This window comes from Triplophysa dalaica, chromosome 1 (genome assembly GCF_015846415.1).
Source record: "Triplophysa dalaica isolate WHDGS20190420 chromosome 1, ASM1584641v1, whole genome shotgun sequence".
Taxonomy (NCBI): domain Eukaryota; kingdom Metazoa; phylum Chordata; class Actinopteri; order Cypriniformes; family Nemacheilidae; genus Triplophysa; species Triplophysa dalaica.
This window is the reverse complement of record NC_079542.1, coordinates 31,525,784-31,667,644: the sequence shown is the minus strand read 5'-3', so window position 1 is coordinate 31,667,644 and position 141,861 is coordinate 31,525,784. Positions and strand designations below refer to the sequence as shown.

Sequence of the window (141,861 nt, the reverse complement as noted above, 5' to 3'; positions counted from 1 at the left end):
TCAGTAGTGGCTATTGTTCACCTGCGCCAGGGAACTAGCACCCTCAAGGACCACATAAAAACTTTTTGGACATTACAAACACCTCCAAACATCCCAGATTTTATGTTGATTTACTTATTTTGTTATGGGCTTAACCAGCCACTTCAAACCCGGCTCACCCGTGATGGTCCTCAAGGGTCAATTTTACAGTTTCTGGACTATACCCTGGTGCTAGTTGGGTCCCCTTTTACTGTAGGTAAGGTCACGGAGGACGAGGACGGCCCTAAATATATCTTGGGTGGGGGCAGTGGGCCAGGGGCTTCAGTGGCCACCGAGTCCGCCAGTCCAGAGCCTGCTCGAAGGATGGCCGCCAGTCCTGAGCCCTCTCCTAAGATGGCCAACAGTCCTGAGCCCTCTCGCAAGATGGCTGACAGTCCTGAGCCCACTCCCAAGATGTACCGACAGTCCTGAGCCCGCTCGCAAGATGGGCAGACAGTCCTGAGCCCGCTCGCAAGATGACCTCAAGTCCGGTGGTCCCTCATCTGGTGGTCTCAAATCCTTGTCCAGTGGCGCCCATTCCTGAGGAGTTGTCTGTGGGGTGGGCTCGTTTGTGCCGGTTATGGATAATGCTCTTCTGTGTGTCTCGGCTGTGCAATGCTCCTCCGCACAGGGCGCTGCTTCCGAACCCGCAGAGATCCCTGCCTGTCGCACCCAGAGGTCAAGACCTGCCTGCCATGCCCAGGGTTCCAGACCTGCCTGCCAACCCAAGGTTTCCAGACCTGCCTGCCACGCCCAGGTTTCAGACCTGCCAGTGCCTCCCTGGCCTCCTGACCAGCCAGCGCCTCCCTGGCCTCCTGTTTTGGATTGTCTGTCACGATTCTGTTATGTGTTTCCCTGTTGTTTTGGACTTTTTCTTTGTTTCCTATGGGAAAGTCTATGCCAGGGTATTGGAGAGGAGAATCCGGCCGATGGTAGAACCTTGGATTCAGGAAGAACAGTATGGTTTTCGTCCCGGTCGACCAGCTCTATACCCTCTCCAGGGTGCTGGAGTGTTTTTGGGAGTTTGCCCAACCAATCCACGTTTGTTTTGTGGATTTGGAGAAGGCAATCTATTGTGTCCCTCGCGGCATCATGTGGAGGGTGCTCTGGGAGTATGGGATTCAAGACCCTTTGCTTAGGGCTATCCGGTCCCTGTACGACAGGAGCAGGAGCTTGTTTCGCATTGCCGGCATAAGTCAGACTTGTTCCCGGTGCGGGATGGACTACGGCAGGGCTACCCTTTGTCGCCGGTTCTGTTCACAATTTTTATGGACAGAATTTTTAGGTGCAGCCAGGGGCCGGAGGATGTCATTTTTGGGGACCACACAATTTCAACTCTGCTCTTTGCGGATGATGTTGTCGTGCTGGCCCCATCAGACCATGACCTTCGGCAAGCACTGGGACGGTATTCAGCCGAGTGTGAAGCAGCTGGGATGAGAATCAGCACCTCCAAATCCGAGGCCATGGTTCTAAGTCAGAAAAGGGTGGCTTGCTCACTTCAGGTTGGTGGAGAGTTCCTGCCTCAAGTGGAGGAGTTCAAGTATCTTGGGGTCGTGTTCACGAGTGAGGGAAGGATGGAACTGGATATTGACAGACGGATTGGTGCAGCCTCTGCAGTAATGCGGTCACTGTACCGGTCCGTCGTGGTGAAGAAGGAACTGAGCCGCAAGCTCTCGATTTACCGGTCAATCTACGTTCCTACTCTCACCTATGGTCATTAGCTGTAGGTCATGACCGAAAGGACACGATCCCGGATACAGGCGGCCGAAATTAGCTTTCTCCGCAGGGTGGCTGGGCGATCCCTTAGAGATAGGGTGAGAAGCTCGGTCACTTGGGAGGAGCTCAGAGTAGAGCCGTTGCTCATCCACATTGTTAGGGGCCAGCTGAGGTGGCTCGTGCATCTTTTCCGGATGCCCCCTGGACGCCTTCCTGGGAAGGTGTTCCGGGCATGTCCCACCGGGAGGAGACCCGGGGAAGACCTAGGACACGCTGGAGGGACTATGTCTCGGTGTCCCCCCGGAAGAGCTGGAGGAAGTGTCTAGGTAGAGGGAAGTCTGGGAAGACTGGTGCCCCCGCGACCCGGCCCCGGATGAAGCGGAAGAAAATGGATGGATGGCTTTGTTTCCGGTTGTGTGCCATGTTTGTAGTCCTTTGTAGTTTTTCTTGTTAATAAATTTCCCCAGGTGTTCCTTGTTTCCTTGATATCCCAGTGTATTTAAGCCCTAGTATTTCTATTGTTTGGTTCGGTCTTTGTTTCAAGCTCTTTGTTTTATGCTTTTGTTTTTGTGCCACCGTTGTTCTGTGGATTGCCCTAGTTTGTTTTATCTTGTATTATTTTCATTAAACTTAATACTTATTCAACTGCACTTGGGTCCGCTTCTCATCCTGGATTATTTAACCTTTACATTGCATGTGAAAATAAAGGATTTGGTCGACACCATGTAGAGTAGATGTTATAAGAGTATGGTTCAGGTTGCAACATTTTTGTAAAACGGTTCGGGTCAGGTAGAGAATAAGTGCTGCTGGAATTTCTAACTTTGATTCAATACCTAAAAAATATGGATATTCGATACCAAGGGGAAAAACTTCCATTACATTAAGGCCCTAATTTTTCTTAAGTTTATTTAAACAAGACTAGATATATTTTCATTTTATTCATTATTGTTCATCAGCTTTTAAGTAGTAAATACATGAGTAAAATTAACATTAAAGTTGTTTGGCAATTTTAATGGACCAGGGCTGCGTTTCCCGATGACGTTATCTCTAAGCGTGCAACGAAGACTCTAAACGTACACCTTAACTTAAGTTATAAATTTTCTAGGCATGTTCCCCGAACTATACCTTTTGAGGTTACTTAAGGTAACGACGTTTGACGTTAAGTGCGAAAGTTCAACGAAAGTGCGACGTTAGCAGGTGCTGTCCATGGCGGTGGTGCTGAATAGGTTGATATCGATTCCTCGAGAATCTATTTATATGCTCTACCTTGCGTTATAGAGTGGCTAAAGTATTGAGAAAACAATATTTATTATATAGAAATGCTTTAGAAATTGTAGAAATTGCATTTATCAGGGCTCACTGCATATATATACAAATATAATACTATAAAGAAAGAGAGAAAGAAAGAAAGATAGAAATATGTGTGTGTATTTATAATTTTGCAAGTGTCCAATCCCGCACCCTCACAGTCATACGTTTTCTGCGTTAACCAGCTACTTAAACTGGCTGTTTGACTTCTCTTGATTTTTAAACGGTCATTCATATTCTCATAGTTTGCCATCATCTGTTAACGTTCCCCACGATTGGTGTTGATTCAGATTATTTGAGTAAATCACTCATTTGTGTATAGGGATAAGTGTCCCTTCCAGAATGACAATGACATGCAGGTCACCTGCAGTGGGATTGAAGCCTTGATGTGCCTCCATCACGTCGTGCCAGGCGAAAGGCATTCGGAGCAGAATGTTTGTCACTGAGCGAATGCATCGCCACACCCAGGTCTTTCTCAGCCCATATTCATCCCCAAACACCTCCAGGAAACTTCCCACGGCATAAAAACCAAGAGCTGCCAAGTAGCAGCTGATTTTCGGGGCTGAGGGGGTAGCTCCGTCGAGTTTGTCTCGACAAAGTTGGGCCAACAAGATGCAAGAGCTGCAGAATTTGCTCCTGTGGCAGGCCAAATTTGTGTAGAATTTTCTCTTTTGACATGGTAGCTAGGGGACTAAAATGTTCTCGAATGAATTTGTGCAAATACACTTACTGGCTCCACGGACGGCAACATCTTTGATTTAAGACAAATATTTGCTGTCTCGCTGCCCTAGTTTGACCAAACTCCCCATGACATGCATTCCCTTTATGTAGACTATGCCTTACCTGGCAAATAGTTTGCCTTGGTATAATAGGCTGTAATTAAAAACGCTAACAACATTCAGTGTATGACAATTTTATTCATGAAAACACTTCAATAACCTACACTGAGTGTATTAAACCAGAGTATTTTATTTGTAAAATTTAAACTAAGTTAAAGTAAAAATTTAAATTTAATACTAAATAGAATTTTCAATTAAATTTGATATGTGAAATTGTAGAAAACCATTTTGCATAGCAGTAATAGGCAATAAGGGATATCTAAGAGCGATCCAACCTTACGAAAGACCAACCTTACGAAAGTATGACTTACAGAAGGTATACTTAACTAAGAAGGTTTCGGGAAACAGATAAAACAATAAGGTACAGCTTAAGGTATAACTTAAGAATGACGTAGCGTCAAGAAGTTTTCGGGACACACAGCCCAGAATTTATAAATTGTTGTATTTTTTAACCAACATTAAAATAGCTTAATACATAAATTTGTTTCTCATTCTTGGTACGTTCATGTTAGTTATTACATGACTAACTATTTTTTATATTCTTTTATTCACATATAATAATTGATCAGCGTACAGAGACAGAAATGCAAACTTTAAACGCAAGATCTGTTGCGGAGACTCCACACTGGCCATCGTAACATTAACAACGTTTAACCGGAGCGAATGAGACAAGTGGATGAGATCAGGCACACTCTTGCTACGAAAGGCGACGGTAAATCTAAGGATTACATTAGCCTAAGTAGTGGCGGAATCGGGTAGGGGTTGACACACAATAATAATCTACCGGTCACCATTACTTTGTACCCACGTTCTCAATACACGCTGTACTGTTGTCAATAAACACACACGATGGTGCTGCTGCCATGTTTAAATGGCGGTAAATCACGCTAGCTGTCCAATGAAATTTCGCCTTACATTTACTTCGTAGGACATGTGGGAGGGGGGGTGCATCCTAAAACGGAGCCGAAAGCTGATGGACTTTAACTTGATTGACAAATGGGTATAAAAAATGATTTGGTAAATCCACAAAGAAAAGTAATTGGTAAAAAGACAGAGAAAAGCATTTGGCAAATGTTTTTTTTTTTAAAGCGATTTAAAATGCGCATTTAAGTTAATTTATCAATGAACTTTTATTGTTTTATTTTCTTTACATTTTAAAGCATGAATAAAATAAACAGTTTTAAATTGATCTATTTATTTATACATTCAAAGAGTAAGGCATACATGATGGTCCATCTTTGGTTTATAGAGTGTCCAACAACAAGTTTGTGCACATAGAAGGTGTAAAAACAATATTATGTCTTAATAATAGGGAGTTATTCTCAATTTACATCTTCACTGAATCTCAAATGATTTGTCCTGCGATTCATCTTTCTAATCCCCTCCTTTAGTGTTGTTGGTTTGCATTGTATTGTTATTTTGACCAATTTTGACCAAGGATAAGGGACATTTCATTTTCGTGCAGATTTTCTTGTTAAGTCGAGTTGTTTTTATGCCTTTTAGTACTGTACAGTTTGACTTGTCAGCATGTTTCCATGTCAGTTATGTGGACATCTGTGTAGTACTCCAGTAGCCTATGTGAATCACATGAGGATTCACAGCAATAGCCCAAACTTACTTCTACATTGCTGTATTGTGTCATGTGTGTTAGTTTGCAAATGTTTTTGTTACTATAAATCAAAACAACCCAACTGCAGTTGATATTACTTGGAATGCACAATAAAAACATGATTTTGTTCAATCAGAGTTATCTGTTTTGGGATTTACATGTGATAAACTCCTGATGTAAAGATGTTACAATGCAACATTATCTGCACCTAAGATAAAAGGGCAGTGTTGCTTATTTGAGATTTGACTTCTGTATTTACAGTTGAAAGAAAAAGTATGTGAACCCTTTGGGCTTACTTGGATTTCTTCATAAATTGGTCATAAAATGTGTTCTGATCTTCATCTAAGTCACAACAATAGAGAAACACAGTCTGCTTAAACTTATACCGCACAAACATTATACGTTTTCATGTTTTTATTGAACACAACATGTTAACATTCATAGTGCAGGGTGGAAAAGGTATGTGAAACTCTAGGCTAATGACTTCTCCAAGAGCTAATTGGAGCCAGGAGTCAGCCAACCTGGGATCCAATCAATGTGATGAGATTGGATGTGTTGATTAAAGCTGGCCTGTCCAATAAAAAACACACACCAGTTTTGAGTTTGCTGTTCTGAAGAAGCGTTGTCTGATGTGAACCATGCCTCGCACAAAAGAGCTCTCAGAAGACCTAAGATCAAGAATTGTTGACTTACATAAAGCTGGAAAGGGCTACAAAAGTATATCTAAAAGCCTTGATGTCCATGTGTCCACGGTAAGACAGATTGTCTACAAATGGAGAAAGTTCAGCACTGTTGCTACACTCCCTAGGCGTGGTCGTCCTGTAAAGATGACTGCAAGAGCACAGCGCAGAATGCTCAATGAGGTGAAGAAAAATCCTAGAGTGTCAGCTAAACACTTACAGAAATCTCTGGCACATGCTAACATTTTTGTTGACAAATCTACAATAAGGAAAACATTAAAAAAGAATGGACTTCATGGGAGGACACCACGGAGGAAGCCACTGCTGTCCAAAAAAACATTGCAGCACGTTTGAAGTTTGCAAAAGAGCACCTGGATGTTCCACAGCACTACTGGCAAAACATTCTGTGGACAGATGAAACCAAAATTGAGTTGTTTGGAAAGAACACACAACGCTATGTGTGGAGAACAAAAGGCACAGCACACCAACATGAAAACCTCATCCCAACTGTGAAATATGGTGGAGGGGGCATCATGGTTTGGGGCTGCTTTGTTGCCTCAGGCCCTTGACGGATTACTGTCATCGATGGAAAAATGAATTCCAAAGTTTATCAAGACATTTTGCAGGAAAACTTAAGACCATCTGTCCGCCAACTGAAGCTTAACAGAGGATGAACGATGCAACAGGACAACGACCCGAAGCATAGAAGTAAATCAACGACAGAATGGCCTCAACAGAAGAAAATACGCCTTCTGGAGTGGCCCAGTCAGAGTCCTGACCTCAACCCGATTGAGATGCTGTGGCATGACCTCAAGAGAACGATTCACACCAGACATCCCAAGAATATTGCTGAACTGAAACACTTTTGTAAAGAGGAATGGTCCAAAATTTCTCCTGACCGTTGTGCAGGTCTGATCTGCAACTATAGGAAACGTTTGGTTGAGGTTATTGCTGCCAAAGGAGGGTCAACCAGTTATTAAACCCAAAGGTTCACATACTTTTTCCACCCTGCACTATGAATGTTTACATGTTGTGTTCAATAAAAACATGAAAACGTATAATGTTTGTGCGGTATTAGTTTAAGCAGACTGTGTTTCTCTATTGTTGTGACTTAGATGAAGATCAGAACACATTTTATGACCAATTTATGAAGAAATCCAAGTAAGCCCAAAGGGTTCACATACTTTTTCTTTCAACTGTACATAATCTGAGTGAGTATCCTTTTTTACCCATATTAAAGCTGAATGTTCACTTTTTTTATAGGCGGTTCATTGGGATTAATCCCGAAAAAAGCACCAAGGGTGGGTGAGTCATCTCGAAGCGGACAGGAAAGGTCCCCCGGAAAAAGAAAACAGTCAACACCTGTGTTGCCAGTTTACCGAAGAAACCGATAGACTTTGAGTGGGACTTTATATAAGTGAACCCTATCCTTTACACAACACACATTCCATACACAACAAACACAAACATGATATGTGTTAGTTGCAATTTTTTTTCAGGTGTTCAGTTTTGAAGACCATAAATTGTAAACCTTTGTTTCTTAGTCACTTTAAGTCCTTTGTTTAGTTTTTTTACATCTTCTACTAATTTGGAAAATATTTTGTGGTTCTTTGTGTTCACTGATGTTCAGGTGTTGATGAAATGTGCCACAAATTCATTATTTTATATAGGTACATTTATTTGACCATTCACTTATTTTTCCACAGCCCTTAATTTTGAGAATATTTTGTTATTTGTGATGGCTGTTTACAATAACTGCACTTTAAATATAAAATTTTATTTAAATGGCTGCATTTTTTTGTTACTTTTGTTTTAAATGTGTTTCAAACATTTAAGATTTTTAAATAATAAAGAAGATACATGTTTTGAAGTGACGATGCATTTTTTGTGTTAAACCTTTAATATTTTAATGGCAAATGTATATACTGTACGAAACAGCAAGATTGCTAAAGGGATTATAGATAGTATCAAAAGAAAATATAAATAATTTGTAGCCTTTTCAGAACAACTTAATCAGAACCACCATTAATCAACTGTTAATGTTTTTGACAGTATTTTACTGTTAATGTAGAAAAAGCGGTAACCACCTGTTAATTTCAGCAACAGCAAGAGACCGTTAATTAACAGTATCTTGCTGGCAACTGTGCTGCCAATTACGTTTTTTTTGTTTTTTTACGGTGAAATTTTAAACAGTGCAGTTAGAGAGTGATAACTGTAATTATTAATGTAAAGAATACATGTTCCGCAGTTGAGTCGGCAGATTTCATTTTTTTATTAAATAGGTCAGTCAACAGAATTAAGTAGATTCAAATTTTGCTTTTAATGACTGTACTTTCAACATAGTTGTAGTTTCTGCTTTTTGGTTTTCTGAAAAATTTAATTAGACATATCTGTTTCCTCAACACGTTGACCTTGTGTGTTTAAATTTTGCTAGCATCATTCCCTCTCCTAAACAATCTGTGATTGGCTAAAACACTTTTAGTCTATCATGGGAATAAAACAACACCAACAATAGAAATAAAAGTATTAATGCTCTTTTTTATTTTTACATAATGTTTTTATTTATTCATATTGGCAGGTTTGGAATTACATACAGTACAATTTAAAGCATGATACAAAAGTCTGTTGACGGAAGTCGTGGCACTCAGCAGCCATGTTTGCAATGGCTCTGGGCAGCTATTTACCTCATAGCAAGTTCACAGTCCTATCTACTCGTATGGTGGAAGGTATACAGGTACATCTAAAAAAATAAGAATATCATGAAAAAGGTCAATATTTTCTGTCACTCATTTTAGAAAGTGAAACCCATATATTTTATAGATTAATTACACATAGAGTGAAATATTTCAAGCCTTTAGTTCTTGAAATTTGGATAATTCTGTCTATCACATTATGAAAACCCAAAATTCAGTGTCTCAGATAACTAGAATATTATATAAGATCAATAAAAAAAGGTTATTTTAAACAGAAACTTCAGGCTTCTGAAAAGTATGTTCATTTCTCTGCACTCAATATTCGGTTGGGCCTCCTTTTGCATGAATTACTGCATCAATGTGGCGTCGCATGTATGCAACCAGCATGTGACGAAACACAGGATGCTTTGATAGCGGCCTTCAGGTCATCTGCATTGATGGGTCTGGTGTCTCTCATCTTCCTCTTGACAATACCCCATAGATTCTCTATTGGGTTCAGGTCAGGCGGGGTTAGCTGGCCAATCAGGCACAATACCACCATGACCATTGAACCAGTACCTTTGGCAGTGTGGGCAGGTGCCAAGTCCTGCTGGAAAATGAAATCAGCATCTCCATAAAGCTTGTCAGCAGAAGGAAGCATGAAGTGCTCTAAAATTTCCTGGTAGATGGCTGCGTTGACTGGGGACTTCAGTAAACACAGTGGACCAACACCATCAGAGGACATGATAGCCCAAATCATCACTGACTGTGAAAACTTCACACTGGACTTCAAGCAAAACATGGGTACTGTGCATCTCCACCATTCCTTCAGACTCTGGGACCTTGATTTCCAAATGAATTGCAAAAATTATTTTTCAACTGAAAAGAGGACTTTGGTCCACTGTGTTTTATGAATTCCACAGTCAACGCAGCCATCTACCAGACCCAACAATGTAGATAACCTGAAGGCCGCTATCAAAGCAGCCTATGCTTCCATTACACCTGAGCCATGCCACAGGCTTATTGCCTCCATGCCACGCCACATTCATACAGTAATTCATGCAAAAGGAGGCCCAACCAAATAATGAATGAAGAGAAATGAACATACTTAAGCCTGACATCTCTGTTAAAAATATCATTTTTTTAATGATCTTTTGTAATTTTCTAATTTCCTGAGACACTGAATTTGGGGTTTTCATTATCTGCATGCCATAAAATTTCAAGAAATTAAGGCTTAAAATATTTCACTCTATGTGTGTAATGAATCTATATAATATATGGGTTTCACTGTCTGAAATGTGTGACAAAACATAATGACCTTTTTCATGATATTCTAATTTTTTGAGATGTACCTGTATATTTCTAAAATCGCGTGCAAAAAAATCAACATATTTCCAATCAATAATTGAACATGTAAGGCTGGTGCCAAGGTGTTCACACCAAATGGGCACCATATCCCAGGAAACAGAGAACTTCATCCAATACAATGAACTCCCCACAGGGTTTGCATCTCCATCTCAGACAGCATGTAACAATGAATGATGATTACCAACTCACACCTTTACATCTTTTTCTTCTCCCCCTCTCCTCTTTCTCTTCAACTGAACTCGGAGCAATTCAAAGCTCACCCATGAATTTGAAATATCTCAGTGCGATTGGTAAAATGGTCTCATATCCACAGCAGCAGAGCAGATCATAACATAGGTTTGAGGCTTTAAAGATTTTCTGCTCACTGTTGAGGTTGTGTCTTCATGCAAATGCCATTTGTTGCCTGATCAGATCCAGGACAGAGTCCTTTACAATTTTTGTTGTTGTTGTGTTGGAAGGTTATTCTGGTCTGGTTATTTAAGGGAAGCTGGCAAAATGTTCTGGGGAATTCTTACTTTGATGAACCACATGGTGCTGTTTGTGTGCCTTCAGACACACAGCAATGTGTTTTTTCCGATCGCATCTTTTTCTACTGTCAGGTATGCGTCTTAGACTCGTAGACTAATCTTTGAGGATTTGATGTTTTGTTTTCGTATTCTCTCAATTGAATTGAATTGTAATTGGGAAGAAACATTTACCTGACTAATAAATTGTCATGTTTGAATTTGTTCTGCATTATTCGGAGTTTATGAACTTCAGTATATCACGCAATATCATTTGTTACCGCAAATCTACGTTCAGGTTAGTGACGGACTAAAATCCTGTATTCGGTGAACATTGGGGCACGCCAGCTGAGATTTTAGACCTCCGACTAACTACTTGACATTCGTTTAAGTGTACTTAGACCGTAGGGGCTAATGTTTCCGTTTAGAACAGCACATATGTTGTCTGACCAATCTAAATAAGGTAAGTCTCAAACCTCTGGTTATTGGAATATTATTCTTACTAAGTGTACATAGGAAACTATGGCATGAAAATACAAAGCTACCATCAGAGGAAGTAAGATTGGTCTATTTATCTCTATGGAGTGGTCATGACCTCTGGTTCAAAATAATCATTACTTTAATTAAGTTTTTATAGTCTAAGGGGACTAGATAAAATAATGCTTTCTGAGTATTACTAGTCATAGAACCTCTGGCATTGACCAAGACTGACGAGTTTGTAACCGTGAGATCCGCCTGTAACGGCCGGCGTGAGACTCGGATGAAGGAGTGCAATTTAGAATAAGGCAGAAGAATCAAACATTGACCAAAATTGCATGATTATTATCACGCATAATAATCAAATGCAAATTATACGATTCAATAAGGTTTTCTTTTTTATCATTTGGATTCAGATAAGTTACGCAATGTTAAAATGACGTTAACTGTAACAACCCAGAGCGCTGGAAGGACAGAACGCGCGCAAACCTTCGCCATGCAACTTGGACTCCGCCATTGGGCCAGTGGGTGGTTCTTCTGTTCTCACATTTTTCACCACCTTACAAACATGACAATGAGGGAATAATAACTTTGGTTTGCTTAGCCTAAATTGCACAAAAAAATCACTGATTTCGAGGTCGCCTCTTCTACTGCGCCTGCGCATAGGCTGCCAGTCGCCTCATGAGGGAATCATAAGTCTTTACTAATTGAAAATTGCCTCATTTTACTGGAAGGTGGGACTTTCTTAGCTAGAGCGGCCATATTGAGTGTTGCATTCAACGCCATTCATTGTAACGACAGTGGCGCATCTTGTTAATGTTAATATCTTTGATGAAACTGTACTAATACTGTATATAACTGGCACTATTTTGTTAATCTCTTTTGTCAGTCATGAGTGTAGTTGAGTTTATACTTTGACATTTAGGTCATTGAGGAACACTGAGGTTACTAATGAATGAATGATTTTTTGGCTGAACAGAATATGATGTAATGAAATGTCTAAATTACCAATGAGATACAAATTGTCTGAATTTTCAACTGTGGTGTGAAATGCACTGTTGTCGGACTGTCTTTGAAGCCTCAACAGAGGTTTTCTATACTTCTCTCCGACCAACTTGTCATTGAACAGACAGGATCAAACAGAATGAATTCTGGATAAAGGTCTTGTGTGATATGACTTTGATGTGAAAATAAATGAAACTAGTGGAACCCACCTCTGCATGAGCAATGAATTAAAAGAAACCTTACCTGAAGCTAATTTACAAAAACATGGGTGATGTGATGTGTAAAGTCACAGGAAGTTTGTGATTTTGTGATTTAAAGGTCCAGTGTATGACATTTAGCGGCATCTAGTGTTGAGGTTGTAAGGGGACCTGCAGTGTGTGCGGATAAACATATCTCATTCTAAGGTAATAAAAACATAAAATTTTATTATGTAAGATCTTTACACACCTCTGAAGACATGGTTATGTACCTAACATAGCATTTCTGTCAATAGATCCTCCAAAAAAATCACACACTAGACCATTGACAAATATTTTTTGTAATTACACAAACGTTGACGTGTTCCACTAGGAGCTTGCATGAGAAACTGTATTTTGGTTAGGAGAAAACATTAATATGAGTTTTATAGGTGTTTCCATTCAAAATGGCACATATCTCAAAGCATTTTCGGCAGATGTGTTCGAACACCATTAGCTTCCTCCTGTGGGCTTCTCCCTGTTGTGATTCTCTTCAGATATCATCTCGGCAACAAATTAAGTCAAACATTTTCATTGTGACAGAGCTTCCGTGTGACCTTTTGCATCCATGAATGCTGCCATGTGCTGATCCGCTGCAATTCTTTTGTTGGTCCTTCAGGGACTTTCAAAATTGAATTGGGGGTATAAGAAAATAGGACACACATTTGTATTGTGTTCTTCATAAAACTGACAAGAAGATAAAGAGAGCTTGGAATTCATCAGTAAGCGTTTGTCGGTGGTACCTCCTCAGGCAAACATGTCTATTACAGTTATTAATACATTTTAACAAACCCCTGTATTAACCTATGACACATGATGAATGATAATGAACAATTCAAATCACCCTGGTAGTTGAGAAAATGTGTACTATGGATTTTTCTGATTTATAAAAAACATAAACGAGCTAGTCAAAACCAAACCACCTGTGGCCCGGTTTAGTAAAAACTCTGAGCATATTAACCCTGAAATGAGGGAAACTCTGGGTTTTCCATTTTAGAATGTCAGGTTTGTCAAACCCGAGAAAGCAGGGTAACTTAAGACCTTTTCTAAAGTAGTGGTTACTTTTACTCAGTGTCAGTAACCATAGTAACTTACTCTGTGAACCTAAACTGGTAGGGAGCAGGTTTTCTTTGGTAAACACAGAGTTTATTTCAAACTCCTCCCCCTTTTAAGTGCAAGTGTCATACGCCATTCATTCTTTCATTTATACAGTCATTCATGGGCCGTGGCTCACATTATGATCACACAGACACCATCCCAGTGACTTATGTGTCATATGTGCTTTTATAGAGGATTCATGAAGAGGCTGCTTTTATTAATTGTGATGTAGGCCTACTTTGATTTCAGGCGAGCAATTTAAGACCAGAGTGGAATTTGTAATTTCCCTGTGCATTTTTATGCTCCATTGATAATGGCTTTTTATAGTCGTGGTGCACACGCTTAACCCAGGGTAAGCCTACCTAGAGTAAATTGAACTAACTCAAATCAGCTGTTCTGAAACCAAAAACTCAAAGTTTGAAATTTCTAAGTGAACCAACTCTGAGTTTGAGGTTTAACCTAGAGCTGGTTGAACCTCCTTATTGAAATGGGCCCCTGGTAATTCCCTAGCAACCAGTCAGATCCCCTTGGAACAACATTACAATGTCTTACTACCACTTAATTTCTTAGGGTTTGCACACATCCTCTAGAAAAAAAATGCTTTGTTGTTTTAACCCATTTTGAAATTTACTTTAGATTGGATTTTTCCATATTTGAGACAATCATAAGTTGAAACCATTTTAGTAGTTTTAAAATTAAAGCATTATTCAGAAAAATTGTTGAGGCATATCAAAACAATGAAATCTTTGTTCATAATTTTTTGTAAACACAACATTCTCATTCTGTTTCAGTTGTCAGAATTCAGTGAGTGCCAATTGTCCTTCCGAGTCCCAGCTGGCTGAGCAAAAGGCTTGTTATATAATTTCATATCAGACAGATTGGTACAGTGACCGCAAAATCTCTCCATCTCTCTACCCACTTCTGATGAATCCCTTTTTAATTAAGGCTGCCAGAATAAAGGTCCCCCGATACTTCACTCCGTGTCTTGCTTACTTTTTTGTGCAGTACGAGCATTAAAGTGTGCGGCTAAGAATTGCAATGGTGTTTTATTACCCCTCCGGTGTTGCCTCCCTTGACCATATGATATAGGCTCAGAGACATTGATTCAGCAGTGCTCTATATCATCAGGTGTTTTGCAGCGTGATGAGTAGAGGATGGTCTCAGAGGAGCAACCTGCTGGGAGAAAAAGAGAGTTTGATGAAGTTCCTCGCAGATGCGTTGCTGCAGTACTTCATAATGGCATCTGTAATGCCTCAAAAGTTACCTGACTTGGGGGGATTTTTGATTCTGTAGAACAACATCTCCTCCACTTTTGCAAGCTTTTGATGTAATACAAGTGTTACTAAATAGGGGCAGGGGTGCTGTCTCTGGGCCGTCTGGCTAATTTGTACTCCAGGCCCCCAAAAAGTAATTGGATATTGCTTTCAATTAGAGACAAAAAATAATACATTTGAACAGTTTATTAATTACAAATGAGTCTGTAAATTTTTGTCTATAAAACTAAACCAAAATATGAATTACATAACCAAGTTACAAATACCTTTGCACACATAAAGTATACTTGAGCTGTTTCACACACTAATACAATTTTTACATTTAAATATGGTGAAATGAATAGTAGAGTAATCCAGGCTGAGAAGCGAATCTAAGTGCTGTGGTTTCATGAAAATATAACAAGACAAAACAAACTCAGGTAATCCACAGAATGAAGGCGGTACAAAACATAGCATAAAACAAAGACTGACGTCAAACAAAGGTAACACTGGGGTTTAAATTCACTGGAATAACAAGCAGCCAAACAAGGAACACCTGACAATAATTGACACAAAAACTACAAAGGACTAAAAAAAATGGCACATGACAGGAAATAACATAAAAGTCCAAAATAACAGGGGAACACAGACTAGGACCGTGACGGAGCCCCCCCCAGATTCCAGACGCCCAAAAAAATTATGTCCAGGAGGGCAGAGGAGAGGAGGCAGAACCGGGGGAAGGCTGGCGGTCCATGCCCATGAAGGGAAACAGGTTCATGGTCATGGAGCAGTGGTGGACCTGGGCTGTGAAGTAGAGGCCGACCTGGGCCGTGGGGTAAAGGCCAGGGAGGCGCAGGCTGGTCAGGGGGCCAGGGAGGGTTAAAAGCCTGGGCTTGGGAGGCAGTGCTGGAAGCCACGGAGGCGCTGGCAGGGGTGGGAGCCAGGGCGTGGCAGGCAGGCAGGTAGGGATCTCAGGAAGATCACAGGAGTCCAACGTGAAAGAGGTAGGGAACTCAGATATGGCGGACGGTACCTGTTTGAAAACACAGGAAGTCCAGATGGGACTGGCTCAAAGACATCTGGAAGGCTGGACAGGACTGGCTCAAAGATCTCAGGAAGACCGGTTGGGTCCGATTCGAAGACCTCTGGAAGGCCGGACGGGTAGGGCTCAAAGGCCGGACGGGACCGACTCTGGGAACTTTGGGAGGCCTCAGGAAGGCTGGACAGGATCGGCTTGGGGAACTTTGGAGCGGCCAGCTCGTCATTATCCTCAGGAATAGGAGAGCAGTGCACAGCCCAAACACAGAGCAGAGCAGCAGCCACAACTGGCAGACTCTCCACAAATTAAGTGTCGACATGTGCCTTGTTCATGAAGGAATCCTCTGGGAAATTAAACAAACAAACGATCTATGTTTTTCCCACATGACCTGGAACGTCTTTAAAAATAAACATTAACCAATAAAATTGTTATTCCCTTTCTGTCGGTCTCTCGACGTTGTTTCGAACAGACAGATGGAGGTTTGCCCTTGAGAACCTATCAGCTCTGACTACTTAAGAAGAGGCCAATGAAATTTGGTTAATGAAATTTGTATGGCAGTCTCCGCCCATTTACCTTTTGTCCTTCAGAGCCATCGCTCATGATTACAAAACTATCGTTTTTCGACTACAATTTATTTGCTGGATCTACGACGTGTGCAGCGGTCCCTATCCTGCAGCAACCTTCCCCTTGGCGTCTCGGCCGTTCCAATGGTGTTCTGAGATTTTCCAAAAAGCCCTTTTCAGGGCTGGCCTATTTCTCCAGACGGCATGTCCCGCTGTTCTCTTGGGTGCCACACCCTCATCGAGGAGGGGGACGGACACGATACCTGTATCAAGTGTCTGGGCGTCCAGCACGCTGAAGCAGCGTTCATCGACACATCTTGCCCGCACTGCGCACTTCGTTTGCTACCCGGGCTGTGACATCAGAGGCTATGGCCCCTCGGCCCGCTAAGGCTAGCAGCGTTGATGACATGGAGACTTCTGCAGCTTAATCCCGCCAGCCATGCGCTCACGGGCTGCCCACCCGCTCGTATTCGGAAACGATGCATGATGAAGATGAGATGTCGCTCGCTGCATCGGAGGGAGACTTGTTGCCATCAGACGCTGAAGACTCCGAGCAGCTCCCCCCCAAGGGGGGTCGAGCTCAGGAGGAAGCAGATGTCGAGATGTCGAACACGTTTACCCGGGCAGCCACGAGCATTGGGTTGCAGTGTACCCCACTGCCTCCTCACCAGCGCTCGTGGCTGGATACGTGGTCCATGGGGTCGGAGCGAGGTGCCATACCACGCCAACCCCCAGTGCAATTCTTCCCGAACATGCAAGAGGAGCTGTGTAAGACTTGGAGCGCCCCGTTTACGGCTCGTTCAAGTCAGACCAGCATTAGTTCCCTCACTTCCCTCGATGGTGGGGCAGCCAAAGGCTACGTCGATGTCCCCCAGGTGCACCTTTGCCCGCAGACGTGGGCCACCTGGAGGAATCGATCACACCTTCTGTCCAAAGCGTTTGTAACAAATCTCCATAAAAGGGAAGGAAGGAGGCGGGAACCGGCAAACATTTAAACATTTAATAAAGTAATTTAAGAGCCGGCAGCCCCTCACGGACAAAACATAATATAAATACAAATACAAACATAACACAAGTTCGGGCCCGGTCCTCTCTCTTCGACGGTCCGGTCGCTCGTTCCTTTTATATGCTCCCATCTCCTACGTGATTCGAGGCCGGTGTGCGCACAGCTGGCGCTAATTCACAATTACTCACCGGACTTGAACCACGGTCTCGCCCCGCCTACTCCACTACAGCGTTTAAGACTTCGGCATCTCTGGTGACCTCGCCCTACGTGCGACCAAGGTGACAGCACGGGCCCTCGGTCGGACGATGTCCACGTTAGTGGTCCAGGAGAGACACCTCTGGCTTAACCTTGCACAGATGAATGACGCCGAGAAATTCAGCTTTCTTGATGCACCCATCTCGCAGGGGGGGCTGTTTGGTGACACCGTCAAGAACTTCGGTCAGCAGTTCTCTATGGTAAAGAGGCAGACGGATACCCCGTACCTCGGGGAGAGGTTGCCACTCTTCTGGTGAAACAGGCCATGGAGCTCAGATGTTCGACGGGTTTTACAGCCCATACTTCATCGTTCCGCAGTACGCGCCCAGTCAGTGTTGAACTGCCTGGAACACTTCAGGCAGTCAGCGGTCCCCCTGAAACTCCTGAGGCTCCTGTAACACATGGCGTCCTCGGCAGGGGTATAACCCCTTGAGTTGATGCACATGAGACCGCTCCAACATTGGCTACAGAGTCGAGTTCCGTGGAGAGCGTGGCACATCGGGAGCAGGTGCATGGTGATAACGCCACTCTGCCGACACACCCTAACCCCCTTGTCTTCCATTAACTTTCTTGGGCAGGTTACGAGGCAGGTCTAGGTGGCGACGGACGCCTCCCTGCAGGGGTGGGGTGCAGTGTGCGACGGGCACGCAGTAGCGGGGCGTTGGACAGGCCCCCGCCTGAGTTGGCATATCAATTGCTTAAAGTTGTGGGCTGTGCTACTTGCACTGAGGAGGTTACGGCCTCTTGTGCAGGACAAGCATGTGCTGGTCCATGCGATCTTCCCATGGGCGAGACCATATCTATATCCATTGTATTTTTCCCCCGTGTAGGAAGTTGCCTCAGCAGCGCATCCCTAATTAAGGAAGTCGCGCTCACCCGGTGTAAACCCGATTCAGACGGCCTCTCGCCAGTAGAGAGCTAAGGATTCTGTCCGTGAAAGGTTACCGGTCAGGGTGCAAACATCTTTCTTCAAGAAACACTGGGATCCCCCAACCATCACACTGGAAGGTTACAGTTTCGCGAAAGCCTCGTGCTGACATACCCAGGCCTGCTACCGTCGCATCGCTAGAGATTTTGACACGATACAACGCTGTGGTGTTTTCCATAGGAACCCCATCTGTCTGCTCGACACAACATCGAGAGACCGACAAAAGGTATTGTCCCTTATGCCACATCACGTATCGTCCTCTGCTGTAGTTGTTACTTATTTTAATTGTAATTATTTTGGTTGGTAGGCATATTTTTTATGTTTGATTTCATCAAATTCATAATAAATATCTATATTTCCTAAAATGCCACAAAATCTGTGGCCCCCTGGATCCATATTTGAGAACCACTGGCTTAAAACTAGTGGTGGGCCGTTAACGGCGTTAACGCAGTGAGACTTTTATCGCGCGATAAAAAAAATGTCGCCGTTAATCTATTCTCAAAGTTGGGTTGGGAGCTGGGTCTATGCTACGCAAGCTATGATGACTTTCACCTTGATATTTTAGCGCGGATGTATACCAGCTTAACTGCACTGTACGGGGCGAGAACGAGATTTTTCAACTCGCGTGATTCGCGTCATTCGCGGAAGCAGAAGCCGCCTCATCATCTCATAACCAGGGCTTCATTCGCGTCCTTAGCGCCGCCTCATCATCTCATAACCAGGGCTTCATTCGCGTCCTTAGCGCCGCCTCATCATCTCATAACCAGGGCTTCATTCGCGTCCTTAGCGCCGCCTCATCATCTCATAACCAGGGCTTCATTCGCGCGATTCGCGCAGCAAGTAGGTCTATTGCCTCTTTGCATTAACACATAAATCACTCGCGCTTGACACGCCATTCGCGTTTGGTCTGAACACAACATAACGTTACTGTGAAATTACCGCATCAAACGTGACGTGCTAACATGGATGCAGCTATGAAGCCGCCGGGTTTGCTTCAGGGAATATTAATTTTTAAGAAGCTTCCCAATAGAAACATCGACAAGACTAAGGTTGTTTGCACCTTGTGCAATGTGGAATTGGTTTTAAAAAAAAATAAACTTTCTCTCAACAGGTAGTGGTCTAGCTTTAGTTGAAACCAGTAACTTTGTATTGAGATCTAATGTATTATGGCTCCTGTATGACATATCGCTTGTTGCTCCCTCACTCTTTGTAAGTCGCTTTGGATAAAAGCGTCTGCTAAATGTAAATGTAGCCTACTGTAGGAGCTCTTCCAGTCTCAAGTACCACCTAAACGCAAATCATCCCTTAGCTAATGCGGAAGTAAACACAAGTTCATCTTATTGAACATAATTTAATTTTCATCACCAATTATCATAGTAGAACAGCTTTCTCAAGCAATTTGAGATGCATTTTGGAAACAGGAGATGAGCCCCGCCCTGCGATGGGTTGGCACTCCATCCAGGGTGTATCCTGCCTTGATGCCCGATGACTCCTGGGATAGGCACAGGCTACCCGTGACCCGAGGTAGTTCGGATAAGCTGTACAAAATGGAATGGAATGGAATGGAGATGAGCCCCTGGTCTAATGCGCCACCTGGCTTGAGAAACCCGTTCTCAGAGACTTACTTTTAGTCATTAATTGGGTAGCACACATATTCTGAATGCCTTCGGCAGAATTCAAATGAGCCATTTTAATCTAGATTAATCTAGATTAATTCCAAAATTAATCTAGATTAATCTAGATTAAAAAAAATTATCTATGCCCACCACTACTTAAAACGTTTATAAAATTAGAAATAATTTTCTTTTTTAATGTTGTTTGTCAACATCAGGAGGTCAAACGAGATTTTACATATGCTTTTTTGTTTTATATGAGGTTTCCACATTTTGTGTGAGGTTTATGTTCACCTTATGGCTTCCTTCTTAACTAAACTCTTGCACTGTAACAGTGCGTGATAATTCCAAAGATGGATTAGGTGAATCAAACTCTCAATGCAGAAGGGATGGCTATACAGTCCTTAAAACTAGGGTATAGTTACGCAGACTCTAGTTTTGAAAGCTTAAATGATCCCGTCATCAATTCAGAGCTCTCCATAGCACCCATCCTTCATGTCTCATTCACCGGGGAAACAAGTTTACAGTACAAAGCACATCATAAAATAATAAATGGAAACACCTTAAACTATATGGTGATATTATTATGCTGATACATAGGTTGACAGGTAGGACATACTGACATTAAATTTTCAAAACCATTATTTCTATAAGGATATATAGTCGCACTAGGTGGATGCAATAGCTTTCCTGTGGCTCAGTGGTAAGAGCATGGCGATCCCAGGGGATTGCACGTAATAAGAAACAAATATATAGGATAGTATACAATGTATGAAAAAAAGCATCTGCCAACTGCGTAAATGTACATGTACAGTTGAAAGAAAAAGTATGTGAACCCTTTGGGCTTACTTGGATTTCTTCATAAATTGGTCATAAAATGTGTTCTGATCTTCATCTAAGTCACAACAATAGAGAAACACAGTCTGCTTAAACTAATACCGCAAAAACATTATACGTTTTCATGTTTTTATTGAACACAACATGTTAACATTCATAGTGCAGGGTGGAAAAAGTATGTGAAACCCTAGGCTAATGACTTCTCCAAGAGCTATTTGGAGCCAGGAGCCAACCTGGGGTCCAATCAATGTCATGAGATTGGATGTCTTGATATAAGCTGGCCTGTCCAATAAAAAACACACACCAGTTTTGAGTTTGCTGTTCTGAAGAAGCGTTGTCTGTTGTGAACCATGCCTCGCGCAAAAGAGCTCTCAGAAGACCTACGATCAAGAATTGTTGACTTACATAAAGCTGGAAAGGGCTACAAAAGTATATCTAAAAGCCTTGATGTCCATGTGTCCACGGTAAGACAGATTGTCTACAAATGGAGAAAGTTCAGCACTGTTGCTACACTCCCTAGGCGTGGTCGTCCTGTAAAGATGACTGCAAGAGCACAGCGCAGAATGCTCAATGAGGTGAAGAAGAATCCTAGAGTGTCAGCTAAACACTTACAGAAATCTCTGGCACATGCTAACATTTTTGTTGACAAATCTACAATAAGAAAAACATTAAACAAGAATGGACTTCATGGGAGGACAGCACGGAGGAAGCCACTGCTGTCCAAAAAAACATTACAGCACGTTTGAAGTTTGCAGAAGAGCACCTGGATGTTCCACAGCACTACTGGCAAAACATTCTGAGGACAGATGAAACCAAAATTGAGTTGTTTGGAAAGAACACACAACGCTATGTGTGGAGAACAAAAGGCACAGCACACCAACATCAAAACCTCATCCCAACTGTGAAATATGGTGGAGGGGGCATCATGGTTTGGGGCTGCTTTGTTGCCTCAGGCCCTGGACGGATTACTGTCATCGATGGAAAAATGAATTCCAAAGTTTATCAAGACATTTTGCAGGAAAACTTAAGACCATCTGTCCGCCAACTGAAGCTTAACAGAGGATGGACGATGCAACAGGACAATGACCCAAAGCATAGAAGTAAATCAACAACAGAATGGCTTCAACAGAAGAAAATACGCCTTCTGGAGTGGCCCAGTCAGAGTCCTGACCTCAACCCGATTGAGATGCTGTGGCATGACCTCAAGAGAGCGATTCACACCAGACATCCCAAGAATATTGCTGAACTGAAACACTTTTGTAAAGAGGAATGGTCCAAAATTTCTCCTGACCGTTGTGCAGGTCTGATCTGCAACTATAGGAAACGTTTGGTTGAGGTTATTGCTGCCAAAGGAGGGTCAACCAGTTATTAAACCCAAAGGTTCACATACTTTTTCCACCCTGCACTATGAATGTTAACATGTTGTGTTCAATAAAAACATGAAATCGTATAATGTTTGTGCGTATTAGTTTAAGCAGACTATGTTTCTCTATTGTTGTGACTTAGATGAAGATCAGAACACATTTTATGACCAATTTATGAAGAAATCCAAGTAAGCCCAAAGGGTTCACATACTTTTTCTTTCAACTGTATACAAAATATGAATAACAGTCCCTTCTCTAGATTTATATATACAGATTCATGTAAAACACAAGCTCTATTTCTGTGTTTTAATGTGATCTTTGAAAACGCAACAAGTAATTAAGATTTTCAGTCAGGACAAAATGATTTCATACCTTTTAGAATTATGTGATTTATTCATGACCTTCAATCAAAAATCTTCGTCTAACTCATTTTGAGAAATAAATGAGCACAACTTTTGGCACCACTGGAGGGCCACGTTGAATGGTGTTGTTTGGAAACAACGGTAAAACTGTGATTAACTATCCCAAATTTGACTCATTTCAGAGAAGGATTTTGCAGATAATGCAGTGCTATGGTTCATTAGTCACAGCAAACTATTTATAGTGTGAAATGAAAGAAAATTTTGGGCAAAGACGGTTCCCTACTGAGGGGAAGCATTTTGAGTATGTTCCCTCAAAGAGCTTTCGGCTTGTTTTTTTTTTATTTTTTTAATGGTTTTGTAATTGAGTGCATTTCATAAATTATTGTAAGTAAAAAATGTAAATGTAATTTTTTTTTAGTTAAAAATTAAATCTGTTGGGTCAAATTTTGCAAGAAAATTTAAACTCAAGTTAGATTAAGAATGTCAAGGAATCAGCGATTTTACGTTTAAAACAAGATGGCGATGTACAGGCAAAAGTTACACATGTCAACTTTAAAGCACGTGATAATGACAATTGGACAAAAGCATAAATACTAATGTGCATGTTTACACTGAAGTAACATTACAATAGATACGCAGTATGTGTAACCAGTGGGACGGTATGTTGACGGTCCTTAAGTCTGAACAGAAAGCTAGTCCTGCCCTTGTTTCAGCAGCAGTTTTGACAGCTCCTCATAATTACTCTCGGGCACTCTGTCGCCTCAGGTACGGCTCAAAAAGGCTGTCGATCCTACAGATCCGCAACCGTCTTCCACATACTGTTTATTGGGTCATTTGATATATTCTATATGACAGTGTTGCGTGTGAGACAGTCAACTAATCATCGCAATATTTACCACTCTGAAAGTAATACAATCTTATGCTTTTTAAGGACGTTCACACTGATTAAAGTGAAAGTTCACCAAAAAAATTTATTCTGTCCACATTTACTCACCCTCTTGTCATTTCAAATAGATTACTTACTTTCTTCAGCAGAACACAAATGATAATATTTGAAAGAATGGTTACATTATTCAAAATATCTTCTTTTCTGTTCTGTAGAAAAAAGAAAGTCAAACACGTTTGAAATGACAAGACGGTGTGTAAATCATGAGAGAATATTACATTTTTGGGTAAACTATTCCTTAAACTCTATGAACGAAGTGAATGTCTGCATGGATTGTTGCCAATAGAGCTAACTGCAATGTGATGAAAGACATTCAGCAATAACTCTGCACCTGGAGATTTACATAAAATACACAATGCTGTGAATCCACAAAAAAACTTATACATTAACTCTTAAGAAGAAATATTCTGTGAGACAGTCAACTCACAGAATATGCCGAGAACTTTTTTTGTTCCTCAACTTTTTTCCCTTAAAAACTTTTAATCATATGTTCTAACTTTTTATAGTCTAATGAACCTTTTCGCACAACAAAGAAACTTTTATGCAACAGAAAGGTTCTTTATGGAACCATGCAGCATGTCCAAGTCAAATTTCAATCAAAATCACAATCAACAAAAACATGGATGTACTGCATTGAGATAATTAAGCTTCTTTAGATCTAAGGATTATGATGCATAGGGTACATGTGATGCAAATAAAGCTGATTTTTATTAAAGAAACAATGTTTTTTTACCAATTTGCATAAATTCTAAGTTGAAGAAATACTTTCATGAGGTGTAAATCCTTTAAAGGGTTTTCAATTTTTATGATTTTGTATTCTCAACATGTTTTGTAAGATTCACCCATAGTTAAAAAGTATATTACTATATTTTAAAGAAATGCAAATGCAAAGTGATGTGACCATAATGTTAATTAGAGTTTATTAGCAGAATTCCCATAGCCTATGTGTCAGTTTGTACAAAGGCTTGGATTGAAGTCCAAAAGGCAAATCCATCAGTGTATCTCGGTTGATATTAAGCGCAACTGCTCTGATTGAAATGCTATTTTTGTGCCTATAGTTGTTTTTGTATTGATTGCACTGAATTACTTCTTGGAAGCTAGTGCTTAAAAGATATAGTGACGGGGGTGAAGGAGTTGGAAAGGCTTTTGCCTGCTTGTATTTTAACATGAAAAGGTTCAGAAGCGCAGGCTATAAGGCAGTCAATAATTTTACTTGTGATTCTTTGAAATTACAGTCCCCCTAAATACTAGTGAACTAGACATAGGTGACAGTGAAACCATTGATGTAATGGGAAATTGGGGTTGAAGAAGCCATGCAGGCTCGCTGTTTTATGAAACAAATCAACATCATGTCATCTTAACAGACCCTCGCCGAGTGGTCTTTGTGGAAAGTCATTTGAGAGGGCCATCTAAGCGTCAAGCGCTAGTTATTGTCTAACAGTTTTTTTCCTCTAGAGATCAGGGTGTGAGGTTTACACAGCTCGCACCAGCTGGCATCTCTTACAATTAGAGCGTCACAAAAAGCAAGTTATGTTAACTAATTCCATAGCATTTGTAAGTTCACTCAGTTTCTCGTATACTGTACATGTGTAACCTAAATAATATTTTTTATGGTTGACACAAAACTTGACTTCCAAGTGATACGTTAACTGGATTTGCATTTATTAGTGCAGTCACATCACACGCTGCACGTATTCACTGGATTTAGAGTAGATATGAACCTTTATTCAGCATTTTCTATAAAAATATACTATTTATATCATTTATAGGCAACTCCCTATATCCAGCTTCAATCAGTAGCTTCAGACAGATAGCTTCTGACAGGAGCAAGGTTTTTAGCTTCTGTTCATCTTTTCTATTCTTTTGAACGAAGATATTTTGAATAATGTTGTTAAATAAGCATTAATAAAGCGTGTTATTAAATAAATAAATTTATCAAAATAAATTTGATAAATAAATTATCAAATATAAATAATGAAAAAGTTGAAAACATAGTTCAACCTTATAGTTCCCTGATAACTTGTTTAATTTAAACAGAAACAAAGCAGCACCACAGCTGTCGTTAAAGGGCTGCTATCCCAGAAAATGCTCTTTTAAATGTTTATCTACCAGAAATTAAGTCAGCAGCGTGTGTGCTGAAACACCCTGTAATTATACAAATCCATATATTCTTCTTTTTGTAATCTCCTTAAAACCACAACAGTGAAACAAAACAGGCTGTTGGCGATCTGCTAACAATCTGATGTCACATTTCTTACGCCTGCCAAGGGGCGTCGCTAGGCTCTTTTTTAGATTATTAAAAAAAAAAAAAAAAAAAAATTATTAGATTCATTAATTTGTGATCGCTTCAGTCCCCTTTAAAAAACTAATTTGAAACGGCGGCGCGATGCGTCAAGTTTCGGCTCCTCCCCTGATCTAAATCTGCATGGATTCAGCGCGTTATTCAATCCGCAGGGGCGCCGAGCGGAGCGAACATCAGAGAGTACAAGGTGTGTGTGCATTTTTTGATAGATTGCTATGATATGACACCTGCATCGGTATAGTTCTTGTAATTGCAGTTTACATAATGTTACTGGACCAATACACGGTTAGGTTTCTCATCCAATACATGTACGTCTTCGCTGCGTTTATCCCTTATCACAGTGTGATAGTGTTTTTTCTTCCAACAAAAATGAAGCGATTAACACCCATGCAAACATACTTTAGAAAACGATCATGTTTTATTTTTTAATTTACTTTTTAAAATTTAAAACATATTATTGTGTATCTCGGCATTACATTATGCAGCCATGCACAGAAATGGTTAAAAACACACATCATTGTCTGAAAGCAACAAATGGCAGAGAGAGAGAAACATCATGTGGAGTTATTTTGCTTTGTTTTCATAAATAGATCTTTTTGTATTAAGTAATAATGAGTTAATCATGTTATTAGAGTAAGAGTAGAGTAAAGGGATTTGTGTTTTATTTTAGGTAATTGATTTATATAAGTGGCAAATTGATAATTCATGTGTGTACTTGTGTTTGTACAGTAAATAATGAATCAGGAAATCTTCTCACATCTAAATGTTTCAAAATGTGTTTTCAGTGTTGTATATGGCTCAGTCAGTACTCCTACTCCCATATATGAAATACAGGGAATACAATGAAATAGTGAATAGCAAGAAGGCAAGTAGTATACAACCCTACCCTAATAGTCAAATAATATTTTTTTAATCTTACCCTCATTGGGGGCTGAGCCCCCCTAAAATGAAAATCCTAGAAACGCCCCTGCGCCTGCCCATGACCGCTCACAGACTCCGCCTTATGAGGTTGTAGTTTCGTTCAATCAGTTGCCATTTTCAGGCAAGAGCAGATGTTGACACCAGCCAGCGAAAAAAGTTTCTTAGAAACAACAAATGTGTGCTGTTGTTGGATGTAAAATGGAACATAAAAAGAAGGCCTGAAGGAGACCTTGCCGACGAGCCTGGGTTCGTCCCGCTGCGACATCGGGTGCCAGAGTTATTAACGATCGAAAGTCCTGGTCGGGACGATGATGACTGTGTTCGGGAAGAATTCGCTTTTATTGACAAACCAACTTTCACCGGTCCTTATCTCTATTCCGGAAAGACTTAGAGAAATGAGCCAGGACTAGTTGGAAAGGGATCCACCGGGGCATTCGGGCGACGCCTAGGTTGGGAGCCAGATCTCCCGGTGGCCGGAAAGGTTGAAAATCAAAGTTCATGGACCCGGTGGTCTGTCAGTATAACATGGCCTTCGCCAAAAAAAATATTCTCAAGAGTGGATCAGATCTTTCTTAAATAATGTGTTTAGCATGTTAGCGGCTGTTGTTTACATATTAGTGGCTGAACCTGAGACATGGTCCAGAGGCAGGTGTTATGTCGTAACATTAGTGGTAAAACGCATCATGCCCATCGGTTAAGAAGACTTGTGACCGACATAATTTCTTAAAAGCTTAGTCATTACAAGGAAAGAAAGTTACAGTAGTGTCTCTGTGAGTTCAGTGTTTTCTCGTATGTCATAAGTGCGATAATACTTCGAGCGGATAGAAACAGAGTTGCATTTGTAAGACAATGAGGTTGCGCAGAAAGTGCTACTCACAACGTAATAACACCTGGTTGATCTTTACATACCTGTCTGAATGCATGTTTATGCCTGTATCCGTGTTTATGTCTGTTGGTAATATGCATGCACATGCTAAACCCTCAATGGCTGGCCAACATTTCAAACAGTAAATGGTCAGCATATGTTGTTCTATCTATGTTTTTGTCTGTTCCATTTAATTTGCATTTATTAACAAGGCATTAAGGTGATTTTTATTGCAGTTAGTATATGGTCTTGGTTGGAGAAGGCTTTACGTAAATGCACTTTCTGCCATTTAACTTGACTTGATGTCATCCAAAGCTCGTATAAGCGCTCTACCTCATATTTTGCATACGGGGAGGAGAGCAGAAGCTTATTTGCATTTAAAGAGACGGACACAAAAACGGCACGGTTTTTGTGTCCGTTTTTCAAACGGTTTTTCATTGCAGCCACAAATGGCCATGTTCAACATCTTTTAATGAAAGATACTCTATATGGTGCATTTTTAACTGAAACTTTACAGAGACATTCTGGGGATACCATTGACTATTAAACATTGCAGAAAACACCTGGATTATCGGTACTTTAAACTGATGTGGATCAGAGTTCCATAGGACTGCAAGATTAAAACATAATCGTTGATGTTGATTATTGCCCTTGATGTTGTAATCTTGATTATTACTTTCAGATTTTAGAATGCATGAATGCTACAAAACAAGCAAGCGTTTAAAAATATTTTATTGCTGTTTTGATTCTCAAAGCATTGAAAAAATCTATTATTCAAACGGGAAATATATATATATATATATATATATAAATAGTTTAAGCATTCTTCCAAATATCTTTTTCTGTGTTCTTTAGAACAAAGACATTTATAAAGCTTGAAGGTGGGTAAATAATGACATAATTTTCATTTTTTGGCGAAGTATCCCTTTAAGGGTTGTATTGCGTTCACTTGTTGACACAAATGACATTTTAAAGTATATTAAAGCCATAAAAAATATGCATGACGGTTTACAACTAGGCTATTTGCTTCAAACTAACATACCCATGTGACAACTATGTTAATTGAGAATGTTTTTTAAGATGCTTTGCTTAAACATCGGAAAACGAAAAATAGCAACTCAACACAGGAAAACAACAGTCGTTGTCTATGTGAGCGTGTTTTACACTGTATGCACAACCCGAAATAAAACGCCTTTGTTGGCTCAGTTTGGAAATCTTCTGTCTGCACCTCCTCCTCCTCTAGCAGGTGTCAGTCTTAATTCCGTCCAGTAGGTGGGACTTCATACTCGTCACCCAGAGCATCATTGCCTTCACCAGTAGTTTCCTTTAGCTTGGAGACTGAGAGCGACCCTATCATGGACTGTGGAAGGGAAAGTCGCGGCGAGTTGTGGCATTTCCGCTCTTTCTTTTGATAAAGGAATACATCGCAACAATTCCGAGGAGAGTTCATGTAGAAGCCGCTCTTATACGACGTTCACAGGCGAGCGTCACCTTATGTAGCCGTTTAGACACTAAACACTCATATCTTCATTCACGATCTTCATCATCATCAGCCCTGGAAGACGTCGAGTCGTTTCGGACCCAAAAGTCATGGATGTATGGTTCTGTTCAGCGGTTTTCACCTGGAGGTTTATCTTTCTTTCAAGCCTCTTCCAGGGCTATTGGAGCTCCATGCTCGATTGTCCGCCAACATGCAGATGCTCGCCCAGTGAAATCTATTGCAATAAGTCCGAGAGTGGAAATTTTTTCCCTTTACTCGCTCTACAAGACCCGAATGGCAATGGCAGTAACAATAATGACATTGAAGAGCTCTTCAGGAACATCACGTCCATGTGAGTGCGTTTTTTCACGTCCCTCTTCTACTGCGGAAAATCTAGATATATATAAATATATATTTCACCACGAGCTCCACGTAGAGTGAAGTCATACTTGGGCTATAAATAAAGTGTGTAATATTATTTTCACTCCCAAGTTAAGCATAAATAACTTATATGGATTTATTTTGCGTTTCATTTTTAAACTAATGCAAAGATTTATCGAGGTTACAATCTCGGTAAAGATCTCAAATAGCGTTGCCGCAATATAGGACGTCGTTGTCACAGGTTTTACAAGCTGTAAAATTTGATTATATTTTCAACCTCCAGCGCTTTATGTCAATGCTGTTGCTGCTGCTGTGTTATGTCGTGATGTCTCTAATTCGGCATTCTTGAATGATAAAACCGTATTTAAACAGTCATTAAATGATTTCCTAAATGAAAGGTTTTTTTTCGTCTGTTTTTATGACTACTGGATAAAATCTTCTCAGCAGATGTTAATTCTGATATGTCTGTGTGATTATAACATGAATACAAACTCATCGCTTGATGCCAGACAGTTGGATTAGTATTGTCCATTAATATTCGTGTGATCACATTTTTTATATAACTAATCAATAAGAAAATATTACATAAGTAATGAATTAGTTGGAGTTGTAAGAGCTGTGCACCAACAGGTTTCAAGAATTCCCTTCAGCACTCTGGACAGCTCATGGATTCCCTTTAGTATTGGCTGATTCCATTCACAGGCTTGATCTGTTATAAAACGTGTACTTTTACATTATATGTACATATCCTAAGCATCTTTCTGTTGTAGAAGCTTACCGTCTGTTTTAAATTCCGTGGCTAGCTGTACATTTGTTTCATGACAGTATTTTTCAGTGGGCACATGATTTATTTTGCTGCAGGCTGAGAAAATGGAGGATATCCTTCAAAGTTGAGCTTTTTTTCAGTCATAGTGTCAGATCTTCAAGTGTGAGATTCTGTTTGAAAAAGTTATTCCTTCAGGTCCTCGAATCACTGAAATTTTGAACAAATGTTTTCATTTCAACGTGGAGGTTCGGTGAGTTTAGTTGGAGATGAAATGGATTTATTCAGCCATTTGCAAAGTTTCAATTGAGATTTGACATTCTTCATACAGTATATTAAGTTATATTATAAAATATGTCAAACTTCACACCGAATGCTTTAAGCAAGAAATTTCAGTAAGCAGCGTTAAAACGAACTTGTATTCGCAGCTACAATTTAAGCAATTATTTATCTCTTCTATCAAGTTTGTTAATATATATAACATGTATTGCAATACATTTAAAACTATTTTAATACACAATATACACTTTAGAATATATTATCAATAATACAATATCGTTTATGTCTGGCAAGCTCATTATTGAGGTTTGTCTGAGGCTCTCGTTGTGTTAAGTAGGTCAGGGCTGCCATCTGAGAATTCGGAGGAACGTCTGAACTTCTCAGTGTGAAGAACCACACTGAGAATACTCCTGCCAGAGTGACCCACCCTGTCTATCCCATGCAGTTTCTCACATCTCTGAGCTGTTGCTGGAGAGGGTGTCCTTTCCAGGGAATCAAAGCTCAGATTTGTTTGCTTCCATGTAGTGGTTGAAATAAGTGTTTTGTGTGGGGAAACTGTTTGTGGATCAGTGCAAGCGGGCTACTCTCAGCCATCTGCGGGGGCTCCACTTTTACCGCGGAATATAAATGAAGCACCTTCTCAGGCAACAATCAAAAGACGCATTGATAACCTGTGGGAGCAAAGACGCTTCGAACGGGAAGTACTTGAGATCTGGAAATAAGGCTTGGTTTGGGCTGTATGGGTGTTTGAAGTGTGTTTCTAAGGTGATTGTTTTTTAACAAGCTTATTATGAATCATGAAGAAATGGTAAATGATAGTGCTGTTCGACATGCTGTAGTAGAACAGGAAAAGATTATTAAAAGCTGCTTGGCACATTTGGCATCATTTTCACAAAATAAATCCCTGATGACTACCTAGGGCTTGTCAAAATAGTTATAAAAATCGGTCCACTATTTATTTAACTGAGCTTTAAGAAAACATCTAAGTCGTTATTCATTCTAAAAATGAATAAAAAATAAATTTGGCCTAAAGCAACAGTTTAACTTACAAAACAGTGCTACACTATGTCATAGAAAAAAAAAATTGGGCTGATTGGTTCTATAAAAAACCTTTAACCACCAAAGAAGTATGTGTGCTGCTTTACAAAAGGTTCTTTGTAGTGGAAAAGGTTGTTGGGATTATAAAAAAGTATGATATGGTTCTAAAAAGAGCTTTGGGGAACCAAAAATGGTTCTATGGCAACACTGTGAAGAACCTTTTGAAGCACCTTTTTTAAAGAGTGCAAAACTACGGAATTCACGTCCTCTTAAATTCCTGTTACCTCAATGCAAATGCTAAGTTTTATTTAACGTTATTCATATGCCATGGCTGCATTTTTTGACTGAAATAATTTCCCACTGATCTAAATAAAAATCATTAAGGGATGAGAATCTAATAACAGAGTAATGGAAATAAAAAATGATCTAATGTGAAAAGGGAGAATCATTACAGTAATAAGAACTGCCACTGTTATAATTTTTTTGGTTTCACAGCTCCTTCTTCTTGGTGTGGTCTGTCAACACTGTTTCTCAACATGTGATGAGACAAATTTTGTAAGACGGTGTAACCTTGTTTTTTTTCTTTAGAAAGAGACAGTAAGGATTGGTTTTAGAAGTATCAGACCCTACTGTCAGCTCTTTTTAAAGTGTTCATCCATTATGATCAGCAGATGTACCCTACAAGATAATGTAACAAGGAGTTGATTTACCTTGCTGCTTCTGTTATTGGAACTGCGCCCATGTCATCCTCTGTCAGGTTTCCAGGTCAAAATGAGCACTGTTTTTATCCACATTACACAGCATTCTGAGCTTTATCTCAAGAAGTTTCAGCCATGATGCATCATTATGTTATGGATATGATATGGATATTGAAAAGTCACAGAAAAAATTGATCCAGAGACAACTTAATACATGTTAAAATTGAAGTAACAAGATGATAATGTTCTTAACAATATGTGGCATTTTGTGTGCTGTACATGTCTTCTCTCTTTCTTATCATATTGTTTACTGGATGTCCTCTCTCTGAATTTAACTTGTTATATATTCGACAAGGATGTCTGTTTATTTTTTTTTTTCTCAAGGTCATGATTGGAAACAAGTCGTATGTGATTTTTAGATAATTGTATACAGTTCAACAGGACATATTAGTAACTTCTGTTTTAACTTTTGTAGCCTTATTTGTAGCATGTCTCAAAAACAGAGTAAGACAAGGCACAGAACAATGTGATGGTTTGAATTAAATGAGCAAAATATCTCATTAAAAAGATCACATCATGAATGAATCATCTCATGGAGGAGACGTAGAAAGCGGGGAAGCAAACAGATCACATAATATGATTTACTCTCATGCATCTTTCAAGTGTACATGATGGAAACACCTCAAAGCTTTATGTTGATTCGCAGAAGCAACAGTTTGACTACAGTCTGCCGTTGCTCTTCTCGACAGCCCACAGGTATCGCCTACCACCACAAACTTCTACATTCCAGCTTTATTCCCCCATGAAATATTGAACACTTTCAATCCGTGCACAAAAATCCTTTGATCCTGTTTTTCTAGGTCACTTAAATCCCTGCATGCGACAAATTCCTTTCCAACAAGTATTTTTAGATTGCTTTAATTCATATTTTCTCATTAAAAGACTAATTTGTGGGCAGTGTGCTAGTAATGGCCGTTTTTCTTAACTTAATAGTTTGTGAAATTGTGGATGTGGTCCACAGGACTCTATTTTTCAATTGGCGTCATGAGCGGGCTGCTGTCTACCTGCTGCGTAACCTGTTTGAATAGACAGCTCCTCATATAATATCATCAAATGAAATCTGTCAGACAATACGCTTTCCTTTTTTTTTCCCAGAATATGAGCCGCGTGTGTGCGGAGATTGGAAATGAAAGTCGGCAAGAGCTTTTAAATGGAAAATGACATGTCCTATTAAAAGAATGTTTGGTTCTTGTCGTGCACACGTTTCTCGGAGGCTTCGCAATATGTTGAAGACAGGAATATGAAACTGTCACTGACTAAGTTGACATATATTGCATAAAAAGACTGCTGTTGATCTTCACCTATGGCTTTATATAGTAACATTCGTGATATCTTTGATACTTTTTTAATGTTTGACTTTTTGTAAAATAACTCAGGCAGGGTTACTGAATTTTTATAAAAAATCGAGGAGTCAATTTTAATGTCAGTGTCAACATTGCTGTTGTGTCGTCTTACGTCTTGGATGAAAAAATCACGGAGATAGTCACAATGCATTATGGTATTGCATTTACCAGAAAGGAGACGTGCAATGCCGCTATAGAATATTACATTTACATTTAGTCATCATTTAGCAGACGCTTTTATCCAAAGCAACTTATAGAGAGTTCAATGAGCAATAAGAGATGTCATACAGGATCCATAATTCAATAGGTGCTAATACAAAGCTACAAGTTTCAGCAAAGCCTAGACCGATACCTGTTGAGAGAAAGAGAGAGGGTTAGTGTTTTTTTCATTTGTCTGTCAAGTATTCACAGATGAAATGTGTTTTAAGTAGTTTTTCGGAGGTTGTGAGAGATGTGGTTGACCGGACTGAGTTAGGAAGAATGTTCCACCAGGATGGAGTTGTGAAATATAGATAAAACAAATGTCTAGGTTGGCATCTCACAAGATTGTGACTCTTTGTGAAAACCGCTATGTGCAACCAATTATAAAAGTTCCCATCACCGTCTTTTGATTGATGTTTTTTCCGCCAATGTAAAAGACATACATTTTACTTCAAAACCCCTTTCACAATCACAGCTGTTTCACAGTGTATTACAGTAACTTTGTTTATATTCCCCCCGAACCAGCTCAAAAGGATCCATGTAAGCAGGAAGAATATGAAAAGAATTGATCAAATCTCGCAGAAAGCCGCTTTTATGTGTCCCAGAGGGACCACTATGAAAACGCAACACTTCCAAAGCACTTTCACAGTTGGGTTGCATTATGTCTCGCAGTGAATATCCGCCAGGTACTTTAACGGATTCAAAATGTAGTTAGTTAACACTTAGCGAAAGCGAGAAAAGACGGAGAAAGTCGGTGTTTGTCGGCGCACACACGGTACAGTAACCATTCCAGCCCGCGGGTTGCAAATCGGCGATCGACAGCATGTACGTACGAGAAACCCCAGATGGGACTTGTTTTAAACGCACTTGACTTTCACAGCCGAAACTTTCTCAGATTTGCATGCTATATTGCACTCTGGCTTTTATGGCACGGAGAGATTGTAAGAAAGTGTTTTATTCAAAAGATGGGAGTACTACAGTAGGCTGCTAGAATACTCATCAGGGGAGATGACATGCATTGCTCAACAAGACAAGACGTGTCGAGAGCACAAGAAAAGATAACAGCAGAAAGATGGTTGTCAGGCTTTATACCTGCTTCGAATGCCCCGCTGGTGATGTTTACAATGCGGATTCGACAGCGCGGTATCAACTGTGATGCCTTTAGGAATCTATTTTATTTTTAATGCGGTGGTGAGGAGGGCCTAGTGAAAGTTTGGGGTGTTACATAATGAAAACTGCATTCAGAATATGAAGTATTGCTGAATAGAGGTTATAGTAAGAGTTTATTTTATGAGATCTGCCGAAGAATCATTGCTTAATCTGCCTCAAATATTTCTCATGAGAAAAAAGTAACAATATTACAAATGTCTTAATTAGAGTTTGAGAGGAGGAGATTGAAGATCTTGATTTAAACTCAAACTCATTTCTCTTGTTTTAGAACTACAATTGCATATAGATTTAATTCAATAACGCTTTTACGCGTGCATTTAACACTCATTCTGTTTATTTATGTGGAAATGCTTGACATATTATTATAATGAAACCTATAGTGCACAAATTTGTACTCGGATGGAGCTTGGGGTATAACCTCAGGCTGTAGGGTCCTTGGGAAAACCTTTAGATCTGCTTGCTTAACGCCATGTTTATTGATGGGGATCTTTGGTGAAACATGAAGCAATGTTAGTAATGTAGTTCAGTTGTAATTCAGTGCAATATAGCAAACCTCATTACAATCCCCCCCAGCACAGCCAGACTATACACTCAGAATGTTGGGCTTTAAAGTACAAATTATGTAAAGCAGACCTTTAGAGTAATTTACCCCAATAACTTTGAGTAACGGTTGTATGTGTAATCCAGGTATCTTGAGATGGACAAATACCAGTGGATTTACAGACTCTTCAGACTCTTCTTCTGTCTCTCTGACTCTATGTAATACAGTGTTTTTTGCTTGGAGACTTTCTTTCTCTTCATCTCGCTCCTTTATCTCTCTCCTCCCTCCAAGCCTTCCTTCTTAAAGCTGAAATTCAAGCAATTTTGGCTTTGGTTATTGAGAAGGTATAGATAAATCATCGGTCTCCCTACCTTTCCCTGATTTGCAATAGTAAGTTTGTAATAATGATTTATAATGTAAATTGTTGAGTATGATTTTGCAGAAATGTCAGTCGTGGGAATGTGAATAGGAAAACGTGAAGTAACCTTCAATGTTGCCATCAAACAAAGATGGCAGTAGGGAGACAAAAGTAACGGATTGCAGCTTTAAAATTTCAGAATTAATGGCTGTCAATCGATTTAAAACGTAGTCAAAGTAATTATGAATCATTGATAATCGAATCAAATTAATTGCACAGAAGTGAAATGTCATCTTATTTATTTTTTTCTATACTTTTTGTAAAATCCGATGTATAATCCAGCACTATTGCATTGGACTATGCTATCATCTTTAATTTGTATAGCTCTAAAATCCTACTGTTTGTCAACATCCGTGACATTTAAACATTTGATTAAATTTTGGAAGATATCTTACCAGTATAAACAACACAAATATGATAAGCCTCATTTGTTGGCCTACTGTTAAACCACACCAGAGACAGTATAAGGCAAGAAGACCACTTGATGAGAAATGAATGATATAAGTGTATATAGTGGATATAAGAAAGTCCCTTTCAGTCAAGAGAGTAATTGGGCAATTTCAGTGTTCTTTTACCTGAAAATTTGGATTTTAGTCTATTATTAACAATATCTATCCTTTGTTTAAATCCAATACCAAATTGTGTTGTAATATGTGCAGATCATGATAACTGCTAAGGAAGCTATCTACTGCCGATTCTGCAAACGCTTCGTAGCCTCAGCCTTTGGCATGGCACTTGACATTGGCGGCCGAGCACCGGGAAGATAGTGGCGTCTGCGCCTCTTCTGCTGCTCTATCTAATACTCTCTGGCTCATGGGACATAATTATGCTCATTTTCATTTTGGCTTCGGCTCAGGAGTGAATGGACGGTGGAGATGTGCAAAATGTAGATACACTTCACAAACGCTTTAGTTGTGCCTATATACAGTATATTCTTGTCGGTTTTGGTCATGGACCGTGAGGTTGATGCGTCGCACAGTTAATCTGAAGCCTGTTGATACGCGGCGTTAAACACGTGCTTGGACGCGGTTAAGCTTGGAATGTAATACCGTACGTGCTTGAGCTACGGCAATATGCCAGCGGGGCTTTGGACTACGCATTGTTCGCGTGGTGAAAATCTCTTTTCTGGCTAGCCGTACAGTTTCTAGTCATAAGTGATTTATTTGAAAAAGCTTATTGACTTTTTGAAAAGTTATTATGAGGTGAAGGGTCGACCGAAGGTTAACAGAACCAGTTTTACATTGTCATTGGTGTTTCTGTTGACTGCTGCATAGTAGTGGAGACAGTTTAATTGTGTTGTTTACTAGGAGACACATTACTGGCATTTTGCCACTTTTGAATGCCTTTTCAAGAACAAGTCGAAGAATTGATCCCAACATTCAATAACTCTGTGCATTGATGGCGGGCAAACTAGTCAATACATGTTTTACTCATTTCTTGTTCTCAACCCTCAGCTATCCATGTAGTGTCCGATAAAGACCTCACTGGAAATATGTGTGTTTGTATATTTATTTGTGCGGATACAAGACATATTTATTCGCTTTGTGACTGTACAAACAGTATTTCAAAGGTGATTTTATTCCTAAGGATTTTTTATTTTTATTTAAAGTAAACTATAGTAATCATGTTTTTGAAGTATTGATTATCAGTAGCATAATCATAGTTTTACTACAAATACCATGGTTGAACTATGGTTATTGTAACAAAACCGTGGCTAATTTGTGATTACTGTGGTTTAACTCTAATAATCATGTTTTTTCCGGGGTTTTTTGTAAAACCATAGTTAGTTTTGTTAAAATGTAAAAAATAAATTGTCTTTATTTATTTATATTAATGTATATGTAGCAATTTAAATGTATTAAACCTATTTTTTGAAAAACAAATGAATAAAATAATAATAATAGTCATAATTATTATTATTATTATTAATAATATTATATTTGATTCATTATGACTTATTACTATTCTAGAGTTACTCAATCTATTATGCTATGAACAACAGCCATGAGACCATTCTCAAAGAAAAGCCACATGAATTGCACATATTACACTTGTGGTTTTGGAACAAAATAAATATTATTTATTTATTTGTATTAATGTATTAGTCATTAAAATGTATTAAATGTATTCCTAAAAAAATATATTATTATATTTGATTTATTATTACTTATTATTGTATTATTATTATAGAGTTACTTTATCTATCATGCTATATAAAACAGCCATGAAACCACTCTTAAAGGAAAGCCGAGTGAATTTCACATGCAAAACTTGTGGTTTTGGAACACTTTCTTGTGGACCTGTGTGAATTCCATGAAACATGTTATCCACATGGGAATAGCATATACAATTAATGTTCTTTCTCTGTAATGGTAGCACTGATGTGTAAGAAACAAGTTTTCTGGGACAACAGCCAACAATCCAGTTTATTACATATTAAACAAAACATTTGGCAGAATTCTGAGATTAGCCAATCAGAATCGAGTATTCTAAAGAGAATGACTTTTAGAAAATACATGACTACTGGGTAAAGCCTGTAGTGCATTGTTTTTTTAATTAGATACGTTTACTGAAGACTAAGCGACAAACCTTAGACGTGCTGCCTCACACACTGTTCTATATTTTTCCTCCATTTAAAATGCAAATCTGCGTTCAGGCACCTACTCACGATTCGCAGCTTGTTAGCAATAAAGGTGATGCTTGTTGTATTTATACATCAGAAATGTAAATCCAGAGCTGAAACCTGAAATCTGAACAGATTTCTGCCAGCTGTTATTTCACAGACTAATCCATTATGAACATGTAGCACACCTGTCTCCGTGTAAGTACATATATTCAGATATAATGTAGGTGAAAACTCTGCGAAGCATAAAACTGATGTGTATACAGGCTCAGGCGCTCCTGAAAACATTGCCGGATTGTATAGATATGATGCAGTAATTGTTACCGGCATTGAAAGATTTCTGAGGCATTATCATCATCTTCACCATTCTTCTTCGTTCTTTAAATGGTGTAAAATGTGGCGTCAGGTAAAAGTGTTTTGCCAAGCACATTGGCGTAGAAAACAGAAGGATGGCGTCTATCAGTGTCTGCGGAGCACCCTTGAGATGATCTGTTTTATTAAAAGTTCCTCTATTAAGCTCCTTGCGCTCGAGCTGGAGATCATTTCAACAGAGTCGTTCATCATGCACAGGCGTGGATGTCAGAAACAATGGTGAGTCTAGAGAGGAGATTATGTGGAAAACAGTCATGAACTTGGTTGCAGGCTGGGAGAAGCTTTTATCCACTGCAAGCTGGGATGATATGGGCGATGAGCCTTTGAATGACATTTGAATGATTCACACGGCTTTGGTTGGGAATCTGCATAAACAGGGTTCCTACAGTGCATCTGGAACGCAGTAACCTTACTTTGACTCCGTTGTAGATTTATTTGCGTGCAGCGATGCCCAATTGTGAACAGAACGTCCTTTCAGGCCAGGTCAATGTGGTTGAAAAGATTTAAGAAGCATTTAAACCCTTTAACCCTCTGGGATGTTTTTGTGAGTATAACTGGGAGGTGGGATTACATTAAATTGACATTAAAATTAATACATTGTCTGGTTTTGTGTTCATACAATGGGAGTAAATTGAGGCCATTTTTCGTTTGATTGCAAGCGTTCTTCAAAATATCATCTTTTGTGTTCTGTATAAAAGGGGTTTAAAACAACATGAGGGTGAGTAAATGATGACAGAATTTTCATTTTTGGGGTCAACTATCCCTTTATGTTCAGTTTATTGAAAGGGAGCAATTTTCATGATTGGAGCAAAATTAAAGTAAAATTAATAAAACAACAACGGTATTCAACCTAACATTTTTTTTTTACTACAAATGTGTCCATTAACATTTTTAAAGATGTCACAATAATCAGTGCTTTTGGCACTTCCATCCAAAGCAATTTGTTAGAAATATTTTTTTATTAGTAGATATTTGTAATTTATATTTTTAGTAAAAACTGTGGACCTGCTGTGCTGCTTACACATTGCTCTACCAATTGAGCTACACAGGTTTTGTTAACTTGATCCATACATTAAGTGACTTTGAAAAGAAATTATATAAATTAAACTTTAATAGTATAAATTACTTTTTTCTGTTTTTGTTGTTTATTAAAATCTTTCTAAACTTACCAAATGAACTTAATCTTTTACAGTACCTCATCATTGTCGGATTATTTGCATTCTCATATTTAGTCATTTTGGAAAGAGATTAACACTAGAATAAAACTTTTATTCAGGGATGCAAACTTGTCACCCTTTGGCAAAATTCGCCGTTTTGGATCCAAAATGGGTAATTGTTGTTATACATCGAGATCCGATGAGTTTTTGAAAATGGGGGGTGAGGGGGCTCTGTGAGTCTTTGGACGCGGTCGTGAACTTGCGGTGAATGAAATTATGGGAATCATGTCCAGAGGTTGTGGTAACGATGTCAAATCACATGCCAGTTTGTGGGTTATGTTTTAAATGCTCTACAGGTTGAGCGCACTTACCCAAATAATGAAACAATATTAGATGTAACGTTTTTGTAATTTCTGACTTACTTCAACACAGCCGTCAGTACGCGCCTCAACAAATGATGTTAATGGATAATTATAGATTAACAAAGTTCGGGAGAAGCCAGAGCAGATAATTAAGACCGGCTGGTTCGCAATCAGCAATCACAGACTCTACCCTATCAGCTCAAGCGAACCAGCACTTAAGTAGACAAAGATTCTTACCTGAAGCCATCTCTAAAGGATTACACATGATCTCCGGAAGGACTATCTTTGCCATCCTTAGAAAATGTCAGACACCGAATCTCCAAGTTCCAGCGCGAGTGCCATCGAACAGGATGAGCCAGCGAATTCAAGCGCCGTCAGGCTTCCCGAAGCTGAAACTACTTCGCGAGGCCGCCAGCAACATAGGGCCCGGAAAAGCACTTCTAAACGCCCCCGCTCTTCTTCGCAGCAGTCTTCGAGACACCCTCCGCCTTCGACTGCATCTTCCTACTGCTCGACGCGTCCACTCATCCCAGCCATCGAGAAATGGACCATCTCAGGACTCCGCACAGCATTGTCCGAAAGGGAAATCTATTTCAGCAAACGGATGACCAAAGCCGAGCTATACGGTCTCTTTTCCTCTCTCCCGCCTGCAATCTCCAATCAGGAGACACGAGTGCTGAGGGATCCGCACCGGGCGCAAAGCCTATGTCGAAACCATCAGGAACCAAACACCTCAGCGGCCGGCGACGCCTTACCACCCTCAGGCAACCGTAACAGGCGATCGGCTAGGCTATGCTACGCTCAAAATGAGCTATCATCGATGCCAGCCCCTCTCCAATTCTCCAGTTCTCACATGCAGCCGCTAAGCACCACGCCTCCACCCAACCAAGCTCCCGTCTCATGGCCAGCGGATCCGCTACCAGCAGCCATCGCTGGCCAGGATGACGTCACCAGCTTGCGAAAGCACCAGTTGGCCGCTCCAAGGGAAGCCACAACAAACCTCTTCTCCACGCCTCAGACGCCTCAGCATTCTTTAGCTACTGCTATCTCCATGCCGATGCCTCCAAAAGCTCCGGTCCTGGAACCTCCTCAGGTCTCCACTAACATCAGGGCGCAGATTTTAGCAGGTGCGGATATTGATTTATTTCAACTGTTATCACCGCTCCCACCCCACGTAGCCGAGCGTCAAATTTCCTTTGGCGACCTCTCCTTCACCGTTAAAAACACGTCCCACAGTCAACCCCGCATTTTGTCATTTCCGGAATTCACTGTAGCTTTCTCACGCTACACGGAGGTCATCTGCACGCTTTTTCCTCAGAGGAGACGTGAGCTCGGCGACTATCTAGCCATAGTCGCGGAGCTCGCGCTCTCTTATGGGGGAACGCATTACTACACTTACCACAGATTATTCTCAGCCAAATGCGCCATCAGAGTAGCTCAGTGGAATCAGTGCCCATATTGGGGAGCACTGGACACGGAGCTTCACAACAGGGTTTTTCTGGGCTGCCAAAATTTTTCTTGCGCCGTGTGTCACTCGGTGGCGCATGGCACAACAGCCTGTCCCCTCGTCACACCCACTCCATCTCCACGCCAGACTTCACCCCCTCTAAATTCCACCGCTTACGTTCCGCGCCTGCTAAATCAGCAATCTCGCCCAGGCACGTCAGGAAGAAACAACGCTCGAGCGCATGACGTCTGCAGGAGCTTCAACACGGACCAATGTTCAAGACAGCGATGCCGCTACTTCCACATATGCAACTATTGTGGCGGCGCCCATTCCCGATTGGTCTGCCCAGTGCTCAAAAAAGCAAATAAAAATTCCTTCAAATATTTATCGACTCCCGTCAATTTGTCAAATTTAGCACATGAACTAAGATACCACCCTGACCACGTCTTTACAGAATACCTCTTGTCTGGTCTAAAAACTGGTTTCAACCCCGGCACCGCCTGCGCACTCACTAGCAGCCTCATATGCCCTAATCTCCGTTCCGCGCACGCCGAACCTGACACTGTCGATCGCCTTATTAAACAAGAAATCGACGACCAGTTCTTGATCGGTCCTTTCGCCGCCCCGCCGTTTCCAGTTTTCCGCGTCAGCCCCATTGGCGTGGCCACGCGAAAATTTTCTGGAAAGAAGCGCCTGATTTTCGATTTGTCTTCCCCACACAGTTCTCATTTCCCGAGCATCAACAGTCTAATTCCCCTCGACGAATTCTCGTTGCACTATCAGGACATAGAGCAAGCTATCACGCTAATCAAAAAAGCCGGACGAGGCGCCTGGCTGGCTAAAATAGACATCACTTCCGCGTTCAAAATCATGCCGGTTCACCCCGATTTTTGGCACTTATTCTGCATTTGCTGGCGAAATCTCTTCTACTTTTCTGTCCGCCTCACTTTCGGGTGCAGAAGTAGCCCAAAAATTTTCGATATGTTATCAGAGGCAATCTGTTGGATTCTCTCCAACAACTACGCCATTCCTCATCTCATCCACCTTCTAGATGACTTTCTGATAATCTCGCCGCCCGCATCAATCCCTGCCACTCATCTTTCCACAGTCCAGGAAGTTTTTTCGGGGCTCGGAGTGCCTCTCGCACCCGAAAAAACTTCGGGACCCAGCACTTCCGTCGAGTTTCTAGGCATCAAACTTGACACGCAAAAATTTCACGCGTCCTTGCCCCAGGAAAAAATCGATAGAATAATTCTGATCGCCTCTTCTCTCCTAGACTCCCCGCACTGCTCCAAACGCGACATCTTATCCATCCTGGGCCATTTGAACTTCGCGATGCGAATCATACCTCAAGGCCGCCCCTTCGTTTCGCACCTCCTTTCACTCGCTTCCTCGGCTCACGCTCTGGAGGATTTAATACACCTGGACAATTCTTGCCGCGACGAGCTATGTCTATGGATCAAATTTCTAAAACAATGGAACGGCATCTCCTTCTTCTACAACGAATGGATATCTCTCCCCGTCGACATTTGCTTATACACGGACGCAGCTCCATCAGTCGGTTTCGGGGGTTACTACCAGGGTCGTTGGTTCGCGTCAACTTGGCCCCCCCAGCTCTCGAACCTACCGCAGTCCCTCACATCGTCAGCTCTCTTCGAGCTGTACCCCTTAGTGGTGGCGGCCCATTTATGGGGAAAGGAATGGTCCGCCTCCAGTATCGTGGTACATTGCGACAATGAAGCTACGGTACACTGCATCAATAAGGGCCGCTCCCACTCGCTCGCCCTAATGCCTTTTCTGAGACGCCTAATTTGGATCTCAGCGTGCGACCAATTCATCTTGTCCGCTAGACACGTTCCTGGAGTTAAAAACCAGATTGCTGAAGCCCTTTCTCGTTTCTCATTTCAGAAATTCAGGTTGCTTGCGCCAGAGGCAGACCAATCTCCAACGCCGGTCCCTCCCTATTCGGCCTTAACATTCAACTAAATCACCCTCTAAACACCTTGCTAACCGCTTCCAGAGACTCAATCATCAATGCCGTTTCTCACAAGACCCAACAGTCATACCTCACGGCTTGGAAGAACTTCAAAACGTTCCACCTCTCTTATAACATCCCCTTCCCGGATTTTTCCCTCCTCTCCATCACTTCATTCATCTCGTTCCTCAACAACACGAAACATCTCAAAGCCAGCTCAATCAAAGGTTACTTGAGCGGGATCCAATTTTTTCACAAACTGATGTACAATTCACCTTCCCCAGCCATAGAAAGTCCTCAGACATCCATGCTCCTCAAGGGCATCCAAAGAACCCAACCTCCTCCTCAAGACGCCAGGCAACCCATCACCATAGAGATCCTAACTAAATGCATCTCCACTCTTCGCAGAGGCTACCACACGAAGCACACCGCACGCACCCTCGATGCCATGTTCATCCTGGCGTTTTTCGGCTTTCTCAGAGGTTCAGAATTTACCACCACCTCTCACTTCAATCCTTCAGCTCACCCTTCCATCGCTGATTTGTCCATACTCGATCATGAAACTATTTCATATTTCATCAAGCAGAGCAAGACAGACCAGGCCAGACGTGGTCACTCTATTTACATCTTCAAACTCCCCTCACCGATCCAGCCGTTCCAAACATTAGCAGCATACCTCCACTCCAGGACATCACAGGCCTCATCTCCATCAGACCCTCTCTTCGTGGACGATTCGAATCACCCTGCATCACGCTTTTGGTTCCAAAAACATCTCAAACTGGTTTTACTACAATCGGGCATTCCGGCAGATCTATTTTCCACCCATTCTTTCCGCATCGGCGCTGCAACCACGGCCGCCCAAAAAGGCCTTACTAAAACCCAGATCCAAACACTCGGCCGTTGGTCGTCAGATGCATTCAAGAGCTACATCAGGACCGACCGTGCCCTCATCAGGAAAGCACACCGGACTCTCCTCACCCACCTTGTTCAACATCAGCCTTCATCCACTCACGAAGCAGCTCTTCCTAGATGAAGCATCATCACTGCGCCTCCCCTCACCAGAGGCACCTTCACTCCATGCCACTTGCTCCTGCATGTCTGCCGCAGCAGAGCTAACCCTTCCCCCCCAGTAATTTGTTCCCTCGCATGCTCCCCTTCCCCCATCCCATTCCCCAGAAGCAGACCGCTTCATCCCTCACTATGCCGCAGCAGAATGTCTCTCCTCCCCCTAGATGAATCCCTGTTTGTCTCCCTTACCCCTTCTCGGAAGTATTGTGCTTCCTCCCTCACTCTGCCGCAGTAGAATGTCTTCCCTTCCCCAAAATCCCTCGCATGCTACCTTACCCCTTCCTCCTCCCCAGAAGCCAGTATCGCACCACGCGACAGCCCCCGCAGGGGCCCGTGCTTCATCCCTCACTCTGCCGCAGCAGAACGTCTTTCCTACCCCCAGCTGACCCCTCCCTGCATGTTTCCTTCCCCTTGTCCCTTCCCCCGAAGCCAGTATCGTATTGTGCGACCGCCCCCGCAGGGGCCCGTGCTTCATCCTCACTCTGCCGCCGCAGAACGTCTTTCCTCCCCCCTGATAGAATCCCTCGCATGCTTTCCTTACCCTGTCTTGGAAGTATTGTGCTTCCTCCCTCACTCTGCCGCAGCAGAATGTCTTCCCTTCCCCAAAATTCCCTCGCATGCTTCCCTTACCCCTTCCTCTTCCCCAGAAGCCAGTATCGCACCACGCGACAGCCCCCGCAGGGGCCCGTGCTTCATCCCTCACTCTGCCGCAGCAGAACGTCTTTCCTACCCCCAGCTGACCCCTCCCTGCATGTTTCCTTCCCCTTGTCCCTTCCCCCGAAGCCAGTATCGTATTGTGCGACCGCCCCCGCAGGGGCCCGTGCTTCATCCCTCACTCTGCCGCTGCAGAATGTCTTTCCTTTGATAGAATCCCTCGCATGCTTCCCTTCCCCCTTCCCCCGAAGTATTGTGCTTCTCCCCTCCCTCATCATACCCGAAGCCAGTATCGCCGCAGCGACCGCTCCACCAGGGGCCCGAGCTTCATACTTCTCTCTGCCGCAGCAGAACGTGTTTCCCCCCAACCCCCCCCCCCCATACTAGAAGGGTACCATGGCTTCAAAACTTCTCTCTGCCGCAGCAGAACGTGTTCCACACCCCTACCCAAGCCACGAGCCAGTGTCACCGCAGTGATCACCTCCGGCTTTCCAACCCTGGCTCTACAGCAGTTAACGTCAGCAGCAAGTAGACAACATCGCAGCACCGGGCCTCCAACAGGGGAACCTTGATGCATACTTCTCTCTGCCGCAGCAGAACGTGTACAAACCCCCACCCATGCTAGAAGCCGGAGTCACCGCAGTGACCGCCTCAGCCTTCCAAACCATGCTCTGCCACCGCAGACGCCTTTCAACAGGAAGCTTGCTTAACCGCAGAGTTCACTTACACAGAGGCCACGTCTCCATTCACGCGCTGATGCAGCTGAGACCATGCACGCTCATGCCAGCAACACCGCAGTGACCACCCCTCCAGGGGCCCGTGGTTCAAACTCGTGCTCTACTGCAGTAGAAGCCAAGCAATTCGCAGGCATAGTTGCTGCAGCAAGTGCCCAAACAGGGGCCCACTGTTTCATACTTCTCTCTGCCGCAGCAGAACGTGTTCCACCCCATCCGTGCTAGAAGCCGGAGTCACCGCAGTGACCACCCCAGGGCTCCCAATCTTACTCTGCCGTAGCAGATGTCACGCATCTTGAAGCTATCATTGCTACAGCAATGCCCCGCAGGGGACCACTGCTTCCTACCCAGGCTCTGCCTCAGCAAAACGCCTTCCATACTCAAAGCCAACGTCGCCACAGCGACCGCCCAGTCATGGCGACCGCAAGCCACCATCCAGGAAGCCTTTCTCTCAGCAGTTGTTTTGGGGGGTATGCGCTACCTGGCTGCTGTCCAACTTATATCCTTGCACTTTTTGGGGGGTAGGTTCTGGGTTCGGCCGTTTCCGAGCTCGGCGCACTCGCCCCTATTGGGGGGCGGGAGCGTACCGGGATCGGATGGAATCGGCGAGCTCGGAACCTGCTCCCCGGACAGCACGCCAATACGCATACTTTTACTACCCCTGCTATCTTCATTATCTGCTCAGGTGAACTCGTGAAATGATGTTAATGGATAATTATAGATTAACAAAGTTCGGGAGAAGCCAGAGCAGATAATTAAGACCGGCTGGTTCGCAATCAGCAATCACAGACTCTACCCTATCAGCTCAAGCGAACCAGCACTTAAGTAGACAAAGATTCTTACCTGAAGCCATCTCTAAAGGATTACACATCCCACCACCTCCCCCGCTCCTCTACTTGAGCTCTTGTCGATAGCAGAACTCCGGGGGGTAGGTTCTGGGTTCGGCCGTTTCCGAGCTCGGCGCACTCGCCCCTATTGGGGGGCGGGAGCGTACCGGGATCGGATGGAATCGGCGAGCTCGGAACCTGCTCCCCGGACAGCACGCCAATACGCATACTTTTACTACCCCTGCTATCTTCATTATCTGCTCAGGTGAACTCGTGAAAGGCGCGTAGGTTTGTTTGCCTTGTGTGTCTTGCGCTCGATCCAAGAAACATAAGATGGGGTAAGTGCGTTAACCAAAAGGGGCGGGGCCTAGGCACGCAACAGGAGAACATGTGTCGTTAAGTTACAACAAAGGCCACAGGTTTCCACACAGAACACAACAAGCACAACAGACATGGCACTGTCACGACCATGTCCACAGAACTAGAAAACTCCTGACAAGAAGGACAGGTTCATGACATACTAGGAAATCTTGCTGTGTAAAAGGAACCGTACAGTACAACTAGCTGTCTCTCATGTCACCCGTCACACCTTATAACGTAACTGTGCTAATGAGTGGACAGAGTTGGCAGTTAACTGCTTAGTATTCGTAATGTTTTGCACAGCTGATCTATCTATACAATAGCTGCGCTACAGTATCCACCTTATTTTCGCTGTAAATGTGGGCGCCATCTTTGAGCTGTTTGTGTTTAGACTTCCGGTGAGCCACTACAGGGAGCCAAGGAGATGACGTTTTTTTAATGCGAAACCCGAATGCGAGTTAGCATTTTAGACATCCGGTTCTATCGCTCCAAAGTCTATGTTTTTTTTAATGGCTTTTAGGTAAATCACCCAAAAAAAGGTCTGTGGTGAACAAAAACTGTTTTATTCTATGATCAAGCTGCTTGTGATTGTTTTAAAGCCTAATTGTGTTATAAAAATGGCCGTTGCTAACAAGTTGCTAAAAATGACTACATCCTTTGGTGGGGATGTTAGACGTCATTGCGTACATTGCTTACAAATAATCCAACATGGGTACAGATCTCTTAAAACATAGAAGCGGATTCATTCACAGAATAATTACTTTGAATGAGTTGTCGGAAGCTTGGTGGTGGTGACGTTGATACCGAGCGATCCTTAAAGCGGCCCTTACACACAGTGTTTCTACATATCTCATATTAATCTTGAGTACCTATAGAGTAGAATTGCATACCTCATATCTTCGAAGAGTATTTAGTTTGATAACATTTATAAAAGATAGATACAGCTGTACGATTACTACCGAAATCATACGGCGCGTGCAGGGGGAGAGGGGTAGGCTGAACTAAAGCACATTGTCAACAAAACACAGACATCAGTTTCACTCACCGCAGGCTTTTTTTTTCCGGCGTCTTTCAAGGACACCATATATCAGTTTCATGTATCAGAAAAATGCATAGGCTTTCGGTCAAGGGAACCAGCATGGCGCTCCAGGTTTGCCTACAAAAATATGTCCTTTCTGAGGTACTGGATAACTAATGGCAGTCATATTGCGAGTGAGACAAGTGTTGTGCCTCGATAGTTTATATTGATTATGGAACCCAAAGGTACATTCTTAATGTTTGCAGTTAGAGGTTGCCATAATAGGTACAAACACTTTTTTTAATTTTACATTATTTAACCCTCCAGAATGCCCTCTCTCCATGACAATTCACCTCACGACCACAATCACTAATAAACATTGTTCAAAGGCAAGCAGTTATGGTGAAAGTGAAAATGTAAAAAAATATCATTATTATATACGTATCATAGATCATATATAAACAAAACATATTTAGTGCAACTAAAAAAAAAGTATGCAAATATTAGTATAACAATAGCAGAAGTTAAAATAGAGCGGTTAGCATTTTTATGTGTATTTAGCATTTTGACTTAACAGGCTAAAGCAAACCGTCCTGCCAGTGGATTGCAGCTGCATGACATTTTTTTTTCCAAATCACGTTTATCATTTTGTCAACGTGCTAAACAGTACTAAAAAGCCCAGTTTACCGGGCCATGTTACTAGGAACATTAAAGCTGAAGTAAACAAGGGAGAGAATGAACAGCATGAAATCATTTTTATTTAATAGACAAAAAAACTGACATTTATTGGTTAGTACACTTTAATTTGTTTTTAGAAAGTTGTGATGGATGCTGCAGCTTGGTGGAGACCTGCGTAAGAGCAACCAACTGTCTCCATTCTTCCATTATTAGTTGTAGGGATCCAGCAATGTTTGCTCCACTTTGACTGGGATTTACATCTGCTTTTAAAAACACAAGTCCGTGGTCTATGACATGTACAAATTTCAACCGACTTCCCACTGTGCATGTAAATTACTGGTAAATTAACGTTACGTTTTTGTTCTTTTATATTTGCACATCGAAGACCCGTCATCTCTGTGTGAAATAAGAAATAATTGAATATATCTTCATATGATATGTCAGGCCACTTCCTCCTCTGACTGTGCAATACATCGTGGGTGTGAAAAATATTCACCAGAGTTTTTTTAAAAGTGTTTTGAGCGTGCTCCCGCGACACCACTTAAATTGTTTTCCACTAGCCGGCAGATAAAACAGAAGTCTAAAGACAAAAAGGAAGTACGTCACATCGTTTACCTCTGTGTCAAAAATAAGGTGGATAATGTGATTGTCTAGAGGCTTTCATAGATGCCATAGCGCGACGGCAGATTTCTTGTGTAGCACATGAGTGGTGCGTTTGGTTTTTATTACAACATTGCCGATAGTATCACCCCTAATGTTGTTTTTACAACTCAACCTCTTGTATAAAACAAATAATACTTTATTTATGTGCCTTCCTTAAATTTAAATCTGTCACTATGGTTACAGGCATACTGTGTTGTGTGAAGCTATTGTGTGAACTGAGCTGAGAGCCTTGCAGTAAATGTGAAATTCATTTGCAAAAACAGGTAACTCTATTTTTATTTATTTAAAAAAAACATGTTTTTTATAGTAAATTCCAAGTAAAATCATTTGAACTGTTGGGTTGTTCGATTAAATAATAATAACTCAATTAATACAGATAAGTAACACAATAAAGACTTTCTTTTTTCTGTTTTTTGATCCGTCTGACCTTTCAAAATGACCTTGAACATTTACCTCATCAGGGTTGTTGCAAGGGGTGGGCTATGGGGGCTGAAGCCCCGAATGTTTTCACTAAAGCCCCAAATGTTTTTATGACCATGACCTGTATGAATCATTGTGGGAGGCATTCACATTTAGCGTTTTTAGCATGCACTGCACAAATTTGTTATTCTAAATATAACTGAAATAGAGAGCAACGCAGCTCTTTTTCTCCTGGTATGTTGTCACCCCTGCAATTCGACAATATTTTAACTTGCAATTTATATGTTGCAATTGCACATTTATTTGTGTAATGTGTTTTAAAATACATATTATTTCAATGTAGCTTTATAGAAAACAGACCTTTGTATGTTACAAATAAGTGTAATCTGTTATCAGAGTTGACTGTGTCAAAGTACTATTCATATAGCAGAATATGTATGTTATAGTGTAAATAACATACCTGCAAACTAGTCACATTTCGGTGAAATACACTTTTGTTCGAATTGTTTACAATTCCTAAAACAATTCCTCAGTCATTTATTTGCAATTGGTCTGTGAATGACATGACTCAGCGCTGCCCTCTGAAGGTCTGGTAGAGCACACATACTCATTTGTATTGAGCATGTGTTGAACTCGGACATCCGCGCTTAATCCGTGATCAGTATGCGCAGGAAGCTGTGTGGACTCGTTTGTACGCGAGACGTACACGAAAAGTGAAGTATGCTCGGGCTTTTAGAGTTTATATCAAATATCAACTCTTGAGTGTCTAAAACGTCTTTGGTCCAACACCTGGATTCGTTTGGCCAACCAGAAAGAGTGAAAGAGTGCATCCATGAAAAGCATTTCTGAAAGGGATGAAAGCAAAGCGTCTTCTAGATATAGAAGAAATGGTGTTGATATTTATCATTCAGTTGGCCGTGTGATCGAAACGGCTATGTTATGAGAGACAGTTAGTTGCCAGTCCCCAGGCGCTACTGTGATAGCTGATCACCGGTCCAGCTGTACGCATGTTCAAGACTTTCTGTGCGTATGTTCACTACTCTCCGGATGGGTTAAATGCAGAGGTCACATTTCGGGTATGGGTCACCCTATCTGACAATAGGTCACTTTCACTTCACTTCAATTTGCCCTTCGAATTTCCACTTCTAGAGCTCTGCCCTTCAAAGTGAGTAAGGCACTTGGGTGTGATTGATATTCGTCTGAAATTTCAGTCGCAGAAGCTGTAGTTTACAGATGATATTTGATATTTATTTTAGAGACCTATCAATACGCTTCATAATACATTAATATGTCATAAGGAGCACGGTGGCTTAGTGGTTAGCACGTTCGCCTCACACCTCCAGGGCTGGGGGTTCGATTCCCGCTTCCGACTTGTGTGTGTGGAGTTTGCATGTTCTCCCCGTGCCTCAGGGGTTTCCTCCGGGTACTCCGGTTTCCTCCCCTGGTCCAAAGACATGCATGGTAGGTTGATTGGCATCTCTGGAAAAATTGTCCGTAGGGTGTGAGTGCGCGAGTGAATGAGTGAGTGTGTGTGCCCTGCGATGGGTTGGCACTCCATCCAGGGTGTATCCTGCCTTGATGCCCGATGACTCCTGAGATAGGCACAGGCTCCCCGTGACCCGAGGTAGTTCGGATAAGCGGTAGAAAATGGATGGATGGATGGATGTCATAAGGAGCCGCGAGGATTACTTTTGTATTGCTTGTATCCGCTTTTTCAACTTTCTTTTTTATGAAAGCTCTGAAGAACTCATTTTTTTCTTTTTGAGCTCTTACAACTATCAATCAGGTCCTGCACTTTATCTCTCTTAATAACTCTTTTAACATCAGCCCCGCACTTTATTTTCACAATCCACTGAAATAGCTTCCCGATACTACATAAGGCTCAGACACAGTCTCCAAATTTAAATCTAGATTAAATATCTTTTCAGCTGAGCTTTCACTTAAAGGTCCAGTGTGTCATTTTTTGGAGGATCTGTCGACAGAAATACAATTTAATATATATAACTATGTCTTCAGAGGCAAATAAAGAGCTTATTCAATGAAGCGTTATGGTGTTCCTACCTTAGAATGAGCTATTTCTATTAACATACACCGTGGGTCCCCTTGCATATGATTCGCCATGTTCTGTAAGCCGTCAAAGTGTTTCCTACGGAATGGGGAGGGATTGGAGTGAGCAGTTGGTTTCAATTCGATTTCACTGACTGGACCTTTAATGCATAAAGTGACAAATTAAACCACCGGGAGACTTCATTTATTAGATATTATTTACTAGAATGATCTTGCTTGTTCTATAAACACCATGCACAGTGCTGTGTTCTACCTTTTTTGTGTTTTTCTTATTTTCGCCTATAAAGCGGCTTTGGAACAATGCACATAGTGAAAACCACTAAATAAATAAAATTTAATTTAATTTAATAAATTAAATTGCATGTTTTAATTAAAACCAAAACCAAAACGTCAGACGAACAAGCGATTGGCTTCCGATGGACACGCATCCTCTGTATTAGGAAAGACATAGGAAGGTGCACCTCTTAGAAAACGTAGACAAATAAACATCATTTTAGATGTTTAATTATGGCTTGGAGCATTGGGATCGCAAATTCGACCAAAATCCATATTTTTCACCTTTTCCTGTAGCACAAAATTATTGTCATGTTGTGCACTTGAAAAACTTGTGCAGGCCAAAAGACTGAAGAAAATGAAAACCCCGCATTTCTTTTGTTCGAAAATTCAGGAAATGAAAAATATTAGATACTGTAGCTATATTTAATCACAGTCGAAATGAGAGAGAAACCGACAATTGAGTCTAATTTGTTCTGGGTTCATCGCTGAGATGGTGCGAGCCCATCTACAATCAAAGCACTTGGGGGAATAAGTGACCTAAAGTAGAAGGGTCTCTTCTGTATTAGGTTAACTGCAGCGTGACTCATTTGTATAGTTTCACCCTCTTCCCTGCTGTAGACCGCTGTGCCATTGCATTCTGTCACCGTCATTTCTCCACACTGTGATTTTTCCAGCTTGGACTATCTCCTGTACAGATTGTGTTTGTTTAAGCCGGAGGATTGGAGAAGCCAGGAAACAAAGAACAGAAAAGGAAATAAAGGTAGAGGCTGAGCCACAAGCAAAGACAGTGGCTGAATTTCAATGTTATACCATTGAGGCTTCAGCAACATAAGTTGACTCATCACTCGGATTGTTCTACATGCAACACATAGTATTCGTCTCCACGTTTCCTACATGTTCTGTGAGTTTGACCTTAAAGTCTAGAGAGAAACAAATTGTTTTGCTAATTATTTGCGGCGCGGATTGCAAGTAATCACACCCTTAGGCCATCTGTCTCGCCAACACACAAGCGCTTTGGAGAGTAACGCTTTTGTAAGCGAACGCTGAATTGTGTTACATTTTTCAACACTCCTGGGACTCTCCTTTGGGTTCCTACACCAGGCGTCATTGGGCCGTTAAAGCAGAAAAACAAATATTCCCCCATTGAATAAATTGTTGGCAATGGTGTCGTTTTCAACATGTTTTTCTGTTTCTTTTGCAGACACATAGAGAATTGGACTGGACTGCAGATTCTGAAGGATGTTGATATGGAACTGTACTCTGGACTAGAGAGACTGTGAGTATTCTATACAGAAATGACTATATGTGGAGAAACTGTTTGTGTACCGCTTGGATGGATGGATACAGTCATGGCCAAAATTGTTGGCACCCCTTAAATTTTTCCAGAAAATCAAGTATTTCTCACAGAAAAGTATTGCATTAACACATGTTTTGCTATACACATGTTTATTCCCATTGTGTGTATTGGAACAAACCAAAAAAAATGAGGGAAAAAGCAATTTTGACAAAATGTCACACAAAACTCCAAAAATGGGCTGGACATTTCAGGGGTGCCAACAATTTTGGCCATGACTGTAGATGCGGGATGGATAGGTTGTTTAAACACAAAATGAGGTCAAATACGGACTTTTTGGGGTTAACTTAAGCCAACGTTTGGGTTTATCAATGTTTTACCCAACCATTGCTTGACAGACAGATGGATTTTGAGCTTTGATGCTAATGAAGTGTTACCAAACAAAGAATGCAAACAACTGTACTTTTCTTAGGCATCCCATCTGGGGTTGATATTGAATAAATAACCCCTAAAGACAAAAAAAATCCATCAATTACTGATATGTCTGATAAAATAACATTCTAATACTTGTGCTGCAAATCTAGTTGAATCACATCTGAATGTTCCAATCAGATTATGGAAAAATGTATTAAACGTAAATTCTTACCATTAAAATTGACACCTTGAAATATAATTGACAAACAGATACGTGGTCATATATGTTGTAAACAATTAATATTTTATGTCACATTTATGTACATATATTTTTAAGTATAGTGGTTAGACACTTGAACATCTGCTGGTCCAGACCGCCCACAGAGCTCCGTCACTCCCCCTTACAATTTACCCCTCACCTCTGTCAAACCCTTACATCTCCTCCCAACCTCTCTTCCTCCTGCACTCAATGCAAATGTTTTCCCCTTTCTTCCCCTCGACCCTCCAAAAAGAAGCAACACAGAACATCCCCAGGCAGTAGTCTAAGCATTAACTGTCCTTAACATCGCTCTCTTATTCTGCCGATGGACTTTTGCAGCCCTTCCCACGCTTCACTCCCGGGCCTCTAAATTACCCCCTAAGCATCCGCTGAAGGTCAGCTGCTTCCGCATGTGTTGATCTCTGCTCTTTGCCTTTCTGTTTTCAAGTCCAAACAATGTAGATAGCAAAATTACATAACCAAAAGTATGAATGTAAGACCTCCGTGTGGAGGGTTGGTGTTGTAGTGTAGTTGAGTCACACAAGACCTCAGCCCACTTGAGTTGTGAGAGATTCAATGGGTAGGCTGATCGCTTTGCTCAGTTATAATTGATGAAAACGCCAACGTTTTATTTTCTGCTACAGATTCATGATTTGATTTAAGAAGAAACTGTAAGTAGGACTAAACTGGTAATCAAGTAATCTGTTTATAATTTGATTAACCCATTCATTGGATTTATTGCATCTCCACCCAGTGATGGCCTTCAAACAATGCGCAAAGTTGAAATATGAGAGAAAAAAAGTGAATTGTAAAGGAAAATGAAATGTCGATGGTTTTGTTTACATCTTCTGAAGCAAAATAATACGTTTGTGAGATGAAATTATACAAATATGGCGGTACATTGACATTGCTCATTTTTTTTAGAGCATCCCCATTACTAGTTGTAATAAGCTTGTTTTGGTGGACAGCAGTACATTTTTAGTATTTATACTTTAATCTGTACACTTTATAAATGCATTTTACAAATACATGACAGAATTCAAATTTTTGGGTGAACTATACCTTTAAAGGTTAACATTTACATACTGTATTTATGTAATGTAGTGGTGTAAAAAGTTTGATATGTGATTAATAATGTAGAGAAGTAAACATTTTCCAGAGTAAAAACACACTGATAAATTACAGAGACTTATGTGTTTGCAAATATTTGTGCGTAAAAATACTTGACTACTATTAAGTTATTGACGTGACGTGTTTCCTTGAATGTGTAAAGTATAATAATCACACGACAAATATTAATATGTTTAAAAAATATATATACTAACTAAATTTAAAAACAATTATGAATTATTTCTCTCACAATTTTTTTTTTTGCAAATATAAATGCTGTCAATTTTTTTAATTCTTTCCATTTTCAAGCTTTGCTTTTCAAGCCAAAATCAACGTTTATCTCGATGGCCTTCCCATTTCCATTTAGGCATCACTGCACTGCCAGTAGTCCAATACTGCATGCAGAAACCCAACTACAGCAAAGTATCCATCCTGCATCCACCCCCACAAGCTCACATATTCCATGTGAAGGACTATCATGACCAAAGACCCCTTCGTGTGTTTACAAGCTTTTAGAAGTGAACGGTTAAAAGGAAAATATGGTACAAACATGACCAACAGGCTCATTATCTCTCCACGTTAAAAGTGACGGATAAATCCGAGAGGTGTTTTGCACCATCATCATAATAAAACTAATTCTGTGCTGATTACTGTTTGCTGGATATGGGTATTGTGAGTGTAATCACTTTTTGCATTAAATCCCTGTAATGAAAAGGATACAGTCATTACCAATTAATGCCACGGAGACTGTAAACTGAGTCTTTAGGATGTGCAATTCATTCCGGTCGCCACTGCGGCTCAGCACTGTGAAATTGGGGACCCTGATGATGCCATTATTCTAATGACACTCTGCGAGGAGATGGAAAAGATGCTAAAGTGAGATTGCTCCTGCAGTTTATCATCATAACCGGCACATCAACCTGCGAGCCCCTCTCGAACGGTTGGCTTTCTCGGCTTTAAATGATCGACTAGCAATACCAGAAGAAAATGACCGAAAACACGACCCCTCGGTCAGATTTATTGCGGGGTGGTTGGTGGTCATGCCATGAGAAAGGTATTTTATCATTGGTAGTCGGACTCTATTTGTAAAGAGCGGGAAAAAAAACAATCATTGTTTGGAAAAGATCACGCTTTTATGAAGCCTTCACATGTTCTCTTTTTCAGGACGATAACAAACTGCAATTTACGGACCGTTCAGGCACGAGCATTTGCGCAGAATCCTCACCTCCGCTACATGTGAGTACAGCATCTGTTTGCAAATTCATATGTTTTCGAACTGGATTTAAAGTAACAGTTCACCCAAATAGAAATATTCTCTCAGTTTACTCACACTTATGTCATGTCAGCGATAAAGTAGTTTTATTTCAAACTGCTGTTCTGTTATCATCGTATGTGATGCTCCAAAAACCACATCCATCATTCAACTTGACCAAGTGACTACAATGGGATAATTGTCTTCTGAAGTAAAACAGTTCATATTTTGAGCTTATTTAGTGATTATGTCATGCATGCAAACATACACATCAGGATATTTTAAATGAGTCATTCACGCGAAACCACTCAAACATAATGGCAAAACAGATTTTAATTCTAAAACATGTTATTTTCGTGACACAAAATTGAGCATAATGAAGATAAGTGTGTACTTTACGCATCATTTTAACAAAGGAATTGATAATTCAGGCCTTGTATTGCTTTATCTGCTGAAATTATCATTACAGTATCGTGTCTTGATTTGTCTGACTCCATTATACGTTGTCATTAAAACAGAGTTTAAAAACAGAAATTAAAATATTCTGAAAATAAGACGTTCTCAAATGACAGAAAAATTGACAGAATATTCATGAATAATAAAGATGAAGAAATAGTGGAAAAAAAGGAGTGTCCATGACTGATATTCTTATCCATGATTATGTTATACATAACATTTAAAAAGACCAACACACACGCACGCGCGCATGCACAAACACACACATGCATGCATACACGTATACACACACACAGACAAAGTATAAAAAATGCATACTTTTTTTGTATGTGTATAATGTTGTGTAAATGTGCATAAAATGGTTTTTGAATCCATCCATGTTGTTATTGTACATGTTAGTATCTTTACCTGCTTTTACAAGTTTTTTTTAATTGAAATGTTGACCAACAAACCTTTTTGTTATTTGTTATTTGACAAATAACAAAGATTGCTGGTCCAGGATACTGTAGCAATTTGCTACCGACCGTCGTAGTGAATTCTATGAAATCCATTTTGATTTACATGTGATCTGCAGGTGTTAGTTAGAGGCCAAGACCGCTGCGGTTCCTCATGGCTTTATCTTTTGATGTTAAAAACCTTGTTTTAACCTGCTTAGTCATGCTTGTTTGCAAATGCTTGGAAAAATCATCCTAATGTTCTCATTAACATATTTGGTGTCTGTCGAACTGTGGATCTCACGACCAACTTAACGCATTAGTTTTGTAGTGTAAACGCTAATGGTGTCATTTACAGGCGAACAAGCCAAACACTTCACATGCTGAAAAGACTTTGCGTTCACTTGAGGCACAATAAGAGCAGATGGACATGTTAATTGTATAGTGGTCCTAAATTTGCCGTGGTTTTCAGTGACAAAGATGATGAGTGCTTGTGTCTATTTTAATTGTGCCGCCTGCAGAAATGGAATGGTGGGTGATTAAAGTTATAATGCCCAATGGATATTATTCACACGTTCACATGCAACTGACACAGATTTTAGAGACAAAACGTCTGATTTAGGCAACGGGGTTGTAAGTTGAATTACATTTCCGTCTGTTCTTTTTACTAGTTATTATCAATGTTTTCAAGAAAAGAGTTGCCCATCATCAGTAAAATTGAGCAGTTTCATAATATTCAGCACTTTGCTAAAGTGGTCTAGGGAAAGGAAGTCTCACAAAGACTATTAAGACCATGCCAATTTCATATTTTATCTTGAAAGAAAAAGAAAACATAGGAAATTGTTCAAATCAAGCTACTATTCAGTCTCTTAAGTGTGACATTATTAGCATGAAAATCAAGTCAGATTTTCCACAGTTTAGCTGCTCTCCAAATTTGCTCAGAATTACAATTATATTATCATGAAATATTACTTTATTGCCAATTTCTCTTATGCATTTAGTGTGTGAGTGATATTCTGCTTAAAACAATTTCCATCACAATGAAATCCCCGGCTCTTATTAATTCATCACATTGACTTGAATGAAACGTTTGCTTCTTTTATTTGTCTGAAAAACGCTGTGTGCTAAATGAGGGAGTGCAGTCTGGGTGGCCAGACGTTGTGTCTCCACAGCCCACATATCAACAGGGGCCTAATAAATTTGAAGGGCCCATTGTAGGGAAGGAGAAAAGGTCGTATCCACTCGGGAGGGCGAAAAGTCTGTCCCTCATTAAATCTTTTTCCCCGACGTGATTCTCCTTTCCAAAACTCTCTCGTCTGACATATAATTATTCAATTATATTCCAAATATTTGGTGTTTATTTTAACATGGCGAGAATACTGCTAGTAACATTGCTTTTGCTTTAGGTTTTGAGATTTTAGGATTAAAATAATACTGATTTACCACCAGATGCATAAGGAATTTCTTATATTTTTTATACTTTAATGTCAAGGTTTAATTAAATGAAACCTGAACATTTTTTGTATAAAAATTATTAAAACTACAGTGTGTTAAAGTGAAACGCATAAAAATTGAAAGTATGGTGTATATATATATATATATATATATATATATATATATAGAGGGCGGTCTTACTGTAAGTGGGCGGAGCCGGTCTTTGCCATATTGGCAGCGCATTACCGCGCGTCACCCCCAGAAATAAAAAAATGGGCAAAAAGGTGGGTGGAGCTGAGGTGCCTGGTCGGTGAAACCACCTGTCGCTTAAGTGGCCAAACCCTTAATTATGAAAAATTTGAAGGCCTACTATTATTTAAACAGATAAGTTATAAAAAATATTACCCCCTCACACCGTGTCTACACAGGATGTGACCGGCATGTTGCAACTCGACAAAAGACATAAGAAAGCATTAGAACCCAATATCATTTTTTTATTTTGTCCACACTGGATGCAGCGTGACAAACCCAATAGGTCACGTCCAGAATTAACATGGTGTCATATTCTTCATGAAGGGCAAAATGGGGTATATGCATATAGGGCGATGATGTCCTTCTGCTTTAATCTCAGCCAGCTAAGCCACTTCCTTTTCATTGCACTAGGTAATTTTTCATCATGCGATGACGATATGTTTAGTCTAAAACACTGAACATTACTATATGCCTTTGTAATCATGCCTCCAGTAAGTGCAAAGTTTACTTCGCTTTTTTCATATTTGTTTATGTAACTTGGAGCGGATAGCCTGAAGCGCTTCTCCTTTTTGGTTGTCAATGTATGACGTAGTGTTTGAACAATTTGACTCACGTCGCTGACCGTAATCCTATGTGGATCTTGAAGCGACCAAGTGAAGAATGGCTTTGTTTCCTATAGACGCTACATGCGCCGGATGTAACAGAGCTGGCGGAGACTTTAGCGGACCTACATCATAGCTCCATAGCTCCAGCTTAATATGGGGCTCGATGAGAATCTGATCAGTTTTGGACCCAGTCTCTAGCGGCCAGTCAATGAAGTGCAGTTTAAGTCACTTCCCTGATGGTTTCACCAGAGAGACCATAAGGTTGCCGCTCGGTACAGACACCTAAATTATTGGACATAAAAAAGTATGAACTTCTTCAGACAGCTGATAATGTAATGTAGTTTGATGATTAAACTGGTCAATGATGTAATAGCTCTGGAGATAAAATAGACTACTGGTACATCTGACATTAATCATGGTAATTATAGTACTTTCATTAAATAATATTACGGTTTACTTAGCTTTATAATGGGCTATTTATGTGTCTACTTATAATTTACATTACAGGCTATATAAAATGACCTTTAAAATGACATTAGGTTGTATATTTTCATTTTTAATCCATGCGATTATAGTAATTGATTTTAAGATCTTACGCCTAACCGATTGGCTGTTTTACTGTTTCTTAACTCATGAAGCCCCAGCAGAAGGTTTAAACCAGCGGGCTTTCATGCTCTGTTATAGTCAGACAAGAAGAATTGGAGTCAGCAGTCCCAATAAAATGGTGAATTATTGTATGAAACGTTTGGAGTTGGTGACCACATAGTATATTTGAACTAGGGCTGTTAAACGATTAATCAGATACAGATTTGAAGTATATGTTTATATCACATACATATGTATATGTATGTATGTACAGATTTGTATAGAAAATACATACATGTATTTATTTAAGAAAAATATTAAATCTGAAAATAAATCAAAAAATGTTTATATACTTTCCTGTAGCTCAGTGGTAAGAGCATTGCGTTAACAACACAAGGTTGTGGGTTCGATCCCAGGGGATTGCAAATACCTATGTAAAATGTAAAGGATAAAGCAATGTAAGTTGCTTTGGATAAAAGCGTCTGCCAAATGTCTAAATGTAAATGTTTATATACAGTATTATTTAAATTATATAAAGTGTGCAAGGTTCACGTGATAAACTCATAAACATTGTTGTTATTAACTCTCGAGACACCTTGTTAAGACACTTCGATCTGTAACTGTCGGGACATTTCAACACCCCTAAATTTGACACGCACAAAACGAAATGTGATTCATTGCATTACCTTTTAGTCAATGGCTTCTTCAACGCCCCTTGACCATTCAAATCGGCGAAGGCTACGAGAGACTATCAAGTTTAGTTTTGCATGGTCTGGCTTTTGATCATTGCCAAAAGGTATGGTCCACTGCAGTTTATTTTTTCCACTTCTGGACATGGCCAGGGGTTCAGGACACTAATAGGTGAAGCCAAATTCATTTGATTCACCCCTGGTGGCTGGCTTCAGTATTGGTCATAAACCCCACCCTCTTCATTTAAATGAATGGGACATGAGACAAATAAAAAAAAGTTACACTTCTGATGTGATGGTTTCTGTCAAGACTTAAGTCTTTTTGCTAAAATGTGGCACCCACAGATTTCGTGCGTCGTCACCCAGCTAAGGAGATTTCAAAGGATGCAAAAGCTTTCCATACATCCCAGTAAGTTGTGTAGAGCACACAGCATTTAGCATTTGTGGACTGATGAGCTCATAGTACAGAACGAGGATGCAAAGCGAGAGCTTACTCTGAGGGGTCTGTCAACTAACATGACGTTCTGCCGGGATTATTCACCGAGTCCGCTCAAGGCTGAATGTTACACCCTTTTGTTGAACCCATTGAGAAATAAGGGGACACGCTGTCATTCTCAGCAGTTGCACAACATTAAATGAGTCATAACATATCCCTCGTGGTTCACTTATAATGTCTTTATTTTATTTTTAACCAATTTTCCCCCTCTCTTAAAGAGATAGTTCACCAATAAATAACTTGCATGTCATATATGACTCTTGTGTAAAAATATTCGGAGAAATGTCTCAGTTTTGTGTCCATACAATGAAAGTGAATGGGTTTCAGTGTTGTTTGGTTACCAGTGTTCGCCGAGTTTGAGTCGTATTGTTCTTTTCGTTGTAGTTGCAGGGTAAAACTAATGTCATTTCCCCCAAGATTTCTTCCTGTTTAATAAGATTAAGGGCGTATCGATCCATCCCAGCACACACACTTTGCCCAGTCAGCAGCTCGGTCTTTGACAGACAGTTACGGGCTCCAGGCCTGACATTCTGTGTACATAGGTAAAGACAGCCTTTTCAAGCCTCTGTCATTCACTCGGTTCCAGAGCGTTTTATCAGATCTGCGAGCACCAGCTCATCACTGTCTGCTCGAACTCCAGGGAATTGTGGGAAGATGTCTTCCATTCACACCCTGTCCACGCACGGCCGGGGTCATCTTGTTTTAGCCCGCTTCTTCAACACCGGCTAGGGCATTGACTGTTGTGCTTCAGAGTAAGAGGAGAAACTTTGTCAGGCACAAAGCCTATTAAACATAATCGAGAAAATAAACCCAAAGTGACGATTATCTGAGTTGTTGTTTTGGAGATGTTTCGGGGAATGAGCTTAGTTGTTTTCGTGGCGGGGGATTGAGATGCACAATCACGTTCTTTCATTTCTGCTTTTTTTTTGTTGGATATTTTCTTTCTGCAGTAGCTGCGAGTTTCTCCACTTGTAAGCAACAATAACCAATTTTATCTGGAACTGTAGATGGTGGTTTCTTCACTTAAAATAGTCTCTTTTCTGAAAATGTAGGATGGAATTTAAATAACTAAATGTCAAAGCTAAATCACATATTTTTGACATATCAAGGAAACCTAATCTTACTTCTTTAAAATGCAAGAGTTTGTATTAGATTGACAATAGCTATGTTTGGAATGAAAAATTGTTTTTGACTGATAACTTTACGCGAATATGGTGTTTTTTAAAATATGTAAACTTACAGTATAAAGTAAAAATCTATATTTTTAACATTGTTGTCACATGACCTAATAACGCTGCATGTAAGACATTTTTTGGTTGTTTTATAAAAATATTAAGTACGAATCACATCCGATGTTCCTTATGGCTTATCTGCCACATTTTAAATAGAAGGTCAAGTTGAGGCATTGTATTATGGGATATATTATGTAATTTTTTGTAACCTGCCCATTTTGCCAAACGTAGTAGTTCAGCTGGGTATTATAGAATATACAGAATATGTTGACAGTATATACTGCAGCAAGTAGATTGCTTTTAGTAACACATGTAGAGCTAAAGGGCAAACATGGGTGATTCATAATTTAACTAAATAAATTGTTAAAAGAACACGAGCATCAGTAAACAACTGCGTTCACAGATCCCCATATATTCAGTGTTTTAAGTGTCAAGAAAAAACATGCGCCCACACATTGATTATATATTTTAGGGACAGAAATGCTACAAACATATAGAGAAGGGGTTCTGAACATTTTGGACTCCGAGGCCCTCCGTCGTCTCACTCACAATATTTACCCAATAAAATAATTTACAGCATCATGAACTGGAAAAACGATCATTGGTAATAAAAATGGCCAAATAAAATGAAATATCTTGGTATCTTTTTAAAAATGTAATTTATTGCTCATTTTGTCTCATTTTCATTTATTAGTTACCTTAAGGCCCCCTTTGAAGCCGCCTGGGGCCCCCTTGTGAGCGACGTCCCCCCTGTTGAGATCCACTATCTAAATGTGAATCTCTGCAATCTTTAACTTTTGCCTCTATATCGCAATCTATTTTTGAAACATAACATTTCTGGTTAAATGCTGTAATTTAAGCATTTTACCAGGGTTGAAGTCAAATGACTTCAAAGGGACATTTAGCATGAAATACTCATGGTCAAAGGTTCTCAAACGTTTTCGTTGTAAGGCCCCATTTGTGTAGAGTGCATCACTTTGTGGCCCCCAAAATTGCAACCTTAAACATAAAATTTTAATTAAACCCATAAAATGTTCAGTTATACAATGCTGGAACATCAATTCTTTTGGTTGGTGGGCTTTTTTTATGTTTTTCGATTGCATAACATTTATGATAAATTTCTATATTTCCCAAATGCAACGAAATCTTTGCCCCACGGATCCGTCTTGTGGCCCCCTAGGGGTCCACTGCCCCAAGTTTGAAGAACACTGGTCTAGGTCAATTTGCTGTAATGCTTAATGTTTAGATCTCTTTTCCTAATTACATGATTTATCAAGTCATTTTTTTGTTACACATTTTTAGTTAACTCTATAAAGAGTATGGCAGTAATTTGCGGCATGACATTTTGTACACACTGCAACTCAATGACAGGTTTCATGTGCAACATTATGTTTTCGCTGTGCATATGTGTACTCACCTGACTGATCTGATTAAAACCCATGGAGGTCTAACAGTCCAGAACATTCCTTTCAGGTAATGCCTCCAGACAGCAGGGCAGTGGCATTGTCAAGCCCCAGGGCTTTCTCCTGTTTTCCACATCAGTCAGCTTGGCAGAGACCATGCCATAAACGAAGCTATGTGGGCAGTGTGACCTCACTACGGTACTTCGGTGCAGACTTACACTAAACCAGGTCATGCATTACTATGGTAATGTTCTTACACACAAATAAATTCCTTAAAATAGTCAATTTAATTTAACAGTACATTAAATAACTCATCCGGACTATTACAAATGATCGCAACAAATCAATCTGTCAACAATTAATGAAATACATTTGCCTTACTCTGTGTGATATTGTATTGTATTGTTATAGTTCAATTAGTCCACTTTCTCCCAGTATGAACTGTTCTCGTCTATTACTTTTTGTTGATCTCTTCGGATATTGCCTGTCCAAACCAGATCTCCAGAGAATCGGTCAGATCAAGGCAGTCCGCTGATTGAGTTTTGCAGGGGTGTGCAGCCTTGCACCGAACCGTAACCCCGTGCCAGTTCACGTAGCCATCTGCCCCTGTCTCTCAGCTCATCAGAGCAGCTGAAGGTGGCGGACCCAGGTGCCAGGGCACGGCGGCTCTTTGGATGACAGCTTTGAGCTGCTGTGAGGTGCCGGCATTCTGCCAGGCTCTGGCACCGTGACAGTTTGGCATTCATTAGTGCACCTCACACCTCCGTTCTTCATGGATCCCTTTAATATCTGCCCGGACGTGCTTTGCCCTCACCATTTGTGCATTTGAAGGCAACAAACAAGGATCCAAAAAACGACTAAAGAAAGAGTGAAGTGGTTGTATTGGTATGCTTTCATGTGTAAACAACATTTAATAAGAGAAAGAAACCATATTTTTTAAAACTAGTGGTGGGCATAGATTAATTTTTTTAATCTAGATTAATCTAGATTAATTCCAAGATTAATCTAGATTAATCTAGATTAAAATGGCTCATTTGAATTCTGCAGAAGGCATTCAGAATATGTGTGCTACCCAAATAATGACTAAAAGTAAGTCTTTGAGAACGGGTTTCTCAAGCCAGGTGGCGCATTAGACCAGGGGCAAATCTCCTGTTTCCAAAATGCATCACAAACTGCTTGAGAAAGCTGTTCTACTATGATAATTGGTGATGAAAATTAAATTATGTTCAATAAGATGAACTTGTGTCTACTTCCGCATTAGCTAAGGGATGATTTGCGTTTAGGTGGTACTTGAGACTGGAAGAGCTCCTACAGTACATTTACATTTACATTTAGTCATTTAGCAGACGCTTTTATCCAAAGCGATTGTTAGGGAGCAACAAGCGATATGTCATACAGGAGCCATAATACATTAGATCTCAATACAAAGTTACTGGTTTCAACTAAAGCTAGACCACTACCTGTTGAGAGAAAGTGTTTTTTTTAAACCAATTCCGCATTGCACAAGGTGCAAACAACATTAGTCTTGTCGATGTTTCTATTGGGAAGCTTCTTAAAAATTAATATTCCCTGAAGCAAACTGGCGGCTTCATAGCTGGATCCATGTTAGCACGTCACGTTTGATGCGGTAATTTCACAGTAACGTTATGTTGTGTTCAGACCAAACGCGAATGGCGTGTCAAGCGCGAGTGATTTATATGTTAATGCAAAGAGCCAATAGACCTACTTGCTGCACGAATCGCGCGAATGAAGCCCTGGTTATGAGATGATGAGGCTGCTTCTGCTTCCGCTAATCACGCGAATCACGCGAGTTGAAAAATCTGGTTCTCGCCCCGTACAGTGCAGTTAAGCTGGTATACATCCGCGCTAAAATATCAAGGTGAAAGTCATCATAGCTTGCGTAGTATAGACCCAGCTCCCAACCCAACTTTGAGAATAGATTAACGGCGACATTTTTTTTATCGCGCGATAAGAGTCTCACTGCGTTAACGCCGTTAACGCCGTTAACGGCCCACCACTATTTAAAACATTACTCTTATCACAATTTAGAAATATACTCTTTCCATTTTGAGGCTTTTGGTGAGGTGAAGATGGGATTTTTGAGACAACGCTTCGGTACCGGTGATAGCCGGCCGGACAGAGTGGATTGGTGACTGTAATAGACAAGCTTTTGAAGCAGACAGCAGATTCACCTGCTGAGTCCAGAGACCACCCAGAGGAACAGAAACACAGGCAATGCCTTATTTGCTCTGGCTGTAGTAGACACAGATCTTTCATGTCCCAAGTGTTTATGGTATCTGTGTTTTTTCCTCACCGGAGCTTATATTCTCTCTCTTTTAAAGCTTCCCCAGGCAGGATTATCCTGAGTTGCGTGATGCCTCCCCGTCTCATGAATCTATCATCTCCATTCATTGTGCATCATTGAAAAGCCAGAATCATCAAAGCTAGGCAATCACAGGAGACAGAATTTAAAAAGCCATTTACGGGGACAGTGTGTCTCACGCAACGTGCTTCTAACTCTGGTTTTCTGGTTGGAAGACTAGCGGTAGATCTGTTCAGCCATGACCTCCATTTGTGGGCCAACGCAGAAGGCTGATTCTTTTTAAGGCTCCCTCGGGAATGTCTAATAGAATAGTGGTCTTCTATTTACAAGGAAAATAAGGTGGTTAGTGTTACTTCAATAGATTTTCATGTTTTCTCCCACCTCAAACGTGAAGTTGGAAACTCTTATTGTGTTTTATAAATGGAATTTGCAAATAGGTTGCCACAGACACTTGTGGGTTTGCTTGATGAAAGAGACAAACGTTGCAGTCCATATACAGGTTATTATTGTCTACAGCAGGGCAGTGTTGGCTTGCTCACCAAGAGACTGCATTTATTTATTTATTTATTAATTAGATATTATTTATTAGAATGATTTTGTTTGTTCTATAAACAGTATGCTGTGTTTTACCTTTTCTGTTTCTTCCTGTTTTCCCCTATAAAGCATCTTTGGAACAATGCACATTGTGAAAAGCGCTATATAAATAAACTTGAATTGAATTAAATTGAAGTCTACTAAAAGTAAAACTATACATCACATACAATGTTGTCCTAAGTTTATTTGAAAAGGAAATTATAGATGCTAAACCTTTAATGGTTTAAGTTTAAAACTACACGAAAATGAGAAATAAGTGATTATTATAAAGATTATCCGGAAAACCAAAACTAAATGAAAATTAAAACAAGTTTAAGTTGAGGCACTTAATTCTTAACTTTAAATAAAAAAAAACTAAACAGAGACCAGAATTGAAATATAAATAAACTAAACTTATATACCAACATCATAATAATAAATAAATGAAATTACAAAAGCACATCACTAAGTTTACAAAAAATGGACAAATACAAAACATGAATGAAAAACATAGAAAAACATGAAATGAATAACAATTTAAATAAACTAAATCAAAATAATAATAAAAGCATAATAAAACTGAAAACAAAACTACACTACCACTAAAAAAGATGCTTCAAAATGTTCTTCAAAGTGAACATTTTGGTTCTCAAAAAACAAAACCTTTTCTTATACTACCTATAGGAACCAAGAACCTTCTTCCAAAGGTTTATGGTTCCATTCTGACAAAATGGTTCTATGGGCATCGAAGAACATTTTGAAGCACCTATTTAAACCATGTCTCTATATTTGTTAGCTTTGCAAAGCACATAACAGCTATCAAATTCATATTTTAGGTATAACCATGTTGAAGACCAAAGCAAAAATTCTCTTCAGGTAATTTTAACGGAAGCCACCATCCTAAAAATCAATTAAAAACTCCAGAGGGAACGCATGGCTCAAAAAAATACTACTTCTCTTTCTGCATTCAGTTATACAATCTGAACTGCTCCGTTTTATATTCAAAGTACCTTGTTTTTAGCTGCTTTAAAGTGTGCAAGCAGAGATGATGAGATTATGTGATTATTTTGTTGCAGGTTAAATGATGTCATATTACTCCAATGGCACATAGCACTGATTCAGCTTTCTCAATCACATAGCACAAATTCTGCCTTAAAAAAGGCATTAGCAGCGGGAAGTAATTGGGCAGCAGTAACACTGAACAAGGCAGTAACAGAGCTATTTTAAACCATTACTGCACTTGAATGCCTTTCTATGCAAGTTTTTTGTAATTAATGCAAACGTGTTTACATGAAAATAACACATTCTTTTAGCAGCTTCAGCTTATGTGTGGAAAAATATTTCGCTTGTATATCCTGTTGTTGCTAATAAGGGTATAGTTTGAGTTTGCTAATATAAGTGCAAACTTTGAAAGCACATGGAAACTATTATTTGGTCAAATTATCAGTGGTCGTCCTGTATCCAACCCTGCTGGGAAACACTGCATCCCAATTCAAAGATTGGATGCCTCGAACGATGCAGACTTTAAATGCGAGGACCGTCGAATTCCACAAAGGTCCAATCAAAATGGAGCAGTCTAGTCTGTAAAAGATTTCGTATCTGCGTCACCAGCTGTTGGCCATTGCGATGCAAAAGAGAGATTTCTGACTTTTTAAAAAGCATAGAAGATTAAATTACATTACCCTTTGCAACATAATGACAGAGGACATTCCTCAGTAAACTATAGTTGTGTTAGACTTTACCTTAAAGTGGCAACCCATAATTTTAGCCTCTCTATTGTCGCCGCTGTCTGAAACATAAAATTGCATGTTACTTTATGTACAGTACTTGTCTTTATGTGAGACTGAAGCCAAAGGATGCTAAACTGACATTTCCTTTAAAATCTTACCCAACAGCTCAAATATTTTTTACCAAAAAAGTTACAGATTGCAGCTTTAATGTTTCTTCTCACACACCAAATTGGGCTACCCAAATCCTATAAGATTGCTGCCATATAATCAAAACTGTACATTGAATAAAAAGAGAAAATCATCCAAATACTGTCTGCTTCATTATTTTGTTCCACGCAAGAAGACAGTTACGAGAATCTCATCCTAAGCCATTACTGCTGATTACTGCATGCCTGAAAGCCCTGTGCAAAGTGGCTTCTTCTTTCCCCTTTGGATGCCATAGCAAACCATTGAAGACTGTAAATTGTATTTTATATTTAAAGCAAGTATCTGCAGTTATGAATAATAGACAGCATGCCTTTGTGCAGAGAGAGGCGGGGTGTGTGGCACGGTGCATCTCTGACACCAGCTTTAAACTTTAGCTTTAGCCAAAACAGCTTTAAAAAAAACAGATGCTGGCCCTTGAACCAGAGATGAGCAGTTACTGAGGATGTCATTCAATCTTAGTATTTGTTGATGACCATAGAATAGAAATCTAATGAACAGATCCTAACCTTTTGTTGATTGATTGATTTGAGATGCTTTGTGCTGCTGGATTTTACATCGTTTTGTCTTACATGCATCTATATAACTAATTAGTTTAAATGATTATATAATATAAAATATATATATATATATATATATATATATATATATATACAGTATATTTGCATACCATTCTGCATGCATGTTTTGCTAAAATCAGTAGCGCTTATTATTTGTGGGTGATCCGGGTTTGAATCCAGCTCGGGTCATTTCCCAAATCCCGAGAGATATGGATAACTGATGGTGAGAAAAACTATACTTTTAAAACGTCATTCCTCACAAAAATAAAAAAAATGTTGTTCCTTTAAATTTTCTTGATAAATTTTTCGTATAAATATTTTCCTCTCAGTCTTATTAAAAAGGTGTAAAATGCATATTGTCGCAGTACCATGGACTGGTTCTATTACTATGTTCCTATAGTGAATATACCATGGTATCCCAAAATACTTATTTATTGCATTACCCAATATTCTTGAAATGACGTTCAGGTGTATTTTTTTTCGCAATTCCGCTGCCTCTTGAGCAGTTTATCCCCCAAGCCTTTCCAAGTATACTTGATTGACGAAAGTGCAGATGTCCACGTTGTGTAGCCCCGCTTTCTGCACCTAATCCCTTGCATATGTGCGCAGACATCAGCAAAATTTGCTCAAGATGATAATGACTGTCCATGTGCTTAAGAGAAACTCGGATAAACCAAGTACATGTTAAAACCTTTTCAAAAGAAATGGACAGAAAATGAAATGATTTTAATGTGTGGTTGGGAGTTTGAACATGAAAAATGCATACATTTTCAATTGAAGTGTAATTATTTTTGTGAGTCTCCGCTACACTGCCAGGTTTTCAATTTTGTATAAATTCTGTGTGGCTCCGACGCAACTGGTGCCAAATGACTTTATTTCCTAATTCATTAACTACCTTCCACCCTGTTCAATTTGCGTTGACATTTTTTCTCGCATGAGTGAAAGATGACCTTTGAAAAGAGCACATCCTGAAATATGCAGGTGGTTTTGCACAAACACACCGTAACATTTCCATTTGCATTGTAGGCAATAGGCATTCAGCGAGATCTCTTATCTGGAGCGACTCGCAGACATAATTTGGTTTCTTTTGCAACACTGCTGCCGCTGTCAGTAGATAACATGAACGTTTGAGTAGTCATTTTGATGAAGACGTACAAAATATATTAAAAGAAAGACATTAGTCTATACACTAACACAGTTTCTTAGTAGACTGCCTACCTAGATTATATGCCACCGCTGTTTCTACGCAAGTCGTCCACTATGTTGGAACTTGAGGTGTTGGAATCTAAAATAAAATACTTTACAAACACATCACATATGCAGCAACCCAGTGCAAGAATGGTGATAGCTAAATTCGCCCACCTTTGCAGGGTTAGAACCAAGGGTTCGTAGCAGAGGAGTTACATGTGAATATCAGGGTGCATTGAAGATCAGCTAAGTCGTGGCATTGTTGATATGCCTCAGATGTTTTATGGCTCACGCTGGGATTTCAGCCAAGACCGAGTTCCACTAAGAAAAACAAGACCAGAGACTAGTAGTACTCTAGTATCTTGTGTTCAAATGACTTTAAAGATATAGTGCTTTATACTTCACCGGTTTGATATAGATCGAGTTTCATAGTTCAGCTGGTACAGACATACAAAGGAAAGGTTTCTAAAAGGCACAGCACTATTTTATTCTGAGGGTTATAGATTGGGGTTGAACATGTGACCCTGTCTGTGAAAACACGGCTGAAGTCACTTTTATTGTGTGATTTGATATAATGTCCAGAACATTCTGTAAAAATATACATTGATATCTTTGACCGAGTAACACCATGACAAATATTAAACCAATGCCTAGGAAGCAAACTTTTGTGAAAAATAATAAAATGTAATAACAATAAAATCATTATTTCAATCTATATAAGATTATAAATGATTCAAGGACTCTTTTTCAAAATATGTCATATCATCTATAATTTACACCTTCGCCGATAGCAAAGGTACATCCATAAGATGTCTGCTTAAGTTCTGGAGATCCGGGAAACTCTGTACTCTGTAAAACATCTGATAAAGATCGTAGCAAGAGCGGTTTTGCATACATTCTAAATCATAAACATATTACAGACGTCTTCTAGATCAGTGGTTGTCAGATGGGGGTACGCGGTATACCCCCAGGGGTACTGCAGGGGGTACATAAGAGAAACTGACATTTAGGATTACATAATGAAAATCAATAAATTATGATAATAGTATTTTTATGTGAAATTAGGACTACACAAAATGCATATAATATAAATATATACATTTAGATATAATCACTGTTTGACTCTCATTTCACAGAATTTTAAGGTAAAATGTTGTTGAAGAAACACACATTACCTATTTTCATTCTTTCTAGGGCTATGCAAGTACTTTGATGCAAATGTTGATGCTAACGGCTAATCTCATGCAACTTTAGCTTGGATTTCACAGACAGGATCACAAATGGTTTTAACAAAAAATAAATAAGTAGTGTTTGGGTTAATTTGCACAAATATTATATACCGGCAATACGAAATTACACATAAAAAATGATATGACACAAGCCCTTTAATTGTAAGAAAGTTGGATGAATCTTGTCAGATCAGGTGTTATTTAATTCAGAAGCTACTGTGATATTTGAACAGAATGTAGTTACATTCAAGCTTGTGATTAATCAGGATTTTTACTGTTAAGTAACACCTATACAGACATGTGCTCATACATAGATTGAATTATGTAACACAGTTAAATGAGAATCCATTAGACGCCCCTGAAGGAGAAACGAAACGGTTGAATTACTCAATCAGTTATACATTTGACTACTACTCTGTACACTTCACAGAGAGATTGTATGTGTGTGTGTTTGATATGGGGTGGGGGCTGTTGACACTTGAAAGCGTACTGAGCCAACAAACCCCCCTGCATCCGGCAGCATCAGAGCGCTTGTTGCTATGGCGACAAGCTTTGGCAGCCAGTAGTGCTTGTATAAAACTCGTAAGAGTTTCTAATGACCCTAATGAGAACAAGCTAGTTTTCTAGTCAAACAGCTTCCTGTAAAATACGTTACTATTACTACAGAAATCTCACACATATATGTGCGTGTGAGTAGTCGGTTTCAGAATCAGTAAATAAATAAAATAAGTTTTTTATTTCCTGAAAATAGTGTTGTTATGGTTTATAGATAGTTACTATGCCGTTGCCAGGGTGGCCTGGGTGGTTGTTTTCTTGGCTAATTCTAAACAAATTCTCCCAAGTATTCATGTTCTTACATTGGATGAATCTGTGGGACTTTTTGTGTTTTATCATTTTCTCGGTTGTTCTGGAAGTCTAATATAGTTAAACTATAGTCATACACTGTAATCAATTCTTCCAAAAAACATGGTTTCTACAATTTTACAATAATAATACCATGGTAAATTTTCTTAAGACTATTGTCACCACCTATGGATCATTCCACAAAACAGTAGTAGACTATAGTATTTACCAATTAGTGTTTTATATTATAGTAACTCTATACTATACTATATATTAGTATAGTGTAATTATTACAGTATACTATGGCAAATTGATAAGCTGTAGTAAATAATATACGTTCAATAACACTATAGTAACTAGGCATTTTACTGCAGTTTACTATAGTAAATACTTTTGTATACTAGAGTTTGTTTTTCATGCGAGTTGTACTACAGGTTTGTAGAGAATCCCACGAATGTGTTTTAGTTTTTTGCTTTCTTAAAGAAAATGTGTGAATTATTAAAATACATTCTATGAAAGATCCACATCCATGACGCATCCATAACCATCAATTCTCGGAATGTGAAAAATAGCCTTAAAATCATTGTGTTACCAACTTTGGTCAAATATTGATGTTTAATACGATTCGCTTTGAATAACAGACCAATTGTGTGACGTCTGCTCCATCCTAGGTCCCGTTTAATGGACGTCCATCTTCATCTATATCCAGTAGATTTATCTTAATGCTCCCAACAACATATCATGGCTTCAGCTCTGTTGGTTAAAAGCCATTTACGAGTCCCAGACCACCTCTTTGTATTGCGTTTGTTGGCTTTTAAACCTGCAGTCTTTCATAGCGTCCACTGAACTGCTCAAGTTCTCTGTATTGATTTGGCTGCGTGGCCCCTGCAGCTGCTCCTTTTCTCTCGGCTCCTCTTGGCACCGACGGGTCCGCGCCGTGATTTCCTGTTGCATAAAAATGCTTCTCACTTGTGTTAACTCTTTCACCAGTGGACACTGAATTATTATTTGTGTAATAGATGACCCTGGAATACAAAACCAGTCATAAGTAGCATGGGTATATTTGTTGCAATAGCCAACAAATCAATTTATGGGTCAAAATGATCGTTTTTCTTTTCAGGCAAAAATCATTAGGATATTAAGTAAATATCATGTTATCAAAATCGCATAGACAAATGGCCGGAAACACAATCCTACAAACTTCACTCGCTGCTGTCCGCTCTTTGGGAATTCGCAAACCCACTAAAGTTTGGTACCTATGTAAAGCTTAGAATTTTTCATCTACTCGGTTTCATCTACTCTCCACAACGTCATTACAGCGGTAAGCCAATAGAGAATAAGGATGTTACGATTACCGGTTTACCATGATAAAGACGTCCAACGGTTATTATTACCATGTCATATTTTAATAAACCGTCCCAGTGTTACGGCTTGAAAAACCCTGTCCAGAGAGTAAATCAGGAGTCAGACGTGTTGACATTTGAAAAACAAAATAACGTGAAACATACCTGTTTATTCACGTCAAAACGTTTGTGATGACTGCGCTTCACTGATTAGGTCTTTAATCCAAACATTTACAAATTTGTGAAAATTTAGATATACTGACACACGTTTACTTTATACAAACCCATCAGTTCTATTCATTTTCCATTAAATGCTGTGATATGTTGAGTTCAACTCTGTTCAGCTTGTTTCTTCGGCTATGAGCGCTTTTATGAGCACAGATGTCATGCTGCTTTCTCCTGGGTCCTAAAGCACTCATAATTTCTTACAACACACGCAAACAGATGACTTGCTGAATTGTGTTGCGTTTATATAAAAATCTGATTTACACACCTAAGGTTGTGCTTAATCTGATCTAGGAAACGTTTACCTCATGCCCCAACGTAATATTGATATTATTTATTTGATTTAACTGGATTTTATGTTATGATTTATTATGTTTGTGTACACTCTTGTCGCTTGTCCTTTTAGCGTCGTTTCCTTGCAACGCGCAGCTGATACTCATCATCACTCGCGTCACAGGCCTCGCGTCGTTCCCTCACGGCTCTCGTCCCGCCTTGCTCGTTACATTGGTATTTTATGAAATCCTATTGACTATTTAATTTCTAAATACATTCCCATGGTCTTTTGTACAGTACATCATATAGACTGCACTAACCAAACTAGATCTCACTTCGAAAACATATTAATTTAATGACGTGGTGATTTTGTATAAATGTATATGATGTGAACTGTCCAAAAATGTACGATTTTAGAAGAAAAAAACAAGGAAAAGGAACAAATGAGTTTATACAATTCATCTGAATTAGCCACAGATTTGCGCATGACAACATGAAATACTTATAAATTGCCATTAGATTGCATTGCCTATTTGTATAATATTATCAAAACTTCCTTTTTCCCATAAACTAATGTTTCCAATCTCACACAGGAAAGATTTTAGACATTTCACAATCGGATCAATTTTCTTGAAATATAACATCAAGTCTAGCCCAGTCTTATTTGGACCTAAAGCACTTTGGGAACTACAAAACATATTGTGGATGCTGTTTAATTTACTGTATACTTCACAGTCAAAATCTAAACCATTGTCTCTATTTTCACAGTAACCTGTCCAGGAACCCTCTATCCACGCTCTCCTGGCAGCTTTTCCAGCATCTTCAACTCCTCGAACTGTAAGTTCACAGTGATATTGATTGAAATTGACATAAACACAGTGACCAAATCACACAATATAAACAGCGCAAGAGTGCATCGTTGCAGGTTGATCAGAAATGTTTTTCGCACTATTCCGTCAACTGATTTGTTTCCCTACCCACACACACCCCCCATGTGTTTTTATCGACGCGAGACATCCCAAGTGATGAAACGGAAACACTCTCTTCATTTCTGTGAACAGTGGTCTTGCTTGTATTGGTTAATTAAGGCAAGGCAGTGAAATGTATTGGTCTTGTCTGTTCGGAGCCTGACCTCATTTTCTCATTTGTCATGAATATCCGAACAATCTAAGCATGTGTTAATTGATGAGTTTGTTTATTGATCGTGAGCGATGACATGGTGCCTTGTGATGCGTATAAAACAAACAAATTATTATATTTATTTGACACGGCCTGTACTCAATCTTCGTTATGGCTGAACACAACTTCACAGGCACATGTCATGCTTAATATTTTATGACGCATGCTTTTTGTCCTTTCAGAATGTATTAAGGAATTCAGGGACTGCTCTATTTGTGCCGTCCTGAGTGATATAAGATGATAATGTTAAAATCAGATCAAAATGTCAGAGTAACCAAATATATTTTCCAAGTAGGTGTTTGGCTTTTTTAGTAATCATTTCAGCATAACTTAATGCAAGCGTGGAAAAGTATCAGCACATTACTTACTGTTTACAATAACGTGCAGCATTAGAAGACCGAGGTGACTAAGATGTTTTGTGTAGTTTATATTTCCTGGCCAATTACATTAGAAACTCTTTTGGTCTTAAAACTACTGCTTTTTAGTCATCTTAATGCCATTTGTAAATGTCAACCATTTTCAAATCAATGGCAGTGAATGGCAACAGAAACAATGGTGACGTGTGCTGACAGGCGACTGGGGATTTTCAACAGCAAATTAAATCGGGCGTATGCAGATGGTGCTTCTAATCGGCGTCATTTCCAGTGTTAAATGTCAGGAATTATTACTGTAAAATAACTTGCAGAACGTGTCGACTGACAATGACGCCCTGGAGGTCACAAGAACATGTATCCAATATTCTCTGTCAGAGTCTGCAAAAGACGTTTACAACCGGCATGACATGCGATCAAAATGATGGATTATATGGTTAAACTGTACTTTAGATGAAAGTGAAAGCAGGCAATGCAATAAACCCGGCAAAGTCATTGTCTTCAAGGGCACTAAGTATACAAACATTTCCAGACTCACTGCATTTGCGTCTCCTCCGTCTAGTTAGACTCACAGCGGTCAACTCCATTATAAATGACTACCTCCTTTTTTTTCAAAGGAAGTGAAATCAAGTATTCAATAGAATAGTAGTCTTATACTCACTGAACACTACATAGTGTGCTTTGAAAAAGGAATTAAACTATAATCAATAACAAACAGTAGTATGCTACTGGGGCGTATCATACACCCGGCACAATGTGGCGCAAGTGTTTTTGCTTTAGACCATGAGTTTAGATTGTTTAAATGGGCCCAAGAACTCTTGGGTTGTGTTTAGTTCAGCAGTGGTGCTCACTTATAACTTTGTAACAAATATTTTCTGAATTTCTTGTTAACTAATAGGAAAATTTTACCCAGAATAGAAAAATGTTGATTATTAAAAAACATTTATTTTGGTTAATTCCTCTTATCTGAAATTACAATGTAAAGTGGGATTATATCCTGGGATTGCTATGATTCCGCCATCATGTCATTTTTATGCTTGTTCTTGCAGCGAAGTCATGTCATAGCCTTAGGTTGTGTGTGGAGGGAGAGATAGTGAGCCTATCGGCTTGCTATACTCTCTCTCTCCGGTCTCCGGTCCGTTGTTACCTTCCCATCAGTGTCTCATCCCCCACACCTGTTCCCTTTATTATCCTGTGTTTGTTTCCCCTATATATTGACCTCGTGTCTCTTGTCTTGTGCTGGTTCGTGTTCCGTGTCTCACGCTCTTGTCAACGTGCTGATATATTGCGCTGGTGTCTACTAAGTGTATTTCTGTCGTAGTTTTGTGTAGTTTTTCTTAGTACTCTGTTCTTCTGTTTTTTCCCCCTCGTGGGAGGTTTTGGTTTGTTCTATTTAGATTTAAAAGGTCTTTGTTCTCGTTTGTTCCCCCATGGTAGGTTTGGTGTAGGTTAAATAAAGTATTTTTCTTACCCCGTGTAGCTGCCTGCACTTGGGTTCTTCGCGTAAATCTTGACAGGGATAAAAGGGATAGTTCACCCAAATTTGAATTTTGTGTCATTATTTTCTCACCCTCACGTCATTCCAAACATATATGACTTTCTTTCTCCTGCTAAACACAAAGCGAGATATTGATAAGAATAATGCTAACCTGCCTAACTACATTGAGCCTCATTGATTTCAATATATGGACACAAAACCACCAAGACATTTCTCAAAATATTTATTTGTGTTCCACTGAAGAAAGTCATATACAGTCGTATACAGACTTACTACCACATGAGAGTGAATAAATGATGACATAACTTTTATTTTTGAGTGAACTTTCCCTGAGTGCGTTGTATACTAGTGTGTACTAGTGTACTGGACCGGTTGGTTGGATGGATGGAGTAAAAGTGAAGAAAAAGATAGAACAGAGTCTAGAAAATAATAACGCAAACTTCACTGACGAAATTTCAGATGTTATGGAGATGAATGGGAGTAGATGGGTATCAGTTCTGTAACTGTGGTGTTATAATAATGGTGTAATCTCCACAGCTAGATGAGATTCACAGGGATTATTGATTCACAGACTCAGTGAATCCATCCTAAAAGTCAGTGTAATATAATATTAGCCCAGGCGCTTGGAAAATGATAGCAGGATTTACTGTTCATGTATTGTTCCATTCTCCAAATGGAAATCATCTCATTACTTTCACAAAAGTTTCTTGACTTCTTCAAAGCACATTGCTTTCAGGTGCACAACTAAACCTTGATGTGAGATGGGCTGTCAGTCATTTCTGATGATGTCAGGACCCCCATTGGCCACTGCTAGGTTGCTTCTGACAAGATAAATTATGTTTTAGTGTGAGCATGAAGCACATGTATAATGATAATAATTTTTTTGTCAGGCTTTCTAACAAGAGTTTAGTGATTTTATTTGAAAATACTATATACTGATTATACTGAAATTGCTTACATTTTAAATTCTGATGTGTAAAAATCACGCGTTCCGTGTCGAACACTAGTACAGTACTTATTCTCATGTGACCTGATTCCTAAAGATTTAAAGAAACTGATTTGCAAAGTAATGAAGGTCTTTGCAAGCACACAGTGGTGCGTACAGTTGTGGGTTTTCCATCCCGTGCATACAGATTAATGGACTAACATTCCATGCTGAGATCAAAGGATCCCGTTAATAATATATGGTTCATCACACTGTAAGGGCATAGATTTTTTTCCCCATTCAGCCAATGCGACCGACTGTATTTTAAGAGGTCTAATACAGTAAATTTAAAGCTATGTCCACTTTCAAAATACATTTTGTATGCTGTCAATTTCTGTTACTGAAAGAAATTATATGCTATAAGAAGACACTGAGCATGCTGTTTTTTCAAAACAGGGAAATCTACAATAGACCACAACCTTCAAAAAGAAATGTTTTCCTAACCAGTCCAACAAAGTTATGAAGTTTGATGAATATTCGCTCCTCTCTTGCTTGTTGGATCAATACATCCCCTTGTTTAGATTGGATGATATTGGATTTTGGTGATATAGAAATGTTTAATCTCTGTTGGTTTGTTGTTGTGGATGCAGGAGGCTGGAGGGGGTGGTCTTTGACTGTGGATGTGACATTCGGTGGATTCAGCTCTGGCAGCACCGAGGAGAAGCTGGGCTACAAACCCAGCAGCTCTACTGCAAGAACGGAGCATACAAGATTCGCCTGAGATCAATGAGCATTGCCAGCTGTGGTAGGATGTCTTCAATTATAAATAATACAGCTGGAGGCCTGTGTACAACATATACTCTGTATTCTACATATAGGATTAATATATATATATATATATATGTATACTGTATATATGCACCCAGTACAAAAATGATCATGGTAATCAATTTCCACTAAAATTCCCCAGTGATACTTTTAGTAGCTGTTATTGAAATATGAAATAAATCAAAATAAGGGAAATAAAGATATACTTTATTTCAATAATTTTCAGAAATAAAGATTCTGAAGCTACACCTTTATAGATTTAATGTAGCCATACATGAGGGTACTCGCTTATCAATATATTTATTTCAGTGTCCTAGAAGTATACTTTTTTTTTTTTAAATCTATACTTTTCTAAAAATGACACTACTTGAATATATTTGTACATATACTTGTACTTTTTGTAATCTCTTGATAATTTGTTCATAAGTATTCATAAGTATGCTTGGCTTGTAGTTACACTTTTAAACAAACAGCCTGTTGAATACTTTTTCATGTTTTACATAGCATCTTATACACTTAAATGTTCTTAAAGTCACAAAGTAAAAATTTAGTTCTGGGGTGGAAAGCTGAGTCAATAAAACATGCGTGAAACTTGTAAACAGTGATGATAATAATTTCCTTTAAACCTCTCTCAAGTGCACTGAAACATATGTTTAAAGTATAAAAATTAAGAATATAGTAGTATATTTTTGTGCAAAATTAATGTAATTAGAAAACTACAAACATGATGTTCAGTTCACTTAATGAAGTATTTAGTAATTAAAGAATAAAAACCTAATAAACTAGAGTAGAGAGTATACTTCAAAGTATACTTTTATCAACTATCTATTTTTTACATTATCAACATATCTAAATAAGACTATTTTTACTATAATAGGTTTTTTGTAATTGTGTTGTAGACCTGCCAGACATCAGTGTTGCCCACAGTAACCTCACTGTGACGGAGGGAGATAATGTAACGCTCAGCTGTAACGGTTCCGGCTCTCCATTACCTGAGGTGGACTGGACCGTGCATGGCCTTCATTCCATCAACACGCACCAAGTGAGCAACATTCATAACCTACAAATCTCCACCCGTTTACTTTTCACCTAATCTTAATGCTTTGTGTCTGCCCTCCAGTCGAACGTCTACTTGCCCAACATTCACTCCATCAACCTGACGCTGGTCAATGTGAGCCGGGACGACAACGGTTTCACTCTCACCTGCATCTCTGAGAATGTGGTTGGCATGACTAATGTGTCCCTTCAACTGGCTGTGCTCTGTAAGTTTATGTTATTTTTGATTGTGCTTAGCGACCACATTAAAATGGTCTACAAACCACCCAGAACATCCCAGAAAACGCTTACTGTAGAAACATACTAAATGCCAAACACCACCACATTTTCCCCAGAAAATTTGAAAATCTAGTTTACTTATAGCAGAGTGCTTTGAAAAAGGAACGCACTTAAGTCCCACTAAATAGAAAATGACAATGCCTATTTTTTCATGAAATATTGCAGTGTTTATTGCAAATAGCAATGTGGGTCATTCTCTTTTTAAAGGGGTAATATGACACGGCTAACACAAATATTATTGTTTGTTAGATGTATTCCAATGTGTATACATGATACATGATTCAAGGTTCAATAATGCTTTATTTTCCACATACCGTGCATGTTTGTATCTCCTCTTTGCCCCGGCTCTCTGAAACGTGCAGATTTTCTACAAAGCTCATCGCTCTGAAGATCGAGGTGTGATATGATTGGCCAGTTAACCAGTGCGTAGTGATTGGTCGAATACTGCAAGCGTGTGACGGAAATGTAACGCCTCTTACCATATTTGGAACATCAGGTTCCAAAGCAATTGCATATGCCCATCTTACTTGCATATACATTTGGGCGGTCTTAGTCAAATCATACCACAAATTGATGTAGTTTGGTGGGGTTGTGGTTACACGAGGCGTTTCAGGCAGGTCAGGGTGAACATTCGCTTATAGATAGAATGTATCTTTTGTTCAGACACTTTAATTTTGCAATTTTATGTGTCTTATACATGCATGGACAACTTATAGCACACCAAAGACCATATGACCCCTTTAAAATTTGTGTGCCCGCATAATCTGTGGTTAAAATTTGAAAATGCACTTCCTTCCTGTAATGACGATCCATCCACGAAAACCACGCCCACTATTTTTCTCATTACAAATTCCATTTCACTCGGAAATGCTTCAGAATACGGATGTAAAAATGATCGCAACTTCCGGTTCTCAGTGACTGTACGAAAAAATAAATAAAAAATGATGTAGTCAAATGATTTGAACACAGGCTGCAAACCCTTATTCAGAATTCAAAGGAGAACAGGCCTTACTGTAAGGTGATGCTGCTAAGTTTCACACATAGCACATTGGATTCACTTATGAACAAATATCAGGGTATTTATAACAGAACAAGGTGTATTAATATACATTTTGACACCAATTAACAGCTAAACACTTGAAAGCTGATGTGTTAATTTAATTCAGGGTCACGTGGGAGAACGTTTTCATAAAAATAAGCTTTACGCTGTGCTCTCTGTGAAAGTGGGTTAAAAAGGTATAAGAAGCGAACTGGCTGGAGGCAGAATTGTGTGTGTGCGTCACATTTATCTGAACCTTTCAACTTTTTAATGGGAATGAAGGATCTTTCCAGCTGCCGATTTTAATCTTCCAGCACCCAAATATGATCCGACACTCAGGCATCATTATGTTCATTAAACAGCACATGATTTTAAGACAGTGGGTAGATGAAAAGCATTACATTTTATCACAGCGCTGACTAATGACCGTGATGTTAAAGTGAAATGACAGCAGCAAGATATACGGCCACCAAGTGGAAATATTTCTTATGATTGCTTTTGATAACCAAGTGCTGAGGGTTGTTATTTTTATCAAGGAAGAATTTCATTGCTTATTGGCTCATAAAGAAACTTAAAAATTGTATGCAGTTAATCATTTTAATAAGTATAAAATCTGATGACATTGTGCAACATTGTACAAACCTTCGAAATATGGAATCGTTCGCAATACTTCCTACTTCCTAGCTAACAAAAATATATTCTAAGATCGTTATGCTAACCTTTTATGAATGTTTTAAACATTCCACTTACAACGTAAAAACAATGTTTTAATAACAGCGTTTAACATTTAGCAATGACATATAATTTTGATAAAACATCCTTTTAACATTACTGCAGTTAAGTTTCCGCAGATTCTTAATAGCTTTGAGACCATGATAGCCAAAATTCTGAATTAGCCTTTATCAGAATTAGATCAGATTGTGCTGCAAAGTTGCTTTTTTATATATTTTTTGTTTATTTTAGCTATATTATTTAAACACGGCTGCACATCTTTAATCAGAATTCAAAGAAAATAATGCATCACTGGAAGGTGATAGGATACGAAATCTCACAGATAACAAAAATGGACATACTGTATATAAGATAAGAAAAGGTCTATTAATATGCATTTTGACACCAATAAAGAGCTGAACATTTCTAAGATGGTGTGTTAATTTAATTGAGGGGAAACTTTGCACTCTGGTTTCATTTTCGAACTGGTTCTTGATACCCAACCCCAGCTAACAAAAATATGTTCTGAGACCGCTTTGCTAATTGTTTTCCCATTAAGTTATGACAAGCGATGTCTTTTAAATGTTCTTATAACAATGTAAGAACAACAATATAATACCAAAATTTTCATAATGTTTTAATATTGAATATTAAATAATGAAAAAAGAATGTAAACATAACTGCAACGTTACCGCAGCTTTCCAATAGGTTTAAGATAAAGTTAGCTAAAATTCTGACTTGGGTGAGATCAGATTATGCTGCCAGCCAAGAAGAAATCTGTTTTTAGGTCCAATGATTTGAATGCTAGCTGAAAATCTTTATTCAGAGTTCAAAGAAAATAATACATTACTGGAAAGTGTTGCAAACGCTCACAAATAACACAGTTCCATCACTTTTGAACAACTATGAATGTTTATAATATAGAACAAGGTGTATTAATATACATTTTTACACCAATTAACAACTAAACACTCTTTTAACATTACTGTACAAATATTTGTGGATAGTTTTGAGAGAACATGAGTTAGCTGAGATCAGAACGCGCCACCGCGTTGCTTTTGCCAGGCAGAAATCTTCAAAATGGTTGCCTTAGCTACTAACAAAGCGCACTAGCTGGATATTTGTATTCTGATCAAAAGCTCTGCATATGCGATTCTCTCATTCTGTCTCCTGATGGGATTTCAGCAGGACTCTATAAATGACAGGTTTCATGCAGTAGAGAGAGCAGACAGGCCGGGAGGAAGGGTGCTATTGCATGCTGATTCTAAAACACATGTCATCTGTTTAGGCGGGATGTATGCGGAGCTCGCGCTACGGGAGGGATCTCTCTCCTGTCTGGGCTCATCAGTCAGCCGAGCACAAATCACTTCTGTGAAAGAGGGCAACTGACAATAAGCACGCGTTCTCATTTGAATGACAAACAAATGCTGGCGTGTAACTTGGAATTTGAGGCTGTGGTATAGTACATAGTTGGTTACAGTGAGATTGCAAGCTTCTGTGTCAATTTATGCTCTGTCCAACTACTTCTTCACCAACGTGATTTAAGAAGGTATGGTTGTGAATTGAATAGAACAGAGATTTCAAAAAGATTTGACGGTGTGATCCGTTGGTTGCAATTCACAACCTCAACGCTAGATGACGCTAAACTTCCTACACACAATTACATACATTTATTATTGTTAGTTTAAAACAAGTATACTAGTAAAAGCAAACCTGAATAGACTTATAATTTGTAAGGGTTCAACCTTCAGTCATCAATATTATTTTTCCTCACATCAGTTCCACCTGTAATCTTGAAGCTGGACGAGCCGGAGCGCCGCCATCACACCTGCATGGAGTTTATAGTGAGAGGATTCCCTCATCCCACATTGCGTTGGTTTCACAATGACCGGGAGATCCTGGAGAGCGACTACATCCGCACGGAAATGGCATACTACCAAGATTACTTGGAAGGCTGCTTGAGTTTTGAGAACCCAACGCATTATGACAATGGAAACTACACCCTTGTAGCCACTAACTCCCTGGGTTCAGTCACTAAAACTGTGTTCGGATATTTCCTAGAGCCGCCGTTCATCGACGATGAAGGTATGTCTGCTCAGTGTTATTTTAGCTTTTTTTGTTTTTCAATCTGACAGATCTTATATGTTACCACTTGATTTTAAATGGGTTTTTATTGAGCAAAAAATACTTTAGAATAACTTTATTTATATTAGTACAGATTATTAAATTACAGTTATTTCGGTTAATATAACAAATGATCTCCAGATTTGCAAATATTGTTTAATCGTATATATTTGATGCTTCTGCATTAAAATACAAGGTCTAATATAGTGTATATGCTTGTATTTATTTCTTTTATCTATCCCTTCCGGTGTGCTGTTGTTTTACAAGGCATAATTGAGTACAGTAAGTATCGCTCTTTTTATCTTTTTTAAACTGGAAGTAGAGGCAGACCAACTTATATCTCATTGATATATCTCAAGTCTTTGTTCTGCCTTTGTTCATACAACATGAAATTGCATTCCGTACCTCTGTAATTCTAAAGATAATACACGATTATCTCTGAACTCAAAGAGAACGTTGATGGATTCGTTTTGACATCTTGTAGGTTGCGTCTCTATATGGCTCCACTTAAAAACACCTACACCATACGGTATAAACCCTCACCTTACCCAATTTAACAACGGAATCTTGCCTGTGTCTATAAAAAGATATAGGGTTGTCCTGTATCTGTACCAGAGGACATAGTCTCAACGGGATTTGACCGTGGAGATGTTTGAGCACGTACACAAGCTCTATGTGAGATGCATAGAGAGTTCAGGATAGCGGAATTGTTTTCAGGGCTGAAGGAAGATAGCGTTCGTGCTTGGGGTGCATGATGCAGCAAATCCGCTTCACCTTTGCCATCACGGCTCAATTAAATGTCTCAATTCCTCTCTGACACCTGTGAACAAGCTACACCGGCTCAGACTTCTGAACCCATGAAAGCTCTGCCTGATTAAAGCGTTTAAGTTTACACACTGGGTTTCAGGAGTCAGCCATTTAGCTGAGAGCTGAATTTAAAACAAACGTATGGCACTGTATCTAGAAAAGACCGAAAAGAAAACCAGCAAGCGCAAAAACAAAAGTGTTGCTTTTGTATTCTCTAGCTCCATCGCCTGAAGATGAGGCGAAGAGACCGGAAGAAGACTCGTTTGGGGTAAGATTTCCTAAAGCGACAGTTCGCCTAAAAATGTAAATGATGTCATCATTTATACAGCGTCATATTGTTAAACAGACATGTTCAGATTTGACTTCATTAATAATAATGACAACATTTCCTTTTTTTGGTGAACAGTCCAGTTTTATTTTGCTCTTGTGTAGTGTAACATAATTATCGTTGTGACCGTTTCATTTTTGTCTTCTGCAGATGTCAATTGCTGTGCTTCTGGCTGGGTTTGGTTGCGTGTTCCTCATTGCTATTTTTGTCCTCATCAACAAATATAGCAGACGCAACAAATTTGGAATGAAAGGTAAGCGAAAGCATATTGTTTGGCAACTTTCAGCTGTTAAAATGATCGCTTCCTTCCGCAAATGTAAAAAATAAACTTTTTACGCATTCCGGAAGTGAAGGCGACACTGTGTTACCTCAACTTTTCAGCTGTCAATCATCCTGAGGGACTGTGTAAGATAAAAAGTGTTCACGGCTTTTGTTTTAAGACTATGTTTAGCGCCTGCTTTTAAGCAGTGGTCTGGCACATCATGAGTCAGATAGGGTTTGCTTTGTTCTGTGTGGGTTTATGTGAAAAGAATGGGAGTTGAATGCATCCTCTAGTCTCAGACCTTGGGGAGGCAGTTGGCAGAAATGCCTGCGAATCTTTGTTTCGTTAGCCTGGCTTCTCCTTGTTATATTACAGTTTATACCACGGTATTATCGTTATTCCATTGAGTAGCGAGTGTTGACATAGCTGCACAGTTCAAATCTACATTTGTTATAAGGGTAGGCGATGTGCCCAGAATATATCATAGTCATTTAATATCACATACATACATTAAAGCATAAAGACATATTATAGAAAGAGAGATGATAGACTCGGACATTGACAGATCTGTGAACTTTGAACTCTGAAAAGACACAGTGATGTCAGATTTTAGAGACCACTTCAGAAAACGAAAGCAACTGTGGTCCAGAAGAACTTCCTGTTTTTGTTTATTAACACTTCACACATGCTTGAACAGAATATAACCAACCGGTTATTTATAAAAGAAATACAATATTTAATAAATGTCTTTAAGATTTAATGATATATGCAAGATACATTTTTAAAAAGAAACTGGAAGTAATTCCGGACCATTGTTCAGTTGAGAAGCGGTCTATATCACTACAGTTTAACCAATCAGATTCAAGAAGCTTAACATAAATCATAATATATATTTTGTATTTTAATAACCATGCCTTAATGTCTATTTTAGGAAAATTCTGGGAATTAAGTGCTTTATAAATAAGAAAATGTAATTCTTCTCTGCTAATTTGTAATTAGACTTTGGTTTTAATGCATTCAAACCAAAGTAAAATCAAATCTGAAGTCTTTAAACATTAAAAACTAATAAAATCTAAATATAATTAAATGTAAGGTTAAAAAAATTAGTTGAAACCGGAAGTACTTCTGGACCTTGCGACTACTGTTCGACCAATCAGATTCAAGAACCTGAACTTTTACATAAAGCATTTTATAGTTATATGTGGTGAATTGCATTGAAATTGTTTTAAATAATTTTTCAATGCACTTTTTGTTATGGTCTCTACTAATTCGTAATTGGACTTTCAATTTTGGGTGCTGTTTATATTACTCTGGATTCAATGAAAAACATTTTGTAATCAAATCAAACCTCCTGAAACATTAAAACTAATATTATCAAAATGATTGAAGTTTGTAGATATCATATGGTATAATGCACACTTTTGACTTCTACTTTTTGACAATTTGCTCTACTGTCTAAAGTTGTTGCTACCTGTAGAATGTACTGGATGTATAACATTGGTAGTGAATACATCACTGTGTATCCAAATCCCAACGAGTACACACATTTCAAACGTTGTACTATATACATTGCTGTTATTTGTTTGAGATTTGCCAGTTTCCCCAGTATTGTTCTTATTTCACTGTGCTTTTGAAGAATGACTGTGTGTCCGAGGCAATACATCAAACAGGAAAGAATTAAGAGAAAATGATTGCTTTGTTCACTGTTCTCATTGCAGGCCTCATATTTGTCAACCCGACGAAAACGCTTTGCGCACATCTCCCGAAACCCCACATTTTTTTTACGTGTTTGTGTCGCCACAATTTAACAGTCCTATGAAAGACAGAGAATATGAGCTCCGTTGACTCGGAGAGTGACTCCTCATTATGCTTGATGATCATTCAAGGTTGAAGAGGCATAAAAGACTTGACACTCGGAGACTGACGTCAATACCAGCCCCTTTCAGTGCGCCGGCCTGCCCACAATAGACCACTTGTCCTGTTTTGCTCTTCAAATCAGCTGGAGGTCTTAGGCAGCCATTACCTCAGATTGAGCTGTATTGGATTTTTGCCTCGCTCAATCTTTCTAAAGCCTTTTTTCTGCCGTCAGAGTTTGATCACAGATTATTTTGGGCAGCCGGTAAAATCTTGTACGCGTGTGTGTGTATCGCTCTGTCTTTGTTTGGGCACTTGGACTGCTATTAAATCATCAAATCATACAGTAGACGGATGTTGGGCCACAGCGTGCCCATTGATTTCGCTTGCCTTTTCAGCCTGGATGCTCTCCTGTCACTGTTCCCATTGTTAATGTTTTGTCTTGGAGCGGCCCATTCTTTACTTGTTGTTCATTCGTAATTGAGGGCTTGGAGTGTTGCTTTAATTCCTCAGAAGGAAATAAGTGATTGACAAGGGTTTGTATGTTCTCAATTCAAGACTGTTACCAGGTAACCCTGGTTACCTTCTTGAGCATTTGCTCCCTCTTTTATTAACAGTGGGACTCTTTCCCAGATAAATGGGGTTGAAGGGACTATTCAAGGGGAAATGGTTTTTCAGGCACATAATTGACAACAATTGCACAAATATGACACATCAGAACTCTTGAAACGCATATGGTCAGTCACATGACCTGTTCACGACAATGTGTAGGAAACTAAGCGTTATTATAAGGAGTGACATGTTTTTGATATTATAATGAAATTATTACCGTTCTGGTGTACAAAATCAGATAATTCAGCCCGAAATTTGCTCCAAGATGGTCGGAGAAAAACACGGGTCATAAAAGAGGAAATTACCTCATGTTCCCGTTCAGCACCTACTGTCCAAATAGGGCTAAATGGTGCTCATTCAAAACAAGGTACTATAAAGGGATAGTTCACCCATAAGTTAAATTTCTTTCATCATTTACTTATCTGCATGTCATTACAATCATGTATAACTTTCTTTTTAATCTGCAGAGCACAGATGTTTTACAGAATATTGTAAACCAAACAACATTGGACCCCATTGACTTCTATTGTGTGGACACAAAACCATTACTCAATTTCAAAGTTTTTGAATGAGATCAGGATACATACATATTGACAGAATGTTTAGCGTGAAGCTTTTGTCGTTGCATACTATAATGGCTTAGGTTGTTTGGTTTAGGTCAAAATTTTTCTTTGTGTAGGGTGCATTGCTTTGTAGCCCCCAATATAAAGACTTATGTTTTTGGTGTAATTAAAATTCTAAGATCAAGATGATATTCAGTTATACAATGCTGAAACATCAATTCTTTTGGTTTGGTTGGTTATTTTTCTGAGGTTTGATTGCATAAAATGTATAATAGATTTCTTTATTTCATAAAATGCCACAAAATCAAAGGGACCTCCAGGGGTCCACGATCTCCAGCATTGCAAGTGTAGTTTATTTTAAGGGGACATTTACACGACAGTAATGTGCATTTTAGCATACAGACAACAAAATCGTTGAAACAATCCATGTTCACACGGATCTGAGAAAACAACAAAAAATGTTGTCCTATGCATGCCAGGCCACTAGTTGGCAATGTCACTTTGTAAAGAAACACTATGCACTCGCGAAACATACACATTTCACGTTAATCATATCTGTAATAGAATTAAGCTGCAAGATTTAGAATCAACAGATTTTATAATCCATAAGGAGTGTGTTTGAGTATATCTTAATATTGCCATCAGACATCTGAAATGTAATAAGATGCCTTTTGCCCAACACTGAGGAAGAAGACTGCGTAACATCGCTAACCACATTTGACAGATTTTATTTTTGCTTTGCCATTGAAACTCCCCTGCGCTTCCCCTCTGCAGTCTCTGCCCCAATAGTTCAATGCCTATTAAGATCTTATCAATGCTGTCATAAGGGCTTCCAACCTTCCCAGCTACATTACTGCAATAAGCCAAGGGCTATTTAACACACATCATCAAACCCGAAGATTTCACGGGCGACCGAGTCACCTCGCCCCAGCGAATGAAGCAGTCAATGTGGCCACACGCAGAACAACAGCTCACATGTGAAGACGGCCACAGACGTGTCTGTAGTGATGGTGATGTGCCGTTTGTTTGACAGATGGGCATGCTCAAAGGCACAGGATTTGTCGGCGATTTGGAACAATAACCATTTTCTGATTTCAAAATCACAGCAAGGATCAATTCAATTTTTGTTTCCTTTCTCAAAAGCAAAGCAGGGCCATTCGGTTCCATTTCGCAATTTTGAAAAGCTCTTCATTATGAATGGATTTCAAAAGGATACATCCCTGCTTGAATTAGCACACTCAACTCGGCAAATATATGCCTACCCTACCAGTGACCAAAGCTATAAACACACCATTTTAGAGGTGAAAAAATCATTTTTTATTATCTCAAGGGCTCTGTAACTCACACACACTGTGCCTGTATAAACCCCTTTGCGCGTGTATCATGGTATTATTGGTGGTGTTTGCCAATGCAAGCATAATTTTTTCTTAAATCAATTTTTATAAATAGTTATAGGGTAGGAAAAGAATAGCTAAAGAGGAGGAAGGAATTGACAAAGAAGAAGCTTTCCAGCTAGCACATGTACGTCTGTAAGACGTCTGCTAAAGATCTGGAGATCAGGGTAGGGTTGCACCAGGCATTCGTAAGTTCTTTCTTAAATGAGAACGCAAAGTCCACACTAGAGGCTAAATAACTAATAGCTAGTTTGTAACTAACTGTTCGTTATTCGGTTGCACCATTTATTCTCAAGACAGAATGTAGCTAGTGGTTCATAAGCTCTCCGTAAAGTAATGCGTAGTCGCATAATATGATGTTTACCTTCAATAGTCCAATAGCAGCCTTTGAATTTGTGAGGAAAAGTTGTGCTGAAAAGTTGTGAATTTCAAATGTTTGATTTAAACTTATTTTACATATCATAATAACGGTAAAAATAAGTTTTTATTAAATAGAACACTACCAAATTATGAATAACATAATAGGTATTAAATATTTCAAATTAAAAGAGATAAATAAACAATTAATTAAAAACAATTCTGAAAAATAAAATCATAATAAATTACATGTCATACATGATTTCATTTTATTGCCAACAGTCAAGGAAATAAAAAAGATGATTTTATTTTGAAATGCCCAACACTGGCATATGGATACACACACGGAGGCGCGCCAGTTCAGTGATTTTACAATTTTATTCCTACAGTTACTCCTGACGGGAGGCTTCCCTAAATATTTAGTTAACACATAACGTTATGCTTCAACTAGGTTGAATGGTGCAACTCAAAAATATTAAGTAGTGCGAAGGTTGTACCTTACACACATCTGGTCTAACCGGCCCATGGAAAACATCTGCATTGTGAAAACATCTGATAAATGTGTCAGAAGAGCAGTTTTACATTAATTCTAGACGTGACAGCTTAATGGGTTTGTTGCGCCGCGCCGAATCCAGTGTGGACATTTTTTTATTATAATAGGTTCTAATGCATTTCTAATGTCTTTTGTTGCATCGCGCCGGTCGCTTCCGGTGTAGACACGGTGTAAATCATAAACATCATACAGACATTTAATGTCTTTATTTACATCTGTGAGACATTTTTTTATTGTTTGCTCACCTGCGATACATCTGTGAACCGTCTGTTGTCAGACTTCATATAGATGTTTATAATTTAGAATGTATGTAAAACTGCCTTTTCTATTTTGCATGGACGTGAATAGTACCTCAAATTTCATAGATTATTAAGTGAGGTGGATCTTTTACCTTAAACCATTTTTGGAATGTCAGGCCATTTTTGCAAAAAGCCAACATTTTATTAGATCTAAACAACTCAAGAAGCACTTCAATTTTATTTACATTTGACATATTTAGTAAAGTCTTAAAGATGTTCGTTTCATTCACTGATTCACTTTCAAATGTCGTCTTGGTTAAATTTTGCTTTACGTTTTGTGTCGTTTTAAAATATTTTAACATGAAGTTCTTCTGGACTAGCATTGTTTATGTCTTGCAAAATGGTCTATTATTTTCTTTGGATGGTAACGGCCTAGTAACAACACAGGACACCCGAGTAATCACATAGGAGCACCCTAGCAACCTCTCAGAACTCCTTAGCAACTGGATTTTAACACCCATATTTGCACCACAATTTAAAAATCCAGTTTGGTTACCCATGAAAACAGTTTTCTTCTCTGTGATGGAGGTGGCATGAAGAACCTCTTCTTTCCAACATAGGTAGCACATAGTAATAACACTTGCCCCCTTAATGTTGTTCACTAGACAGATACTGCCCATCTCAACTCCGTTATGGGAATAAGGGACATTGATAAAAAACCTCTCCAAGGATGTCAGGCTCATTCTCTTCCTCTTAAGGGTGTGTGAAATGGAGATGAAGGTATGTGTCATGCAGAGATGAGGGGTCATTATTGGCCCCCTAAAGGCAGAGCGCTAAATCAATTTCATGCCTATGAAAGGGCCGGGTCCCTCGTGCTGTAACACTTTTTAAAACTGATGCAATCCAGACATAATTGGGATGAGTGATTATAAAAAGACGTTTTTTTGCACTTTATTGTTTAAACCTCTGAAAAGAAAATATTAATTTGTTGGAGAGTGATCCATCCGAGTTCAGAATGCTTATTACAGATACCATTGATTCATGGTTTGTGTTTGTGAACCAGATCAATCCAGGTAATATCAGACGATAGAATCAGCTCTTGCGGGGAGTTGCATTGGATTAGACAAAAGCAAACTCACATTATGCAAGAAAGAAATGCTAAAATTAAAAATTATCTAAATAAAATCAGAAAAATGACATGTAGTATACCAAGGCAATATACATCCAAATGCAAAGTTACTGTACTGCACACTAATGTTTATTGATTACTCTGGTAATTTGAAAGCAAAATATATTTATTGTTTTTGTCATATTGTTGTCATTAAAGACATGCTTGGCTATCTTGATAATTGTTCTAGATCATTGGTTTTCAACTTTTTTCCCCTCCCCCCAGGTACGTTTACGACAATCTGCACCCCCTTCCCCCCAAAAAAGGATATATTCCCAAAAATCTGTCTTTCTTTAATCATCCTCCTGTGACTTTTTTCTTCTGCAGAACATTGAATATGTTATTTTGAAGAATATTAATAACTGAACAACTGCAGTACCCATTCAATTCTATTGTATGGGCAGAAAACCAATGCAAGACAATGGGAATAACGTTGAGGTTACCACATTCTTCAAAATATCAATATTTTCTTCTATTGTGTTCTTAAGAAGAAGAAAAGTCACACAGGTTTGAAATAACTATATGAATTTATATTTGACTCTTACAGCATATGCGGTTCGCTACCTACCATGTGAACTCGGCTGCATGTACCCCCTGGAAATCTTTCTTAAAAGCGTATGTTCATACACGCAAGCTGTCTATTATGTTTTTAAGACTGGCTGGGCAGCGTGGCTTGTAGTTAAATAGATTTAATGCGCTGGTGAATGAGCATTTATACACTTCTGTCTTGAGAGTGTGAATTCAATACTTGTGTTTGTGACCAGTAATTTACTTTCATGTCAGATAAAATATATTTAGCCAGTGGAATATCTACTACCTGCAATGGAGGGTGATTGACTATTAAGTCTAATGTAATGCAAATAGTGCTGCAAATGATATATATTATAATTCTGCAAAGGCTCTAAAAATACAACCTCACATCTCTACAGTAAATCATTTATGGACACTGTGCTCAATAAGAAGTGTGTCTCCAAATGGCGGTTGTGTGCATTAAATATTTGATAAGGATCTTTAATAAGGGCTTTAGCTGAGACGCAAATATTTGTAAATATTTTATATTCATGTGTGCTCTGCACAGGCATTGCCGGACGATCGACTTGCCCATCACACAGTATATTCCTGCGTGTATCTGTATTGTGATTATTCCAACTGCCATCTCCCTGACCTGTGCTATATGTTTTCGAATAACACAGGGGCATTTTGTGCATTAGCTTTAGTGGAACTGTCATCCATAATAGGCAATTTCTTTGATGGTCATGCTGTGTTGTCACTGTTGTCACAGGAGAGAGGGATGCGACAGTAAAGGGATGGAGAAGTCATTTTTGCCCACACCGCATCAACACTCTGTTTCCATTGATAGGTCACTTATTTTAATAGAGGTTCCGGCATGCTCACAACTTCCATTGCTACAACATGATGATGTGTGTTTAGGAAGCATGCACGTTTTCTGTCTTGTGTATTGTTGTATCAAGCTCAGTACGAATAACAAAGTTTATGTTCTAGATTAAACAGATTTGCATTTCCTGAAAAAATTGTCAGCACTTACAAGCCAGTGCTAGAGTTTTAAAGGAGAAGAAAGTGATTAAGCTGTGAGAGATTGGGAAATAATGACTATTTTTTCTTTTGTGAGATGTGTTTACACTTGTATTTTCAATGTGTATTGTATGTGAACATCCGAGTACGGTCGCATGTTAATGCCATGTTTTAAATTCAGCCAATCACACCATTCGGAGATATAAAAAACTTAAAATCGATTTTCTTCTTAAACAAAGGTAGTTAAACCAAAAAAAAGACATTATAAGGACATCTAAGAAAGTATACGCACAACACATTTAACGGAGTCTGCACATTAAGACGTTCACGCATTTAATTAATGTAGTACTTTTATTCTTTACAGAAGAAAAACCTAACCAGACTGTCTGAAGAATATCAATTATGTGCTTTCTTGAAAGCAGTGCAATTATACAACATAATGTAGAATCAGTGTCTAGACTTGTATTACATAACAAAAGCTATTACATTTGTTACCTATTTAGAGATTAGTTATATTTTGGAACAAAACGGAAACTTTGACATAAGGTTTTATTGAATGAAATACATTCTCTGTTTCAATGTGTATCACGCATAATTATAAAACCAGACGGCACCCATATGTTTCCTCGCAAGTGGCCAAAAACCCTGGCGTGCGTTTAGTTATTTCTGAGGCTTTCTGTTAGTTCTTGTGTCACAGCTTTTATAAAATGATCTGTATCCTGGAGCAGCTTTTCTGCACCGGCGGGAACAATCGCAGACCACTTTTATTCATGTAGCGGGATAATTACTGACAATTGTAAAAGTAATTATCAGATTAGACAACCTCAATGGAACAAAGGACATCTAATAACATAAAGCCGGATGTACAATTTTTGCGATTGTTATGACATTTCAGACCAAATTAGCAGATTGCTAAACCGGCGGTCATGGATACTGACCAAGAGCTGACTTACTACCTTCACAGCGAATCTGCTTTAATTTCACGTGTCATTGAGAATGTTAGGATGAGACGTGGACTGGTGACTGTAAATGGTCATTTACTTCAGTCGTGAACAAAGTCTAGTTTAACGTATAATCTTGTATAACCGATGAATAATCTTGATTTATAATGATTAACAAAGGATGGAAATGGGAGGGTAGAAGCTATGTCTCTAAGATTGTCTCGTTTTGACTTTTTGGACAAGTGGCTGAATATCGGATGGGATTAATAATTGTCACCAAAAGGTCATATGTTCGAGTGCCGAAAGTTTTTGACTAAAAAGATTGCATGGCATTGAGACTACTGTTACTGTACTGTATTTACTGTAATTTGATTACATCATTGTTTTCAGTGACTAGGGTGCTTACTGGCTTATTATTATCCCTGGTTATTCCCAAACCTAATGTTTTATGTTCTTTTCTTGAGTTGTTCTATTGTCGTGCGAAGTGCCTTGTATCTCATACATTAGTCAAAGACGCAGTCATCTGTCTGGTTTGTTTGCTAGAACAACACTTGTAGCCCGCACTGTACATCATGTCATAAACATAATCTGCTGCGTTTTGAGCAGAAGCGTCATTCCTCGGAAAGACTGCGTCATGTTCCGTGTTAAAGTGTGGGCGAATTCAAATCAGCTCCAGTGTTTGTTCAACAGCACGGTGCTCACAGAACCCAAAAATAGTCTATAATCGCTTTAATCCCAGATGTGCGAGGAACTCGCCTTTTTTAAAGATCACAATTTGCTTCTGAAAAATGTGGGAACACACTGTGTGTTTGAGAACGAGAAACCCTTGTCTTCTTCTTGAGTTGATCAAACAAAAGGAATATTCTGAATGTCATTCGTGTGTTCTATTTCTTTCCTTTGCGCTATGCCTTCAGCGCACAAATGTAAACAGAAGGGAAAAGATCCGTCTTGATATCTTTCAAAAGCAAATCCGTTTCATCATTTTGCACTGGAAATCATTCCAAACACTTGTTGTGAAACTAAATTTTATGGTTTATTGATATGTTGCACTAAAAACTAGTGATCCTTTTTTGAGTAACTTTTTTCATATGATCTCTAGAAAAAATTTACATATTAAAAAAAACATTCTTTGGAATGAATTTTAACGCTAACGATTATTCGAAAAAAGCAAGATTGAAACTCCACCCCTAACCCCACCCCCAATCTCGACTGGGGGAAAGCAAATTATACTTAAATTTACAGTATTAAAGAGATGATGATAATAATGAGGTTATTCATATTTTAACTATATTGTGTTTCAGAATGTCAATTTTTAATACAAAAAATATGTTGCACCTGACCATGAAACATAATTAATATGTACTTATTTATAATTAAATAATCTATAATAAAACTTTATACCAAATGCACACACAAATATTATAATAAGTTGTATAATCAAGTGTTATTTATGCGTGTTATGAAAAATCTTTATGTTCGTATATAGAGGCTTCATGTGAAGTTTAAGCAACATTGATTTTAAAGCAGATTATAAGACTTTATTATGTTACATTATATGTCTGGCACCTTTTGATCTTTTCTTGAAGTGACATCTTAATGATCCACTCACAGTGTCTGGAAGTTACTCAAGAAAATGTGTGTGAATCATGTCATATCACAAGAACATAAACTGGTGCATGGATGGTAAGTGTTTGGAAAGTGTTTGGCAGCGACATTAAGTGGTTTAAAAAGCTGCCCACTTATGCCAATCACAGGTGGCACCTCTGCTAATATAGGCATTACAGATGGGAACATCAAGAGTGAGATACATATATTTGTCTTGGTTCATGCACAACAAAATTACTTCAAGGGCAACAATAGAAAAGAATGAATTAAAAAAGGATTGCGACTTCAAAAAAAGCTTCATATCGTTCAACAGCACACTGATAGCTTGAGGATATTCCTTCCTCCTCATGCAACAAAATCTATCCGTAACCCTTCTCAGCTTCTATTGAAAGAGCCTTTTGCCTTCATTTAAGCGATGATAAACCTCATACAGCCTCATTGAACGTTTCTTTGACATCTCAAAGAGCAGGAGTAACAAAACACAGTACGAGCCTTTGATAAATGTGCAAATTATTTAAATGCATCTGATGGTCTCCATTTTGTTGTGGCATAAGTGCCCTATAAGTGCATAAGTACAAATGTACAAGTTCTGCTTCACATAAAGTCCTTGTTCCTAAAAGGGTCTTTTGAGAGAGAAAATTGAAAAGCTACCACAGTCTTTTAGGGATCACCTCTTTTTGGTCCAAAAAGAACCTTTCTGAAATCTGCACAATTTTACTTGTTTTACAATTTAAGTTATTATTTTTTAATCATAGTTTAGTTCTGTAAATCTGAGCTTGAGTGCAGTACCTTGATACACATCATTAAAGGAACAGTTCCTTTGAAAAATAAACTTTGCTTTTAATTTATTCACGCTCACAACATCCAATATGTTTATTTATTTTTATGTATATGTATATGACCTACTTTTGTCGGTGAAACTTATTTATAAAAAATATCCACCAATTAAACCTAGACCTAAATTTATTAACTTTAGATCACATTGGTTCGCGCGTCTCGTGATGAAATATATTATGACCACTTGACTTGATTGAGTGTAGTACTTTTAAAGGCTTTGATTTCGCAAAATAAGCTGAAAATGTTGATTCTCAAACATTCTAAGGGTTTATCAGTCATTTGGATTATTTTTATGTTGTGCTTTTTGGAGCTTCGACATATTTAATCTATACACTATATATGCATGATGTGACGGATATTTTTATTAAACTTTGTATTCAGCTGAAGAAAGGAAGTCAGATTGATTTGTTATGGCATGAGGGGGAGTGAATTATTTTCATATATCTCTAACCCTTTCATGCATGAATTATGACAACCTCAGTCAGGATTTCCTCTTGTGTTTGATTGCTCTCAGGGCATGACATTTTTTTTACAAATGTTTTTCATTTCTCACTTTTCACTTTTCATTTTCCACTTGAATGGACATATGAAGAGGTGACAGTGTATATAGGATGAAGCACTAGTGTCCCTTGTAGTGGTTGATGTGCAACTATGCCATCAAAACTCATACACATGCTAGAAATGGCTTTTTGAATAGCTGTCCAATGCTTATTACTGTAAGCAAGGAATTATTTTTACCAAAACTTCCCACGCACCTGTAATACCGTCCATCCATTTCAGTTTACACCATAAAATGGAACATAAAATGGCACCACAGTGAAGTGCTTTTTAATCAGCATCAATTAAAGGCACTATAACAAATACTACCAATTCGAATAGTATACACTTCATCAGTCATCCTCAATAGGCGGACCACGGTCCAGATCCGGAACTTTCCTTCGTTCCGTCCGGACCACGAGACATATCCTAATAAACCATTTAAAACTTTTGACTGGTTGTTTAAATTGAGCCGCGCGTTTTCACAACGAAGAATCCCATCACATGCACTCTCCAGGTTTGTCTCCAACCTTTCAACGAGATTTTTGTTATTTTACTAACCACAATGTTTGTATGTACATTTAGCATTAGCATCATTGGTCAGCATGTAAACAAGTGTGACCCTGTGAAAACCCAGGCTGAAGTCTCAAAATAAAATTGATTATTAGACAACAAGCACCAAAGATTAATTTCAAGCATTCATTTCTCTAAGATTTTGGTATTATTCAGTCAATATTGAAGATATTGATATATTTTATGAAGGACATTTGAGGGTTCACATTTTGTAATGAACAACGTTTTAATTGGAAAAATTATTTAAAGATAAAATAGTTCTGGTATGAAAGTGAAACGGTGAAAAAGGCATGGTAAATAACTTTGTTTTCTGTTTATGATTTCAATTGTTATATAGCATTTTAATTGTTACATTACATTTGCTATTTGCATGTTGTCAGATGTTTTTTATTTACAAATAGTAATTATCAAACTTCTATTAAGAGTGCATTCCCCTTAAGCCACATAGCCTTATACATGCATATATCAAAATAAAAAATAAATGGCCTGATAAAAGATCATATCTTTTATACAGTATATACAACTGGGCTAAATTGATTAAATATTTATTTATAATAAAAAACATATTGTCTGGACCTCCATTTGGAAGAAAATATAAAAACCAGACCTCTTGGAACTTTAATTGAATACCCCTGCACTAAATCCATTAAAATAATATAATTGTTTTTCATCCATATTGAAATAAGTTGATTTTGTGGTGCAATTTGACCCATATTCTGGACACACTTTGTACAAATTATCCATAAATTAACCAAAGTTTAAACAATAAAATGACACAATATGTTTGAACACTAATATGTCTCCGTAGTGTGTTTAAAAAACATCTTATGATTTAAGATCCGCTTGCTCCATTTTTATACTCTACTTAAACCAGAAGTAGTCTCTTCCAACAAGCGGTTTCAGATTTGTGCAACGATCTGCCCTATTAGCAAAGACAAACCCCAGAGTAAGAAGCACGAAGGCCGTTGCTGTATCCTCTCTGTAGCGTTTGAATGATTGTACAATGTCTGTTCCAAAGAGGGATTACAAATGTGTTTTCGGATGTATGAATATAAAAGTCTTCATAGACTTCCACCATCTGACTCAATGAGGAGATCCTGGTTAAATTGTATTTTTAAAGCAAACACCGTTGTGAAAGCTGTTCTGATAGTTTGTGTGTGTGCGTGTGTATACACATTCCTCTAAAAACACTTCAGTGTTCTTTCTAAGGCTTGCAAATGCCTCCTGGTCCATCTGCTTGTTTTATATCCAGCTTGGGTCAAAACTGATCAAGCATAACTGACGCGATTGTTATTACTATTTATGGAACCGATCTGACGCACAATTGGAACCGATTCGTGTTACGTCCCTCGCCATCATAGACAGTGCACCTCGACCTCGCCAAAGTAGGATAAAAAACAATCGGGATCTCTAACAAGGATTGACGTTTGCACATGCACACTTTCGAACATTAGCAGGCCTCCATTAAAATTGAAAGAAAGGCTTCTGATTGAGTCGTTTGTTGAACTAATGATGTGAAACTGAAGCCATTCTTACTGTCACAACAGATTGGGTCAGTTTGACCAATCAGAGCGTATTGGAAGGAGGGACTTTATAGAAACCGGTAAAAATCGGGTGTTTTTTTAAGAAGAGAGACAGCGGTGAAGAATAAAGGTAAAATATGTAAAAAAATATTGTTTCTCAAACTATGAATGAACTCCCGTTACAGTGGACCAAAAAAAAAGATGAAGACCTCAAAATACTGTGAAATACGTCACCTTTAAAATATAATTTGTTCCTCCAAAATGCCAAATTTACTAATGTATGTGCCCTATAGTGACATTTTTCTGCCTTTTCTAAGCTCTTGGTTTGAGCATGTTGTTTGCTGTGTAATACTGTGACATTTACACAGGTGCAGCTCGACACCGTTCAGGGTCCCCTGCGTGTGTCTATGTGTTGTACTTGGTTTTAAGGGACTGCTATCTAGAACTATAACTAAAGAGCTAGAAACACTGATTTGAAGCATGTTATATAACTATCTGCTGCACGGCTTGAGTAAAATCAGACAATAATGACATTCTTGCCTTGAGCGCTGTGACTGATTGGACCATTATGCTAACCCTGATATTGGGTGACGGTGGCTAACCTTTGTCATTAACTGTACCGCACATTTAAGATTAGCCAGTGTGTACCTTTGCACTCTGTTTACCATGCCCCTTCAGACTGAACCCACGTATGTACTTTGGTTTGGGGAGCTTTAATTGGCTATGGTTATTGATGCGATTTCATTCCCTTCATGCCTCACAGACGTGATGAAAGAGGTGATATCTGTGCCATTAACCCGGATGTGCAATTATTTAGTCAGTCTCGTGTAGCCAGACCCTTGACTTGTTGCATTTTGCAGCTTAAACTGGATAAGAACTGCACACAGAGACAGCAGGAATCGTGATCAATGACTGTTCGTTTTTCTGTTACATGCCATTTCGAGGCAGGATTATCACAGAGAAAATATCGGGGTGGTGTGCCCAAATGATGGTATGACTTTCTTTCATTGGCCTAAAAAAAAGAAAACACAAATCAAACAAAATAAAGATGATTTTGACTGTTAGCATATTTTTTATATTTATTTACATACATGTATATTTATTTGTTTAAAAACATGTCAATAGATATTGCGGTTTTATGGTTATTGCAAATTATTTTGGACAACAGAATCAGGTTGTCAACATCTAATATCATGACAGACCTAGTCCTGATACAGCCTCTCATATCAATATTCTGAAATCAAATTGTGTTAATAGGGGCACTATACAACTGATTTGCAACTGACCAGAAATAATGCAAATTATTCAATGTTCACTCACTGTTCTTTCAAATGTTCTTATTGAGAAATAGTCTGCTATCTGTATTCACCTGCTTGGACCCTGATCATGTTCCCTTGCGGCTATATTTTTAGTTCCACCTTGCTTCGTTTATTGACAAGTCATTATGGTTTTGAGTAATTGAATGACCCATGTCATTGATTGGTTTAACCAAAAAAGCGTTTAATTGCCTGACAGCAATTTCTGAGATTCTATTAAATGTTTACAACGTCAACAATAAAAAACACACTCTTGTTAATGCAGTTTATTCAAATGTCAATATTGGCCGTTAGCTGAAGACATGGCTGTGTTCGGATAAACATACTAGCACAACTGCTTACAACACTGTTTTTTAAATACTAAGCTAGAAAGAGAACGAACTGCTTGCTGCATTACCTCATTAAGTTGCTTTTTTATTTCAGTAAGGGGCGTTATCATCTCAGAAATACATATGATATCTGCATTATAGTCAAGAAGGAGAAACAAGGTAAGGAAATGAAACGTTCCATGGTCACATTTGAAATGGCAAGACAGGATGGGTGCATTGCACTGTGGGATATAACATCATATTCAGTTTGATCTGAACATTTTGTGGTTGTTCGTTATGGAATCAATATGTTTTCAGCATTAAGTCTCTATGCAGCCTGAAGCTTTCACACTGCAGAGTTCAGCTTCATCTACAGCTCAGGCTTTGTATAGTCTGAATCTATTTTCCAGCATTTGGCCCGCTGCTGAGGGTTTTGAATGCGTCTCGGTGAAGGAGTTTTGCTTCAATGGGGTCTGACCGCAGCCTGATCGATGGAGGACTTACTATCAGTATCTGAGCGATCACATGTTTTTGTGGGAGTGAATAATAAAAGGTAAATATTTAATGGCCCCCGCTCACTCATGGCCCACCGCCAACTGCCTGGGATGATGCAACATTATCTATTTTGATCACACCTCCCTCGGTTTAAACGACTGGAGTCTGACTGATGAAAGCAGTACTTTATTTTTTTTTCACTGCTTTTCAGTGGAGGAAAATGTATAGTGTGTTCTGGTGTGGACCGAGGAATCGAGCTGAGCCAATGGGAAATACAACAGCGAATAGTGCTTGCTTTGCTTTTCCCATTTACTTTGAAAGATAACACATTTTGAGTTCTAGTTTTTCTCTTGTTAGGTTAGTCACGTGTTCACCACAGTCCTAATTTCTAGTCCCTTGTGTCCCGAACGGTTTATGAACGCTTGCAGAAAGTCTGAGGTCTTTTCTTTTAAAATATAGCAGGAAAATCCGTGTGTTTGCATGATACATTAACAATCATTTGTCTTTGCAATAGATCAGAGATATAAATGAGCTTTTATGATCACATGCAGACGGTGGTTCAAAGCATGAATTATCTCTTTTAAAGAGCTTTAAACACGGTATCACATTGACAGTGTGTTTCAATAAGCCCCCAATTTTAAGCATGAAAATGGATGATTTATTCAAATTGGAATGTATTGACTATCGCTGTCAAGAACATGTACATGTGATGTTTCTCAACTTAATTAAAAGAAAAAGAATTGACCCAAACGCACACTTCCCTTCATAATTATTTTATTTTTAATAAAAAAGCAATGATATATTATTTAAATGATGCATTTTTATTTAATAGTGGTACTTGTTGTACTCCTTTTAATTCATCATATCAAAGTTTTAAGTGATGAGAATCACGATTATTAACAAAAACAAAACAAAACATAGTTTAACAGCTATTTATTTATTTTGGGTAAAATGTGACCTTGACACGTTTTCATGAGCTTCAATAAACGCTTTGCATTTGGTACATTTAGCATTTTTGTAGTATAAAATACAGTATGTTCTCAGTTTTTCCTGCAAGCTTTTTATTCAATCGTAAACTAAACGAATGGTCTGTCCAATGGAGCCGTCATAAATTTTCTAAAGCCCTACTTTGTGAAAGACCATAATTATTGGTGGTTTGTATGAGATTTCACTGGGAACCCCGTATATCCGACTCTCAGATGTCATTTCTTACTAGAATCCTGAATGTCAAACGGATAGATGTGCACTTTTGTTTGTTGTGCATGAGTATATGAAGTTGCGTGTTATGAACCAAAGTACCTCTGGTTCTGCGTGACTTTAGATTATTTCAGATGATTAATTCTATTCATTTCAGTTCCAATGCATTTACTTGTAAACCAGAGATAATACTGGTATGCATAATATGTATGCTTTGCTGAATACATATGATGCATACCAGTAGTAATCCAGCTGCTTGACTCCACAGTACAACAATACTAATGCAAATATAAAGGAGAACAGTGAAACATAAAATTAACTTGAATGATTTATGCAACAAGTCCCCCATTTCAGCACAAGATCCATAAAACTGTACCCCACATTTTCTATATAAAAACAGATGCAGGTGACTTTCAATTTGCGTCCTGCTGCCTGGCCACCCTTATGGCAAGACTTCACACACCTTACACCTTGGTTTACACAAGATGAGGTTTCACCTAGCAGGTTTGGGCAAACTCCAAAACCCTGAGATGCAAAAGGTGTTGAAAAAAATATGTCAGGTTTCTTCAGGTGTCTGGTGAGTCTGAGCTGATATTGACGAAAGGCCCGTTGAACGCTGATGTAAACCTATAGAAATGTATTGGATGATGTATATGAGTGCTGTGATAAAACCCAGCAGGCTTCCTAAGGTTTGCTTGTGGTGTGAGGCGTGGTTCAAAAGTTGCCTTTATTGAACTCATACTAAATCAGTCTTGCATTTATTGTCTGACGATACCAGAATGCAAGGTAATGTTGCAGTATACATGTATAGTGTCTTACATAATTTTGTGGATTCTGTGTGTCTTGTTGCAGTCAAATAATGCATATTGGGTGCATATATTTAGAACTACATCAAAGAGGCTTTTTACATTTAAAGCTACAATCTGTAAATTTAAGAGATGAAACGATATATCGCCCAATGATCGGTATCGATTGATAAAAGCAATTGATCACACTATCGGCTTACAGTAAATAGTTTAAAAAGATCCGATGATCAGGATGAATATGTACTGTCAATGAAAAGAGGTTAGGAAAATGGAATTAATTCGTTAAGTTTATGTTTGATATTTAATATGAATAACAGTCATTATATGAATTAATAACATAAGAAATATTATCTTCTATTATCTCATCAGGATTGGTAGATATCACTCTGAATAAGTGGCTATCGGTATCGGTGGAGAAATTTAGTATCGATATATCTCTAGTAGCTTAAGTCGAAAATATGATTTATTGAACAAGTACATAAAAATCGGTGTCTCTTTATTTTACCCCGATTCAAAATGATTAGCGTATAATAATGATTTGTATGATTCACGGGTAATGTCAGTTTGACATTTTAATTTTATCCAATATGAAGATATGCTTCAAACAGAGATGACAATACAGATGGTTAACTTTAAAGAAAAAACTGCTTCCAATGTTTTGATGAGATTGTCCACAACAGTTTTGTGTGAAGACATTTGATTTGGGGTTGTTAGAAAATTGCATCTGTACTGACAGTAAAACCCTGCACTTTATTCTCAAACCTCCTCTGTTCAATTTCTCTCTGTAAGGTGGCAAATTTGAAAGGTATTCAGAAAGCTTTCCATTTCACATTGAATCAATTGAAAAACTTGATAATGGGCTTTAAAGATTTTTGTAGTGTAATATTTTGAAGTCACTCAAAAAATTTTTTGTGAAATGAGCTGATGGTTATTTTGTGCTTCTAAGCAGGTGATGTTTAAAGTATAATATTTCTTTATTCACTTTAAGGGAAGAATAACATCTAGTTCTATTTTCGATGTCTTTATGGTCTATATGTAACTGGTCTTTATGGTCTATATGCAGCTGCACAACAATGTACAGTCAATAAAATTACGGCTTGTCAATGGTCCTAAATAATGGTGGTTCATTATTTGTTGGAAAACTAACGTTCATGTATTCGATATGGTCATATACATTAATTGTCTGTGTTTTCCTTCTTTAGGTCCTGTAGCAGTTATCAGTGGGGAGGAAGACTCGGCCAGCCCCCTTCATCACGTCAACCATGGGATCGTCACGCCCTGCTCTATGGAGGCGGGACCCGATGCTGTCATCATCGGCATGAGTCGCATTCCTGTCATAGAAAACCCGCAGTACTTCAGACACGGACATAACTGTAACAAGCCCACAACCTGTGAGTATTTATCCGTGTTATTAGTATTATCTCGCCGGTTTGTTCTTGTAATACATTAATTTAATTTACTTTAACACCGATTCACAAATTCACAAAGTTTCTGATAATAGTTTGTATTTTTTATTAGTTTGTCTTTTGACTTAACTGCAGTCCCGCATAGAACCTAAAGTACCTGCAGTTTTATGTTTCAAACTGAGATGGCGATAGTGAGGCAATAGTTATGAATTGTGTCATTGAAAATCTTCAAATTATTTAGTTTAACTGTTTCATTTACTTTACTTCTGTACTCAATTATAAGTGTTATCTGGGTTTGTGGAACACTGTTTGGCAAACGCTACACTACTATATTTGTGATCGTCAAGATATTGTTTAAATATGGAGTGTTTTGTTAAAAATAGATGACTTTTGTATATCCATAGCTTGCACTTATCACACAGGCACGAACACCAACCTCATTGCTTGTGTAAATGATGTTTCTTGGCCACGAACGTTTACGCTCCCGTTTAGATTTATGAGATCATTTTAATATTTATTTGCTATTTTTGGATCCCGTCGTGACCGCAGAGTTCCATATTGAAGATGACTTTACTTTAGTTAATGGAGCGTCTTAGTTAAGACCTTTAATGTCATTAATCGGAATACATGCGGTCGGCACAGGGTTTTTAAACCAGATTTAGAGGGTAAAAGGGGCCCGGCTGATTTATAGCACATGTTAAAGTATAAATGGGACGTGAGCACATCAACACACACATACTCTATTTATATTCCAGGAACAACGCAGTGGTCTGTTCACAGAGAGCACTGATGGCTACGAAAGGAAAACCAAAGGAAGGGGACAATCACATTTTGCCCTCATGAATAAATTAACTCTTTATGCATAATGGATTGCATAAAATCTTTATAGCTGTAGATACATAACCATCATGGCCGTGCCCGGACCTGATGAGTGTGTCATATTTAAATGACAGTTACTTGGAAGGGGAAGGTATATTTTTGCTCCTTACGCCAAGTGATACTGCAATGCACTTTACCCATTGGCAGGAGCAAGTTTAATAATTCAGAAAAAGATACACTGTTCAAAAATGGGGGAATTTTGACCGATAAAACATCAACAAATTTTAAGTATATGAAGATGATAAGCGTCAGACTTTCATAGTTTTCACAGTTCACAGGCTAAAATAAGCTACCAGACTTGCTCAGAGTGTTGCCTGGATTTGCAGTCTGGATGAGATGACAAATTGTTGCTAAAAGTCTTCACCAGTTTTATGACATAGTGTGTGATGATGAGCACAGACTTAGATTTTTAGCTTAAAACTCTAATTCCACCAGTTGAAGAATATCAAAACCCTTTTTTATTTGACATTTCGAGACCATTTTAAAACACTGTAGAGTGTCTGAATGCATCTGGGTTATTTGTACGCTATAGACTGTACTGCTGATCTCTGCACACATCCATTTTTGTTTCATAAGTCATGAAGCTTCTTGCAACGAGATACGTGTTTATGTGCAATTTTGTTGCGTTTGTGCACAATTTTAAAGTCCTGTGTTTGCTTTGGTATATAGTTTTGTGTACAGTTTTTCTCTGTAACTATTTACAAGTCAGCAAAGTCATTAAAGTCATGTAGTATTTTCCGATCTTTAAGGTTACAAACTTTATTTGACTCTTTTGTCGCCGAAATTTCAGTCAATTTTGACACAGCTTCCAGCAATAAGCGGAAATGTCAGTCAATTCATGTTTTCACTGTTATATAGTAGGAGTCGCTGTTACCCATCTTCTGAAAGGGTGCAGCATACCGTATACAGATCCAGAAACAAAAAATAATTGATCTGTTTGGATCATCGTTTTAAATCTAATTTGTGTCATCAACGAAAATAACTTTTTGTTCACAATATTGCATTTATTTTGATGGCCTGAAAAGATATTTAAAAAAACGCTGGCACTGGCTGGTAAAGGTGGCAGGGAAAAAGTTAATACAAATCACAATTCACATCCACATTTCTACCAATCAGACCAATATACAAAAAAACATTTGCTATTATCCATATCAATTTGTAAGACTGCATAGAAATACTGAAAGAAAATTCACAATAGCCTTGTAGAATTGAGCTCATTTCAAACAATTTACTTACATTATGCAATTACTGTAGTGTAATTTTCTGTTTCAATTGCTTATTCACACCTATTTTGCATTTACAATCGAGTTGTGCTGCATTTGATTTTCCTCTATGTCGGAGCCCACTCTGTCCTTTTCAACTCGGTTTGAACTCAGTCCTGTTTGTAGGGTTTGACTTCATCTGGCAGGAAACTGAGATCTGAGCCTCTCATGTGGACATGCCATAGACTCTTAAGGATGTATTTGAAGGGTATATTCTTGTTTCGCGGCTGTCGCCTGTAGGCAGACCCCAAGCGCATTAACTGTGCCTCAGGACACAGCACATAAACCAGAGTCCGTGTACAAAGCGGTTTAGTGTGTAAATGTGGACTGCCCACTGTAATGGAAACTAAATGTATATTAGAAAATATGGCTTAATAACAGTGTTTGTTCTCAGAGCTATAATTTATCAACATATCCATATTGGCACACTAGCCTCTTCAGCGCTCTAAACTCTATAACTCTTTATTCTTTTCCTGGAATGTTAGGTGAAGGTTTCTTGTAGGAATTTACATGACAGTTGTCCACCTTAAACGTATGGTAAGAGGTCTCTGACCTAACCCACAATAAAAAGACAACCACAAATAAAATATATTTTCCTAAAAGCAATGATTTTAAATAGAACAGAAAAGGAGTGTTTAACTTAAGTCTTACTTTGTGTTATTGTTTTTTGCAGAGTGAGACTTTAGGGAGTACTTTAGTACTTTTACTATACTCAATTGCATTTTTCAGGTGTGAGTGTTGTTATTTTGGAAACATACTTAATAACATTATCACACTTTTTACTCTAAAAGTGCTAGATTTTGAATGTAGACTATTTGAGGATTAAAGGTAAAAAATTGACATGTATTTATAAAAACAAATTGTATGTGTAACAAAGCTCAAGGCAAGGAAGGAAGACATTTAAACATTTAATCAAAATAATAACAAAGTAAAAACACAGCCGGCAGCCCCTCACGGACGACTGCCAGCGAATAAAACATAGATACAAACATAAACATGGTTGGGCCCGGTCCTCTCTCCTTGGCTGTCCGGTCGCTCGTTCTCTTATGCTCCCGATCTCCTACGTGATTCGAGACCGGTGCGCTTTCAGCTGCTGCTCATCAACAATTACTCACCGGTCTCGAACCACGGTCTCGCCCCGCCTACTCCACTACAGTATGCTACTGTATATGCTTTAGAATTTACTGAAGCAAACAAAATCAAGGTAAAAACATTTAAATAAATAGTCAAACTTAAAAATGTTATGAGAGTAAAAATAGTAGTACAGTCCACCTCTGTGTTTTTGTTTTGTGTTCCAGTAGAAAATAACTACAAAGTGTAAAATCACAATACATTCACTTGAATCATAATTTCCTGAGATATTAAGTCATGTTTTCCACAAAACTATAAAAATAAAGCGAGTTAAAGTGATAGTTTAACTAAAAATAAATATCGTCATCATTTACAGCACCCTTTTGTCATTTCAAACCTGTATGACTTTATTTCTTAAGCAAAACACAAGAGAAGATATTTTGAAGGAGGTTGTTAAGTGGCCCCTATTCACTTGCATTGGTTTTGTGTTTATACATTAGAAGTGAATGGGGCCAGAGGGTGAGTAAATGATGACAGAATGTACATTTTTGGGTGAACTATTATTTTAACGCATAAAACAAGAAAAAGACATCTGCCAATTTGGCAGAAGTATGAAGTTCTTAATGTAGTTTATATAAGAGAGCAACATGTGAGAAATAATAATCAGGACTAAATGCCTCATTATTGTTGATTTTTTAATGTAGTTGTTCTATATTTTTAATAACCTACACATGATTGTCTTGGTGGACAAAGTAAGGAGTTTCGAATGTAAAAAACTCCAAGGAGAATGCTGTCGTCCATGACATGTTCCCTTTAATGTATTGCTGCTGGGATTTATAACTGAAAACATAGCACGTCCTGTCCTCCTCCAGTATATAAGGCACAGAAAAGCCATTGCGTTTGGCTCACATGCAGGAAACTGAAGATCATTATTCACAGAGCACTACTCCTGAAGGAAGGCAGTACACAAGCGTTTACTGCTATCTGCTGTGATCTCACAGGCTATAAATACAAGCTCCTGACTGTGCATTGTAAGCATGCATGATGTTAAACAGTGAGCTGCTGGCTGAGGCTCATTTATCAAGACTGTGTACCTTCAAACAAATCATCTAGAAAATAATCAATACAGAATACAGGTAAATAGACATACAAATTATTCAAATTCATGCAAAAGCATGACAATGTACACTTATGAATTGTCCTACTTAACTCTTGCATGTACAAAAAATCTGTGTATTGACATTGGATTTGTGCTTTTTTCAAGTTATCAAACCGCTTCCAAGTCTTTAAACGAGTTTTAAAAAGAATTTCCATCTGTTATGGAGTCTTATTGGTTGCCTAGTCATCCATTTTAGTTTTTAATAAAAGTTTAGTTTTCAAATGAAAGAATTGACCTTGTTTACACAACATACATCTTCAAATGATACGATGATTTTATATGATGTGAAACATTTTACCACATTTTAAATATTTAGTTAGGTACAAATAAAAGTATAACCTTCCATTGAAAACGTGCCGTTTCGAGATGAAGTAGACCGGTGGGTAGTCTACTGACCAGAAACAGTTCAAGTCACTACTTTTGTTTTAAAGTAAAGCAATTGACCCTTCGCAAAAACCATTCATTCCTGATGCTATGTCCGACAAGCTTTGGGTATCAGCCATGCACTCCCAGTGTAAATTTGCGCACTTCCCTGGGGGAAATAGTGAAGAATTTCTGGAAAAATGACAAGGTAATTTCAGACAGAACGGTATACAATATGCAATTGCATAGGGCCCCGCAAGCTTGGTGGCCCCCTATTGGCTACAAGCGGTAAAATCATTTGACGCTTGATTTAGAGACGTCAAAGCAGTGCTCAAAAACAAAAGAAAGCAAAGGAACACAAATCTAATACAAATTTAACAAATAAAACAAAACAATACTATGAAAAGAAGCATGAAAAGAAGAATCTTACACCTTTTACTTTCTTATACAGTAGCTAAAAGCAGTTATTATTCTGAATAAAACAAAGGACATTTTTTAAACCCAAAACCAAGAAGGTTTATTCTTATAAGAAACTGTAGAGAATGTTGTGATGTTATGTGGTTCAACGTAAAATAAATCCAGTTTATATTTGCATACACTGTATATATGTCTCAATAATTCAATATTGCTGTTCAATTCAAACAAAATTTTTGCCTCAGGTCTAGACTTAGCTTAGGACCCCCAAAATGGTAAACGCCCCTGGCAATATGCATTCGAGGGATATTTTCAGGATTTGAGATAACAATAAATATACCTATATATGCATCCACACCAGCAGACGATAACGTTAACTTTTGTTAATTCTAAACTCGAGAAGGCTTCTACTGCCACAGAAATTTATGTATAGCTAACCAAAATATGGTGAATTAATTTACTCCAAAATTTGTAGTAATGAGAATTTTAGAGAGAGAGTGACTTCGGGTATAGATTTGGTCAGCCGTGATGCTTCTTTGTGAAAACGTAGTAAACTATTAAATGTAAGTTCACTTCACAAAACACCACTTTCAAACGCTTCTGTCTGTAATTCGTATATTAATCATTATATACGAAGCAAACAGAAGCGGGGTTCTTGGTATCAAAGAAATATATCGAAAACATTAGAGTTTATGTTAATTGTATCTTATATTTCAATTTCTGAGAATTGTTTTAAAAAACATTTACAGTAAAACATCAGTGCTTTGACCAAATTACTAGGAGATTTAGAGCTACTTGAAAACAAGTCAAAGTGTTATTCTAAATAAAACATTGTTAATATACTGAAGTGAAAATAAAACAATGAAACCATAACCTTGGACCTAATAGACAAATCAGAGTTGTTTTGAATTTCAGGATATAATGCATAATATTTATTCATGTTCTAGATATTGCAGATGGGGATTTCAATTGTAATGCTAAGATTAAAGCAGGCTGTTGGAAAAATGAAAAACAAACACATCTTTAGAAATGGATTTTGCTTTTAGGATGATGAGTTATTCACTCTCTTGAAAAAGAGACTTGAGTTTATCATAGGAGACATGTTGGTGTTAGAGAATAGACATGGGAAATCTGCACACTGTTTATTCATTTACGTTATTTTGGAAATAATACAGCAATGTTTTGTTCACTACAATGAGTCTTATGAGTATTTGAGTATTTGAAAATTCTGTCAAACTCACCTTGTAGTCATTTCAAACCTGTGTGATTTTTATTCGAAAAATGCTGGTAACCAAAAACCGTTGCTCCTTATTGACTTCTATTGTGTGGACACAAAACCAATGCACGTAAATGGGGACAAACGGTTTTCTGTTACCAACATTTTTCAAAATAACTTCTTTTGTGTTCAGCAGTAGAAAGAAAACCATAGAGGTTTGAAATTAATTTACATTTTAAAAGGTCAACTATCCCTTTAAGACCTCTATACATACATGCACACTCGATGAAGGATTATGAAAGTATTAACCAAAGATAAACAGGCTAAACAACTTTTATAATATTCACAAAATATTATACAGTTATTTCTGTACAGTTTATTCTGTTACTGTGATAATGTGAAAGTCTTGTCTTAATATTGCATAAGTAAGTGTGAACAGCACAATTTCTAACCGCAGATAAAGAGTTTCATTTCCGTGAGCATAGGACCGCCGGCGTGGCCTTTTTTTCATTTCATTCTCCAAGAACTGACACAGGCTTGGTCAGGGTGAGCAATAAATATGTGAAGGTGAATGCAGGTATATTGCTTTTTAATTCAGTGGCTTCCACAACAGGAACTGGGTAAATAGGCCGCGGGGAGAGCCAAGCACACCGACAAGGTGGAAAGCTGAAGGTTAAGGTAATGCATCCCTGGCATCTACGGAAGGAGCATGTGTAATTGTTTACGCAGAGGCCTGGACAAACCCGGCAAAACGGGTGAATATAAATGAGATTCTCAAAATGGGAACGGACTCGAGGATTAACTCGACCTGTTTTTGTTCTTAAGATATCCCTGCACATGTATGTCTCCTTTTGTCTATGAATATGATTTGTTGCTCTGATGGTTATAAGCATTTTTTTGCTTCTGTTTATTAAGCGTATGCATATATATGCCCATAACAATACAAATTTGCGCCAACATGTTTTGCAATAGTAATTCTAGCTCCCGAGTTCGAATCCGGGTCCTTTCCCGCTCCTGTTACCCAACTCTATTTGCACTTTATCACCCAATAAAGCTATAAAGACCAAATAAAGAAATACTGGTACGAAGGATGAACGTTCGCTGTGTTAGTTGATTTGTAAAAATTGGTCTCTGATGGTATGCATCCATATGTGAATTAGGACCTCTGATGCACTACATTGACACAAATATGTTTGTGGAATCACATTAGGAAGCGTTTTATATTCATAAAGTAAACAAATAAGTCTTTCACAATAATTTCAATTGACGCACACAGCCTAAGTGGTTGTGACTCCTATTTGTTGCAATATGCACTACAATACAGGTATTTTAAGTTAAATGCAATTTAAAAACAATGCTGGTAATTTTTGGACAAGACATTATTATTTGTTCAAAATACACGCTTCCACGATACACGGACAATTGCTATTAATATAGTACTTTATCTCCTACTTTTATTTATTTTAACAGTGTGCATTTTGTAGCCTATACAAATGAAGTGTTAGGTTTTGGCTATAGACCTCTTCAGGTGGCGAAAACACGGCTGGTTCAATGCTGGTCCAGAAGAACATCCTTTTTCAGTTTTTAAACACTGAACAAACGTTTCAACACAATTACAACCAACAGAATATTTATAACCAGTTTAAAATGTTAAAGGGGTCATATTGCGCGAATACGTGTTTTTCTGTGTCTTTGGTGTTTTATAAGTTGCCCATGCATGTTTAAGACACGTACAATTTCAAAAATTATAGTGTCAAAAAAAGATGCATTCCATCTAAAAGCGAATGCTCACCCAGACCTGCCTGAAACGCCTCGTGTAACAACGTCCCCACAAGTCCATATCAGTTTTTGGTTGTTCCAAATATGGAAAGTGGTGTTATATTTCCGTCACATACTTGCAGGTTAAGAGGCCAATCGTAGCACACCTCGCTTTTCAGAGCGATGAGCTCCATAGAGGCGGGGCAAGGGGAGAGTGTTTTTTAACCTAAAATCGTATATACACATTGCATTGCATCTAGAACAAACAATAATATTAATTTTATCCGTGTAATAGGACCCCTTTAAAGAAATACATTTAAGATTCGATTACATAAGATTAAAACAATTATAACAAATAAAAACTGAAACCGGATGTGCTTCGGGACCGGTTTTTACCTCTTGCAAAGTGGTCTGTTCACTATTTGAACTGATTTGGGTGAAGAGCGGTTAGTTGTATTTAAGTCACATTTTTGCCTTTACTATTTTAAATTCACACAACCAATCGAAAAGGACAATGAACATGGATGGCACAATATTGCGAGTCCCAGGTGAGTTTTGGACAGATGGTGAACAGAGACCTTTTACAGTTGACTCTCATTTGCATTGCCCTCGTTTTGTTTGGAAAAAAGAGAACCCGGAGACAAAAAATATGCAGAAAATATCCAGCTACGACAGTGAAAACACCATCTGTACGGGAACTGACCTTTTACACAATGCGAATAACTCACGATTTGAGCCCTTATTTACACGTGTGCACATATGCAAGAACACAGACTCTTATTTCATGTCACTCCGATTTACGGCATTCCCTTATCAACTCATTTTGAGTTCCTTTTCCTATGGGACATCATGGGTCCATCATAGTGGTATTATTTGTGTAATTGTGTGCCTTGGTCTTTGTTTGGTCACATATAACAGACACTGATGAACTGAATGGTTGTTTAAAATTTGTAATTATTAAAATATTGCATATCTGAATATTTTATACAATTTTTACTTGTTATTTTACAGACAATAAAAATGTTAGGGGCCAATTTTCTGTCATCTGTCAATCATCACATGAAACTCATTTTAGAAAGCACACACAAACTGTGAATCAGTAATGTGCTCCCTGACATAGATCCGTTAAAGGATTATGATCGTTCCTCTCAAACCAAGCGGTAAAATGGGGATCCTGCAGGTCAAGATAAAACATGGAAGCTGTGATAGAAGTAACAGCTGGTATTGTATTTAACAGCTGGGATTAAAATCACATGATGTGTATCAAAAGCACACAGGTACACCTGATGCAAAATTACTACAGTATGTACTGAAGGATAAAGAATGAAAGATTTGATCTATATGAAACATCTTAAATTGCTTTCCATGTAAAATGTTTAATACGCTGAGATGTTTCGGTATTTCTACTCAGCTCGTAATGATGACTTTTCCGGCACCATCATCTTTACTCTCAATCTTATTTTCGTATAGATGATTTGTGTTTATCAGAGAATCTATATTTTGAAAGTTGTGTCGACCTTTCCTCTCTATTCCTTCTTGAATTCTGGATCTCTGCATTGCAGAATTTATATTACTGAGTTATAAGTATTTGTAATCTTATCATTTTTAATTATATCTTGTCCTGTTGAGTACATTTTAATGGAAAATGTCATTTTGACTTCATTGCACTTTACAACACAAGATAACGATTGCGTCGTTGCAAAACAGCTGGTCAAAAGCCATGTTGTAAAAGACCATAAATATACACTCACCTAAAGGATTATTAGGAACACCATACTAATACTGTGTTTGACCCCCTTTCGCCTTCAGAACTGCTTTAATTCTACGTGGCATTGATTCAACAAGGTGCTGAAAACATTCTTTAGAAATGTTGGCCCATATTGATAGGATAGCATCTTGCAGTTGATGGAGATTTGTGGGATGCACGAAGCTCCCGTTCCACCACATCCCAAAGATGCTCTATTGGGTTGAGATCTGGTGACTGTGGGGGCCATTTTAGGACAGAGAACTCATTGTCATGTTCAAGAAACCAATTTGAAATGATTGGAGCTTTGTGACATGGTGCATTATCCTGCTGGAAGTAGCCATCAGAGGATGGGTACATGGTGGTCATAAAGGGATGGACATGGTCAGAAACAATGCTCAGGTAGAACGTGGCATTTAAACGATGCCAAATTGGCACAAAGGGGCCTAAAGTGTGCCAAGAAAACATTCCCCACACCATTACACCACCACCATAATTGCATTAATGAGAAATTAAACAGGTGTTCCTAATAATCATTAAGGTGAGTGTAGATTTAAATGATAATTTATTAAAATTTTTAAAGATTGCATCTTTTTAAAATATTAATATTATATTCAATGTACAAATCGCGGGACAACCTTTTTGTGAGTCAAGATGTTATGACTAAGGAAAAAAGCAATTAACAGTGATTCTAGATTATTTTGAATTATGACTGTGAGCTGACAACCTTGAAATACAGAACACGACTTTAATAACCAGCAGTTTTCTTCCTCTGTGTCTCTCAGATGTGCAGCATATTAAGCGGAGAGACATTGTTTTGAAGAGAGAACTCGGAGAGGGGGCTTTCGGGAAAGTCTTTCTGGCCGAATGTTACAACCTCAGTCCCACCAAGGATAAGATGCTGGTAGCTGTCAAGGTGAGGGACGGGTTTGCTATTTAAAGCACCTTTTCTTAGAGCAAATGCATTTTTCTTGTATACTGTACACGCTTGAAATGGTGAAGCGTACGGCTTGTGTCTTTAATTATTAGTCACAATGGAAGTGTGAGATTGGGTGAGCGTTTGATATATTATTTAACCCCAAACTAAAAAAAAAAAGAAAATGTTTGCTTGAATAAAATGTAGGCAATTTAAAGAACATACTGTAAGGATACTTTTACAATGGTTAGGTGCGTTCATCCCCTATTTTTTTTAATTTGCATGAATTTCCTTAGCAAAACAATACCACCATGCTTTGGTTGCTAATGTACTTTTCAACTATTTAGATAGTTATTTCTTTTTTGCAGCAGGCCACTGACAATCTGCTGAGCTAGTGAAATTTTCTTTGAACGAATGTTTTCTCATATTGAGGCTAGAACTTGAACTGTACAGTAATTGCGTTTAGAAAACTTTCCGCTCTCAAAGTTTCAGATACACTGAAACACAGCCGCAAGATCCAATCTCAAGTAAAATCATAGATAAGGCATTAGGAGTTATAAATAACCGCAAACCGAGTATAAAAGTAAGTCTGGATGACGATAACATTGTCTGGAACTACTTTGTGAGGCCAAATACCATCGTTTTACCATTACAAAGTGCTCTGCGCATCCGTACCGCCTCCTTTAATTCAATGTACCCCCTCACCAGAGCTGCCTATTGAAACTATTACATCAAAAAGATAACTCAAAAAATTCTCCTGTGTCATTAGGATATCGTTTTTGAACCCGGCTGCTTCCCCAGGCAGAACGCAGGGTGACGTAGAGCATTTGCCCGTGCCTGCAGTGAGGGCTGTATGGGGCTAACAGATCCCCCGACAGAATTGAGTGGCACGCCATCTGTGTCCTGCACGCAATTCTCTGTCGATGCCTCCCTCGGCTTGTGTCAGAGAGATCAGGGGAATTCTGTAATTAAAATCAAATTGCGCCATGTGCTGTTGAGGCCGTGTTATAATTTAATTGAAAGGAGCAGGACTCACGACGAAATGTGCAAAGCAAAGTGTCAGAGGGGCCTTTTTTGCAAGGCTATTTTGTTGCCGCCTAAATTTACAATGGTTTACACTTTCGGTTTATACACCGTTTAAAGGCGCATGCAATATTTGGAGTATCTGTTTGATCTTTCAGACTCTCAAAGACCCTACGCTAGCGGCTCGGAAAGACTTCCAGCGAGAGGCTGAGCTCCTCACGAACCTCCAACATGAGCACATCGTTAAGTTTTACGGCGTGTGTGTGGATGGCGACCCTCTCATCATGTTGTTTGAATACATGAAGCATGGAGATCTCAACAAATTTCTGAGGTAATGTGATGTATTAGCTGAATACAGTTCAGAAAAGCGAACGCTAAGGAGAATTTTTAGTACTTAACTCTTTCCCCGCCAGACTTTTTTTTTTAAAGTTGCCAGCAAGCGCCAGCGTTTTTTTTAACATTTTCACCAAACTTTAATGGCTCACAGTACATTTTCTGTAACGAATATATGGACAAACAATATGTATAATTATTTTTTCTTCATTTGTTCTTTTTTTATCACTCCTTAGATTTGGGTAGGTTTCTTCAAAAATGCATCACTTTGATTAAAGATTATTTTAATTGAGATTATTAAAAAATTTTGTGAAGGACTCCAAGATTACATTTAGAACAATCATTTAAAACCGATAAGATATATACATATACGTTCCGGGTTCAGAGATTCTGTACTTTTTCCCAAAGGTGTGTAACAGCGCCACCTGCAGTACAACAGTACAAACACCAATTGCCGTAATAACTCGTCTTTGGCGGGGAACAGGTTTTTTTTAATGACGAGATAACTTGTCAATGGTGGGGAAAGAGTTAACGATTGATGATTGGCTCTTTTTACTGAGAATCGGGACTTCTGTCTATAGAGCGCCCGTACAGAGCAGTTTTCCAAAGTACAGTTTTTGGAAGAACACAGAAGGGATGTTTCCCAATACTTGGGCATTTCCAAACTGGGACAGGCATTTTTCAACCATCCAATCAAAAAAGGGGGGGGGGGAATGTTTCTCAAATATTGGGCATTCACAAACAGGATCAACCATATTCAACCGTCCAGTGGGAGAAAGGAATCGGGAATTTCCTACTTTATTTTTCCCAGTCAACTTTTCTCATTAACAATATAATTGTGGCATCTTGTGAATGTAATATTTATAATATCTTTGAATGCGTCCCATTTTTTGGTGAGAATAAAGTAGCTTCTTATTGTAGTAGCATCACACAGCTTATTATTGAATTTCAACGTGCTGAGATTCATTGTTAATTGTAATTATTTTAGATGATATTTGTAAAATCATGTTGAAGCTAGATACAGTCCACAAAGTAAAATGAGATGCAAAATAGTATTTGATAAGGATTCTTTTGTATAGTGGGACCATTTTTTCTTACATTTATGAAGATGGCTGGACTTCCATTCCAAGGGACATTAAGTGATGAAATTCTTTTTTGAAGAGATGCAATAATGCAAATCTGTTATTTTTTATGAACATCAAAGTATTTTATACTTTCTGACATCTTTGTAAGTTCTGCATATTGAATTTAAGAGAATTTGAATGAATGCTTTCTCACATTGACCAGAGAAAACTGTAAAGTAATTTTATTTGGAAAACTTTCAGTTTCACCAATACACAACTACCAACAAAATCATAGATAAGGCCTTATGAGATAATTACTGTCTAATTATTGTCTGGGACTACTTTAAAAGGCCCAAAACATAATTTAACCGTTTGAAAGTCCATTTAACCATCACCTTATATGCCACAGCAATCTGACAAATAACAAGAGACCAGTCAAAACAAAAATCAAAGTGATGTACTCACCTTTGAGTTGTTCCATATCTGTATACATTTTTTCTGATGAACACAGAGAAAGATATTTGGAAGAATGCTTATAACCAGACAGACTTTGCCCACCATTTACTACAATACTAGGAAAAAATACAACGGTAGTCAAAAGTGCCCCAGGACTGTTTGCTGTCCTACATTCTTCAAAAGAACAAAAAACGATAAAGTATATTTTTCTACTATGGGAGTCAATGGGGGTCAAGATCTGTTTTGTTTTAATCATTCTTCCAAATCTTCTCTGTGTTCATCATTACAAAGAAACTTATACAGATTTGAAACAACAAGTATCACTTTTATCTGAAAAGCACAAATATCATCCACAGTGGTGTGAAAAAGTATTTGACCCTTTTTTGCATATTTGTCATGCTTAACTGACTCAAGTCATCAAACAAATTTTTATATTACTCAAAGAAAACGAGAGTAAATACAAAATGCAGTTTTTTAATTATGGTTTTATTAATTAAGGGAAAAAACAATCCAAACATTTCTGACCTTATGTAAAAAAGTAATTGCCCCCATTGGTAAATCATGAATTAACTGTGATGAATTGAATAACAAAGTAAAATTTTATTAGCCACACTCAAGCCTAACTACTGCCAGACCTGTTGAATCAAGAAATCACTTAAGTAGAATCTGTCTGACAAACTGAAGTATAGCAACACATTATGCCGCCAGCCCCAAAAAATTCAAGATCAGATAAGAAACATAGTAATTGAAATGTATCAGTCTAGAAATTATTACAAAGACATTTCTAAGGCTCTGGGACTCCAGTGAACCACACTGAGAGCCGTTATCCACAAATGGAGAAAGCATGGAATAGTGGTAAACCAGCCCAGGAGTGGCCGCCCTACCAAAATGACTCCAAGAGCTCAACGACGACTTGTCCAGAAGGACATAAAAGATCCCAGATAAACATCTAAAGAACTGCAGGCCTCTTGCAGTTAAGGTCAGTGTTCATGATTTTACAATAAGAAAGAGACCACTGCTGACCTAAAAGAACATGTCTCACATTTGTTTAAAAACATCTTGATGATCCCAAAACTTTTGGGCAAATATTCTATGGACTGATTAGACAAAGGTTGAACTTTTTGGAAGGTGTGTGTCCCTTTACATCTGGCTTAAAACTATTACAGTATTCATAAAAAGAACATCATACCAACAGTCAAACATGGTGGAGGTAGTGTGATGGTCTGGGGCTGCTTTGCAGCTTCAGGACCTCGTCGACTGGCCATAATTGATGGAACCACGAATTCTGCGCTCAACCAGAAAATCCTAAAAAAGAATGTTTGACCTCAAGCTTAAACGCATTTGGGTTATACAGCAGGACAATGATCCAAAACACAAGAGCAATTCGACCTCTGAATGGTTGAAGAATATCAAAATAAAGGTTTTTGAGTGGCCTAGTCAAAGTCTAGACTTAAATCCAATTGAAATGCTTTGGTATGACCTTAAAAAGTTTGTTCATGCTTGAAGACCCTCCAATCTGGCTGAATTAAAACAATTCTGCAAAGAAGAGTGGGCCAAAATTCCTCCACAGTGATGTGAAAGACTTTCACAAACGCTTGATTGCAGTAGTTGCCGCCAAGGGTGGCACAAGTAGTTATAAGGTTTAGGGGGCAATTACTTTTTCACATAGTCAAACTGGATTGTTATTTCCCTTAATAAATAAAACCATCGTTTAAAAACTGCATTTTCTATTTACTCTGGTTTTCTTTATGTAACATTAAAATGTGTTTACTGATCTGGATCATTTAAGCAGGACAAATATGTAAAAAACAAAAAAATCAGGAGGGGGAAAATCACACCACTGTATATTTCGTGCTTTTATTGACATTATTATATATTTCAACTAGCTTTCACATTTGTCTCATTTCTGTGTCATTTCAGAGCTCACGGGCCAGACGCCATGATCCTGGTGGATGGTCACCCTATGCAGTCTAATGGAGACCTCGGCCTCTCGCAGATGCTTCATATCGGCACGCAGATAGCGGCAGGGATGGTGTACCTGTCCTCTCAGCATTTCGTGCACCGTGACCTGGCCACCCGCAACTGCCTCGTGGGGAACGGGCTGCTGGTGAAGATCGGAGACTTCGGGATGTCCAGAGATATTTACAGTTCAGATTACTATCGGGTGAGTTTTCTCTAGTTGTAAAAATGTACCACTTCGGATTAGACATATATTACTATTTATTTCATACAGGTTATTATCATTTATACGTTTTTATATTTTTCTGTAATAAATGTTTGTGTATGTGATTATAAATCTAAAATAAATATGCACACTGTACAGACACATAATATGTAAGCGCAAACTTTTGTATTGGATGCGATTAATCAGGATTAATCGTTGAAGAGGCCCAATTCAGATAGATTTTTGTGGTTGAGGTGGTCGAAAGCTTAAGGTCTCGCAGAGGCCAGAACCTGTTTTACACACACATGCACAAGCTTGAGCACAGTGTGCAATATTGACAAAACTGAGCAATTACGAAATTATTACCGCATTGGACACGATCACTGTGTCAAGTGATTATAAATAGCGGATCCTGCCAAGCACATAATCCACACATGGCGAGTCATATTGACGTCTGCTGTCCTCTGGGGCTTGAGTGTATGGCCGCGGGAACAAAGCATGAAGTGCCAATGAGAGACTGAGGTGCTTATATCAGTTGCCAATTCAACTGGTGTTGTGAAGACATGATGGGTTGTACATCGACTTGCTGTCACCTGTTGACTCACCAAATATTGCATGAGGTGTTTTCGAAAACCCTGCTTAGAACTGGGTAACAGAAGAACTGATTTTAAGGCTTGAAGGAAAATGTGAGCGCTGCAAAAAAAAATTCATACTAAGCACTTTTATCTTGTTTTCTAGTACAAACACGTGAACATTTTGAAATCAAGATACATTTACGTGAGAAGGAAAGCGATTCATGATGTATTTAATGTTTAATGAAATTAAATATAAGAATTATGAAAAAAAATATATTTTTCTTACGCCATTGGCAAATTCTTTTGCTTTTTATATTAAAGAATACATAACTAGAGATTTTTAAGGTCCTACTATGGTTTATGGAGTGTCCAACCACAAGTTTATGTACATAGAAGGTGTAAATACACGATCATTTCGTAATAATACTAATAATAATAACAATTAATAAATACTTCTTGATTGACTTTCAAATGATTCCTTCTGCGATTCATCTGTCTAATCCCCTCCTATCCGCTAGCCTAGTCTGATGTGATTGGGCAGGTGGTCTCGTCTGCTGTGATTGGTCTACCATGAATGAAGCTCATGATCTACAGTGTTTGGGGGAGAAGATTGAAGTTTTATGCGGGCAGTCCTGGAGAACGTAGGCGGGGACTGTATGTAGAGACGAATCCGAGGCTGTTCGCGTATTTGACTAGGGACAACTCGTTTGCGTGATTCAGAGTCGACTCCCTTTTTTCAAGCCAATAACTTTGTTATTTAATCAACTTTGGATTTACAACTTGCTATCCCAACTTACTTTTAAACACGGCAACATTAATCACTGCATGAATTTTATTTGCATGATCTCATGTAATGTACTCTTGAAGAATTTTTCGAATTTAATAATTGTAAGATAGTTGTACTACAAAACAAGACAAAAATGCTTAGTAAGAAATTAATCTAAAAGTAAAAAAAATAATAATAATAATAATAATAAAAAAAAAACGATAATGTCACCTTAATATCTCTAGTTCTCAACAAATTCTAGACATAAATGAGATTAAATGGAGAGCAAAGGAAATCGTTTAAGTCTTATGTCTCAGATATTACTCCTGAGAAGAAAATGGTAGAAATCTCATAAATGTGCCAACAATGTCTCAAACTGAGCTCAGGTTTGTCATCAAAAGTCAATTTCATTGACGATCTCAATATGAACTAATTTCTCATCAAATGTACCCAAATCCAGATTATTTTACCTCTACAGTCTACATTCAGTGCACACCTCCATGCTCCTCATGGATTTCAACAATCTTATCATTGGTTTTATTTTATTATTCTTAAAGAGTAAGTAGCATTAGATCATGAAAATAACATTTCATCTAGTGTGTTATGTTGCCATGTTTGAATATAAGCATTTTGCCAAGTTGTAATAATAAATAAATAATAATAAATAACAAAGTTATTGGCTTGTAAATCAGGGGTCTACTCTGAATCACGCAAACGAGACGTGAACTAGTACCGCCGCGTATCTACCTCACTAGGCATAGTCCCCGCCTTTGTTTTGTTGGGACTGCTGTGAAAACTTCACAAAACACTGTACCGTTAACATGTACCGTTATTTCTGGGGTATTACAGTTTTTTAATCTAGCTATGACCTCGGCTGATTTGAGTGTTCAATCTATTATCGTCTATCGTCTTTGGATGTTTCTTCGTCAGACTCGGGCTCAAACTGGTAAGGTAAAATCCCTGCCATCTCTATCTATACACGGTATATAATATTTAACCTGTAAACCGTAATCCAGTAATGATGGTAGGCGTTCCATTTGTGACACATGATGAACACTGTAACAAGTTAAAGGAATGGGAATGAGGCAGTCACCGGTGAACGTTCAACAACTTTTAATAAAAATAATCAAACCAAAAAATGAAAGTAAAATGCCGGCCACACAAACATAATAAACCATAAGATAAAATCTAGGCCTGGTTCTCTCACTTGTCGTACACTCCGGTCCCTCGTCTTTTTATGCTTCCGATCTCCTCCAAAGAGATGCATTACCCATGCAACACAGCTGACACTCATTATCATCACTCGCGTCATTCCCTCAGGGCTCGCGTCTCACCTTGCTCGTTACAAACGCATTTAACCAATCACAGCAGACTTACACCATCTGACCAATCACATGACACTAGGCTAGCGGATTGGAGGGACTTAAACAGATGAATCACGGAACGAATCATTTGAGAGTCAGTCAAGAGGTAAGGTAGGAATTATTACCTATTATTACGACATAATAGTGTTTTTACACCTTCTATGTACATAAACTTGTTGTTGGACACTCCATAAACCAAAGTAGGACTTTTAAAATCATATGTTATTTACTCTTTAAACAATTTAAGGAGAATCATCTGAGACTAAATTGATCCTTAAATCAATAGACATGAGTACTCACCACAAAAACCACTCGTAATGCGATACAGTACTATTTCTTTGACAGGCAATTATTTCTGTTTAAACTTACTCAAAAGTTTTAAGATGCTTTATAAATCTGTTATCGACTACTGATGTATACATCTCTTTCCCTGGTGACTCTGTATAAAAGCGTAAATGTCCAGGGAGTCGCTCCAGTGCGGCTGTAATCCATTAACCTGCTTTGCTCTTCATACCCATAATTCAATCTACCCATCCACCACTGAGCCACACACTATCCAGTAATCCAGTTTACAAACTACCAAACGTAAAAAAACACGTGTCCCTCCTCCCTTTAGCCCTGAGAATGGAAGTATGGACAATGGCCAGAACGACTATATCATTTTACACGTTCATTCTTGTATTTTATAATGGGTTTATTAATTTTGGCCATGCAAGGCTAATTGCTCCAACCTCAACCACAAAGCTGAAGATGATACAGCGTATTGTGGCGTATTGTGGCTTGAATGATTGCTTAAGCAATTTTATTTGCTCGTCCTAATGAGGGATTCGAAAGTAATTTGCATTATTTAAGTGGCAAGAATTTGTGGGTGTGCATGTGTGTGTGGATATACAGTATATCCACAAAGCTCACTGTTACTTAGCTAGTTTAAATTGCCAATTAACAACTTGGATACATGATGTCAGCTCTCATAACATTTCAACCAGTTAAACAGAGATATTGTGCATGTCAACATTTACCACTACATAGTGTGATGATCAGATTGTTTGGTCTGCTGTCCTGTTATTAAGCGATCTACAAATAAATATATGGCTCTATTTCAACAATCTAAGCGCATGGTTTAAAGCAAGTACACTTAAGGCGTGTCCGAATCCATTTTGCTAATTTAAGAACAAGAAAAATGGTCAGCGCTAGGTGCATTGTCTAAAAGGGTTGTCCCTATTCTCAGGTGTGTTTTGTGCAAAACCAATCATAGCCTTATCTTCCATTCCCTTTAAGAGCCAGCTGCACTCGAGCCACTCGCTATTTACACTGCGGAATTTCCAAAAGAGAGAAAACTCATTTGGTTGTGTCCAATGTCAAAGCGTTTGAGCAGAGCATCTACAGGACAAGCCAGATTTTTATCTTTATGTACACAATAATCATATTTTACATTGTAATACATTTATTTTTAATAGACTACTTGGCATGTTTGTGTGCTGCTGCGTGTCCCTCTGTGTGTGATAAGCAGAGTGTACCCACGCTGTGCATCCGCCTATAGACGCATATTCCAAACGCACTCTTTAAATTTATACGCTTATAATAATTATTTAAAATCTGAGCTGTCGAGTACAATTTTGACATTAGTTGCAATAAACTGCAAAAAATGACATTCTTACTAAGCATTTTTGTCTTGTTTTTAGTGAAAATATCTTAAACTTCCTAGATACATACAATTACTTTACAAGAAAGGTGACCTAAGATATTATGTCTTGTTTTATGAAAAAGAATGTAAGAATTACGTATTTTTCTAACCTCATGGACAGATATTTCTGCTTGTTTTTACCATAGACTAACTAAATTCTTACATTCTTTTTTATAAAACAATATCTTAGGTCACCTTACTTGTAAAGTATTTGTATGTATCTAAATAGTTTTAGATATTTTCATTAAAAACAAGACAAAAATGCTTAGTAAGAATGCCATTTTTTGCGGTGTGGAATGTACTTTATACTGTCTACCATGTTTGATCAATTGATGTGTAAAATGAAATGCTTGAAAACTGCGATCTGTAAAAAAAAATTGTTAAAAATAAGCAAAATTCAGTTATAGACCAAGTAAAAATAATAATAATGAAGACCTTATTTTCGCCTATTCACAATAAAAAGCTTATATTTATGATTAAGCAAAATTCGTTGTTTATCAGGAAATGGAACAAGCACTTGACTTTTTAAATTTCAAACTGTGTTGTCAAATTTCACAAGCACTTTTTTATACTTTTTATTGGAAAGATATTTGCAAAACCCAGTGACAAACATAAAGGCAACTAATAATAATAATTTATGGCAAAACATTAAAATCACCAAATATGAAGAAACAAGGTTTCCAAAGCACAGCTTCAATATTCATTAGTATGTTTTGATATACATTAGTACCGCAAAAATGCTGTTAGAGTTTAAAAGGGTAGTAGAAGCCAATGACGTTTGTCTTTTTATAATACTGTAAAAAATCTGATAACTGGAATGTTTTTCACTCTCGAGTGTTTTCCATTATCTGTTAACTTTTGCACATCAATCATTTGTATCATTTTGATGGTGTCTTTGAAAAAGAACTTGTTATATTAAACTTAAGTTGCTTTCGCTGTTGGATACTGTTGCAAATTTAGATGAATGTCTAAAAATAAAAAAAAGCAAAATTTTCTTTCTTTTTAGGTTCTTTATTAAATGTGAAAAACATCATTTGTAGATCACAGTTTGAAACATACGCCACAGATGGACTAAGCAGCGGTCAGTACAGGAACTGACCTACTTCGGCTCTTTCGTCGACATGCGTACTGTATGGTACATCATCCATTAACCTGCTCTCTCCCAACCGGAAGTGAGATCAATGTAAGAGCGGACAACAAAGAGAACAGTTATTACAGCGAAACTTCTACACTGAGCCGGAACAATAACCAGCAGTCCTACAAAGTTGATGAATGAAGTGAAATTGAAATGAATAAGAATTGATTTCAGACTGTGCCGTTCCAATTGAAGATGAGTGCAGGCGCAATACATTCACTGTCGTTTAATCTTATTAGTTCTTCTAGCAGAGGATTTAAAATAAGGACAGATGAGTAAGACATGGGCAAAAGGGCTTACCAGATATTTTAAGATAACCAATAAGTTGCATTTATTGTTTTATGAATGATTCTTCGTTTCATAGTTTGCATTATTATATTAATTGCATTAATAATAAACATTGTACAGGGATATTTTTCTACTTTTTCCTTTCCCTGAATCAAAATTTAATTTAAAACTGTGCCATATGAAAATACAAATAAATACAGATGTGTGTTAAAGCTGCAATTCATAACTTTTTTTAAATAAATCAAAATAAGTTATTGAGCAAGTAATTTTATGTTTTAAACATGGATGGAGAAAGAAAACAAACGTTAATGGTTGCAGCTTTAATATCCTTGTTTATATTAATAAAACATGCAAATTAGGCCTCTTACAAGTCAAAATACAAGCCAAGAGTCCAAATGTGGTGGAGCTTGTCACATTGAAGAGACCTTTATTGCTTGTCACTTTATTGCATTTGGTTAGAAAACCACAAAACTTTTATTCTGTGTAATGGGTACTTTTAACAGCACGCTTGATAAACAACCTAAATCATTTCTGACCATTTTTACATTTTTGATGTTTTGTGAATAGAATCTTTGTGTATGCCTGCAGAACCCCCCAGCCCACTCACTTACATCCACTCTTCTGAAAGTTGCGTTTGACCAAAGCAGCTTGCAATTACATCACATCGTTTGTGCGTTGGCGTACTAGAGTGGAGATGGAACAGTTGTAAGCGGCCTCATAGGATGAGCTGTTCTGATGTGTAATCTGTTTCCCAGGTGGGAGGCCACACCATGCTGCCCATACGCTGGATGCCTCCGGAGAGCATCATGTACCGGAAGTTCTCCACGGAGAGTGATGTATGGAGCTTCGGAGTCATTTTGTGGGAGATCTTCACTTACGGAAAACAGCCATGGTTTCAGTTATCTAACAACGAGGTGAGCGCTCACGGAGAACGAAGGAGCCGTTCTTAGAACATGAGTGTGAATGTGACATTTTTAGAATGGAAGTGTGATCTCGGTAGGAAGGGCATGACGCCGTTAGAAACGAAGGTTAGCAGCTCAGATTCACCATATATTAGCACTGTTCCAAGGCCTCATGAGATTTCTATCTATAATGTATTTTAAGGCTCTGTGATAACGGATACTGTCAAATTATAAGGCGGAGAAGACAAAATCACAATTCAGTGCCCCATTGCATGTTGACAAATATATTGAGCAAGTACACAAAAAAACTCTGCTCTTTTTAATGATTTATAAGAAATTTTGCAAGAAATACTAGTTTGTCATCATTTGACTTCTTAACTACCTAAACTAACCTGCAATAGATTGATAAATTTCCAGTATTTAAGTTGTCAATACGAACTACCAACCAGTAGTTTTAATACCAATTTTTTTATAATATTTTAGTTGAGCACGCGGCACCATTATCAAAGTTGACCGAGGGACTTGTGTGCCCCCATGACAACTAACAAAGCATTGAGAGTATCATAAACTGCTAAAAATAAAAATGTCTCGCAGTCAGTCATGATGAAATAATTCAAATCTGCTTTTCAATTGATGCCTCCTTTCGTTCATATCGCACGCAGCGCACACGAAATCAATTCCACTCCGAGCTCATTTCGTACTCTCTCTCTTTTTGCAGGTCATTGAATGCGTTACTCAAGGTCGGGTTCTAGACAGGGCTTGCCTGTGTCCTAAAGAAGTGTACGACCTCATGTTAGGCTGCTGGCAAAGAGACCCACAACAACGACTGAACATCAAAGACATTCAGAAGGTCCTTTACGCTCTGGGCAAAGCCACTCCTGTCTACTTGGACATCCTCGGCTGAGATGGGCGCTGCCAGTATTCAATCCAGGAGTAACCAAACGATCCCCACATCGACTGGAAGAACACTTCGGAGAAGAACTTTAAGTGCCTGCAACCTTTTTTTCGATACACTGGGTATACATAAAACGAAAAAATATTTAAAAACAAACTTTTACATTTTGTTTACTGGTACAGTATATAGTGTACAGAATTATTCTACAAAGATTTTCTTAAAGTGATGGAGAAATTGCGCTAGGAACGTGTTGCCTTCTGTGTGGCGGCACTGTGTTTGAGAAGCGACAATATTCAGTGTTTCATTTTATAGACATATATACACATATATATGAATATATTTTTATTTATTCGCTTTCTGTTTGAAGGTGAAGTATGGGTGCCTGTCGTGTTAAGTGCTGTTGATATATTATCTTTTTGAGACGGCTGCTCTTTGGTTGCGCTCTGCTAATGGGATTAGGTGAGGAAAGCCTTATTATTGCGATTTTTTGTTTTGCCGATGCCTCATTCAGCATCTTTTCTCTTATTTTTCTCGCAACTTTAATTTCATGATACATAGCTCTCGAGCGGGCAACTTTGAATCTTTAGCTTACTAAAACGTTGATATATTTTCATTTTATGTGATTGTATATACTGTACATTTATATACTTGTCGACCTGTTAACTTATTTTTTTATGTGTTTTTTTTTTCAACACAAGGCTTGTGATGTGCACTTTGTTAGGGGCCAGCCAGGAGAGAATATAAATATCACACGGTATCTTAAAGTGAGCTCTCGCAGCTCTTTCAAACAGGGTCTAATATCGTTTGGGCGAAGATGCTTTACACCCATCATGGCCGCGTCTATAAAATATTTTGCATCACCAAAACTCAATGTGGTACAATAGGAACTGAATTGCAGGCTTGATGTCACTCGCATCCTAAAATGACACCTGTTTGAATTAATGTTTTCGCAGTCTACATAGCATTCAATATCAATGCCATCGCATCTAAAGTTATAACAATTTCATTATGTTGTTGTCTGTAGCTATAACAGTTCTTTGTTATTTGAGGGGCTGCTCTTCTGAGATGTTCGTCGACGCAACGCCAAATCTTTTGGACATTAGGAGTTCGATATCGACGGATTCTCTTGCCTCTTTGCAGTACCACAGATATTTGCAAACGACATATAAAAATGTATGTTTAGATTAAGTATTAAATAAATATCAGAACCTTGTCAGTTCAAGTCTTCTCTGCTCATTGTTTTTCTACTGTTAGACAGTCAACCTTGTTTTGACCGACTTCACAACCGGTCCCTATTATTACGATTTTTGCAAATTACACAATGTTTTCATTATTTTTTACAATTATGTTTTATATATTGTTGAATAATTATGTGTCAAGACATTATGCGTCTTGACACATATTTGATTGATTTTAAACTCAATCGTGTTATTTTTAAAAACCTGCTAGGCTCGTGCCTTGATTTTGTTTGAATCTATTAAGTTAGTAAATAAGAAATGATATACCTATTTTAGTCATAATAATGATGATTTCTGGATTGAGGTAATATTTATGACAATTACGTTTAAGAAAAATCACATTGACATTACAGAAATGCAAAAGTAAATAAACACAAAATACTGTTTTCTGGTTTAATAAAACATTGGACTACAGTTGCTGTTTTGAAATGTAGTAAAAAAGAATATGACAATATAGTTTATATCATATTTGAAAATAAATATATAAGTTTATTCAAGTGTTATTGGTATATATATACAGTATTTATGTATATATATATATATATATATATATATATAAACAAGAACATATAGTTTTAGTCCACTATTTATTTACTTCTTAGAAATATACTTACGATTACTCCAGTATGCTTGACTTACACTCCCTGACAGAAGTATACTACTAGAAATTGGTAGACATACTACATAAAGTATACTTAAAATATACTTACATATGAAGTAAATTAATTTGAAGCATATTTTTTGCAGGGGTTCATAGAAACCAAAGTGAAATCCCATTGAAAATTTGTATCTGCAGGTGAAATATGATTGTCATTTCAAGAATGTTAAAATACAAATTAGTGCCTAATAGTACAAAAATATTGTATTTTCTTTATTAAATACAATATGACTTTAACGTGTATTAGCGCAAGAGTCAATAAGAACAACAAGGGAAGATGAAACGATTGCCGAGACTTTTCCATATACTGTAAATATAATTCCATGTTCTGTTATCGTTCCCAGATCTCCGTTCTCCTGTGATCAATGTTTTGTTTTTTAAAGCTTTTCTTCACATCATGTTATTTCCCCATCAATACATTATGATAAAGAACTTTATGTGTGACAGGATTTAACACTCCATCCCAAACATGAGACCGCTGTTTATATACAATATTTGCTACTTAAAGGGACAGTTCATCAAAAATAAAAAAATTGTCATCATTTACTCACCCTCAAGTTGTTCCAAATCTGTATACATTTCTGTGTACTGTTGAACAAAAGAGATTTTTAAAAGATGTGGGAAACCAATCAGACCTGGGGCACCATTGACTACCATAGTAGTGTTTTTTCCGACTGTGGTATTCAATAGTGCACCAGAATGGTTTATGTACAAACCTTCTTCCAAATATCTTTCTTTGTGTTCAGAAGGTTGAATGATTAAATTGGTGTTTATGATAAAATTATGACAGAATAAAAATGTTTTGGGTGAATTGCCTCTTTAAGAGTCATACATGTATGTTTGCCTCAGACCGGCTGTTAATGGTGCGATCGCAATGAAGAGGGATTTTCAGGGAACATTCTGGGAAGCAGCTGTTTAAAAATCACTATTACGTTCCTTAAGGGGGCAAAGATTGAGTACAACTACAGATTGTCTAATCCTACATTCCCCATTTACGAGCTTAAAACAAATGTTCACTGTAATACATTTTTCCGCTTTATTAGGACATTTTGGATTAATGTTCATGAAATCCTTACAGATATGAGGTGCAAACTGTCAGTATTTAAGCGAACAGACATACTGTATATTTATATTATATTAAACTGAAATGAATTTTAAAACAGTGACAGCACTGACAAATGATAAAAGCACCGCATTTAAAGCCAGTCATTACTCAAACAGCTTTACAGCTCATTTGATGAATTTGGGACGTTTGTACTGGTTTCCATCCAGAACTCATGCTTTATAGTCGAATTTGTTTTTACAAAGTGATGAAAAAGTTTTCTGGGAAAAAAGTGTTTCATATATTGGGTGTATAAGAATTCTTATGTGTTGGTGTGTTTGTTGCATTACATGAATTTGTAGCCCAAGTGTTAAGGTTTCAGAGCATAATGTTGGTGGAACACATTGTGATCAGATAAACATTTTTAGGCAAAAAAAAGGTTTCACCAGGGTGAACCAGTTGTAAAAGCGGTATATATAGAGCAGCTGCACCACGACAAAGTGTTACATTTATTCAGTACTGTACGTGTTTCTGCCTTCCTGCTGGATCGCCAGATTTGATCTGATAATTATAAAGGACAAAGACTGTAGCTATTTTCCTCAAATCAGACTAACCAATGTCTTACAGTCAGAGACACTGATCCTAATACGGAAATCACATTATATTTGTTTATATTAAATATAAACAAAGAGTCACGTTGGGGGACCGTATGTACTCGTGCTGCTTGCTCACATCACCCCGGAGCAATATCCAATTCCGGCGACAGGTGTTGACACCTAGATTAACCTTGGTTTGCAGGGAGCCGGGTTGCCGAGAGCTTATTAGAATGCACGGGGGATGGGAGCTCAACTCCAGGGCTGTAACCCTCAGGGGCTTTGTCCATTGCTTGGGTCTGACAGCTCGGTTACATGTCTGCTGTGCATGAGTTTGTGTGTGCAAACGGCCTTAAAAGGGTGTGTGTGGACTGCGGCAACATCGCATTACTACACACAGCCGTGCCCAATCACCCTTCAACCCCGTTTACCCCACGCTGTTGGTACAGTAGATGATTGTGCTCACACTTGAGGTGAAGGGGGCTCAAATGATGCCATTTCTAAATACTGAGAGTAGCTTTAATTGTATTGTTTCATTTGCTAATAAATGGCTTTAACGCTGGCTATAAAAAATTTATGGGTATAAAACGTATAAACCAAAGTATATAATGCAGGTTGCTTTATATACTTTGCATGTGTTGAAGTCAAATTACTGTAAGTCAAAATGACATTTTACGTAAATTTGTATTGACAGCCTTTTCTCATTACAAAGATAAATCGATCCAATATGTCTTTTAAAAATATTCTTAGATCCCAAACCAGTGTTTTCTTGATCTAAAGAAACAGGTATTTTGTATTTTACATTTAGGCAATTTCGAGTAGAGTTCGTATGTCCAGCTAGAGATTATATAAAAGGGATTTTGTACTTTTGTCCAGTTATTAAATCAAAATAAAACCCATAGTGTGATCAGGAGACTGATATCAGGAGACTTCAGAATGAATTACAATGATTTATTGACAGGCAAATGCACGGTGTCCTTTATGTCTCAAATCCACAAACAATTTAGATTGACAAGATCAGGAGTTTTCAAACGGGGATACGTGGGCACCTGGGGGTCCCTCAGAAAAATGATAAAAGTCCACAGTGTTATCTGCTTTTTTTGCTATTGATAGTTTCCAGAATTGTTTATATTTTAATCATTCTAGTAAGTTTTTCTTACTATAGTTTCTTTTTTGGGACTCAAAGTGAAATTGTTCCCGATTATTTAGGTTTAGAAGCAATCTGTTGTCTTTATAATATCCTAGTTACTATTACAAATTTTAAATGTTTCTTTACAAAGAAATAATATAGATTGATATATCATTATATTAGAAAAGGGGGTCCCACACAAAAGGTTAATCATATTTGGGGGTCATTGGCATCATAAAGTTTGAAAACCCCAGGACTAGATCACTCAATTGGCCTTTTGATCAGAGTGGAAACCAGCCCTTCCAGTCACTTCATTTAAATGTTCATAGCTTAACGCCATTTTGAAGAACTGTATAACTTGTGCGAGTAGTGTAATCACATTGACTTCTGATTTGAAGTCAACCTACGTGCAAGTCACCTGCTATTTCATGTTTCAAACAGAGATGGCGACATGGAGGCAAACGTTACCGATTGCAGCTTTAAAAACACAAATGTTCACAACTTAATTACGTCCTCAGATGAATTGCTATGCTCCTAAAGGTTTCCATGCGCTTATCTGATGGAATTCACAATTCGAGCATTTCGCAGACGCTCCTACCCAGAACAGCTTATAAAAAGTGCTTACTTTCGCATCTGCACAATGCATTCTAATAAGCTTTGCCAGGAATATTAGGTAACATTTACTCATCTGAGAACTTCATTTGCCCAGCTATGGGTTTCAAAAGCATGCCAACACCAGGTGCTGTACTGATGAACGTCAATTTAAAGTAGAATTCCGTTCAGGTATATGAAGAGACAGATTCTCATAGTCTCTCGCAGTGATGTAAAGCAGATTGATCAATGTGCTTGTCACATCCGTCGCCTCTGCGGATCTATGTTTCTTAATCTAATTAGCTGGCCATGACTTTATGTTGCCTGTCAATTGCTGGACACCGCATGAAGGTCAAATTCTCATTCAGAGGTGGAAGCAGACCAACAAATATGTAACTGTTGTATTTTCATCTGCATCACATTGTTATTGTTTACCTTTCACTGTATAATACAGGATTATTTATTCAGACATGGCGCTGCACTGTTTTATGATGTGTAACTGGTGCAAAACTCACTACAGTAATATGTAAGGAATATCATTAACGATGCTAATCATAGAAATTCATATTCTGAGTAATGTGATGATTTTTTGAAGTATTAAAATGGAAGGAGGCAAAGAAAAAAGAGATTGTTTGGATAACTGAATAACATCGGGGTCCTGTCGATCTCCTCTGCGGTTCACACTCAAGGCTGTCAGGGCCGCTGAAAAGAGAGCTGTAGACTATTCGGGTGGCGGAGGCCTCTCACCTTAAAGCCGCAAGTCAACGTGAGCCAGTCAATAGGCAAAATCCCATTACTTCCAACGCTTTCAAATACTACATCCCTCTGGTCCTCAAGTCACTTTTTTGGTATGAGAAGATGCACGGCTCCTTCCACGGGGTTAACATCAGAGCTCCCAGCAAAAGCATTTTATCATGTTATCATGAGAAACCTGAATAAATGATACAGAGCAAATACAGTCCTGCTAATAATAATGCAGCTTTTCTATTTTCAGCGGCGCATGAATAGTAATAGAGGAAGCTCTAAATGCATTGTGGCGGCTTTGGGAAGCATATAAAGACATTCGGCACAGAGGTGTGAGGGAACTAAAATGAATCTTAAGTATGGAAACTCAAAGACTTCCTAAAAGGTTTTTGGGACTACACTGGCATCTCTTTGGCAGAGCGTTATCGAGCTGTGGTACTCATACAAGTTTGAATCTGGGCCTTCTGTCCAACTGCTTCTGCATTTTCACAAAAATATCAAATCCAAGCAATGATAAAGCTAGTTAACCTATCAAACCGGTTTCAATAGCCTAATGTGAATTTTCAGACTAAATGGTTCTGTGTGAGCCCTTACAGTGTTGCCCTTTGATCTTATTACATACCCGTTATTATAAAACGGTCAGTTCTGGTCCTTGATTGGTTGAGCTGAGTTCTAAGCCAGCAGCCAAATCATCCTGTAGCCCAAGACTGGTTGCGCACTGGAGCTAAGCAGGGCTGAACCTAGTCAGTACCTGGATGGGAGACCTGCTGGGAAAACTAAGTTGCTGCGTTAACAGGTGTTAGTGAGGCCAGCATGGGGTGCTCACCCTGTGGTCTGTGTGGGTCCTAATGCCCCAGAATAGTGAAAGGGACACTATACTGACAAAAAGCACTGTCCTTCTGGTGAGACATCAAACCGAGATCCTGAACCTCTGTGGTCATTAAAAATCCCAGGATGTCCTTCAGATAAGAGTAGGCGGTGTAACCCTGGCCAAATTCGCTCATTCGCCTCTATACATCACAGCCTCCTAATCATCCCCATATGTACCAATTGGTTTGGTTACTCTGTCTCTTCTCAACCAAAAAGCTGGTGTGGCGTGGACGTTCTGGCTCAATATGGCTGCCATGCATCATCCAGGTGGATGATGCACATTGGTGGCGGTTGAGGAGATTTCCTCCTGCCATGTAAATCACTTTGAGTGCAAAGAAAAGTGCAATATAAATGTAATGAATTATAAGGCATTACATAGCCTAAATATCACTTTATTTACTTTATTTTATGAAACCTTGCTACGCATATGGAATTAGCGCTATATAATAGCAGTAATTCCACTTTGCATCATGCCACAACGCACTTAACTGTTATAAAATAATATGTACTGTAACCTATTGATTCGCGGTGCTTATTTCTTTATTATAGCATCACGTGTTGTCCATCAGTATTCAGAATAGACCTTCAGAATTAGACCTGCGGCTGAATCCTAACGCCTCCTTCCCACAGTAGATATGAGTTATCATTCACCATCCTATCGGTCAATCCTGCCACCTTACATTGTAACTAATCGACTAAATGTCTTTAATGGCAAACAGGTTACCGCTAATTGACCTGCGCTGGATTCATCAGTGATTACATTTGCCCACTAATTTCACACCTTGATGAACATAAGATTAATGAAAGTTTGATTTTAAAGGGACACTACACCAAAAAGATATGTCATTGTTTATTTACCCTCATTTGGTTGAAAACGTGTATATGAGTCTTTCTTCGGTCCAACACAGAAGAAGATATTTTGAGAAATGTCTCTGTGGCTTTGTGTCCTTATATTGGAAGTCAATGGGGCCCAATGTTTTTGTCACAGTTCTTCAAAATTTCTTCTCTTGGAATTTGACCAAAGGCTGTTATGTCTTGAATTGTCTGAAGTTGCCTTCAAAAAATAATCAAACTGAAATATTTACTGAAATATTTAGTAAAGAAAATAAGTGTGACAACTTTCCCCAGCGGGCATTGCTTATGAGAGCACAAAATGCTTTACAACATTTACGAACTCTTTGAAAGTTGGGCTGAATAAGTAAAAGATGAACTGAGCTCTAATCTGACACATTACACCTCAATAATTCCTGACACATTCTAAAAACACAAAACAAAAGTCTGGAATATAACAACCTTGGGTGCAGATGATACACATGTTGTCCAATCAAAAGTGCTTTGTACTGGAATTAAACATCCGTTTATGTATGAATTTGTTTTAGTGACGCATAGATTTAATATAATCTCATGTTGTTTTAACATGGAAAATGAACCAATCTCGACATGCAGTAAATGTTGCCAACACAATCTCATGAAAAAAACGTAACTATTTACCACCTCGTAAAATAGTTAGGAATTCCTGTGAGATCAGGTTGGTTTTGAGATTTTTTTACACAAAAATCAGCAAGCTGAACATGGACCAAACAGTTGAATTAAAATATATATAAACTAATTTAACAAAAGTTAGTAACTACACTTTATTGATTAAAACTGATTTGTGTACTAAATTTAACAACGCAACAATTATGAAGAACAATGAGTCTAAAATTTGCGTCCCAAATTTCCGCACGTCAAAAAATAAATATGACCTCACATTGTATCAATCACATTTACACACTCCCTCCGATATTTTTGTCTGTCATTTAAAAATTCAGACTAGGTTCAATTTTCTGTGATATTCTCATCCGTAGCAAGCATTGAGAAGCGTTTTGACAATTTAGAGACACCGTACAAACGAGCGCCAAATACGAAAAAACGGCTACAAAAATTTTGGACTGTATGTGCAAAGATCTTTAGAACTTAAGTTATTTTACCTTAATGAAAAAGAGCACATTATTGTTACTGGAGTCCAAAAAATACTTTTTTGGCTTTGTTGAAACGAGGGATAGATGAGTTTTCCACACATCTACACACAAAAAAAATTCCACACATTGCACCTTGATGTATTGATTTCGGCTCTGTGCCAAAAGCTGGTGAGCTGCCTTGTTGTCCACTGACAGTGTCTTCTAAAACATTATCCTGAAACAGTATCCTACTCTACTAAAACACTTTAACACATAAAACATCATTCAAATCACGGACTAATTCCTTATTTGCAATGTACATGAGCAAACTACTTATGTCTTTAGGTACATTTGCATTGAGAGTAACTATATGATGCTTACTATGTAGGGCACTTACCATATTTTGGAACAACTGACAATGTGTTAAATAAATAAAAAATGTGTCAGTAGCAAGTGCATTATAAAAAAGACTAGAAAGCATCTAAACAGCTAACCATTGAATACAACAGGAGCTTGATATAATATCAGATTTCGTACTATATCTAATTTTCGGAAGTGCTTTGAAGTGACCTTATGGCTCAAATAGTGGCTCAAGAGAGTGAACTTCTGCTTTCTCCATGCCTAAATACTGCAATTTTATTTATTTTTCAATGTCAGCAGGCGGTTTGACCCCAGCCATCCCCAGAAGACATTACCATTCATTACAACACTGGAGGTGCAGAGAGTAACAACTTAATCTGATTCATCTGACACATTTTAACTTTTAATTTCTCAGATGCGCTGTGCTGGTTATCCTTGTCATGACCTTCCATGTAACTCATTCTTTTCCTCGCAGAAATGTTGGTTTGAGATCAGAGAATTTCTATTACTAAAATTTCTACATGGGGACAGAAAAATTTAAATTACTGTACACAAAACTCCCAAGCACGAATGACTAAACCGCCATTTGATAAATGCATTTCATCTAAAAATACTTAACAGTCCATCGTGCATAGCCATCTTTCATGCAAAAACAATAACATTGAAAAATCATGGGAATAGTGAAGATAGTTGTGCATTTATTCTACTCGCAGGCAGACTGAGTGACAAAGTGTAAACATACAGATCTTCACAGAGCTCCCTGTATTCTTTTAATGGTCTCTCATCCTCTATGTCTTTAATAAGTTATGCTTAAGTGCTTACGCTCAGAATACTTGAGTGTATCTTTCATCTGAGCTCGAATATATAATTCAAAGCACAGAGCAGGTAGCGAAAAACTTTTCTGAACTTCATTTTTGTTTCTCAAAAAGTGAGAGAACTCCTTTGGGTGTATGTAAGTAGAAAAGACCTTTAATTTAGGATCTTGGTCTGTTTTCAGGATCAACTAAACATTTGCAGGGTTCCCCCAATTTCATTATTGTCATCTACATTACTGTGGCTACAATACAGTTATACTTGAAGCCTTAAATATACACTCTGACAAATAAATAAACCACTACCATTAGAATCCATTTACAGAACATTAACTACAGGAACACCTCTGTGATTAAGCCGTGGGCTCAAGGGTGCAATATTGATGTGATCTCAGAGCGGATGCCGCATATTTGAGCTGCCTGTCGATATACCACAGAAACGCTTTAACTATGGATATGAGCAGCTTCGAAAAAAGACTTACAGAAAATGAGTTTGAGCCAAATTAGTGTTTTAAGATGACAGCACGTGACATTCTATTTTTTACAAGTGCGTTTAAAGGTCCAATGTGTAATGTTTTGGATGATCTATTGACAGTAATGCAATAAAATATAATTTACATAACTATCTCTTTAGAGATGTATAGACTGTTTTATCGAACGTGCATGGACTGCAGTTGACTTCCGGTCTGTGTTTGGCTAGTCTCTACAAACTATATTTAATTTATCTTAGTACTAATCAATTTTGTATTGTATAATAATAGTTTTAAAAAAATGATTTGTTGAATATTGTTGTATGTTTATTTTATTCAATAAACAACTTGTTGAAAGGGTCCTGTAGTTTTGATACCAAAAAAACGTATGAGACATTGACATCTAGAGGTTGAGCTTGGTATCGCAGTCTAAATTCAAAAATATTGGAGAGACAAGTTTAGCCTAGTTACAGTTCTTCTCAGTTTCTTTTGTTTGTTATCAGAAATAATACAGGCACTCCATTTTTATCAAATGTGTACCTTAAGTTAAAGCCACAAATGCACGCAGTAACGTTTGTTTATGCTGTTGCTTTGAAACGGTCTATAAAGTCCTTACATAAGAAATCATTTTGTTTTTATTATTATACACCGCGGGTCCCCTTATATGGAATTGTATCTACAGTAGTCCTGATGGACAAACTGCTCTAAATATGTCATCTCATTCGGCAAAGAAGTGAAACGTGATGACATCTTAGTCCTGTGTCAGCCACCGTAGTGCTTCGAAAGGGAGGGGGAGGGGTGCAGTGAGCTGCTGGTTGCAATTCACAACCTCACCACTAGATGACACTTAATTTCACACACTGGAGTTGTAATTACAACATTATGTGAATGCACCTTAAAGTGCAAAATAGTGTGATAAAAGTCATTGATCCCTAATGTCTGATGTGAGACACTATGAGTTATGAATGCTTTTATTTTTCAAATGTTAATTTTACAAGAAACGTTTTAGGGCAAATGTCTAATTTATATGGACTTATTAAAAAAAGTATTAAACTTCACAATGCCTATTGTTTTAGCTGTACATTAATATAATCAGGATTAATAAAAGGAGAAAAACTTAATGAAAAGCAAATAGATTTTTAGCATGCTTAGAGCCCAGAACTTAGAAAAGTGCATTGACCCTACCAAACGAATTATGTCTTTTTGCAAATATGTACAGTATCAACACTAGAAATTACATAATTGTCTAATTCAGAAGATGTTTTCATACTATATGATATGTTATCAGACAAAAAATTAAGCACTCAACGCATTATCCATTACTGCAAGAGTGCTTTGATTTGAATGCTGAAAGATTCAGTGAATCTAGCAAAATCTCTTAGAGGTCTGACAGACTGGCGGTAAGTCTCTCATTCCGATGGTTCCTGAAAGGCCGTATCCATCCCCTCAAACAGACTGTGTTTTCACACCACACTGAATCTGCTAAATAAGTCCCAG

At 38.3% G+C, this 141,861-nt stretch overlaps 1 protein-coding gene across 3 annotated transcripts; it reads left to right on the top strand.

Moving 5' to 3' along the window:
- Positions 1–29,020: 29,020 nt before the first annotated feature.
- On the top strand, positions 29,021–131,440 carry ntrk3b (neurotrophic tyrosine kinase, receptor, type 3b). Of its 3 annotated transcripts, none has more exons than XM_056747981.1 (17): positions 29,021–29,615; positions 54,058–54,132; positions 57,098–57,169; positions 76,031–76,099; positions 79,886–80,040; positions 80,963–81,105; positions 81,184–81,325; positions 84,928–85,233; positions 85,540–85,554; positions 86,298–86,347; positions 86,558–86,660; positions 106,283–106,471; positions 117,138–117,268; positions 118,450–118,622; positions 122,065–122,308; positions 128,876–129,034; positions 129,741–131,440. In XM_056747981.1, exons 1-17 carry the CDS (start codon positions 29,374–29,376, stop codon positions 129,924–129,926), a joined length of 2,454 nt encoding a protein of 817 aa, XP_056603959.1. In that variant the 5' UTR covers positions 29,021–29,373; the 3' UTR covers positions 129,927–131,440. The 3 variants fall into 3 exon arrangements, with proteins under 3 accessions (XP_056603959.1, XP_056603963.1, XP_056603972.1); XM_056747994.1 differs by lacking the exon at positions 29,021–29,615 and adding an exon at positions 50,313–50,356; XM_056747985.1 differs by lacking the exon at positions 85,540–85,554.
- The last annotated feature ends 10,421 nt before the right edge of the window (positions 131,441–141,861 follow it).

What these genes read in the sequence shown, in the direction of transcription:
- ntrk3b (XM_056747981.1), top strand. Translation starts at nt 29,374, where the DNA reads ATGGATGTATGGTTCTGTTCAGCGGTTTTCACCTGGAGGTTTATCTTT. An exon ending in CATCTTCAACTCCTCGAACT is followed by an intron (nt 76,100 to 79,885) that starts GTAAGTTCACAG and finishes TTGTGGATGCAG; the next exon opens with GAGGCTGGAGGGGGTGGTCT. An exon ending in GATCTCAACAAATTTCTGAG is followed by an intron (nt 118,623 to 122,064) that starts GTAATGTGATGT and finishes GTGTCATTTCAG; the next exon opens with AGCTCACGGGCCAGACGCCA.